Below are 118,272 nucleotides of genomic sequence, written 5' to 3'. Positions count from 1 at the left end.
AAGAGAAACACACAAATAAAGTGATCTCTTTTGTCACTACCTGTCAGAACTCTGGCTGAAGCAATTTAGATGAGCTGGAGGCTTCTCGAAGAATTGTTTGTCCATCCTGATAATAATGAATTGCAATAGTCCAGCCTGGAAGTAACAAATGCATTAGGTAACTTACCAGCATCCTGTCCGCTCAGTATTTTCCTAATCTCTGTAGTGTTTCACAAAAGAAAAAAGGCCTGATATAACAGTTCTTAAAGGTTACTAAAAGATTCCTTACAGAGAAATTAGAGAGACCATCAGAGTAATGATGTGACCTAATTACAAAAAAAAAGATGGCGCTGTCTCAGGCGGCAGCCATCTGCACACCCTATTGTTCTTTTTAACTTTTCTTGGTGTCTAATCTTATCTTATTCTTAATTTTATGTTTATGTTCTAATCTTATTTCTATTTTATTTTATGCTTCTGTAAATATGTGTCATAATTTAATCTTATTTTTATTTCTATGATTACGTTCTAATCTTATTTGTACTTTATTTTTATTCTATTTCTATGCTTATGTAAATATACCTGCTGCTATTTGTGTCTATATACTATATTTATATTCTTTATGTCAATGCTGCTATTACAATTCAATTTTCCCTATTCCCAAAGTAAATCTTATTTTATCTTAATCTTTCCCTGACAGGCTTAGAACCAAATAATGTGACCTCAAATTTGTCTGAATTAAGTGGTCTTGTTCTGTCTCATCTGGTTTCATGGATAAATATAGCTGAGTGAAAAGGATTGGTCCAAGTAGAGAACCTTGTTGAACTCCATCAGTAACCCTAATACATGAAGAAGAAAGACCTTATATAACAAACTGGTATATACATATGATTTAAACCAGTGTTGTGCTGTCCCTCTGATTCCAATGTTCCTGTAACAGGACGTTATGATCAACTGTCAAAGGCAGCACCAAGGTCCAGTTGAACCAGCATAGAAAGCAGCCCATTATCTAAAGCTATAAGAGGATCATTAGCAATTTTAACAAGCATTATTTCTATCACCCAATTTCTATCGGGTGCATTGTGTTTTGGGTAGCGGCCGGAGGCAGGGACCTTGGCGGTCTGATCCCCGGCTGCATAAACTGGCTCTAGGGACATGGAATGTCACCTCTCTGGTGGGAAAGGAGCCTGAGTTGGTGCGCGAGGTTGAGAAGTTCCGACTAGATATAGTTGGCCTCACCTCGACGCACGGCAAGGGCTCTGGAACCAGTCTTCTCGAGAGGGGTTGGACTCTCTACCACTCTGGAGTTGCCGATGGTGAGAGGCGACGGGCAGGGGTGGCAATTCTCGTTGCTCCCCAGCTCAGTGCCTGTATATTGGAGTTTACCCCGGTTGATGAGAGGGTAGCCTCCCTTCGCCTTCGGGTGGGGGGACGGATCCTGACTGTTGTTTGTGCCTATGGTCCAAACAGCAGTTCAGCGTATCCACCCTTTTTGGAGTCCTTAGAGGGAGTGCTGGAGAGTGCTCCTTCTGGGGGCTCCCTCGTCCTCCTGGGTGACTTCAATGCTCACGTTGGCAATGACAGTGTGACCTGGAGAGGGGTGATTGGGAAGAACGGCCCCCCTGATCTGAACCCGAGTGGTGTTTTGTTACTGGACTTCTGTGCTCATCTCAGATTGTCCATAACAAACACCTTGTTCAGACATAAAGGCGTCCACATGTGCACTTGGCACCAGGACGCCTTAGGCCGCAGATCGATGATCGACTTTGTGGTTGTGTCATCGGATTTGCGGCCGCATGTTCTGGACACTCGGGTGAAGAGAGGGGCGGAGCTGTCAATTGATCACCACCTGGTGGTGAGTTGGCTCCGATGGTGGGGAAGGATGCCGGACAGACCTGGCAGGCCCAAACGTGTTGTGAGGGTCTGCTGGGAACGCCTGGCAGAGTCCCCTGTCAGAAGGAGCTTCAACTCACGCCTCTGGGAGAGCTTTGAACATGTCCCGGGGGAGGCGGGGGACATTGAGTCCGAGTGGACCATGTTCCGTGCCTCCATTGTTGAGGCGGCTGACCGGTGCTGTGGCCGCTAGGTGGTTGGTGCCTGTCGTGGCGGCAATACCCGAACCCGCTGGTGGACACCAGCGGTGAGGGATGCCGTCAAGCTGAAGAAGGAGTCGTATCGGGCCTTACTGGCCTGTGGGACTCCTGAGGCAGCAGATGGGTACCGGCGTGCCAAGCGGAGTGCAGCTACGGCCGTTGCCGAGGCAAAGACCCGGGCGTGGGAAGAATTCGGTGAGACCATGGAGAACGACTTTTGGACGGCCTCGAAAAGGTTCTGGACCACCATCCGGCGTCTGAGGAGGGGGAAGCAGTGCACTGTCAACACTGTGTATAGTGGTGATGGTGTGCTGCTGACCTAAACTCGGGATGTTGTGGATCGGTGGAAGGAATACTTCGAGGACCTCCTCAATCCCACCAACACGCCTTCCAGTGAGGAAGTAGGGCCTGGGGACCTGGAGATGGGCTCTCATATCTCCGGGGCTGAAGTTGCCGAGGTAGTCAAAAAACTCCTCGGTGGCAAGGCCCCGGGGGTGGATGAGATCCGCCCGGAGTTCCTTAAGGCTCTGGATGTTGCAGGGCTGTCATGGTTGACTCGACTCTGCAACATCGCGTGGACATCGGGGGCAGTGCCTCTGGATTGGCAGACCGGGGTGGTAGTCCCTCTTTTTAAGAAGGGGGACCGGAGGGTGTGTTCCAACTATAGGGGGATCACACTCCTCAGCCTCCCTGGTAAGGTCTATTCAGGGGTACTGGAGAGGAGGGTCCGCCGGACAGTCGAACCTCGGATTCAGGAGGAGCAATGTGGTTTTCGTCCTGGGCGTGGAACAGTGGACCAGCTCTACACCCTCAGCAGGGTCTTCGAGGGTGCATGGAAGTTTGCCCAACGAGTCCACATGTGTTTTGTGGACTCGGAGAAGGCATTCGACCGTGTCCCTCGGGGGGTCCTGTGGGGGGTTCTCCGAGAGTATGGGGTGTCGGGCCCGCTGATACGGGCCGTCCGCTCCCTTTACGATCGGCGCCAGAGTTTGGTTCGAATTGCTGGCAGTAAGTCGAACTCGTTTCCGGTGAGGGTTGGTCTCCGCCAGGGCTGCCCTATGTCACCAATTCTGTTCATAATTTTTATGGACAGAATTTCTAGGTGCAGTCATGGTGTTGAGGGGATCCGGTTTGGTGACCTCAGGATCGGGTCTCTGCTTTTTGCGGATGATGTGGTCCTGTTGGCGTCATCGGCCCGTGACCTCCAATTATCACTGGATCGGTTCGCCGCCGCATGTGAAGCGGCTTGGATGAAAATCAGCACCTCCAAATCCGAGGCCATGGTTCTCAACCGGAAAAAGGTGGAGTGCCTTCTCCGGGTCAAGGAGGAGATCCTGCCCCAAGTGGAGGAGTTCAAGTACCTCGGGGTCTTGTTCACGAGTGAGGGAAGAATGGAGCGGGAGATCAACAGGCGGATCGGTGCGGCGTCCGCAGTAATGCGGACTCTGCACCGGTCCGTAGTGGTGAAGAGAGAGCTGAGCCAAAAGGCGAAGCTCTCGATTTACCGGTCGATCTTCGTTCCTACCCTCACCTATGGTCATGAGCTTTGGGTAATGACCGAAAGAACAAGATCACGGGTACAAGCGGCTGAAATGAGCTTCCTTCGTAGGGTGGCTGGGCTCTCCCTTAGAGATAGGGTGAGAAGCTCTGCCATCCGGGAGGAGCTCGGAGTAGAGCCACTGCTCCTCCGCGTTGAGAGGAGCCAGATGAGGTGGCTTGGGCATCTAGTTAGGATGCCCCCTGGACGCCTCCCTGGTGAGGTGTTCAGGGCATGTCCCTCCGGTAGGAGACCCCCGGGAAGACCCAGGACACGTTGGAGAGACTATGTCTCTCGACTGGCCTGGGAACGCCTGGGGGTCCCTCCGGATGAGCTAGAGGAAGTAGCTGGGGAGAGGGAAGTCTGGGCTTCTCTCCTTAGGCTGCTGCCCCCGCGACCCGACCCCGGATAAGCGGTAGAGAATGGATGGATTATTTCTATCCTGTAATGAGCTCTAAAACCTGACTGAAACATTCCAAACAGACTGTCTCTGCAGGTGCTCGTCATCGTTTCATCATTACACCTTCATGTGTGCCAGAACACTGCGAGATAAACAATGGGCAGCATGAATGTCAGCGGGTCGATGGTCAGCATTGTGCTTAAGTATTTTCCAATATTGTCCCATTTGCTAAGTTTAGGTCACAGATCTCAAGATCGTGCAAGGTTGCTGCCCTGATCGATAAAAAGCAGCGTCATATTACTACACAAGCTGTATATGATGCATCTTTTTGACAAAATCCAAACGCGACAGGCAGGTACACCAATGTCAGTGGGTAATTTAGCAGGACAATGCAAGACTCCTTTCATGTCGCAGGCAACTTTGTCCAACTAAGTTCCCGGGTTGATTGCAGGGTCATTTGACCTAGGATGAAATGCCGTGACAACCATTGCACAGTGTCTAAACGGCCCGCTTCTACCCAGGACAACGCATTTTCATGCAGTGTGAAAGGGTTTATGGAGGCCTAATCAGGATCCAAGCAACTGTTTGGTTACTGCCTTTGTCATTTTTAAATGCAGGTACATAACATGCTGCTTAAGAAAAAGTGATCTGGTCAAGGAGAGAAGGGCCACTCAATGGTGAAATAGACTTCATTAAGTTTGTTAAGATTAAAATTAAGATGTACTTTATTCATCCCTGTGGGGAAATTGAATTGTAGTAGCAACCTATACAAAGTATAGAAACAGAATAAATAAATACAGATAAGATTAGAACGTTATAAGCATATATACAGCATATATTATAAGCATATATATATAATATATACATAATATAATATATACATATTATAAGCATATATACATAAATATAGAATAAAATAGAAATAAAATTACAACATAAACATTACACAGTTATTGTTATTGGCTGGGTTAGGATGAGTTATACAGTCTGATGGCGGACGGCAGGAATGACTTCCTGTACCGTTCCTTAGAGCAGCGAGGCTGCAGGAGTCTGCTGCTGAAGCTGCTTCTCAGTTTGTCCACTGTGTTATGGAGGGGGTAGAAGGGATTGTCCATGATTGTCCGCAGTTTCAACACCATCCTGTCCCTCGCCACCTCGTCCAAGTTTGCAAGTCTACAGCCAACAACAGACCCTGCCTTTTTAATGAGTTTGTTAAGTCTGTTGGCATCCTTAGCTTTAATGCCTGCACCCCAGCACACTGCAGAGAAGATGGTGCTAGCCATGACCGACTGGTAGAACATGTGGAGCATCCTGCTGAAATGGGAACCAAAAGACATGTGGAGGACTTTGATCTTTGAATGAAAGACGACATCTCCAAAAAGTTCTTAGGCTTAAAGGAGTTCAAGGGCTCATTGAAGAGCCTGTCTGATCCTATAGTCCACAAATGTGATGATGGTCTAGCTCTAGCAGCTGTTGGGATATTATGATTACCTTTTTTAACTAAGAAGTCTTTAACACTAAGTGTAGAAGTGAATACCTGGATCCAAAGTACTGTAAGAGTTAATTTGACTACAGTGCTGAAAAGAACCGTGGGGTTATTGTGGCTTTCTTCAATTAAAGTTGAAGAATTGGCCATGCTGGCGTTAAGGAGGGACTTTTTCTAAGCTAGCAGACTGTCTTTCCAGGCTCGATGATAATGATCTTATTTTCAAAAATACTGCTTCCTTTCTAATCTTCGGACTTTCTCCTTGACGGTCCTATTCTGGGAATTATACCAAGGGGTCCACCTCCTGTGATAGCTACAGTATTATCAGAGAGAAAGCCTGTTCTAAACATGGAAATGTAGTTTCTTTCCTAAATTCGAAAATTATCAAAGTTAACATTTCTAATTTGAATAATATATCTCACGTCATTACCCCTAATCCCCCTACATAATTCTAATCCTGTACTTAAGTATAGTGATCATCATACTGACTTTTTAAACGTATACTGACTTTTTAAAATACTTTCTAACACACACACACACACACACACACACACACACACACACACACACATAACCTCCGATCATGGAAATTTGACAGCTGCTTCCACACCAGCTCACACTCCACTTATTCCCCAAATCCTGCTGACTTTAAAATGAGTTTCTTTCACAACAGTTGAGCTGTGACATCTGGCCTCTGTCACCAGCTGCTGGGACAGAAACCTGAGTTATATGTATTGGATTTGGTGAAAAATGGCTGTGGTGGTTTTCTGGTTTGTGTCCACATCTAACACCGTGTCAGGTATATTTACACTCTACTGTGAACAGGTTTAACAATTCCAGAAGAGTTTCCAAAGAAGAAGAATCTCTCCTAGATAAGAAACAGTAAATTAAACATAATAATGGAACAGCACAATGACTCCAGAGTAGCTCTGTGTGTGATCAGAGTATAATGTCTAGATATTACAAATGAAAAATCCTAATGGCATTGCTCCAATCAATGGACTTAATTTATAAGTTAATGTGGCAGGTGAAACAGATTCTAATGGTGCAGATGTGATCCAGCAGTCTGCTGGGATGTGCCGATGACTTCAGTTATTACACGTATCATCCTTCAACTTACTGCTCATTTATGGTCCAGGGCTTCTTAGGAAAAATGCACAACCCATGTATTTTATGTGTGTTGGGGATTATGGTGGGACCGTAAAAAAATTGGTATTAGTCAACTCATTACCTCCGCCCTTTCATTTTAATATAGTGAATAATTGAATAAACACATGTGCGTTTTTGGCCCACAATTATGGAGATGAAAGGCTTAAACTCCAATAAGATTACCACTTTTCCAAAGATAAAATGAATTGCGCTGAATCCATTTCTCCCATTGTTTTTAGATTCAAATTTGTATTAAAAAGTGTGCACACGTTGATATTCAGCTTTCCTTTGTTTAAGATATAGTACAAAAACTAAAATGACATAATGAAACCCAATTCTGTCTTCAGGTCTGAGGCCAGAAGAATAAAAGAGACCCTGCTTCAGTGTTTGGTCTTGAAAAAGTCACATGATGAAGTTTAAATGTGTGGTAGTGCTTGTGGTATGGATGGGGTTTTTGCAGAGCTGTCAGGTGATTACCGGAGAACAGGTAATCTCACAGTGGGTCAGAGAGATTACAGATCAAGTGCACATCTCCAAGATTCATTTATCAAGGTGCAGTCAAGGGTAAACTGGTGTCTGCTGCTAAATATCATGTTCCAATCCGCTCAACCTCGTTAGTCCACATGCTGGCTGTTGTCTGCAGTTTAACCTGCATCAGAACTTCTCTCAAAAGCCAAAAATGAAACAAGAGAAGCTAGACAAGCAGAGAGGTTTTGATTCTGCAAACAAATAAGCAATATTTGAATATGCTGAATCATGGTCGGAGCTCATTTGAAACCACCTCCAGAGGTGATTTGAATCGTTCTTGGAAGATAACTGGATTTGTGCTATTCACACTACATGAAAACAGATTTTCAACGATCCAGATAGGACAGAAATCAGATTTAGGGTTGCAGTAGGAGTAGGGCCATGAAGCACTTATGAGGTTTACCATATCAAAGATACATTAGACACTGGGGACGTACAGCAGTGAATCACATGGAAATTGTGCTGCAGTAAACAATGCATTCAATTTCAGCTGTATTGCAGAGGAAGTTTAAATCACCAAAGCATGATGAATGCATTAAATCTAACATTGGACCCATCATAAAGAGTACAGCAGCAATGAATGTTCAGAAAAGGATGTTGAGTTATGATAAATTAGTTTTCTTGTTATAGATTTTAAATGAGGTTTTTGTACCATCTTAATCTTATAATTGGGTTTCCAGCTGTAAAAGAAAACTAGAAAAGTCCAAGTTAGCGCAGTTAGAAGACACCTCAGATCCTAGATGTCAGCCAGAACTCAACCAACTAGAATTTTGAAATACATTAAAACAAATGAATTTAAAAAGGCACATCTTGAAAACATCCTTCATGTGGATGCAGAATAAGGCACCTTTTCACTCACAAATGTGTAAATAAATACATCAGAAATGTACATAAATAAGAACCAAATCAATGTTTGTATAGTAAATGTTTAGACATCCCACAGCAGGAGACTCAGTGGTGTATTAATAATTGCTTCCTGCTATTTAGAAGACTTCCCCTTATTACACATGATGGAAGTGTTATTGCTGTAAAGCCTACCTGTGGTTTCCATGCTGTGAAGTGTCAGAATTTGTCTCCATGGTTACATGTTCCCCCATTACAATCACAACAGCATTTATCATTCTAATAATCAGTAATATTGCATTTATTTAAGTATACTTCTCTAAGACAGGTACTCTAATGTTAGTGCATGTTCCAGGTAAATTCTGATGGTTTAATTTAACATGAACACCACAGAAGGGGCGCATTCCAACCAGCCCTGGTTCAATAATTTGTGCCTCCTGCATAAAAGAATGTGTATTTAAATGTTCTGCTCAGCACTCATTTGTAAACTATGTCCAATTGTCATGAAATTTTAAGAAAACTAAATAATTTAGGCCTAAGCATGAAGAGGTGGGAGTGGATAACATATGCAAATGTGGGTTCAACGACAAACACAAAGCGGGGGTAGGGGGGTGGTCACCCTGTGCTGTGTGAAATGGGTGCCTGCTGGGCTATAGAGGCAGGGGGGCGGAACTGAAAGTTTATCACAGACCTTGGGAAAAAAGGGGGTTTTTAAGGTGGGCTATTTATTTCATGGCTGCTTTCTAATATGACATTTAATTCATGTCAGTGAATACCTCAGAATGTAAGCCTGTGCGTGGAGCTTTTATTGGCTGCCCTTTCTGTGGAGCTTCCACGTTGAATGTATCCACTTTGAACTTATGTCAAGTTTAGTTTTTTAAAACTTTTTTTGATGTTCGTAGACTTTAAATTTGAAACACAGAGATGAGAGTAGCTCATGTGGTTTCAGAACTACCCAATACTCCAGGGGTCCGGCTAAGTTTACTGCATTAACTGCACGTCTGTTAGTGGGTTGATGAGACACACAAAACAGGTCTCATGATGGGACCAGATAATTCCTGTTCAGTGATGATGTCTCCATCCTATCAATGAGCAGCTCCACCATTTTCAAGGATGTCCAGGCAAGAAAATTCTGACATTCGTCCAGTTTGAGCAACCTTCTCTCTGCAGTGTCAGCACTGATGTTCTCTATGGATGAATGTGTCATTGTGTTTACTCTAGGATTTCAGAACAGCATTATTTGTAGGCTGCATGCATAAATTGTGCAGAACACTTAGATTTTTGCAGTAACACCTAACAAAGAAAGTGGCTGATTTACAAGTTAAGGGTGATTCAGTTTTACACTACATCACTAAAGCAGCATTAAGTTTCTGTATTTAAGTCTTTGTATCAACTGTTTTGTCTCAAAATCCCAAAATTCCAGAAATAACCTGAACATTGACAGAATAACGGACATAAATGTGGAAAAAATAAAATGTAGATTGTGGTACTACTGTAGCAGCATGTTAATTATGGTTTCATATAGCCATATTCTGGCAGAGCTGAGGGTGAGGGTTAGCTCTGTTAATTAAGGACTGCCACAGAAGCAGAACACTGGTTGGATTCTTCACCTGCAGCAAAGAGGCACTCATTATGCATGACTTAACAGTCAAAATACCGAAAATTGTCACTTTAGGTTTTAAAATGAGCTTCTGATATGAGTTTTGCACAAATGTTCATTTTAAGGCTTATTGGCTCATGATCCTGGCTCATTAAAAAAGAAAAACCCCACATGTTCATTTGGAGACTCATCAGTAAAACTAATCCAGAAAAAAAAAGCTTATTCTGCCTGCATGAAACATTTCAATTACTGTGCTACAGATGCAATGTTGGCATGCTTGAGATGGACTAGACAAGTGTTTATGGTACCTTTGATAAATATCAGAGGACACCACTGAGGCATGGCACAGGCTCGTAATTCCCCATGTTTTCTGTTTGATTTCAGTTCAGGCGCTTTCAGGAGTTTGGGGTTTGCTAAATACCAACAACAAATCAGACTGAGAGGCCTCTTTACTGCTGGACATTTGTGATGATGCATATAAAGTAGTGCATAGCTCTTGTCAGAGCAGGTGCCTTTACCCTTGGATGAGAATACATGTGGAGGGCATGTTATACTGAATATATCTGAATATATCTATTCTTGTAGTTTTTTTCAATTGTAGAAATCGACTTGATGTGGACAAAATCAGTGTATCCAAAAAGAGTATAATTAGGTGCATTAAACTAAGTGATTATCGTACAAGACAAAAGATTCAGGTCTAGACCTTTTAATGTAAGAAAAATACCATGTGGCACTAGCATCAACATTAGCATCCGTGATTCTCAAGTAGACAGTTCTAGTTCTAAAACACCATCTATCCCTGTCAGCTAAACTAATTAGAAAAGGTCATTTATATTTATGTGCCCATTAGCTTCCAACCCACAAGTTAATGGGAAACAAAAAATTCCAAATATGCTTTCTGGAATCTAAACACACTTGTCCCGTGCAGATGTCCGGAGAAAATGTTAGTACATGCGAGCCTAGATGGAACTGTGCTGTCATGTCTCCAGGAGCCGACCCCCGCACAGCTGCATAACTAAACGGTGCATTTTTTATTAAGTAAAAACACGTTGAGATTACCGCCCATCACAATGTGTACCGCCTTGGGTTTGTTTTGCATCTTACTGATGAATACTGCTGATAAGACAATGAGTCTGCGGTCTGTCTTCCACAATAACCCGCGGCTGGGCCTGCGAGTGGGTCTTTTTTCTCCTGATGTTCTGCTTTTTTATCACATTGCTGAGACCTGATATATTCAGATATTAGCATGTGAAATTTCGGGGTGTGTTAACTGCTAGGCTAATGTTCTGTGTAAAGTTTATTTGATGTCGTCTAAATTGGGTTTAATGTTGACAGCCGGAGCATGTTTTTAAATGAGTAATTCAGAAGATGTGGAAGGGCCATTAACCACCAGCAACCCATTAGCTTGGCAGAGGTCGACCCAACGACAGGAGAGGAGATTCTCTCTGCTATGTTTGACAGCTCTGTGGGTCCAGCTGTCCCCAGACGTGTGAAACCATGGCTTGGAGAGGCTCTGGTTACTGTACGTTTAGCTTAGTGTTGACAGTGGTGATAAAGGAGTTGCGACAGGGATCCATTGTTAACAACAGGCTGCAATTCCCATTCCATGCACAGAACTACTTCATATTCCTACCGATGTGTCCCCCCAACAGGAAGGGTTAATGAAGCCAGCACACATCAGCTCTCTTACATGGTAAGATTGAGAAATTCTCTAGATTGGTGGGTGTTTTTACTCCTTTCAGCATTTGGGGATTAGATTTGATTTGTCAGCTGATGAATGTGCAAAGACTCCCATTTTGGTGTGGAGGGATAAAAGACCTCACCACAGAGAAGATTATAATTTGTAGCTAGAAGACTTTAAGACTGGAATTTAATCTTATAAACATGCAATGACAAGAAGGGAGAGAAGATGGATTTATGTGTACGTGTCAGTGCATCGTGGCGGTGCTGCTGTGTCTCCTGAATGACGTGTGGTTTATTGTTCACACCAAGCTGTGTCCAATTCCTCTTGGTCACAAAATACGTCCTGGATTATCCAATGTGAGGATTACAGATGCTTCTGTGAATCTGCTCCCTGCTGCCTTTAAAGCTAAAATCTATTTCTGCCCTGACAAATTACTATATTGCAAAAATAAACTAACAAAAAAATTCATGTAAAATTTTTATTACTCGATTATGTTTATGTTAATGAGTTTCTCAACAAATACCATTTCTAGAGGACCTATGGTGAAAGTGATGGTTTCCTAACAGAGAAGTGGACGTGACGGCTGGCTATGGGATCCGTTGCTGGAGGAGGTTGCCGTGGAGATTGAGGCAAGACACAATTGAATTTGTTCAAAATTCCCACTCAAGTCCACCAGTTTGTACATTTTTTCAGCTGAAAGATGGGTTACAGCAAAGATAATCCCATTCACCCGGAATGATAGTTAGCAATGACATACATTTAATAACTTTAGGTGGAGAACAGCAACTCCCGCTGGACCCCTCAGAGCTTTTTCCATCCTAGATGGTGATGGAGGTGAAGGTCTTTTCCCTGTTTGTACCAGAGATAATGCATGTCAGCTCGCTGAAAAACAACCACTTCCTGATGAGACTGACCCAGCATGGCTGCAGGCGTGCTCAGCATCAGACAGTTAAATCTGCAGGTTTAAAACCTAAAAATGTTCAACATCTACAGTAACACACATCTCTGTCTTCACCTCCAAATTCACACATAAAAATTAACATAATTTTTGTGTGAATAAGTGATTGTTCCTGTGAGTTAGCAAAACTTGCATTAGATTTCATGGTGATGTGTGACGATGAAATACTGCACCTGTTGAGAGGGAGATCAAATCTGAGTAAACGTCACCTGAAGACAAGGAAATAAATAATTCTTGGCTAAAGGCTAGTGACGTTAACAAATGCATTTATTCCAAAGTAAGAACACCCACACCATCACTTTGTACAGTGGAAAGCACAGCTCCATATGGAGAGCTCAACATCTGAGCAATTTAAACTGAAGCTGCGGAAATGTTGGCGCATAATTCATCACCAGCACACCTACTGACATCAGTTTTAAAGTTCTTAGTTTTAGTGCAATTATAAGAACATTACTCACTATTTAATCAAAGAAATTCTGCAAACCTGAACAGTGACAGTGTTCAGTTAGAGATGATAAATTCAGCTGCATTCAAACACATTCATCATTAAATTACATCATGTTTTAATCAGATAGACCAACTGGTCAGGCTGGAAACAGACTGGGTTCATTACATGGTGAGGTTTAAAAAGTCATATTTCCCATTTCCTCTTTGTGTCCAAGAGCACGAATGTGACCATGTGAAAGTGGTCAGACTCTTTCTAATGATCCCCAATAAAAATAGAAATAAAATATTAATTCAAGCCCCATCAGATGGGGATTCAGTCAGGCCTGAGGTAGCACTCGTCTGAAGGAGGCTGACAGCAGGAAAACATTTATTCCTTTTCTGCAGGCAGAAGTACATTTGTGTGATCTGACCCACACATGTTTTATGCAAAATTCCAGCATGTCGTCTGTGGTAAAAGTTATAAGTTAAGCATAGAGCTAAATCTGGAGCTCCATTTCTGCCATTAACAGAGAAAAGAATGAGAGACAGGGAGATTTCAAGAGAAACATATATTAAAGTAACAAAATTCAGAACTTAGACTTGAATAAAAACAGGAAATTACCATACATTTATTGTAATAAGATAAATTTCACATTGTGTGACTATCAAAGAGTATACCTGCTTCAATAAAACAATGTTAAGTTCAGAGTGAGACCAAAGTAACCAAAGTTTGCACACTGCAAATAGTTACTAAAAATAATAAACATCAAAAAGAATTTAAAAAGAAAACAGGAAAAACATCTGGCCTGATGGTGTATTGCCATCTACACTCAGGATGTAGGTTTTTCTGTGTTTGGATACAAAGGGTCTGCATCATTCGCAGGTGAACAGGATTTTAAATTAATGACAACAGAGACAAGAGTGCATGTTTCTGTTTATCCCTGAGGCATTCAGTTAAAAACACAAATGATATTTTATTTCTCACTTGTGGCTAATATGATGTACAATAACACTGAGTCTTAGCAGACTGATGGATTAAAAGACAACTCTCCAAAATCAAAGTTCTTTCAGTGAAGGAGCATGTAGCTGCATTGCAGTATTTTTCCCAGTTTGGCTGGAACTGGAGCCGTTTGATCAGTCGATGTCTGGCATACACTTGAACCACTTGGCCACGCGGCCATGGTTCTTGGCTGTTCTTTCACCTGCACTTGAGCTCAGAAGTCCGTCCATATAGTGACCGTATTCATTAATAGCATCTTCGACACGAGTGATGTACAACCAGCTGATGATCACCCCAAGGAACTGCAGAGAGAGAGAGATGGAGGAAATTGGTGGTAGTGGTGGGGGGGCAGAGGGAGAGGGGAAGGAGTAAAAAGAACATGGAAGAAGAAAGGAAAAAAAATTGGGGCAGAAATGGGGAAAAAGAGGGACAGATGACAGAAAGAAAGATGGAGAGGGATAAAGAAGAGAAGAGAGGGAGACAGGAAGAGAGATATAGAAAAAAGATGGAGAAGGAGCAAGGGGGCAGAGAGAGGGAGGGAGACAGACGGAGTATGAGAGATGGAGAATGAGCAAGAAGGGGGAGGATAGACAAAATGGGGGGGTAGAGGTGGGAGACAGAGAAAGAGAGTGTGAAAACGAAGGAGAGAAAGAGAGAGAGACAGTGGAAGAACCAGAAAGACAGAGGGAGAGAGAAAAAAATGAGAGAGGGGGAGACAGAGGGAGGAAAAGAGAGTTAGACCAGAAAGCAATGCAGAAAGATTTTGATTTTTCAAAACTTAATATAATTTGTCATTACAAAAAACATGATCCAAAACAAACAGAAAACAAACATTCAGTTGAGGAGGAATCCAAAGACCAGCTTCTCCTCCACCAGACAGAGTTCATCATTTAAGCACCATGTGCTCTTAAACCCCTCAATATTGTTCATTGCTTAGCAAAAAACAGAGGGACAGAGGGAACGTGTGTGGCCTATTCAGCGCTCTCAAGCCGAGACCGAACCCTGACCATCAGTTTTTTGAGGCGGTAGATCTCCTGGTCGGTGAAAGAGGGCTGGCCGAAGCTCCCAGTCTTCATAATGTGCTTGATGGATTCCTGAAAGAGCTGGAGGTCTGGAAATTAGTCCTCCACCTGTACAGACCTCATCCCCTTCGTGGTCCTGAGGAAAGACTTAATCCTGACCAGAGAATAAACATGATGTACCTCCACCTGTATCTCATCATTATAACCAGAAGCCTCCTGTATGTCCCGTGAACTGTCCCTCTCCTGTGTGTCCAACAAAGAGCTTTGTGCACTTTGTGTGTCCATTGGGGTGCTGTGCATTTTCCTGTGAGCTGTGTATGTCCTGTGAGCTGTGTGTGTCCTGTGGGATATGCGTGTCCTGTGAGCTGTGGGCTGTGTGTGAGGTTCTGAGGTTTCTTTACTTTATCATTTTTGACTTTTGTATCCGTACTCTTCCTTTTGATGGACACATTGAGGCTGTTCTCCTCCACTCCAACATCCTCCATGTCCAGGACGGTCTCAGTCGTTCTTGTGGCTGTCTGCTCCACCAGCTCTCTGGTGAGACACTCACTCTGAAGGTCCAGGTGGTCCCCCAGGTGGTCCCCCTGCAGCCCTGCTGGCTCCTCCACCTCCACGGTTGTGCCCACGTCGCTCCGCGCGTTTTGCGCGGACTCACTGTCTTCGTCGTTCATGCTGTGCTGTGCTGACGGATGTCAGCTGGCCGACGAGCCTCCGCGCCATTCGGGCATGACCGGATCACATGGCCCTCCTCCCCACAACCAAAAAATTTCAGGGAATCAGTGGTGACAAAAACAGTGTAATCAAAGTCGTCCACTCTGAAGCGAAGAGCCATGTTGAGCCCTTCCTTATCGTTATTAAGGACCATCGACACCTGTCGTCTGAAGGATACAACATGGCTCAGCAGTGGGGACTTGGACCTGAGAGGAATTAACTGCATCAGGGACACCACGCGTCCGTGTCGGCTGAGGTCCCGCTATAACACGTCGTTCTTAAGGAACGGAGGGACGTTTGACACCACCACCTTTTTGGCCGGGTTTGACAGGGAAAACACCGGCGTCAGGCACCATCAGCTGATCGGCCTTTTCAGTGCTGTCCACTAACAGCACCATACTGTTCATCCTGGAAGCAGACTTTACGCTTTCGTGACCCATAATCTCCCCCACAGCCAGGGCACACTCCTTCACAGACACACCAGTCGGTGGAGAAAGTTTGACGCCGTGTCTGCGGGTGAGTTTCTCAAACTCGGAGACTCCTTACGCCACTGCCATGACCGGCTTGGCAACCGTGGCCGCCAAACAATTCCACCAAAGACAGTGAATAAACGACCAATATTACAGAAAAGTGCTCCCCAATGTGATTAAACACCACCCAGTGTGACAATAAAGATTAGAATATAGAAAATGTTTGGAAAAAACACTTATTTTTCACATTCACTCCTGCAGCAACACTCGCCACGCTCACGCTCAGAGAGACAGAGACAGAGAGGAACAGGAATGGCGAGACAGTAAAGCATCATCAGCTGAGCTCTGTGATTTGGAGTCTCTATTAGCTGATATTTAACTTTTTTTTTGCTGAAATTGCTTCACTTAGATATTAAAGCAGGGCTGTTCTGAATGCACAGCACATTTAAATTAAATCAACCACATGACTCATGTCTCACTAAAATTGCAAACATGACTGCTGAAGTTTGTCAAATGTACCTGACGGGAAGCAATTAGCATATTTCACACACTTGCTGAGGCAGAATACATTTCTGATAAAAACAGATGCTTCATCTGCACTAAAGTCAGCTGAGGCTGGTGCAGCAAATGGAATCAAAGTGATTTTGGGTCACAGGTAGAACCAACATCTGTCCCCTTCAACAGAAAATAAAATAAATAAAACCAGAACCCTTTCAAAAGTACGGTAATGCTTAAAAAGAAAGGTTTCTGGAATCTGTAAGTGATGAATTTACATATGAATCCAATATATTGAAATTAAATTATATTTTAAAATAAGGATCACTGACAAATAACTAAACAGGATCATAAAAATTTACTTTGAATGTAGCCACCAGAGGAATAAGTAAACAGGAGAAATGCTTGTTGTTTAGGTTTAGATGCATTTTGTAATGCAATTTACACTATTGAAAAAAAAAATTGTCCTGTGTCTAGAAACAGGAACTACCGGTATATTGAGATGTTTGAGCCTCAGTGAAGGCAAAACATGGAAGGTGTTCTGGTTGCAGGGGAAGGTGCCAGAACACCTTCAGAGCATGACCGAGGTATCCTTGAGCAAGGTACCAAACCCACAAATGCTCATATAGGGCCCTGTGATGAACTGGCGACTCATCCAGGGGTGGGCCCTACCTTCACCCATTGTGTGCAATCCCGTGACCCCAAAAGGGTAAAGCGGTTAACACGACATGACGAGAGGATGGAGAATATAGTGAGAATCAATAATAGTCAATGATTTACATTCATTCCATCCATCCATCCATCCTCTACCGTTTATCCGGGGTCAGGTCGCGGGGGCAGCAGCCTGAGAAGCCCAGACTCTCCCCAGCTACTTCTTCCAGCTCATCCAGAGGGATCCCCAGGCGTTCCCAGACCAGTCGAGAGACATAGTCTCTCCAACGTGCTCTGGGTCTTCCCGGTGGTCTACTATCGGAGGGACATGCCCCCTGAGCACCTCACCAGGGAGGCGTCCAGGGGGCATCCTAACTAGATGCCCAAGCCACCCCATTTGGCTCCTCTCAACGCGAAGGAGCAGCGGCTCTACTCCGAGCTCCTCCCGGATGGCAGAGCTTCTCACCCTATCTCTAAGGGAGAGCCCAGCCACCCTACGGAGGAAGCTCATTTCGGCCGCTTGTACCCGTGATCTTGTTCTTTCGGTCATTACCCAAAGCTCATTACCATAGGTGAGGGTAGGAACGAAGATCGACCAGTAAATCGAGAGCTTCGCCTTTTGGCTCAGCTCTCTCTTCACCACTACGGACCGGTGCAGAGTCCGCATTACTGCGGACGCCGCACCGATCCGCCTGTCGATCTCCTGCTCCATTCTTCCCTCACTCGTGAACAAGACCCCGAGGTACTTGAACTCCTCCACTTGGGGCAGGATCTCCTCCTTGACCCGGAGAAGGCACTCGCCTTTTTCCGGTTGAGAACCATGGCCTTGGATTTGGAGGTGTTGATTTTCATCCCAGCCGCTTCACATGCGGCGGCGAACCGATCCAGTGATAGTTGGAGGTGACGGGCCGATGACGCCAACAGGACCACATCATCTGCAAAAGGCAGGGACCCGATGCTGAGGTCACCAAACTGGACCCCCTCAACACCATGACTGCACCTAGAAATTCTGTCCATAAAAATGATGAACAGAATCGGTGACAAAGGGCAGCCCTGGCGGAGACCAACCCTCACCGGAAACGAGTTCGACTTACTGCCAGCAATGCGGACCAAACTCTGACACCGATCGTACAGGGACCAGACGGCCCGTATCAGTGGGCCCGACACCCCATACTCTCGGAGGACCCCCCACAGGACCCACCGAGGGATACGGTCGAATGCCTTCACCAAGTCCACAAAACACATGTGGACTGGTTGGGCAAACTCCCATGCACCCTGCTGAGGGTGTCGAGCTGGTCCACTGTTCCACGCCCAGGACGAAAACCACATTGCTCCTCCTGAATCCGAGGTTCAACTATCCGACGGACCCTCCTCTCCAGTACCCCTGAATAGACCTTACCAGGGAGGCTGAGGAGTGTGATCCCCCTATAGTTGGAACACACCCTCCGGTCCCCCTTCTTAAAAAGAGGGACTACCACCCCGGTCTGCCAATCCAGAGGCACCACCCCCAAGGTCCACGAGATGTCGAGTCAACCACGACAGCCCTACAACATCCAGAGCCTTAAGGAACACTGGGCGGATCTCATCCACCCCCGGGGCCTTGCCACCGAGGAGTTTTTTGACTACCTCGGCAACTTCAGCCCCGGAGATATGAGAGCCTATCCCCAGGTCCCCAGGCCCTACTTCCTCACTGGAAGGCGTGTTGGTGGAATTGAGGAGGTCCTCGAAGTATTCCTTCCGCCGATCCACAACATTCCGAGTTGAGGTCAGCAGCACACCATCACCACTATACACAGCGCTGACAGTGCACTGCTTCCCCCTCCTCTAGTAAGGCCCGATACGACTCCTTCTTCAGCCTGACGGCATCCCTCACCGCTGGTGTCCACCAGCGGGTTCGGGCATTGCCGCCACGACAGGCATCAACCACATTGCGGCCACAGCACCGGTCAGCCGCCTCAACAATGGAGGCACGGAACATGGTCCACTCGGACTCAATGTCCCCCGCCTCCCCCAGGACATGGTCAAAGCTCTCCCGGAGGTGTGAGTTGAAGCTCCTTCTGACAGGAGACTCTGCCAGGCGTTCCCAGCAGACCCTCACAATACGTTTGGGTCGGCCGGGTGTGTCCGGCATCCTTCCCCACCAACTCACCACCAGGTGGTGATCAGATGACAGCTCCGCCCCTCTCTTCACCCGAGTGTCCAGAACATGCGGCCGCAAATCCGATGACACAACCACAAAGTCGATCATCGATCTGCGGCCTAAGGCATCCTGGTGCCAAGTGCACATGTGGACACCTTTATGCCTGAACAAGGTGTTTGTTATGGACAATCTGAGACGAGCACAGAAGTCCAATAACAAAACACCACTCGGGTTCAGATCAGGGAGGCCGTTCTTCCCAATCACACCTCTCCAGGTCACACTGTCATTGCCAACGTGAGCATTGAAGTCACCCAGGAGGATGAGGGAGCCCCCAGAAGGAGCACTCTCCAGCACTCCCTCTAAGGACTCCAAAAGGGTGGATACGCTGAACTGCTGTTTGGGCCATAGGCACAAACAATTTACATTCATTCCTTTTTCTGAACTATATCCCTTTTGGGGTCAGGGAAACAGTGTACACCTCCGAATGAGTTGCCAGCTTATTGTAGGACCCTATGTGAGCATTTGGGTGGAGGTGCTCTCAAAGTGTCTTGGAACCTCCCCCTGCAACCAGAACAACTCAAAGGTTTTATCCACCCTGGGGCTTGAACCAAGAACCCTCCAATTCTCAGCCCAGTTCCCCTAAAGCCTGAGGTACCACTGCCCCGGATTGATCTTTTTTTAATTTTTTTTTTTATAAATATATATATATATATATATAAATATAATCGTGTATAATTTGGACATTCACGTCACTCAAAATCACGCATCTAAGTACATTATGGTTTGAGTCAAATGTGCAGAAACACCAAGAAAGCCCAATACATTTCACCATGCTGTGACGATGAAGACAAAAGGGCAAAAAGGGTCCCTTATTTGTTTCAAGGGAGTTTAACCTGTCTGTGCAGCAAAACAAATGTCCTCCATGGCCTATTAGCGCTAGAGGTGGTGTGTGGGCGCATGTGTACCTGTGGAAGAAGTATCCCCAACATCAGTCCAGCCATAATCTTGTAGTTGTCAGTCAGCCAGATGAAGAAAGCGTCGGTGCAACCTCTGGTGTAAATCACCTCGATCAGGTCCAGGCGCTACCAGCCAAAAACAAGAACAACACCTTCAGGTTTTAGAGTTTAAAATAACTTTAATAAGGTTTTTTTTTTTTTTTTTTTTTTTTTTTTTAAAAACACCTTCTAAAAACATTCTTAAAGGAAGATGAAATAAACTACTGAATATGTGTGATTATCATTCATTTTAAACATCCTCCTTTAAATTCCACTGAATACGATAAAAGAGTGAAAGTTGCAGTTGGTATCTTACCTCTTTATTTAGGACCTTGTAGCCACAGAAGCTATTGGCCACTTCATTAGGCTGGATGAGAGACGAGCAGGGATAGAGAACATCGTCAGACACAAGAACTGCAACAGTCAGCCATACTTTGGCAGTGAAACACCATCTTTTTAAGATGCATTATAGTGCAACAACAACAGCTATAAAGTAGAAAATTAATAACCTTGCCTCACTGCTAATGTAATTCATGGAAGAGACGTGTATGATACCTAACAATGTTTATGCCTGATCCATCATCAGCATCATTTACAACAGTTAAGGGACACAATAAATAACATTATTTCCTAATTCATTTTCACTGAAGGTTAGCTCTACCGTATATTATCTACATTTGCAGCATATGAACAATGGTCTGTCATATGAAACTGTAACTGTAACGGCCAAGGACAGAACTAAATAGCAGCATAAATAAACCAGGTCTCACTTTATAGACAGTTTTTATTCTAATGGCTTAACAGGCACACAGATGATGGTATTGGAGAACTGGACCCAGGTGGATTTGGTAGTTAATGGAGGTGTGGAACTCATTAGCAGTGCTGGTGTCACTTTAGCTAAACAGTTGTTCTGGTGTAAGTATCCAGACCTTGAGTTGGAGTTTTTTTTTTTAAACCAGGACAAAGAAGCACCCAGCCATAGAATGTGTTTCTTGATAGACACATATCAATAGCAATAAATATGCGTTAGATAAAACATTTGATTTTTTTTTTTTTTTAATCATTGGAAGAAACCAGAAGCCATGAAGCAAGGTTGGTTGAATGACCAAAGGCCTTTGTTCTCTGGTAACCAATCAACATAGCTGCATAAAAAAGCTGCTGAGGTTTCTCTATGTTTAGATCTTAACACTTTGCGCTATTTTGTTAAAATTTACAAAGCATTTGGTAATCTTTATTTTTGCACTTTCTTGTTAAGATATTATTGCCAAGTGTTCTTTGTAATTTTAGAATTTTTTTTAAGATTATTTGAGTGTTTTCAATGGTTGCATTGACATTGCCTTTATTTTAAATTTTAAATAAAAATGTTTAAATTTAATTTTTTTTCCCTGGTCCTTATTTGGAAAAGATTGTAAGAATATAAACACTTATTAATATTGATGGATTTAAAACACTTATATTAAGATAGTGTTGTCAGCCATATCGTCCAGCCCTAGAAGGTTGAATCAGTTTGATAAAAGAGAAGATGTCCAGAAACAAGTCCTGGAGAGTTGTCATAGACGATATGGCAGTGAGAATAGTGAAGCTACAGGGATAAAGGTTTGATTGGCAATGGTGAGAAGGTGGAAGCCATGGTACTGATGAGGGGGTGTAGAGAGAGGAGTGGCTGAGCAGAGGTGAGTAAGTGCATTGTAACAGGTGTGTGGACTGAACAGAGCAAGAGAGGGACAGAGCAGACTGTGACAGGAAAAATCTGTACTTGTTTAAGGAAAAAAAAAGGTTGTGTTGTGTTACAGCCGTCAATCAGGTGAGTACAGCCAGGCATGCCTGCATTATGAGGAAATCGATTCCTACATATCATTAATTACCAATCCCTGGGAGGCCATTACCCAAGCTGGGTGTCAGGAATTAATCACGAAATGTTCCCCTTGTTGGAGAAACTTTCAATAGTTTTCTGTTTAATATGCGTTTTTTTTTTTACGAGGAGGACTTGGGAAACGCCCTTAGCCAGTCAATCAGCCTCATGTCAGACAAAAGATAATGAATAGTTCACTCAAATATGAGAAACAAATGTACCTCTGCATTTGATTCACAAACCACAGAATACTGATTCGGTTCCCATCAGGATTAAGTGCAGATAGATAATGTGCTGCTAAGAAGGCAAAGCTATTGTGAGCCTGAGCAGCCTGAATGGAGGTTGATGCCACATCCGCACTGGACTGTCTGTATGTTCTCTGTCTCTGCAGAGCATAGGTGTACATATTAAAGAGTATGCATCTCCCTCAGTGTGGGAGAAAATTGCCCATCTATCTGATGCAGAATAGGCATAATCACCATCATAAGAGCGATGAAATACCTTTTATGTACAAAGTCACACCATGACATATATTATTTAATGATCTATCAAACTGAGTTTTCGGGCTTCAAACCCCAGACTGAATAGACCTTGGTACAGAAGCAGAGTGTGACTCATCTGTGAGTGACATGGTTGTTGATAGTCTTGCTTCAGCAAATCAGCTCAAGAGAAAAGAATCAGAAATGAAGACATAAACTACAGAAAGGGCTCCCACTTCTACCTTCATGGCTTCCATACAGATTGGCTGTCTTCTGAGCCCTCATCGTCTCAATTTTCTCTGACATGTCACATAAATATGCTTGTTGTTGTGACCCTCAACGAGGCAGGTGAAGAGTAGGAATGTGTTTACGTGTGCTCTTTTAAAGTTAAAGTCACATAGACATGACGTGTCATGACAAGAAACTTGGATTTACCAAAAAATAAATAAATTTCAACAATGTAACAGCTGACACAAGGCCATTAAACACCAAACTGAACTCTGATGACCTCAATTATCAGGATCAATGATTTGTTTTGGTGTGTTCCCTCTTGTCTGAACCAACTTTTAGGCTTTTTTACCTACACCTACATTGGTAGTGATGCAACAGGTGTAGGGGACGCCACACGCCAGTGGCCCAGGTGCAGAGCAGTTGTGATACATGTTGACAGACCAGTCTTTGTACTCTTGACCTCCGCAGCACTTAAACTGACAAAAAAAGACAAAAAATTATCAAAGTTGAGAGGAAAAGGATTTTTCAAACACTGTTACATTGTCCCATACAGATTAATATTCTGTAATAAAAAAGTAGCTAAATTATCTATAATTTGCATATAATTATGAATATGTTTATAACATACATCAATTTGATGGAATCATTGTGTTGCAGGAATGAGGCCTTCTGAGTGTCATGGAAATGTGTAAATTAAGACAGTATTGCCAATTGTAACACACAATTAAACACTGGAGACGCTTAGTGGAAATCCAAATGGACATAAAGGTACAGAAATAACATCCACTCATTTATTTTATAATCCTGGGATCAGTTTTAGGACTGTAAATAAGAAGTGAACTCTATTACTTCCTAAACATACAAATTTTTAATGTTAGAAAAGCATAAATAAGGATTTGAGATGTTCAATGAAACCAAGAGCCACTCTTCATTGTCTCCAGAATCAATAATACTTGCAGCGCATGACATATTGATATCTGCCGTCCTCTTCTTGTTGGTTCCCAGTGACAGAATCACACTGACACCAACCAATTATCTTTAATTGGCTCCTATTTCAGCCATTGCTACCAAACACTTAAGATGGGAAAATATGTCTTTGTGCAAATAAATGAGATGTGCTTAACAGTCTAAATGAACTTACGTTAATTTCTCACACCATTTCAAGGCTGTGCAAACATCATTGATTTTTACTGTCCCATTGCCATATTGCCCTGAAGGTCAATCAGAAAACTGTAACTCAAGGCTACAGAGATATAAAGGAACTAGGAAACTGTGACCAGATTGTTGCTGTGGGCCAGTGAAGGCACCATTATTGAACCTAACACCATTCAAACTATTTAGTAGGAAACTCATCCTTCAGCAACTTCCTGGTTTAGTGTATGAAACCAGCAGTTGCCAACCAGCTGAAGTTGCAGTTAAACTTGGTTTTAAGTTAGAATTGTTAACTACAATAATTTACTCTGAGCATAAATGAAAAAATCTTCATCTGAGTCTGACCCTTCAGTGTTTCTGATCATTTTCTTTCCAAATGTTCACAGACTTAATTGTCATTTACCACCTGCAGTGTGTGACATGTTGTACACGTAGTGACTCCAACCCACACTACATTTGATGTGTTAATATAGATAGCTTGGAACTTATAGATTAATAAATACATACCGTAATTTCCGGACTATAAGCCGCTACCTTTTTTCTACACTTTAAACACTGCGGCTTTTTCTACGGTGCGGCTTATTTCTGTTTTTTTTGTGGCGCACTATCACAACTATTGTGAATCGGTCATTTTTACTAACCCTCATCAACATGGAAAATACTAGAAGAAAAGCATATGATGCGACTTTTAAGTTAAAAGCGATGACTGGCGGTTGAAGAAGGAAATCGAGCTGCCGCACGTAATCTTGGCATAAATGAATCAATGGTGAGAAGGTGGAGACGCCCGCATAAAGAACTGATACAAAGCAAAAAGACGACAAAAACTTTAGACGTAAACATGGCAGGTGGCCCGAGCTTGAAAACTTTCTGGAAGACACAGAGCAGGCGGCCATGATGTTTCCGCTGTAAAAATCAGACGGGAGGCAAAAGCAATCGCCACTGCGATGAAAACAGAAGATTTTAGAGGTGGGCCATCGGGATGTTTTAGATTGTTCATTGTTTGAGTAAAAAAGCATAAACAACGCAATTTGTGTGTAGCTGATACAAACGTATATTTCAAGGTAGCTGCATTACAGAAAAAAAGCATTTACAATATATCTATGTTGCTAAGAGGATTAAATTAAAAGAAAAGTTAATAAATCCTGACGTGATGAAAATTGGATTTAAGGTCTCTGTATAAACATACAAGTGAAAAGAGTGGCTGTTGTTTCTTACCTGTCTGACACTCGTCAGTGACTCGTCTCTTACAGTAATAAAAACATATACTGAATGTACTGAATGTTTTCGATCTAATCTTTCATATTACTATGGCTTAAAATCCGGTGCGGCTTGTATAAGCAGAAAATTGATTTTCTTTCTAAAATTAGATTATGCAGCTTTTAATCAGGTGCGCTCTGTAGTCCAGAAATTACGGTACTTATTTTATATTGGCTGTAATTCTTTTGCACAAGTTGCTTCTGCCAAAACCCTTTTAAAATGTGAAACAAGTTAATGGTAGCCAGCAAGACATTTGCGATACAACCAATCTCACCCAGTTTGCGAACACATATAGGATAAACACAATCCAGAATAGATGTTGCACAATTTTCAGTCCTTTTAAAACAGAGGCAGACACAAAACACAGGAGAGACTAGACAAGGCAGAGCAGAGCAGATAAGCAGAGAAGATAAATATAGAATTGGAGAGAAATGTGATCTGTATGTTGATTTAATGCCAATATTCCAGGCTGTTGCTCCCCTATTTTTCCGCGCTGGGTCAGAACCCACACAGGTGACAGAGGGAAGTAAAATATTTTGCAGTTTATTGTGATTAGTGAAGGAAACCTTTGGTTTTAATTCCAAAACCATTACAACTCTGCATGATGTTGTCAAAGTTTTTGGATACAGCTGCCAATGAAAGATCTTTCATTTCCATTCAACACGGTAGCCAAACATCCTCAAAAGCAATTTCGTTTATAACTAGACATGATGTTATGAATAAAATAATGTTTTTATGGATAACCATCTGCTGTGGTATTCTCCGTTATTACAGTTTTTTTTTACAGTTTGTGTCCTGGATCACACCTGACATAGAAAGAATGTCCATACAAAGTTATTATTGATCATGCTGCCAAGTGCGGTGCTCCTGTTACATGCTAACGCAACAGAAGAGAAAGCACTCTCTTGGTAAACCTGTCATTGGAAATCAGTGGATCAATTGAAAACTGTGGTACCGGTAATTGCAGGTTCTAGTTGGAAATGCTGCAGCAATTGATAGCAGAGAGAATCATCACTCAAAGGTATCATTCAAAGGTAAATTGAGGGCATATTTTGTATAAAGCTCAAAATTTAGTATAAAGCTCAATAAAAAATGTCAGAATTTTTTTGAAGTGGATGGTTAGCACTTAAAACTGAGATTAAACAATATTACATGAGTGGGGGTACTGTTGTGCTGAATATCAGCCATTTTGTTCCACTAACACAAATTGTTCAGCAAACTGAAAGGAGACTGGTTGTTGCTGATGTAATGTTAATTAATGGCTATTAGAACTCTTACACAACAGAGTGATAATATCTGTAAAAAGTCTCCATGCTGTTGTACTCTATATCGGCCATTATGGAATATCTTGTATCCAATAAAATTACTTGGTCGGGACTGTTGTATGTCACATAACCTATAGCTGACGACATCACTGGGATGATGGACTGTTTCCACCGAAGGCTGAGCCAGCCTCTTATCTGATTAGGAACACCCTTAAGGTAAAGGTGATCAATCAGGGTCTCTGTAGCTGATGAAGCCTGGTATCAATAACAGACATGCTGGTTGAATGATTTTTCTGTCTTCTGAGATGTTGACTCAACTGTGTTAATTAACCAAACACCAGACACAGTTGAGTTTGTTTGTTTCTGCTTTGTATTTTTGTTTTTAATACAATTACACAAATCATTACAGAGTATTTTCACATAAGGACTGACAGATTACAGCAAGCTGCTCCCTAAAGACATTGAAGTTTGGTTGCCTGACCAGTAGAATTTTTATTAAATTGCTAAATTCCATATTATGTTGCCATCTGAAAATCTTTTGACCCATTCAATCAATAGTAGCAATCTCTGACTTCCCTCCTAACATAATGATAGGATCATGTCTGTGCTTGTTTACTTAGCATTTCTTATTTCATATTCAGCAACTATACATGCTTTTTATGCATTTGAATCTAAAGTGTTTTTGTTTTCCTTGTAATGAAATGTGATCTCTGTGGGATTACTTTGACTTGCTCAGTCTAAATGCCACCAGCATCTGTAGTGAATCCAAAATGAATCTATAAATATGCATGACCCCTTAACAATCACACACCACTGCAGAAACAAAATCTGTGTTAGTCCGCTGGAGGACTTTGTATAAAACAGATAAGCTTGAACAGCACTGTGACTACAGAATTAAATTTGATTTCAAAAATATTTTTTGTGCATGATTGATAATATCGAGGTGCTCTTATTCTTCCAAGGCAAAAGACTAAATCTTTTACCTGTTTTAGATGGAGTACAGCTCACTCTTTTTCATTTTAGTACTGTACTGCCAACCCAGAGAAGAAAAAGACAATCTTAATATTAAGTTAATATTCCCAAGTTATGCCACTCTGAAACCTTTTTAAACTACCGGTATGTTAAAATCAAGGAAACCCCACTTAATCATGCAGAAGTGGTTAAAAAAGAGAGGAGGGAGTGAGGGAGAGGAGGGAGAGGGAGAGAGAGAGAGAGAGAGAGAGAGAGAGAGAGAGAGAGAGAGAGAGAGAGAGAGAGAGAGAGGAGAGAGAGAGAGAGAGAGAGAGAGAGGAGAGAGAGGAGAGAGAGAGAGAGAGAGAGAGAGAGAGAGAGAGAGAGAGAGAGAGAGAGAGAGAGAGAGAGAGAGAGAGAGAGAGAGAGAGAGAGAGAGAGAGAACAAGAGGGGCAGACAGAGAGAGACAATCAATAAAATGCATACCTGTTCAATCATTGCATAATGTCAAGGCATTTATCACAATAGCACATTCAGAAGTGGCCATAGTCACAGGTTTATTGTCTGGCTAATCATTTACGCATGCCACCATTGTTGGGATGTCAGAAGTACCCTTTATCCCTGGCGTAATTGAGTTTGATGTCACATTGGCGAGTTTTAGAATGAATGCCTGCACAATGTCACAATCAAACTTGCAAAAATATAAAAGCTTGGCTGGGCTCAGTCTTGATAATAGGGATGGGTAATGACTTTCAAATATTCCAACAGTCATTAAATCATAAATAATCAAATAGTTTATCATGTTTGGAAAAAAAATCCTTTTTTTGCTGGCGCTTTCTACACATGGGCAGTATATCATTTAATGTGTGGTGTGACATGCTAATGATAGATGCCACTACAGAAGATCACTTGGATTAATCTTCATGAAGACGGGCATGTTGGCACTGCTGTCTCTCTGGTTAGAAAAATAAACATTTTCAAAATCAGTTTTATCGCTTGAGGTCAGCGCACAAACATCCCCGTGTTCATGGTTTGTTGCGATTACGTGAGTTACCAAAAATGAAACTAGCACAAGCACCTTTGAGTGAGTTAGTTATATGTGAAAGAAAGTAAAAACATGTGTTTGGCTGTGCTATTAGCATATATCACAATGTTTTGTTAACTTTTATTAGGCATAGCGAGTGGGAATTATTTTGCTACTGACTGAGTTGTAATATGTCCAACTGATTCCCAGAGTCTCCTGATAATCAAAGACTCCCCTGTGATTATCAAATAGTACTTTTGCTTGAAATGCCATCCCTACTTGTAACCATGGTAAGGAGAGAGAAAGTTGCTCTCATTCAGGATAAGAGGAACCAGTTCCTTTGGTTTAAGCCTCTGGACATAATGGCTCCTAAACATATACATCAAGAGAGGTTTCCAGAATTGAGGGAGACCCAGGACATAGTGGATGGATCCATACAGGCATGTCAAACTCAGTCCTCGAGGGCCACAATCCTGCCGGGTTTTCTATCCCACTGAATGCATTTTCAGCCTGGTAGGACAGAAAACACGGCAGGATCGTGACCCTCGAGGACTGAGTTTGACACATGCGACTAGCAGATGTAGCTGTATTGTGGTTTACAAATTGATATCGTTGTCCCTGAGACCCCAACGTGGAGATTTAATTAGTCATGAGTACCTCAGAATGTCATCATTCATTGGTATTAGCTCATTCTGTACTAATTTATTTACCTCTAGTAGCAAAATCCTACCATGCCCACAATGGGCACTGCAGTTCTGTGTAGTAGAAATTGCGAAACTGAATATAGGACTGGACTGATTCAGAACTGGCAATTGGGAGTGGGATGTTCATTTTTTTGTCTGCAGGAGGGTGGTGCATCCCATTGTTCAAAGCTACTGCAGTGAAGAGATATATCTGAGAAAGATGTCTGAGTCTCACATCAACAAAAAAAAAAACTAAGATTACTTGCAAAACCAATATCACACACCCTGGAACAGCATTCAAACCATCACACCAAAATGTTGCTGTGTGCTGGCATCTCTCACACTTACACAACCTGAAAGCTTTTTTGCAGGGTTACTCTTCACACATTCCAATGTGTGATCATTCTTCTGACTCCACACACAGCACGTGTGTTTGATAAAAACTGGTAATAAAATTGTCAGCTCGGGGCTGTGTGAGGCAGCATGATCTATGTGGGAGCAAGTGCACAGAGTGATGGCTCTACACAGTCCTCTTTAGTTTAGACACCACTGCAGTTTTGTACTTTTTCTTTCTTTGTGTATTGTGTTGCATTTATAATTGCATTTATATTTATAAGTGTCAGCCCTGACAGGAATGCTCAGTCGTGCAACCTTACCTTCTGTTGCACAAAGTCCATGATGTTTTTGAAGTCCAAGTCATCATAGTAATTCACTATGCCCTTCCGAATATTCTTGTTCAGCAACTCCACAGTCTGTAAATTAAAACTCTATGCTCATGAGTTGGCCAAAGCTATATTATCACATTAGTTTTATTTACATGACACAGCTGAAGAACTGTATAATCAATGTGTCAGTCTGGCAACTATAGAAAGGACCTGGCCTGATTAGTCAAGGTGACTGATCCACTGAACTGGAAAATTAAAACATGACAGCTCACATCTGTCAGTCACAATCTGGTGCGGCTAGGTCACCTCATCAGGGACAGGGAATGATTATTTACTTACTACTCTCATTGAGGATTAGTCGTTTATGTCACAATTCATTTTATTATGCTCTTTTTGGACGCATTAATCTTAATTATAAATGAATGAAGGTGGAACCAACAAAGCTTCAGGCATTATTCAAAAAACAAAAATGTAAGGCTTAACGGCACTCTTTACTTTAATTCTTTTCATCAGATCTGCTGAAATAAAACCAGCTATCTCACAAGAGGCATAAAAATTAACAGCTGTTGAATATTCCATTCTATTGTCAGCCTCCTATGGACACTTGTACAGCTAATCTATAGAGGCAAAGCAGGGTTGAAACCACACTACAGTGAGGTGCTGGATTTGGAGAAACAAAAGACCAGTAGGGAATCCTTGACATTATCATGTACAAGATGATGGGCAATGAATGGAAATAAAATCAAATGAATCATCTTCATAATAAAACCTACTTGTAAACACAGGAATATCTTATTACATGTGCTCAACACATCTTTCCTTTTTTATTCTCTCAGAAAAAATAAGTTGATCAATAAAAGATTAAATATTTAACTCACAAGGCAGTATTATTTTAAAGAGCATTTCTTATGTTGATTACTAAAATAAATAGCGGTTAAACAGATAATAATTTTACATTAAATTAATGGAATAAGACCAAACACAATCACACCAACTTAGAAATACAAAATCACTGTGAGAATGTGACAGGTTTACACAGAAAAACCAACTTCCAATTTATTTTCATGTAAATTCTAATGCAGGTCACAAGAAGCTCTTATGAGATGTTGAGACCAGGACTATATACCAGGACTAAAATAGCACTCAAAATTTCCGGTAGAGTGGAGCAGCGTGAATCTATTTCTGTGGATTGTTTGCATGACAGGCTTCAAACACAATAGAATCATTTGGCTCCTGAGCCAGAATAAAGTAGTGTTTTTGCTTGCTGTTTCTTTTTTACAACACAATCACTTGTATCTCATAAAAACATTTTACTCACCTGGTTGCGAAATAACAGTGCTACTACTCCACCCAGCAGCTCCAGGATCAGACAGACAGCCAAGGTGTACATGAACTGTAGACCAACACACATCAGAGAGGAAGATACTTTAGTGTCTAATTTTCTGTCTAAAGTTTAGACACAAAATTACACTTGTTTTATCAATGTTGAAGGCATGAATTCTTTTTGACAGCCATCCGCAGATGAGTAAACAGATAGCTATCAAAAGGCCCACTGACCAGTAACTGATGATTTGTCTGAAATAGCATTTCAGCAAAATAGCGTAGGACCCATTTGCAAAAGTAGATCTTTATAGGCATACAGCAGGATGTATGCCTTTGAATTTGATCACAGTCTCTCCAGCAAAGAAGCAGCTGTTGTTTCCTAAATTAACTACTTTGCTATAAACAGATTACCCACCACTTTCAGTAGAGTTAAATTATCCCTGAGTGAGGCCAAGACTCCGATGAATGAAACAATAAACATCACAACTCCAAGGAGGATGAGAATTATGGCGGGTGCCAGAAACACTCCCTCCAGAGTCTTGTAGCGTTGTCTCTCCACTTCAGCATAGATGCCAACAGCCAGGATGAAGCCACCGATCAGCTGGAAACACACATTCTGTTACAATGGGCTTTCGTCGGTACAGTTGTACAGATCTTTGATGAAGAGCGCTTTATAAATACATTTCATTTAAAGTACTTTATACTTTATTGTTGTTATTAGTATCATTACTATTGTTGTTGTTGTCATCATTATTATCACCATCTTAACACTACAGCCTGGTTTTAACTGCAGGAACTTTTATCATTTTCCAATCCAGGAATTTGTTAGTTGCTTGGAAAAACTTTCCCTCAACACCAGATGTTTACCCAAAAAACTCTAATTAGGGGAGCTGCATTTTTCAGATTCCCCAGAATTCTTTGAGTTACAAGTAGCTGCAGAACCACAACAGATTAGAATTTGGTGTAAACATCTATCTATTAAATAAAACACTAGGTTTTCTGACAAGAGTATTAAACTCCTATATCTAAAAGCATACAGCCTAATTAATGTGTAATTATAGCTGGTATTTTTTTTTAGACTAGGCTGCAACAACACATAATTCAGTATTGTTTGTATAAATGACAGCTTTACATAATTAGGTTCTCTATAGAACTTTAGCTTTGGATACAGTGAGTTACTGTCAACAATATTCACACACACACACACACACACACACACACCAATTTATGATATTGCTGCTAGGAGGCAACAATGTAATGGAGAGGAAGCATTTTTGAACACGCTGACTGAATGCTGATGCACAACTGCAAAACACCACCATCACTCCCAATTAACATGTCTTTCTATGGAGTAAAAATATTCTTTTTCTTTCTTTTTTTTTTAAAATTTTTTTTTACAAAACTAAAAGAATAACTGGGAAGTTCTGTTACAACACAGCTTTGCAAATTGTCCTTGTCGTCTATGAGATAACACAAAGTCCATAAATACTGTAGTCAAACTATGTCTAAGGAAGATATATAGGCATAGACATATAGGTATTTTAGGTTTTGCTGATATCTCTGTGCCAACACAAAATAGACGGTAAATGCTAAAATAAAAAAATCCCTTTTGTAGTATTGCACTGTTCAGTGGTCACTTTCAAAAATTACTTTAAACTTGGTTCAGTCCAACAACATTCTTTTCACTGACTGGAGTGTAAACCACAGTGGAAAAAAAATAACATTAAAAACTATTTATAGTTTTGTTTTTTCACCAGTGATAAAAGACAATAGCTTAAAGTAGCAGAGATGTCTGTGTCGTCTCTTCTGCGTCATGGTCAGAGTGACTATAACACGTGAAATCCAAATATTTACAGCTGTTAAGTACTCATGGATCATTACAACAGCCAAAAAATGTACAGGAGTGTTGTTTTTCCTACAGAAATGGATGAATGTTTGGTACAAGCTCAGCCAGCGTGCTGTGCATGGATTCGCACATATTACATTCTCTACACCATTGTAACAAATTTCAAATCAGCTCATAGAGATGTCTGATGGCTTCAGGGTTTCATAAAAAGCTGGCATTTGGAATAGCAGTGCCATTCCTGTTCAGAGGGAGGTTTTATGATGAGAGCTAACAGCTCAGAAACTCAGAGAGGGTGGCTCTGGTGTGCTGCTAGAGAGCTAAATATCATCCTCTAAGGTGCCTGTCACCTTCCATCAACTCTGCTTTCAAATGTAAATCTGAAATTTAAGCTGTAGCTGACACAACAGTGAAAGAGTTGCTGACTGTGACAACAAAAACCTATAAAATCAGATAATGCTGCTGAGGGTGCAAAATTTTGTGCACTGGGTGAGAAAATTCAGGATGAGTGAAGAAAGCAAATGGCACCGAATATATTTGCAATGCTGTTGAATATGGTTGTGGGTGATATATGTCACCACATCTCTAAACCAACAATGGCCTAAAAAGTCACAACAGCTTCCCTAACCCTCCATAAATGGTACATCATGAGGATTTTGCCATTGTGGACCTACAAACACAGATGAAACTTTCTGTATATCTATAGAATATACAGATATAGATAGATATATCTCTATCTTCACATGAGGCAATAAGTAGTTTCTATGGTCAACCTATGGGCTGTTCTGTGAATATTAAAACCATACCTGACACATGCAGCAAAAGCTAGTCTGCATGTATCGATTCTGGACATATTTAATGCTTTAACGCAAAGAAAAGTCTCAGAGTGCCTTATACAGTCAATACAGTCAATACTCGCTAACAACTAGAGATTTAATACACGCTGTGATCACATGACCCCAAAGAAGCTTACATAATAACCCTGAAAAGCTGCTTTATTAGCTGATTCATCCATAAAGGTTAAGGTTCCTGAGTCCTTAGGCACAGAGATATGAGTACAAATAAGAAGGTTTTATCAGGTAAAACAAGTTTTTCAGTGAAACCATGTAGTTTGAATAACACAAAGGGGCTGTTCACAGATGCAGCTGATACTAGAGGTTGGATATTATTTTGAATAAAAATAGCCATTTCAGACTGCCCCACTTTGAATGGAACGTGGTCAAAGACACTGGGGATAAAGTGTATTGCAACATTTGCTGAAAAATGAAAGCAACAGGAAACAAATGGAGCACATGTTCACAGACTTACAGAACCTGTGGAACAAGGGATACACTTTATCTGTGGGCAGGAATTAGAGGCAAGGACACAGCAGTGTGAGGATAAAACATGGATAAAGTTCTCCAGAACCAACAGTGAATCGATGGTAAGACGACAAATGTCCAGTTTGCAGTAAAACACTGGCTTCATTGAACCTGAGGTAGCCAGAAGACACACCTACACACAGAAACTGTTTAGAATTCAACCATCACGTCTTTTCCTTACAAGTCCCTGCCTGCTCTCTGTTTTGGTATCCCTGCTGGTTAGCCGGCTGCCCCCCTGAAACTCACATTCAGGCAAGGCAAGCGGAGAGCACTTAGAAAACTAAAATGGCACAGCTCTAATTTTCTTCGGAGTTCACAAATTGCATTCATCCGTGTAAACAAATGTTTTAAAATTAATGATAGTTCAGTGACACCGGCAGGCTTCTGTTTATCAGTCTGCACTTAGCTGTAAATAGATTACACCAGGGATAAGTTGTTTTATATGACCTATTGCACGCTGTTTAAACAGCTTAGGTCTTATTAGTGTGTTTGACAAACTGTTGGGTGGACAGGGCAGGGCTGAAACACTGATAGCGGGTTATTGGTTGTAGACCAAGACAGAAAAAAGTCTAAAATTTAAAAAAAATAACTTTTAAAATGGGGAATCATACTTCATTATTTGTTGGGCCATCACATTTTACCATTATTTCATGCTGAGCTGTACAGTGTTGTGACTTTACCAAGACAAAGAGCTCTGGGCTTATGCAGAGCTATTTTAACTTCATAGTCATTTTTATTTGTTGACATCCCAGTTAAAATTACTTTAATTTAGAGGACTGAAACTCCAATGATTTCTTCACACAGCAAGACTCGCTTCAGCAAGGTTGGTGGTGTAACGCACAGCTAAATTAGAAGGGTTCATAGGTCAAAGGTAAAAGAGCTGCCTCAAACAGGGAAGTTGCATGAAGATGTGTTTTTATGCTGACTTAATCAAGAATGCTCAAATGGTCATACAGATGCAAGTTTTACATGAATTCCATGGTCAACTTAGTAAACATTTCATTAAGAATTCTGGTAATCACAACAAATGCCAATTTCACACCTTTCTACTTCAAATAATAGCTTCACATTTAAATACCACCAGTTCAAGATTTAATCTATTGTTTCCTAAAGCACCACCTGGTACTATACAGCAATAAAACAAAGCTGTGCGAATTCTATAATCCATGCCATTTAGAATGCCTGCCTCTCAAGCTTTAGTTGTGTCTGCTGCCAAGTTGTCACAAGTCTGAATACACAAGTCATTAAAAGTTAAATCATTTTCTACTGTAAGCAGGAAGAAAGGCATCCTCCTCTGTAAATTGTCCCTTCAGCATATGCTTCAGTGCAGCTGAATTCCAGACCATAGAGCTCTCTTCCTGTGATACAATGGATAAGTGTGAACAAGAGGTCAGGCTTGTTTTAAAAAAAGGACACAAAACTGATGAACAAACCTCAGGCAGAGCTGTACTCGATGGTACTTGTTTGCTGTTTGTATCCATCCTTTTGCTGTCGTTTAAATTAGTCATTAAGAACAGAAACCCAGAGATCTGATTATTCATGATTATACATGAGCTGAGCAATTCCTCGGAGGGTGTGATAACATTGTACAAACTGCTCATTGACTGTCACATTCAGACAAATCCTCAAAGACAGCATGTTCTAGAGCATGTCTCTTTAACATGACTGAGCCAACAAGCTGTAGCAGCAGCAGAACCATCACAAATTTTGAATATGTTGCACCTCCTCCATCGTGATGACATATCTCCTCCATCATTAACTTACTGCTGAGTTCTCTGCCTCATTCTCTCATGACAGAAACATCTTACAGACAAGACTGATTTGATGTGTGGAGTAAGCCTGTCATTATCTGTCTGTGTGTATGGTTTGACAGTCTGTCATGTCAACAATGGCAGGGAGCAGCTGCAGCCCATGGATTTTACTTCTGTAAAGCAGTCGTTTCCAGCCAAAGAATTTCTGATATAGTCATTTAAATTGAACTGTGACATCTGCAGAAGTCAAATTGCAACCTACTCATCCAACCAGTTATTACATCTGTGATGTTTCCTGCATGCAAACACAATGAATGAGCATGTCAAACCAACTCAGACAAGCAAGATAACAACCAATCATCTGCCTTTATAATGTTAAGAGAATAATAAGGTTTAGAAGCCAAATAAAGTAATTGGTTAATGTTTAACTACATCTGACGAATGCCGTGCAAATGTAAAACACACAATTCAGCTTTGTTCATGCGCTGGGGAACTTTCTGGTCTCTATGTGGTCTGGGTGGATTCACACCTTTCCAATTCTCCTTTATGTAAACAAAAATGAGAAATAGAAAATGATATTTAAAAAGAACACATATGAGGAGAAGTTAGACAAGAAGACACAGGCCTGCTACTCACACTGCAGCTTGCTTTCCTGTGTAAATATCACAGCATATTATAGCGGTGCAATCAGGAGTCAAAGCACTACACTTTAGCTCTTTAGAGTTCACTGAGCAACAACGGATTGAATGGGTATTTTAAATGCTGTTAACATAATTATGGGGCGCGATGTTTTTATAATTGATAGTTTGGAAGGGGCTCAACATACAGGCGAGTTGGTAGACAAGATTACTTTTTACACAACAGAAAAGATAAATTACGCTTTCGTCCAGTTAGATTGGAATCACAGCGTTGCTCCTAATGCAGAGGAGCTTCAAATAGGAGCCACATTCACCGAAGCATACCGTAATTGAGAACACACTGCAAACAGATGACACTGATGTGCTTGCAGCAAATTAAGTGTGCTCATACTAGTTTTTGCTTGTATTTTTCTTCTCATGCTAACGCCAAAGCCAGAGTGCACTCAGCACCACTACCTGGCCCACCCACCTGATCCATTCCAGTGGTTCCTAGCCTCTCCAGATGGCCAATCACTAGGTTAATATCCCAGTAGATTCTCAACCAGCTTGTTTTTTTTGTTTTTTGTTTTTTTTTTTAAAAATGGTTCCATATTAAGATTTGACTAATTTCTACTTTATAAATGTTTCATCCAATTTACCTCCTCTTAATCAAGTGGTTGACAGAGAAAATTATATTTCTATTCATTTCACAAGTCTGAAAATGTCTGAGCATTTAGAGATTCTAAACTAGAAAGAAATGGCAGTTCCTATCCTAGTTTGTTCCCAAAAGCTCTTCCACAACCTCGTATTACTTATTGTTATGATATAGCTTTCATATAGTTCAGCAATTTACGCTCATCAGTCATTCAGTATATTTTCCCTCTCTTCTGCTGACTGCCAAAACAACAACACTCCAACCGGAAATAAAATTCCTTTAACATGACTTCCAAAATCCTACTCTCTGGAGGGAATAACCCTGCAGACTAGAAACATGTACAAGTGGTGACATTTTGAAAAAGTAAGATTCTTACAAACATGTCTGAACAGAGCAGACATAACCTGGTTTTTGTGGGGGAATCCAAAATTGTAATTGACTGTAATTTCATGTAATGTGCTGTTTTGTTTTGTTTTTTAACTGAGACACTGTGTGCAGTCTGACCACAGCTGGACAAACCCAAACCAGTTCCTGAATTTACTCTGCTATTGTTTTGCAGCCGTTAATCTTCTATTTATTCAGTCCTTTTCAAGCCGATTCCGTCACGTAAAAGTGAGCAGGAAAGGGTGTGGCAACGTTATCAACAGTAACATATCAACCCTCCACAGGTGACGACACCTGTCGCTTCAATGCGAATCATACAACTGGGCTTCTAAAAGATATTTATTAGTCCCAGCTTTTGTCTGCTTAGCCGAACAGGCCATTATTTCTGTAAAATAAATAAATAAATAACGAGCCCCACACGTCCGCTGGCTGCAGCCCTTAAAACATGGCCACGCAACGACCTCGGCAAGGTGCTGACTGACCGACAGAAACCGGTTCAACTCACCCAAAACACAATGGCGTAGAAGAAGAGGAGGAATTTGAGGAAAACGTAGGAAAATTTGTGACAGTATCGGATATCTCCGTTGTTAGACATCGTGTTTAACCCGCGTCTGTTTACTTCAAGTTCTCGCTTTCTGAACTGACAGTGCACTTCCGCATTGGCAGCGTCACCACACCTGCGAGCCAGCGCGCGGATGGACAATGAATGGATGCTACGACAACCTGCATAAAACCATCATTTCTAATGTGGCCCTCATTTTATGGCAATAAAGTTAAAGTACATTTTTATCTTTTTATAGGCCCGCACCCAGTAATGATCATACTCAACATTCAGCATTTTCCAGATAATCAGTTCCTAAAAATCAATATGCAATTTTGATTAGAAAGTAATAACTGCTCATTAATTGTTTAACGAGAACATAAAGTGTTTACTCACACGTTTTTAAAGAACCCACCTTTTTTTAAAAAAATAAATAAAACATGAATACATGAATGTTGAAGAGTTTCTCAACCAGATACTTGGCAATCTAATACAGAAGTTGGGTTAAAATAACAAAGCTTCTAAATGGTGGTAAATTTGTCTTAGTTATTTTAAGCTATTAAGACCCTCATCTTGAAAGTCTTAATACAGGTTTCTGGGAAGCTGGCACATTTCAGTGACTTATTTATTTGACTCCAGTTAAAAATATGAATGAGTGAATGTGAGCATGGTGCTGAACTGTGTATCCTGGATTTAACAGCAGTGCAGACATTCACTTTACATTTTCTGACCTCAAGACGTCAGTTGCTTAACAGCTCTGATAACAGTCCTGCCAGCACTACAGGGCCAAAGGAGGAGACTGACAAAGAACAAAAAGATATAAAATTTCTGTGTGACATTAGTGTTATTGCGTCAGTCCTTTAGAAAACTTGTTAGTTTGGGGATTCTGAAACCTTGATATGTTGCTCCACAGCTTAGATTAGGTTAGGTTAAATTCAGACATTTTAAACTAGGCTTTTTTAATGTCTTCATAAAAATCTTAAGGGTTGGGGTCACCAACACTACTCACCTTTCATCCCAGAACCGCGAGGTGTCTTCACTTCTGAAATTACTTTTTTTTAACCTGCCTGTGGTAATTTGCAACTTTTTAAGATGTGCTGAAGAGCAGCAGGCAGGATGAAGTGGAGCCTTTTATGCCTGGTGTGTTTCTTCCCTTGCTCATTATACTGACATAGCACTGACTGATCTCTTCACAGTCAGATTTAACCCTTGGAACATGCCTGTTATGTGCAGGTAGCAAGCCTGCCAGAACCATTGATTAATAAAAATGGGTATATGGAGTTCACATTCCAACTTCCATTTCTGTCTGCCCACGCTTCATAACCTCACACTGTGTCTCCATTGCTTGGACTGAGCGCACGGAAAATAGGTAGTGAGTGGATACTTTAAATACATGTATCAATCCAGAAAAAAGACGACCCTCCACCTAATCCCTTGAAAAACGTTGTTAGTATCCCACAGATGGTGGTGTGTATGTTTCATCTGTGTCAGAGATCAATATCTATTTTTCCATGCTGCTTATAGGAAAAAGCACCACTATCTTTGTTTTGTGACACTTGATGGATTGTAACTAAAAACTAAAGAGACATAAAATAGAGTACATTTGTAGATAAAGGTGGCACCCCCACTCCCAGTTCCCTACAGATGTATAGATCACGTCAATGCTATTAGGCTACAAAAATGGTCTCTGACACAGGCAGTAAGCAGCATTGTAAATGTTCTGGAAAGACCTCAACAGCAGATAGTATCACAGTGGGTGTAGAGCAAGACTTTTAAGCATCTATTGAACGATAGCTGGTGGCTCCTGCAGATAACAGGCCGAGCAGGTCAGGAAAGGAGAGTTTGTAGATGGCTGTCAAAACAAGACTGTATGGGATTGTACAATCAATTAAAGAGATAATGCAGTCATAGGGAAGGAGGACTGGCCAAAACACAGTTTTAGATATCATTGATTTGAGAGTATGTTTTTGATTAGTGAAGCAATTATAAGATTCAATTTAATGGCAAACTCATTACTGAGAAACCTTCTCCTTTTTTAATAACAAATAAGCCTGTTAACCTTAGTGAGGGGGAAAGGATATTGATTTTTTTTTTTAGATCAAATCAAATCAAATCAATCTTTATTTATATAGCGTCTTTTACAATCAAAATTGTTTCAAGGCGCTTTTCACAATCTCAGGGCCTAACCCCAGACAAGCAACAGTGGCAAGGAAAAACAAAAACATCCAGGACTTTATGTCTTTAAGACAGGTCTGAAGCTTCACTAACTTCTCTGTCTCCTCTAGTTTCATGGATAAATAAAGCTGAGTGTCATCAGCATAACAATGAAAATTTATCCCATGCTGCCGAATAATGTTCCGTAAGGGAAGCATGTACAAGGTGAAGAGGATTGGTCCAAGTACAGAACCTTGAGGATCTCCATGGCTAACCCTACTGTATGAGGAGGGAACACCATGGACATGAGCAAACTGGTATCTATCAGATAGATACGATCTAAACCAGTCTAGTGCTGTCCCTTTAATCCCAATCACATGTTCCAGTCTCTGTAACAGGATGCTGTGATCAACTGTATCAAAAGCAGCACTGAGGTCCAGCAGAACCAGCAAAGAGACCAGTCCATGATCTGAAGCTATAAGAAGATCATTGGTAACTTTAAGAAGTGCTGTTTCTGTACTGTGATGAGCTCAAAAGCCTGACTGAAACATCTGTTTCTCTGCAGGTGCCGCAGTAACTGAGTCACCACCACCTTCTCAAGAACTTTAGAGATAAAAGGAAGGTTGGATAGTGGCCTATAATTTGCTAATACGTCAGGATCCAGTGATGGTTTTTTAAGCAACGGCTTAATCACTGCCACCTTGTAGGACCGGGGTACATAACCTGTCACTAAAGAACAATTGATCTGGTCCAGGATAGAGCTGCCTATCAATGGTAAAACATCCTTCAACAGGTGTGTTGGGATGGGATCTAAAAGACACGTGGTGGACTTGGATTTCTGAATTAGCGATGACGCCTCAGAAAAATATATCGGGCTAAAGGAGTTTAAGGGCTCGTTGGAGAACCTGTATGTTCCCACAGTCAGCACATCTGGTGATGGCCCAGTTGTTGGGATGGCCTGGTTAGCTTCTTCTCTGATAGCTAGAACTTTATCAGTGAAGAAGTTCATGAAGTCTTCACCACTAAGGGAAGAAGGGATACGTGGATCTGAAACACTGTGACTCTTGGTTAATTGGGCCACAGTGCTGAAAAGAAACCTGGGGTTGCTCTTATTTTCCTCAATTAAAGAAGAAAAATAAACTGTTCTAGCCTTACGGAGGGCCTTTTTGTAAACTAATAGACAGTCTTTCCAGGCTACATGATAGCTATCTATTTTACAAGAATGCCACTTCCTTTCTAGTCTGCACGCTTTCTGCTTGAGGGTCCTGATATATGAATTATACCAGGGGGTACACCTCCCCTAATTTACTATTTTCTTTTTCAGGGAGGCAACAGAATCAAGCGTGATTCTCAGTGAGGTTGCTGCACCTTCAGCAATAGAGTCAACCTCAGCAGGGCTAAGATTATAATGATTGATCCCTGGGGAATCACACTGTGGTCCTGGGATTAGCATAGGGATTGCTTCCTTAAACATAGCTACAGCATCATCTGAAAGACATCTGCTATAGTAAGACTGTGTTCTGAGGTTAGAAGAATCCTTAATCAAATGTAAAAGTGATCAATGAATGATCTGTCAGGAGTGGGTTCTGAGGGAACACTGATACATGTTCTACCTCAACACCATAAGTCAGAACTAGATCTAAGGTGTGGTTGAAGCTATGAGTTGGTTGGTTTATCTGCTGGAGGAAACCAACCGACTCAAGTAATGAAATGAAGCCATTTCTAAAGCTGTCATTTACAACGTCTACATGGATATTAAAGTCTCCAATGATAATGACTTTGTCCGTTCTAAGGACCAAGTCAGATAAGAAATCAGAGAACTCAGACAGGAACTCTGAATGTGGCCCAGCAGGGGGCCGATATACCACTACAAACAGAAGTGGCTTTTCTGCCTTCCAGTTCAGATGGGTGATGCCAAGAGTCAGGCTTTCAAATGAACTGGAGCCATGTTTTGGTCTAGGATTAACTAATAACTTGGAGTGATAGATTGCTGCCACTCCCCCTCCTTGACCAGTAACACGAGGAATATGATAATTAAGATGGGTAGGAGGAGTAGATTCATTTAAGATAACATACTCCTCCTCCTGAAATCAGGTCTCAGTAAGACAAAATAAATCAATGTGATGATCCACTATCAGGTCGTGCACTAACAGGGATTTACACAGAAGAGATCTAATATTTAACAGTCCACACTTAATTGTGATATTAATTTCTCCAACTTGTGCTTTAGTATTAAATTTAATAAGATTATGGTGATTGACTGCTCCCCCGCTCTGTGCTTGGTGAACTTTTAACTGTGGAACAGAGACTACCTCTATAGTGTTAAATATGTTATTGTTGGTGGATGAGGGTTCTATGGAAGCAGCAGAGAGGTGTGTAAAACTACAACTCTGCATCCTGGTCTGGACCCTGGATTGTCAGGTCACTTTGGGTCTAATAAAATTAGCCAAATTACTAGAAATGAGAGAGGCACCATCCCGTGTGGGATGGACACCTTCTCTCCTAATTAGACCAGGTTTTCCCCAAAAAGTGCTCTAATTGTCTACAAAGGCCACCTGGTTTTTGGGGCACCACAGTGACAGCCAGCGACGAAGCGATGACATGCGGCTAAACATTTCATCGCTGGCCAGATTGGGGAAGGGACCAGAGAATGCTACGGAGTTTTTGCGTAGTTGCACACCGACTCTATGTTAATTTTGGTGACCTCCGACTGACGAAGCCGGGTGTCTGCTCCGACGTGAATAATACCTTTACCAAATTTACGTTTACTTCTCGCCAGCAGCTTTAGATTGGCTTCTATGTGGCCCGTAAAGTGAATACAACACAGCATGCACAGAGCACAAGATCTAAGCACAGCTTTTGATGGAGTGGGTGTCTCTTTGTATTCGTTAGCTTGTATACCGGTAGTAGAATAAAGAGTGGCGGAGAGTGTAAGTATTTAAATTTCCACCAATGAGTTCATACGTGTAAGTATCTTTACATGGCTCCAAGATTTTTTCAACAGTCTGGTCTTCGTCCTTCTCTTTACAGTTGGATTTGCTGTTATTTTGCATCTCGGTGAATTTTACAATAGACTTTTACAATAGATTCTTGTGTTGGGGTCCTCACATCACATTTGTACAGGGTTGTCTGTTTTACACATAGCTAGTTCAAGGATAATGATATGATTCCTGAAAAATCCTTCCTTTATATTAATATTTAAAATTTGCAAAGACAGACTTTGGATTATTTTTAAAAAAATGTTTTAACATTGATCTTAGAATTATGGATGTTCCAAATTCATCACATCATGTACAATGTGACATTTTGGTCCACTGTCATTTTGATTTAATAACTTAACATTTTAGCAAAAAAAATGCCATGTTACCTCACAAACATACCTCTACATGATATCAAGTTGCTAATCAGAACCCTCTTAACCACAAACCACACTCCTGTGATAAATACTGTGTCAAGGCTCATGTTAGTCACATTAATGCTCAAATCAATAAATATTTGTCCTTATAGAGTAAACTGGAAAAAAAATTCATCAGAATTCATTCCTTCCCCAGGTGTTTCTTGAACTTCCCTTACCACCTTTGCCCCGTGGGATTTGTTGTTTTCCAAATTTCAGAGCCGTAGAGGAGTATAGTTTTATGCTTGAGTTGAATAGATATATTTTGGCCTTGAGTTTGAAGTTACATATGTACTCTCCATTGCTCTGCATTAGCCCCCCTCTTCTCCCGCACATGTTGTGGACTTCTCCTGAATCAATAGGAGATGCAAAAATACTGTAGCTGTTTTTCCGTCTTCATATCAGAAGATACCCAAGTGTTCTGGTTGCATAGATTGTGAGAATCAGTAAACACTGAATGAGTTGTTAGAAACATCCATTGTGCCAGTAGACGGTACGCACTCACATGAGGTATACTTTGTTGTGAAAGGGGGAAAATACGTATGACCTTGGAAAGATTTTCTGAACACATCATCAGCAGTATGCCCTTTGACTCATCAGGTGTTTCGGCCTTTTAAATACTGGACACCCTCCTCAAAGGTGGCCAGCTACAGGCTGAAAAAAAGCCTGAAACTTGTGTCCCTAGCCCAGTCATACGTCAACCTGGTCACACAGTAGCCAGGAGCAAAACAGAGTGAAACCATCTTCAGCCGTTTTCCAATGATTGGCATGGGATAGTCCATGGGGCTTGCAAGGCAGGGGCGTCCAACTCCCTGAACCAGCACCTACGCTGGCCGCATACCTCCAGTGGTCAGGACCTGTGCTGGCCCCATACCTGGAATCCTCGCCGTTGTGCCTCTGCAGCCAGCTCTGTGTAGCGCAATTTCTTGCGCTCGTAGGCCTCTTCTGCTGAACTCTCCCAAGGAACTGTAAGTTCTATGATGTATACAGACTTCAGCGAAGAAGACCAAAGGACCAAGTCTGGCCTGGTTGTGGCTGCGATCTCCAGTGGAAATGTTAACTGCTGGCCAATATCAACAAGCATCTTCGAGTCCCGAGCCATGGCTAACTGTCCAGCAGATCTGACTGGAGGAGAGCTTGGCTTTTTTTGGCCCTCTTGAACAAATGTTGGTGCCTTGCCTGGATGCACTGGAGGGTAATGAGTTGATGAATGTCCTCTTTCTTTCTAGAGCAGCTGCCAAACTCTTAAGAACTTGATTGTGCCTCCAAGTGTAGCGACCTTGTGTAAGACTAGTTTTACAACCAGTCAGTATGTGCTTAAGAGTCGCTGGAGTTGGGCAGAGGACACAGGTTGGGTCTTCCCCATACCACTGGTGTAGGTTCTTTGGGGATGGGAGCACATCGTAGGTAGCTTTAATGATAAAGCTGATGTTGTTTGCCTCCATTTCCCAGAGGTCCCTCCAGCCGATTTTTCTCCTCTTAAGGCCATTCCAGTTCATCCATTGTCCCTGCTTAGCAAGTGAGACAGCTTTCGCACTTCTTTCAGCTTCCTCTTGTCGACGCACCTCCATAACCACCATTCTCCTTCTCTCTGATGTTGTTGCCTTGTGCCACGTTGGTTTACTTGGTGCAAGACCAAAGCCTCCTCTTCCCTGTTGGACATGCCCCACTATGTCATTGTGCTCTAAAGCTGATACAGCATGCTGCACCGCTTCAGCTGGTGCCCATTTCCGTCCAGTTACCAGTGGTGGAACAGCAGTACTGGTAATCTGGTCTCTGGAATCCTTTAGCGTAATCTGGAGTCTCATCTTAGAACATTTGTATTCTTCGGTGAGACTTGTGATGGGTAGTTCAAGAACTCCTTTGCCATAGAGGCTGATGTTAGTCAAACAGCATGGGACACCGAGCCATTTCTTGACATATGATGTCACAGTTCGTTCCATATTCTCCACGGTTGTCATTGGGACCTCATACATAGTGAGTGGCCACATCACCCGAGGAAGAAGTCCAAACTGCAAGCACCATAGTTTGAGCTTCCCTGGTAGAGGGGTCTTGTTGATGATCTCAAGACTATTGGTAATGTACTGCTTTAGCTGCTGCACTTGGTCTTTGTCCTTGAGACTTGCGTTGTACCATCTGAAATTGGTCTTGTCATAGGTTCCACCAATTCTCTGTTCCTGTTTATCACTCCGGGGCCATGTTTTCCCATCACTTAGAAGCTGATGTTATCACTCGCCACCTTAGCCTTCATATCCACCAACAAAATGATGGTCCCTCTGATTGCATTTCCTGGTGATTTCTAGCCTTTGGTAGAAACCTTCCTTTGCCTCCTCCTCTGCATCATTTATAGGGTTGTAGCAATGGTTGATATTAATACTGATTTGCTTATGTCAAATCAAATTAAATTAAATCAATCTTTATTCATATAGTGTTTTATACAATCAAAATTGTTTCAAGGCGCTTTCCAGAATCCCAGGGCCTAACCCCAGACAAGCAATAGTGGCAAGGAAAAGCTCCCCTTTAACAGGAAGAAACCTTGAGCAGGACCAGGCTCATGTAGGGGGACCCTCCTGCTGATGGCCGGCTGGGTATAGAGAGAGGAGAGGAGAGGAGAGGAGAGGAGAGGAGAGGAGAGGAGAGGAGAGGAGAAGGAGAAGGAGAGGGAGGAGGAGAGGAGAGGGAGGGGGAGAGGGAGAGGAGAGGAGAAGGAGAGGAGAGGAGAAGGGGAAGGAGAGGGAGAGGAGAGGAGAGGAGAGGGAGGGCAACAGGTCATGTGAGGTCTTTAATATTGCTAGAATGAACCTTGCACTCACTGGTTGCCATCCTAAGAGAGTTTTCTGTGCTTCATTTGATAGCATGATTGCCACACCATCTGAGTGAGTAGCCTTCTCTCCCGGGTGCTGATTAACTGATTAACTGAGCCATGTTTGTCCTGTTTCCTTTAACCTAGCATTGGTAATTCCAAGTATGTGGATGCCATATGCTTTCATTTCATTTGAGATGGTCGGCACTTTTCCTGTGATATGCATTGAGTGCACATTCTATGTTCTGATCTTTGTGATAGATTTAACTTTAAAAGATCCCCACCCTGTGGCTTTCTGTTGACTACATGATACCTCATCATCCTTCCAGATGAAGGTCTTTATCCTCCTATTTAAAGGAGTATATTTAATCTTTCAGTGTTTCTGTAATTGAAGAAAAAGTTTAAGAACAAATGTCTACATCTAAAATAGAGATACATGATAAATTGTCTTTAATTAAAAGAATCGTACAGCACATTGCTCAGGACAGCTGCTGCACAGTCACATTCAAGGTATACCTGTGCAGACTGTTAAAGTGTATAATTTAACAATGGGGATCAATGAGCTGTATACTGGTGAGTCTGCAGGAATGGACTGGTTTGAGGGTACTCAGAGAAAAATCCTTCTTCCTGGGTGCATTTGAAGTAATCACTGACTTTATCCTTGGTTACTGCCCTTTTTTTTTACCTTGTTTCTGAGTCTTTAGTTAATACACTAAATGCTGTTTTCGCTATTAGATTAGAATATAACATGAATTTTGGCCGGAATCGAAACATTGAGTTTAATGCACATTGTTGCCAAATGTTTGAGACAAATAGAATGTATGTTAAAGTGATTTCAACAGGTTTCTTGTATTAACACTTTGAATTCCTGCTGGGAAGCAATGATGCTGACTGCTCTCACCCAATATGTAAAAGACTTTGATACACCTTTAGGACTACTTTAGCCTTGAGGAGCATAATTAGCATAATTAAGAGTGTCCTATACTGTATATGTTACTCTCATTAAAATGCCCTCTGGGGTCATAAATAATATAACAGATCAGAAATTTTACAGTAGTTTGTCAGTAATCATGAAGAAACAAAGACGCAACACTAGTGATGCTGAAAAGGAGAAGATTTTAGCAGCTTGCCTTTTTGTTCAGATTCTGCTGGATTCCATCAATGTGCTCACAACCTTCTGAAAGAAAAGCTGGAATAGGAGCAGGCCTGGATGCCGAAGGAGAAACTGTAGGTGTACCATTGTTGTAGACAACAACCCTTTAGAAGACAATGTAGCCACTGCAGTGGACATGTGGAACAGCTCTTAGTTGAGCCGCTTCGATGCACTGAAGTCAGGCAAGTCAAACAATCCTCCATTCGGGCTTGACTGTTCTTTACATCAAGGTGTCAAGTGTCATGGCCTATGACTCTACAAAGAAATTCAAGGTTTTTTTTAACTGTTAATGGCAGGTTTTTTTGCCCCATGAGCCAGATTAAAAACAAAAATATATACAACAATCATTTGAATCCAGCAACGTTCACCCCGCCTCTCTCTCTCTCTCTCTCTCTCTCTCTCTCTCTCTCTCTCTCTCTCTCTCTCTCTCTCTCTCTCTCTCTCTCTTTCTCTCTGCTTCCATTAGAAGGGGCACACAGTCGGGTGCCTGCCTGTAATTCCGTCACTCAGATCGTTAGTTACTGTCATCAGTTACGCATTCCAGGGTGTGTGTGTGTGTGTGTGTGTGTGAGTGTGTGAGAGAGAGAGAGAGAGAGAGAGAAGAGAAGAGAAGAGAAGAGAAGAGAAGAGAAGAGAAGAGAAGAGAAGAGAAGAGAAGAGAAGAGAAGAGAAGAGAAGAGAAGAGAAGAGAAGAGAGAAGCAGAGGTATCTTGATGGATTATTAGATGGATCTGTCCATTACGCACCAGTTACCTATTCAAACATAATGGATCGGATTGACCGATAGTAAAAGTCTCGAACATATCGTATTCGCAGAGGTAAGAAGGATTAAAATCTCTCGGGTTCTTTCGGTCTCCTCTTAATGCGCATCGTCCGATAAATACTTTAATAAAGCCTTTTGATAAAATTGCCAGTCAATCAATGGCTACATACATCCGATCGGGATGGTGACAATTAACGATATCAGCTATCTCTCTCATTCTAACCGTGAAATATTTGTTTCATCTAGACAAATTAGGAAATAAAAGAAAAAACATTAAAAAGTGCAATAAAAGGCTAGAGTTCTGTGCCTTTTTTATAGATATATTTTAAAAAGAAAGCGCAGTATACGCCTTTAAAATGACAATAACACCTCATAAAGACGCCCTCTGAAGTTTGTCTGGGCAGATGAATAAGGACAAGAGTATGGACGCAGTGAGTCTGATTCAGCATGTTGAGCGGGATATGGAAGCCACTTCATTCCCAGGATCGGTGACAGCAGACTGGCTGGAGGAAGATGGAAACGAGACCACCTGGAATCAATTCCAGCAGCCTGACTGGCAGGTGGGAGAAAACGGGAGAAAAATGGATCCTGGCGTCAGACGTTTACGATTAGGAAATGTTTACATGAGGTTGATGCTAAAATATTCCGTGCATTTTAAAAAGCATTTTGCGTGTTTTATATAATTTACATGGGCGGGGGTGTAGGTCTTTATTTCTTGAAGCACTGACTGATCTCTTCACAGTCAGATTTGACCCTTAGACCATGCCTGTCTAAGGGTCAAATCTTACCCAAAACCCAACCAAATTTTACAGGATGAATTTATTCTTTTGTATAATTTGCCTGTGATGTCCCTGATTTTTTAATCTTAGTCTTTGCTCTTTCAGGTGGCTTTATGGGCTATAGCATACTCCCTCATCATTCTGGTGTCCATCACGGGGAACATTACAGTCATCTGGATTATTCTTGCCCACAGGCGCATGAGAACCGTTACCAACTATTTCATCGTCAACCTGGCTTTCTCTGATGTTTCTATGGCATCATTCAACACCCTTTTCAACTTTGTCTATGCTCTACACAATGACTGGTACTTTGGGCTGGGCTACTGTCGCTTCCAGAACTTCTTCCCCATCACGGCCATGTTTTCCTCCATTTACTCCATGGCAGCCATCGCTGTGGACAGGTAACCAATGCTGCTCTCATGGATTTGGCCATTAAATTAAACCCTTTAGCATCAGCGAAACTGCTTTGTAAAAGTAATGGGATGACCAAGTCGTCCACCCTGCATGCTGCGCATGGAGTCAGAAAGGGTTGGGTGACCATTTACTGAAAATGTCACCTAAGCAGTACAGAAAAAAGATTTTGTTAGAAGAAGAATCATCTTCACTACTTTAATTGAGGTTAAGCGTGTATAAAGACCAAGACATCCTGGCATTTAATTTAAATAATGAGGTAATCGCAAAGTATTCTATTACAGTGTATTACTTCTGTAAGTTATTTCTGAGTTGATGGTAAGATGGTGATTTAATAGCACAATGTTGATGCTTCAGCAGCAGTTACTATTGAGCCATGCGGAGCGTGCTGCAGAAAGGTTGACGTGTCAGAGATACAGATGTCATTAAAGCTCACTGGTGTGTGAATGGTCAGTCTGCAATGGCTTTGAAAGAGTAGAACATGGTAAATTATGTATTGAATCAATTCAGGTTTTACCAGCAACATCCTGAATGTGTGCAAGTTGTAATTCATTAGTACTGAAATATTAAGTTTCCTTAATAGTTCAGCTGTTTAATTAGAACTTGTGTGAGCATTCCCATTACAGCCAGTGCACTCAGCAGATTTCACTCATGCATCCCTATTTGCATTACACCCTTAAAAAATAATAAAATACCCTTATTATTTAAACAAAAATTGCAACATTTCTGTTTCCAATTTAAAAAGGTTCTGATTTACAGTCAAATGCAGGACAATAATCACAATAAAACATTATTTTGAAACAAACATTTTACTGCTGCTTAGCTTTATAATGCATTTATTATAAAAGATAATGGAGCATGTTCATTAAATTCCATCACCACCATTGGTTCTGAATGATTCCAGTGATTTATTCACAGTCTTGCACCTGATCTCATAACGTTAGTAAGTAATTTTGTTATTGAAATATTAGTGCTTTGCAACAGCCACTCTGAATAATCAGAATTTCTTAGCACTTGCTCAGCTGCATTGGAATAATTTCCCTTACAGTTTTCCATTTAATGCTCAGTGCCCTACCAGGTTGTCACTGCAATATTTAAATTCAAATACATATACAGTGAATTTATAGAAATATATCTGATCATATGAGAAGTTTGTGACTACACTTTATTTCAGAACATCAAAACGTCTATGAACATTTCAGTCGCACCACAGATTACCAGAAAACACCGCACTAGTAGCTGTTATTATTATAATCTTCTTGCAGGTATATGGCCATCATCCACCCCCTGAAGCCACGATTCTCCTCCACCACTACAAAGGTGGTGATTGCCCTAATTTGGGTGGTTGCTGTCTGTCTGGCTTTCCCTCAGTGCTACTACAGCGTGACGAGATTTTATTACCCCAGGACCGTCTGTATGGTGGACTGGCCCGGCGACTATGGAGGAAAACATCAATTGAGGTAAAAAAAAGAAAAGAAAAGAAAAATCAGGTCATAATATGTTTGTACGACACCTGATAACACCTGTACAAGAAAAAAAAATCAGAACCTATCAGGGTGGCCTAAAATGAAGAATGAAATCAGAGTCCGGTGATCTCAGTCGGTCCCTCTCCTCCACAGTTATCAGTACGCATTGATCCTGCTGATCTACTTGCTCCCCTTGCTGGTGATGCTTGTCACCTACAGCATAGTGGGTCGATCGTTGTGGGGAGGACACATCCCGGGAGAGGCCACAGATCACTACCACAACCAGATAACAGCCAAAAGAAAGGTGGCATACTTTTACTCTGCTCTCAGTGAGGCTTTATTCAGGTTTCACTAAACTGAACGTTAGGTGGGGGTTGTGTTTGTACTGTTTCTGATCTTTCATAGGTGGTGAAGATGATGGTTATTGTGGTGGTGACCTTTGCCCTCTGCTGGTTGCCCTACCACGTCTACTTCATCCTGGGATCCTTTAACATTGATATCTATAAACAGCATTATATTCAGCAGGTCAGCAACTGCTTGTCTGTTGCTGTGTTGGCAGCCTGTCGGTTATTTATGGGATCCAAGGTAGTTTTCTGTGTCAACTGGACTGTTTTTCTTCTCTTTTGAAGACGTTTCCCCTTCTACCCAGAAGGCTTCTTCAGTTCTGAACTCCACTTGTGGACTGCTAAGTCCTGACCTGAAGAGCAGTCCACTCACACCTAAAGGAGAGCGGGCACTCCTTTGAGGACAGCCTGGCCAAAGAAGATCGCTGGTTTGAGAGGGGTGTCAAGGAAGCCATCCATGTCAAAATGGGAAGAAAAAAACATCTTTACACAGAGGTGGTGGGCTAAGGCACTTCCTATCACCTACATACAATGCAGTCCTCTACTCCTTCCAACAACAAACCAAACATTCACACCATTTAATGAGACCTGGTGACTCACCACCATGTGAGCCAGCAGACCAAGGGGAGACACACCAACCGAAACTAGGTGAATGACCCTACCAACGACCCTGCCAACGACTTTCAAGTGACCACCCAGATCATTAGCATGCTAATGGTCCACAAGGGCTATATTTTCAAGCTCTGTCCCCAGTAAGTTCAGAACTGAAAAAGCCTTCTGGATAGAAGGTGAAACGTCTTCAAAAGAGAAGAAAAACAGTCCAGTTGACACAGAAAACTACCTTGGATAACTATGACCTGGATGATTGAGAATCTACACAGATGTATTTAGGGGATGTTTTATGGGTTTATTTCCAGGTGTATCTGGCCATTTTCTGGCTGGCAATGAGCTCGACCATGTACAATCCCATCATTTACTGCTGTCTAAACCAAAGGTGAGGTGCACGTTTGCTGTGAGAAATGCTACTGTAACTATGGAAACCTTTCTTTTTAGATTTCGTGCAGGTTTCCGTCATGCATTCGCATGGTGTCCTTTCATCAAAGTGTCTGATGAGGACAAGATGGAACTGCAGCACACACACACCTTCAGGGTCACCATGACGCGCAGCCACCGCAGAGAGAGCGCACAAACCAAAATAAACCACACCTGTGATGCCAACCCACCCACCAACATGGAGAGAGATGTGAAAGCACACGGAGCGCACAAGGTGAAGAGGCAGGATGGTATGGTGTCCTCCTCTATCAGACTTGTGCAGTACACCCACTGACTCCTAGACACAATTAAACACTTCCTCAGAGCTGCAACTAAAGACCCGTCATCATTACTCACGCAGAGGGGAGGAAAACTGAGCACAAACCACAGGAACAAACATCTAGACCCCAAAAAAAGCAGTTGCATCTCAGACCAGTTGTTTTGTTTCCTTTTTAAGATTCTGTGAATTAATGCACCATCCATTGTGGTGACTGACACGAAAGCATGAATATATTACCGGTAGGTGATAAATCTGTCTTGAGTTGATCATTTCTGTCAGAATCTCTGTGGTATAACACTATACTGTGCTGTAGTATTTTTATTGCACCTGCTCACATTATGTTGCTGCACCTTTTCAAGCTATTTAAAATTTGTGATTTCACATCTGAGACCTGATCAAAATTCAAATATGCTGCAAAATGAATATGCTGCATATAAAAATGCTGTATATATAGAAAAATTCAAACGACTAAGCATGTATAATTGGATCATAGTGTAAATACTGCTGTTTGTTTTGATGCTAACTTTAAATTCAAATATATATATATATGTTTGACATGTGAAAAGCACTGATCAGTAATATCTGTACTTTTGTCTATATTGAAGTTATTCATTTTATGTTCAATAAAAGTATTAAAATGTTGTTTGCTGCTGCCTAACAGAAAGGTCAGAGGTCAAGTGTTGAAGAGAATAAGTGGTTGTGTTTCTAGAGAGAGAGAGCAAGTACAGTATGTCAGTAAACTGGGCTGAATCTGGACAGTCTTAACATGGTGGCACAACATCAAAGACAAAGAAACGAGCTAGATCAAGGCAGGTGTGTCTTTATTGATTGGATGATGGATTGACAGTGCTGGATATGTTCCATCAACTCCGTGACTTTGTGATCTGCAGCTGGCTCACTCCCTCTGGGGCTGGGATTGTGTTTATGTGTCCAGAGAGGTGGGGATTTAATTGGTGCAGCAAATATTAACCTAAAGTTCACTTGAAACTGAATGTTTAAGAGGAAGTGGAACAGAAAAATGAGAAGAGCTTCAAATTTCAGCCATCGTAACATTTTTCATATCTGGCCGTTGTTGCACTGGCTCCCATTCCCATGGCTCCATTCTGATTCGTTTAATGGGGATAATGAGGCTGATCAGCATGATGTCAAACTTAAAAGAAACTAGAAAAGAAGAGAAAAAGTTCTGAATGTGTTTAAAGTTTCAGTTTTTAATAAATTATATGAAATCTGCACATAAGACATGCAGATTGGTTCCCCCTGCAGGCAAAGCATGGTCAAAGCCCTTCATGTTTTTTAACACCTTCCCTGGAAAACTATAGGGTGCCTCATTATTGCAACAGTAACACAAGCCATCATTCCCTAAAAAGAAAAATAAATAGCAAAAATTTGGAGAACACATCGTTCTATGGATTTACTCTTTATTTCATTTGTGTCAGAGGTCATCTATGAAGTACTGTCAAAGACCTGCCAGGTATGCATTAAACAGATTACCTACGGGTCTGATACAAATGAAGTAAAAAGTAAATAGACACTATGAATACAGTTGGAATACATTGTCCTATAATTTGGTGACACATCTTTAAAAAAAGAAAATCAAGAAAATAATCATCCCTTTCAGCACATTATACACACAATAAAATCCCTTTGATTTGATCCATGGTCAGTAGCCTACAGCACTTTGTTGACTTTGGTCTGAAAGTTTTTGAATGTCTCTGCATATTTTTGTAGGATTAAGAGGCTTTTAACAATATTTGTAACAAGGTGTGGAGCATTTCTGGGGCAAGGGGACTTGATATCCTATACATTTTCTTTTACAGGACTTGAATGTACAAGCTTAAACTCGCATGAAAGTGGGTCTTGGCATTGTTCAAACAATCAGTCAGATCTAAACTAGACACAGAATCTGACTCTGCTACAACACAGCAGATAAATGTGCCTGTTCGCTCAGTCCTGTAGGTGGGCTACAGTAGCTATGGATTTGTAACTTGGTTTAGTTTTGTGGGGAGAGAGAAACACTGGGTGTGAAGAGGAGGGTGGAGAGGGGCCACGGAGAGAAGAGAGTACATTTTCTATTTATTGTTTAGCTCCTGTCTTAGCCGACAGCCCACAGCTGTGATGAGTGCTGCCCCTTTTCCACTGCCGTCCTCTGACAAGAGAAAGTTGACGTTGCACTGAGGGGCCAGTTCCTTTACTGTCTGGTGCATGATCTTGGAGAAGCTAGAAAGAGGCAAAAATAGTTTGGTGGAAAATTCTTCTCCTCTATCATGAGAAATAATGAAACAAGTGAAATTTTAGACATCGTCGACGCCCCCTTGTGGAAAAACCTTAAAAAGTTTGTTCATTATTTGAGTCTGTAACTTGTTGACCCTGCTCTGTGTGTGGCTCTTTGACTTCTCTGTAATCATTTTCACTGGGGTGAGTGAAGAAACCAGTGACCTCGGAGAGTATCAACTCACTGGGGATGGAGCTTGTAGAGCGTGCCGTCCACCCCCACCGTGATGTTCAGATGGTCCAGTCCACGGTTCTCTCTGATTTTATCGACGACAGCTGCCATTCCTGCGCCGCACAACTGAGCGGCGCGCCGTGACACGGTTCCACACACCTGTATGAGAATAATAAGAACGATTATCATGGTTGCACAAGAGGGACAAGATAAAACTGTATAGTGAGAGTCAGGCTGTGTTTCACTGCCGAAGAGGTGCCTCTGCTGTGAGGCCTATCCTCCATGCAGCAGCATTGTGCAGGTTATGAAGCTGATTCATTCATAAAACAGAAAATTATGAACTCTCCAAGCAACCTTTTTTAATCAGTGCAAATGAAGACTAATAGATTTGTTGGATATATTTTGAGGTTTTCTGCAATCTGGAGTTGTGAACCACTACATTTTACCACAGCTTACCTCTTTGACTATAATACTGTCATCACAGGTGCTGTCTAGCCCCAAGTGTTGCAGGATGGATCTCACCTGCAGCAAAGCCAGCCTGTCACTGGAAGAGGAGTGAGAGGAGGGGACGTGAGGGTCATTGGTGTTCGCCATGGTTTCAGAGAGAATCAGTGTGTGTTTTTACCTCTCTATCTGTGAGAGGAACTTTGTTTCAAAGATGCCTCTAGTTTTGAGTGTTTCAGAAATTTGCCCTCGGAACAAGAATCCTCTCTTGGTCATATCTATCAGGATGTTTCGCACAATTTCACCCAGATACATGCCACTGCACATTTTCTCATATCTATGGAGGATACAAAGGCAGCAAATGAAGGGTTAACACTACAGCAGGTGTTCCTGACATAAAAAAAAACATGGGGCATTTACATGGCTGTCCACGTGTGCAGGGCTCTGACCTTTGTTTGCCTGGATTGAGGGAGAAGTCATCCACCATTCGGTCGTACTCTGTCCTGATGTCATCCAGGCATCCGTTGTCTCCGAAAGCCCCCCACTCCATATTGACACACATCTGTCCCTTTTCTCCATCTATCATCTCAACATTCTTCATCTCCTCCATGTAACAGGCGTTACTCCCGGTGCCTGTAATCGATCAATCACATTTCATCAATGAGGAACAGAAAATCGTATATTTCTCTATAAAAATAAGATGTTAAATGGGGAACTGACCTGCAATCAGCCCGACCTGACAGGTAGGCTCCTCATAGGCACAGGTCATCATGGTTCCCACTGTATCATTCACAATAGCCACCACATCCAGGTCAAATTCCTACAGAGAGATAGAGAAGGTTCTACAGGCTGCCACCTTTCCTTGCTGCTGCTTCTCATCATGTCCTACCTCTCTCCTCTTAATAGCCTCCCTCAGCAGTCCAACCACATCCTCTCCTTCACAGTCTGTAGCCTTGAATCCTTTAGTCCATGTAACAAGGATACCCTGCAAACACAAATGATTTTTCAGACAATTGAAGCATACTGCTGTCATTTGACAAATAAAATTCTATTGTGGGGTTAGAAATGACAAAAATGCAACCAGGAAAAGTAAAACGCTCTTTTTGGAATTCGGATGGTTCAATACAGCAGAGTGAAGCAGGAGGGAGGCAGAGTGGCATTCTTACAGCGTCCAGGCTGGTCTGTTGACAGGGGAAGGAGAAGGTGAATCCCAGAGGAAGACGGGTGTTCTTCATGCCCATGTAGTCGAGGAAGTCGCTGATACACTGCACTATGTGATCAAACAACTAGAAGAGGAAAAGCACAACGTCTGAAACCAAGCAATGCATAAGGTATTTTCACAGAATTAGCTTTCCATAAATGGGATGGTGGATATAATTAAATCCTATTTCCTCTGGCATCCACTGCAGAAAGATTCAAAGTACTTCTGAGGTACTCAGTACAGATCAATTTGGGTTTATTTTCATTGTTGAGCGATCGAACATTAAAAACGTTAAAAAATTAATTAAATGCTACACCATCTCAGTTGCCTTGGTGAAGACTCACCTCCTCTCCTGTGCCCTGCATCACTTCCAGAGGAATAGCATAGATCTTATTGTGCATCTCCACCGTTCTTCTCTTCCCAGAACGAATCTTGACCAAGAGAACTCTGAAGTTGGTTCCTCCTAAATCCAAAGCCAGGAAGTCTCCATTCTCTGGACAACAGAGCAGGTTGGTTGAACAGTGCTCTCTCATGCTGCGTGCGTGCGTGCGAGTCACCTGTGCCATCTGGTGTGCTTTGAACAAAGGTTGGCAGCATTTTGACGGTAGCAATGTCCTGTGTGTTCTTTGAAAGGCCATTTTGTATCTCATTTCTCATTCGGTGCTTCACCTACAGAACAAACATGCAGACTACATCAACCACCGAGCCAATGCTGTTCAACACAAACCCCATCTCACTGTCCTCACCTCCAGCAGCTGTTCTGTCGTTAGCCTAAATTCTGACAGTATTTCCGCAATCTGTCGCGAATGCTCGGCTAGACGGTAAGCCACTGCCGTCACCATGGCAGCACCCTTTCCGCTCCCACTCTCTGACAGGAGGAATCGAACGTCAATATCCGGGACCAAACGACGGACTGTCTTATGGAGGCGACGGGCGTACCTGAAATTTTTTTTTTTTAAAGTTTCATATAAATATAAATTAATCAATTGGTCAGTTGGTTAAAATAATGACAATGGCAGTAAAAGAGATGTACCGCTTTATGTAATGTGCATGTAATCACAGATGTGTCTTACTGTGGGTGCATCTTGTACAGAGATCCATCGATGCCTATGGTGGTCCTCAACCGTGTCATACCTTTGTTCTCCTTTAGTCTGAGCAGAATGCCTGCCAGGACAGCAGCTATCAGGTTGGCAGAGCGGAAAGACACAATGGTGCAAACCTAGAGAAAAGAAACACCTCATTCATATGAAGATTTTAGAGCAGAACCTGCATTAGAACCTTTTTTGAGTACACACATGCTGTACAGCGATGCAGTCTTCAGTTGAAGGCTCCACCCCAAGTCTGGTCAGGATCTCTTTGGCCTTTGACAGCCCCTCCTTACTCCTGAACAACAGGGAAGGTGTCAGGCAAAAAGTGGGTTTGTTTCTGCTCTGTCCGAGAATAGGAAGACTTACTTCTCAATGGCCGAGATGTGTTTGGTCTCAAACTTGCCTCTCGTGAGCAGCTCGGGCGTGATCCTGCCCTCGAACAGCAGGCCCTCTCTGGCCATCTTCACCAGTATGAGACGCACCAACTCGCCCAGATACATCCCACTGACCATCTTCTCAAATCTACGGCGCAGACACAAACACATACACGCAGCTTTGTAGGAAGCACTCCTTATACTACAGCCATGTCTTTAAATAACCTTCAATGTGTAAAACAAAGACACTTTTTCTTCATCTGCATGAATAATGAACACATCCAAGTTGGCCTGGCATACAGCTGCTTGCCGGGGTTGAGAGAGCCTCTGTCGATTTCTCTGTCAAACTCTGTCCTGATGTCCTCCAGTCTGCCATCGTCTCCAAACGCCCCCCACTCGGTGTTCACACACATCCTGCCCTCGTCTCCCTCCACCAGGTCAATGTTTCGCAGCTCTTCCATGTAGCACGCATTTGTGCCCGTGCCTAAACCCAGACAAACACCTGTTTATTTAACTTGTACATGATTGAAACCTTTAATATTTAAATGCATGCTGTCACGTTACCGATGATGATTCCTACTTCACAGCGTTGGTCATCAAATCCACACGTCATCATTGTTCCCACAGTATCATTTACCACTGCCATGATCTCAGCATCATAGTTCTGAATCAGACATGATAACGTTATTAAATTACTACAGTCCTATGTAGATGAAAAATTGTCTTTCTACTAGTTCAAGAACACATATTAGATCAGAGACCATAATTTCACATAGATACACGAGAAAATACATGAGGAATGCGAACAAAAGATGGCGCTCACTCCACGTTTCTTAATAGCTTTGCTGAGCAGCTTGACCACGTCCATTCCCTCCACTCCACTGGCCTTGAAGCGCTTTGTCCAGGTTATCAGGACGCCCTGAACCCAAACAGAAAGATGTGGTTACATGGATTTACATACAGACTCCCAGTACAACCAGTCACATATGCACACTGCACGATAAAGGCAGGAATTTGAGGACCAAGATCATCTGTCAGGATGATTTACCTCATCCAGTTTAGTCTGCTGGCAGGGGAAGGAGAAGGTGAACCCCACAGGAAGCTTCTTGTCTTTGATGTTGTGTTTTTCCATGAAGTCGCCGAGGCACTCTGCCACATGGTCAAACAGCTGGAACAGGAACAAGAAGGCAGAAGGTGTCTCATGTCCACCTCTACAGGATTTGTCTATCTGGATTTCGGCGTCCACCTACTTTTGTCCCGGTGCCATGAATGATGTCCTCTGGCGTGTCATAAATTTGACTCTCCATCTGGACGGTCTGTTTCTTCTCGTGGCTCACTTTAACACGGAGGATCCTGAAGTTGCTGCCTCCCAAATCCAGAGCGATAAAATCTCCCTTTTCTAAGTGAGGAAATGGTAGAGCGAGAGATGTCAGCATATCCTTTCTTCTAGCTTAGTGAAATAAAATATGCAGAGCATGAAATTAAGTCCCAATACTCCAGTTCAACAGCCTGTCCAGCTTCAGCTATCCTGAGAAGCCAACACTGACCTCAAGGTCAGCTTCAGTAGCACATGTCAGAACAAAAGATGTAAAAATATCTAAATAAAACTGTCAGCTTGCTGCAGGGAGTGTGATGGGCTGTAGCCCATCTGTAGCCCACTGCAGGCATCCCAGAGCCAGTATAACAGGCAGAGGAATTAATTTAGGTTTTCTAAGATGCTTCACTTTTTAACCTCATTATCTTGATATTGTGATCGACCCACCTCACACACAGACACGACTTAGACATGACTCTGCTGACCAGAATTCAACATAATACTCCAAAAGGCAGCAACCATTACCAGGAGGATGATTATTCATATATTTCAGTTAGACTGTAGATACTGTGCCATTTTAAGCTTCGGTATTAGGTTGAATTTAAATCAAACATAATGAAAGAATAAAAGTATAAATACATACTGGACAGCTTCTGTATAAAAATAAGGATACTTTGTACAAGATAAATGGTGGTGTGTGTTTGATATTGTGCTTGTACTTCAGTACCAAAATTTGCATTGTACTAGCAAGGTGGACATTTTGGCTGGTGCTCACAAATTCAAAGACATGTGTGTGTATTTGTGTGTGATGAGCAAAAGAAACTTTCCATCTGATGTACAGGTTAGATCACATTTAACTGAGCAAACTGACATAGCCAAATTCCCCTGTTGCTATGGATACTTGTATGAGTTGATTCTGTAAAACATACAGCCCAGAAAAAAGTTTCTAATTTTGGAGCCAGGGTCTAGTTACAGCATACACCAGAGATGAGATGATAGCAATCTGTGCAGCACTTTTTTGTTGTACGTAAGCTTTATCATAGGCAGGCTAGTAACCATGGTAACAAACGCACCAACCTGAACCATCGGGGATTGAACGCACAAAGGTGGGCAGCATCTTCAGGGCAGCAGTTGGGTTTGTGTCTCGACCCAGTCCTTTTACCATTTCCCTCCGAAACTGATGCATGATGTCCAGTAACGTTTCATCAGAGAAGCGCATGGAGTACAAGTACTTATCAATCTGGAAAATAGAGCGGTGAGTCGTTAATATGTCAACCAGTCATGAGCATTTGAGTCTTTATTTCTGTGTAAGGATGTCATTAAACACATTTCCTGTAATGTAATTTGGCCCCATTTTGAATTAGCATTAGCATCACTGCCATCACCAAAATCTTTCTCAGGCGACACATTTTTGAGTTATCATAAACTTCTTATCAATCCACATGGGCTGGACCCTGAATGTTCAGGACATATCAATAAATTTGCTTAAGCACGCTTGTCCTAATTGAAGTGGTTTAATAATTATCTTTTTTAACGGAGCCTTTAGCTGGGTGACCAGTTGGTTTGTCTGAAAAGCATGACTCTAGGACGGGATTAGAGAGAACACAGTGACTCAACTTCCAGTAACAAATTAGCATCCTTATACTGTGGCCACATGTGAGTCTTTGTTTCTGTGTAAGAACATTATACAGGTTTCCTGTGAAGGAATGTTACAATAGCATATTTGTGAATTAAAATTAGCATTACTGGAATCACCAAGGTCTTTCACAGGCAACACATATTTTGTCACTCACAAGTCTAAGCTCCAGTCAAGCTTTTGAGTCAGAACTAAATAAAATGCTAAATAAAATGCTCCTGGTTGATCCCTTATCCTTTGCACATACAAATGTGAATTTCCCAAACATTTGTCTTGAACTGATTTGACCGCATGTCTCTTTGTAGTTTTAAAATATTCTTTATAAGGTTTCAGTTACCTTGAGCCTCCCACTGGAGAACAAATACTACAATTCTACATGATGAAACCACACATTCAAAAAGGGATTACAAATAATTCTTGAAAATCTTCTGTTAATACGACAAACAGGAGGTCAGCCTCTACTACATTGTTAATTATTTCATATAATTAGTTCAGCATTACTTCATTTTAAATATGATCACTGATGCAATTCTCTGCTTGTATTGGATGTTACTAAGCCAGACAGTGTTGAAAGAACTGTCACATGACATATTGATGTACCTTTAATCTGACCTAAAACATTTAGGTCATGAATGTTCATGACTCAAAAGATTTCACCCATATTTGAGTCATTTATATGAAGTGGACGTCTTATCAGACATGGGCTGGGTACTGAATGTTCCGCACAAATCAATAAACTTGCATAAGAACACTTGTAGTAATGTAGAAGGTTTGTAAGTATCTTTTCCAAGGAGCAGTTAGCTGGGTGGCCAGTCTTTTTAGCTGACCAGGGTAGGATTAGACTCAACACTATGGCTAAAAGTCCTGCAGCTGGGAAGAAATTTGCATCACTATACTGTGACCACATGTGAGACTTTGTTTCTGTTTAAGAATGTGATTATACAGGTTTCCTATAAAGAAATGTTGCAATTGGCCAGTTGTGAATTAGCATTAGCTGCCATCACCAAAATCTTTTTCTGGCCACACATTCTCCAGTCTGGGCTATAGTCAAGTCTGAGTAACAACTAAATAATTCATCCATCATCCTTTTCATGTACAAATGTGATATTTCCCAAACATTTGGGTTTGAAATTATTTGACCGCATATCTCTCTGTAATCCCGAATTTTTCTTTTCAAGACTTCAGTGACCTCGGACCTCCCACTTGATGTCAAAAATACATCTCTCAAACATTCCTGAACCATCAGTCAGGGCAGAACAAAAGGGGGCACAGTGATTTTTCATTTCTGACTTCCTGACCTTTAGTAAAGGTTGATGAGAATCCCGACAAACTCAACCTGAGAGTGAACTGGTTCTGTGCTGTCTACCAGTACATAAAGGCCAGTGGTTGCAGTATCAGTTTGATAAAGGTGGTGCAGCCATACAAGGACGATAGCACTGTATACATTTTGCTTAAGATAAGGCAGAGCTACGAACTATTGTCTACTGGCTGATATAAACGCAGCTCAGACTGTTCAGAATAAGCTGGTGTGTAAACTGTTGCAGCGCAGACAAAGCTGTGTGTGAGCAGGATGTTAAATAATCCGGCTGAAACACACTATTGCATCATTCAGTGGCGGCCACACCTATGGTGCCTTCATGGAGTCACTTGAGTTGAGTTCTGAGCTGACAAGTATCTGGGGTCAGAAATCCCCTTCGTTGAATCGTTTTTCACAGAGTATTATTACAGTTCAGCTGCTCATGGCATCTCTGATGGCCGGCGGTGCATCGTAAAAGCAGAGTGTCACTGTCAGCTGTCTGTCAGACTCATTACTAGATTATTTTCAGTCTGTTTCACAATAATGGCTAGAGGGTTATCTGAGTTGTAAATCAAATATTTAGGCCAGTTCGCTGTCATGCTAACGTTCGATGTTAAAACACATGCTTGTGTTTACAGACTTCTTAGAGGTCATTTATAGTCAGACATTTGACTGGAATGTTCAAACTTCCTGGTTCTTGGTGGCAAATTATATTTTTCTAGCTGATGTTCAGCGTCACAGGTCAGTGTCAGCGTGGGTCTGCACAGGAAGGATATGACGGTGTGTTTATTTGTGAGGTGAGTTTAAGGGGCTGCCCACAAATGCACAGATGCTTCAGAAGGTGGGGGTCTCATCCATGAGCACAACACTGCAGGTGCTACGCTCCTTATATTCTGTCGAAACTTGGAGCCCACCTCAGGAAAGAAAGCTCAGGATAGTATATAGTTTTGTCTGGAGTCCACTGAGTCAGTTTGCTGTGCAAAAGTGTGTATATGTATAGATTTATAATACTGTACTATGGGTATAAGTCATAATATAGGGAAATGATCTGCTGGGTAGAGCTCTGTGCTCTCCAAGTGCTTTTTCCTAGTTTGTTTGTTGTTTAGCAAAATAAGTCAAACGGTTATGAACCAATTTTCAGGAAATATTTGGCAAATGTTGACATTAGGACAATAGATGAATACATATTGTTGATCTTCCAGATTCCTGAGGGATTTTAGACTTCGATCTTCCAAAAATGAGGGGATTTGATCATAAAGCAACCCACTATGTTATGTAACTTTGTATTACTAATGCCTATATATACTAAACTTTGGGGGTGACACACAAAATGTAGGGAAATGACCCGCTTGGCAGAGGTCTGTGGTCTCCAAATGCTTTTTTTCTATTTTTAGTAATGTCGTAAACACCCATGCTGGAGCACAAATACTACACATTCTACCGGCTGCAACCACAAACTCAAACAAGGATTACAGGTAATTCTTGAAAATCTTCTATTAATATGACCAAGAAGAGGTCAGCATCTACTACATTGTTGAACATTTCACATAATTAGTGGAACCTCATTTCATTTTAAATATGATCGCTTATGCAATTGGATGCTTGTTTTGTTACCCAGCCGGCCATCAGCAGGAGGGTCCCCCTACATGAGCCTGGTCCTGCTCAAGGTTTCTTCCTGTTAAAGGGGACTTTTTCCTTGCCACTGTTGCTTGTTGGGGGTCAGGCCCTGGGATTCTGGAAAGCGCCTTGAAACAATTTTGATTGTAAAAGACGCTATATAAATAAAGATTGATTTGATTTGATGGAACTGTCACATGACATGATGTACCTTTAACCTGACAATGCTTTTCACACATGCTAATGACGTTAAAAAAATTCACCTATATTTTAGTCGTGATTATGAAGTGGACGTCTTATCAGTCCATACAGGTGGGGCGCTGAATGTCCAGCACGTATTATACTAGCTGAGTGACAAGTCTGTTTAGCTGAGCATCATGGCTCCAGGACAGGATTGGACATAGTTCCCACTGCTGGTGAGAAATTAGCATCACTATACTGTGCCCCCCCCCCACCCCACACACACACACACACACACAAAGCAGCTTTATTAGGAGTGTACCATCTAAGTTCATGCTGCAGGAGGGCAGTAGAGAAGATTCTGTGGACAGAACTGAAGAGTGATTATTGCACTTCGTAAAAAATAAACTCCCTTTATCTATTGTGTTTGTTTTCACCCCAAACATTCCAGAGCACAAAGTGAAGCATGATCACCTGCCCAGAGACGTCTCTATTTTGTACGCATGCGTCGCTAAAGGCTGTGTTTTACCCTCAACACACCTCTGACATAAATTCCGTCTCCCTCTTTGACTTACAGGAAGAGTGTGCTTACTTTTCCTCTTCCCTCCCCTCCCCTCCGCTCTCTTCTGATACTATTCTTCCCCTCGAGGATGGCCTGTTCTCCTCGTCACCACGAGGTGATTCGAGGAAACACTGAAACCCGACTCCTTTGTGTGTACGCAGTAATGATGTGTGCGCACCACCTCTCCATGCGGAAAAAACCTGTCCTTTAGGCTGGCCTCTCCTGCACCTTCCCTACACACACACACAAACACACACAAACACACCAAAACACTGCTGCAGATGCTCACGTATAAGTACAGTCAAGGACGCTGCAGAGGATTGAGTAGAGACAGCAACCAGCTGATCAAGGCCCAGACAAAACCTTTCATTTTAAAGCTTCACATACTCCTGGCACGGTGTGTGACTCCATGTACGTACGTGTGCGTGTTGTGTGTAAGCCTTGTTTGTCACCTATGATCACATGGTTCAAAGCTGGCCTATTTTAGGGAGGCAGTGAGAGGAAGAGATGTGTTGTATTGCATCTTTTGTGGTGATGGCTGTCTGTTAACACAACATGTCCTGACTTTGACGCGACCCTCCTTTAGCCACACATGTAGCATCTAATGTGAAAATAAAGCCAAAAAAGAGTTACAGCTCCAGAAATATGAGCCCTCTGACATAATCACGATGTGAACCTTAAAGGGATCCTTACAGAAATCAAAAGTACATGTGGGAACATGTCAGAAAGTGTAAGATATTTCTGCTAGCCAATTCTGGTACAAGGTATTTTAAGATCAGGAATTTTTCCTGGTGACTGAATACAGACAGACACACATGCCCGAGGCTTAGAGGCAACAAAGAGTGTCTCAGTGAGTTTTTACAACGAAAACGGACGACTTCAATGCTGAGTCATTATGAGAACTTCCACTTCATTCACCTTTAATTTTTCTACAGAACACTCTAAAAGTCCTGCAAGAATAATCTCTAAGTAGGAAAAGGTTCAAACTTTGCTTGGCTCATTCTGTTGTGTTGTGAAATTTCAGTGCTACCTTCACAGCCTTTAACTTCCGGTTGCTTTAAAATGTCTCGTAAATGACGTCACAGTCCACATCACACATGTGTCATGTCTACACACGCCTCAGTGATGTTTGTCACGTCTCACTGAGTGTGCAAAAGATTATCAATATAGCAATTCCAGAGGGAATCCCAGAATCTACAGAATTTGTGAAACTTGTTTGAATAATTTCTTATAGGTCTGTGGTCCTGTCATGTTTCAGTCTTAAAGATGTCAAGAAACTCTATGATCTCTACAAGCACTCCTTCAAATCCAACCCCCTGCTTCCTTCTTTACTGTAGTCCATTCTGTTCATGCCAATATCGCGGTACAGAAACCACTTACCTTTTTGACCTGGTCATCTTTGAGTTCGGTGAAGTAATAAGCTAGTAGCTGTGCAGCAATCATCCTGAGCCCTCTTCCTCTGTCTCACACAAAACTCCCGCTCTCTACCTCACAGTCAGCTGGAGGAACAAGTTATCTAAAACTAAAGCAGTTTAAATAAGAAAGATCAAACTCTACTTAGTCCACTCAATCTGCTGCATTCCACAGTAACAAGACAGAAATCTTGAGTCCAATCTGGTTGCGGTTTAAAATAGAGCTTGCTCTGTGCCTAAGACTGTACCGGCTCTTCTGTGCCTTAGCATGTGAGTGGATCCAGGAAGCATGGGTGAGACAGCAAGTTCAGCTGCAAGAGGCACAGACAGGCAGCGAGAGAGAGGAAGGTTGGGAGGGTCCCAACCAGAGTCCCGCCCACTCTGGTAGAGCTCACACCTTGATTGGTGAGAGAGGCAGCTGGGGACACGCCCTCCTTGCAGGGATTGGCTGATTGGGAGGCAAATGCAGTGATGGAGTACGCAGAAAGAGGAAGAGAAGGGCTGCACAAAGAGGATGAGGTATGAGGTGAGATATTTTCTAATGGCTCTCTGATCTGGCCCAGGGCTAAATGGCTACAGAAGGTTCCACTAAAATTACATCTTTCTTGTGAAGTTGTTTTATGCGTCACACCAGCCAGGCCTTTTCCCTTGATCATAGAATGTCTGTTTATGTCTTCCTAAGCTTGATAAAGCTCTTTTTTGTAGATATTGAATTATATTGTGCTCTTAATAAAGGTAATACTTCATTCAGCTTCATTTATATAGTATCTGTTACAATAAATATTGTCTCTAGACAAAACCCAGAGCCAAACATGCAACAGTAGAAAAAAGAGAACACAAAGAAACCTTGTGCAGTTATTGCTACTTGTCCAACTTGTTGCTATGTCTTAATAATTCAGTTACCTTCAGTGATTCTCCATTTCCAAGCAGAAGTGGAATCCTCTGTCTGTTGCCAAGGTTACAGTTTGTGGGAAGTTCAATTGTTTGCAAAAAGCAAAGTGACTGTGTCAAAGGACAAAACATCAGATGGCCACAGCTTCCCTTCATGGACCTGAAGATGTGAGCCCTGCCTGTGTGTGCTGGTGTGAAAGCTTCTATTGTTGCTGCAGACCCACATAGAAACACTTGAGTGGGACAAAAATGTGAATTTGGAGAATTTTTCTAAAAATGAACAAAACCAAGATGAAACATAATGCATATGGAAAACAGTTGTGTGTGAATATGTATCTTCAAAGTGGTTTCACTGGAAGGCTACTCGGTCACTGCTAGGACAGCGTGGGATTAATCTCTGTGTGTGTGTGTGTGTGTGTGTGTGCGTGTGTGTGTGTGTGTGTGTGTGTGTGTGTGCGACATGGCCCTCAGGTGGCACCGTTCGAACATGCTAATCCCTGTCAGATTAACCCCTGTTGTACTCCAATTAGCAAAGATCCTTTCTATAAACACTTCCTTCCTCCCTTCCTTACTTCTCTACTATATTTGCCCTTTTAATATCTTTTTTTTAACTTGGTGCACTCTGCTGCTGTCCACCTGCCCTAATCTTCAACATATCATAATCTGTCATGAATGGATTAGCATTAATCCACTGATCATTGCACAGCTGTCCCTGCAAGCAGTATTGTCAAATCAGCAGTTAGAAATTATGGCGCAAACAACCACGTTAAAAATCTCATCACTAGTTTCACAGATCAAAACATTGAAACATTAAAACTTTGCAATCTGTGTTTTGCTTGTGTCTTACTTCAGCAGGTTGCGTGCAGACAAAGTCACCGGAGAAATGGGCAGTGATCCAGCAAGACAGATAAGGCAGGCAGGCAGGCAGGCAGGCAGACAGGCGGACGGACGGACGGACGGACGGACGGACGGACGGACGGACGGATGGACGGGCGGGCAGGCAGGCAGGCAGACAGACAGACAGACAGACAGACAGAGGATCACAAGGACATTCAGACCAAAACAACAGAGCACTTTTACTGCTGAGAAAATGTGGTCAGCAGCATTCCAATCCTCCTCCTGCCCTTCATCAATACCAAGCCACACCGAGCGTACGCACACACACACACACACACACACATACCCCACAAGCTCTTTCTCTCGTTATTGTTATAACAAATTAAAATGGAAATTTAAAATAACTGTGATCTCTTTATCTGCTACAGGTAAATTTAGTTTAACTTTATTTATACAGCTTCTGTTACAGTCAAAATTGTTTGCAGGGGCGCCAAAGAAATGTGGTGCTATCAGCTTCACCAGATATGATGGAGTTTCACCTTTGAGAAATTACTGATGAACCGAAGGAGCCAATGGAGACAAGCCAGCACAGGAGAAACATATTCTCTCTTCAGTTTCTGTCAAAACTCCAGCTGCATGAGTTTAACTCATCTAGAGGAGCCTCCAAGACTCATTTGGACATCCTCATAAAACTCAATGGCACTAAATAAGCGTAAAATGACTCAACAACATCACAATGGAAATTTGGTGGGACCAATATTTAATATCTAGTAGTTTATCTGAACTTTCAGATCATTACATGACAGGTACAACAAAAAAAACTGAAGAATAGAAGCGAGCGCTCACAACACAGTTAGCAAACCCATCACCGCCGAAATCCTTGGGATGAAAAATTACTCGATAGTGTTTATGGTCAATTTATTGGCAAAAATGTATGTGGAAAAATGAAAGCAAATGATATTCAGACAGGCTTTTGTTTGGCCACTGCTGTGATGAGGGCAGCCCCTTTGCCACTGCCTTCCTCTGATGGCAGGAAGGTGACATTACAATGGGGAGCCAAACTTCTGACAGTCTCTTCCAGAACCCGGGAGAAACTAGAATGAAGATGATAATATTTTTTATGGTCTGCTGTATGGTCTAAAGAAATAAACTAAAATGTAAGGGGCAAAGAATGTGTTATTAGTTTTTTGCAGGAAGGAAGGATGCTAATGAAAAGAACTCACTGTGGATGCAGCTTGTAGAGGGCCCCGTCCACCCCCACAGTGATTTTCAGATGATCCAATCTTCGGTTTTCTCGGATTTTATCGACCACGGCCGCCATCCCTGCGCCGCACAGCTGAGCGGCACGGCGTGACACAGCTCCACAAACCTGTTGAACAATGAAAATGCCTTATCATTATTGCAACACAGAAAACTGTTAAAACATATCATTCCTCAGAGTTAAGACTAGGATTTCCTCAGAGCAGCATTTCAACATTTAGCACTTTTAAACCTTCTGTGACATGAAAACTGTTGCATTAAAGATGGGGATTTGATTAAATTGTGTTTTTTAGCAATCATCTTCAGTAGATGTCTTGAGTTGATGAAGTATTTATAAAATATCTTTAAGCCAATTTGGGGGGGGAAACATCCTGAGGGGACTGCAATTGTAACGCAGAAATGAATATGATATTAAATTATATTAATTTAAGTCATATTAAATCAAGTCTAAACCTTATTTGGAAGCATTTTTTCCTTTGATCTTCATCCGTGTTTCTGTCCCTACCTCTTTGACAATGATGCTGTCATCGCAAGTCCCCTTTAGTCCCAGCTGCTGCAGAATCGACCTGACCTGCAATAGAGCCACACGATCGCTAGAGGGAGACAACACCAACCCATTCCATTAACGCCTTGCTTCAAAGTGAACTGAATATTTCCGGTAAACGCCTTTATTCTCACCTCTCAATCTGGGACAGATATTTTGTTTCAAATATCCCAGTTGTTTTTAATGTTTCAGTAACGCGACCTCTGAACAGAAGGCCTCCACTGGTTAAGTCCAACAAAACCTGACGAACAATTTCTCCCAAATACATGCCGCTGGTCAGCTTTTCAAAGCTATAAACTCAAAAAGATTTGTTAAGGATCAAGGAAGACTAAGCCTGCCACACACGTGTGTGAAGGGGGAGTACATTGTGAGTTTCTTACCTTTGTTTGCCAGGGTTTACTGACATTCGGTTCACCTCAGCATCATACGGGGTGATGATGTCCTCCAGGGAGCCATCATCACCCAGACCGCCCCACTCTGTGTTTATGCACATCTTTGTGATCTCCTCGTCCCTACTGTCATCTTCATTTTTATCATCCTTTCATGAGGAAAAAAAGTAAAGACATGAATACAACAATAAAAAAGAAAAAATATTTTACTATATACAGTGATCCCTCGCTATATCGCGTTTCATCTTTCACGGCTTCGCTGCTTCACGGATTTTTTTGCGAGTCGTTCATTGCAGTTCTCAAATATAATCGAAGGTGGCATATCCGTTTATAAAAATCTTCTTGCTCAGAAAAAGAAAGAGCGCCAACAACTACCCATAACAATGTTCTTCTCTCGGAGAAAGACTCCTGCGCCTTCAGTAGAAACCGACGCTCCAGCGGAGCGGAGTCAGGACGAAGAGGCACAGCTGGGACTGAAATACGCGAGTGACAATGTTTCCAACCTTGTATTACTATATTAAAATTATTGTTTTAAACAAATTTTGGGCTTTAAAACAGGTTTTGATTTTTGGTTTCATTCTATAGTTTAGTATTGCATTGTAAAATAATAAAAAAAAATAAAGCTGACTACTTCACGGATTTCACTTTTCGCGTGTTATTTTTGGAACGCAACTCCCGCGATAAACGAGGGATCACTGTATTACTATATTAGACCTTGACCTTATTTTCCTCGTCTCTTTCCTTGTTTTCAGTGAAGTTTTTTGTCTTTTCAATGTTTTTCACTTCTTCCATGTAACAAACATTTGTGCCAGTTCCTGTGAAATATAATCACACATTTGATCAGTGTGTTACCCAAAAAAACTCCTTCGATAGTAGGAAAGCAGCCAAATTAAGCTGAGTTCAGAGGAAAGAGGTAAACTGCAATAATTGAAACTGCATTTAAGAGCACAATAATATGTTTTTCTGTGACCGCCATATGAAAAGGACTTGACGTACGCATAAAACTAAACAACAAACTACAACAAACATTAATAAAGTAAAGGATTTAAAGGTGATGTACCTGCAATGAGTCCAATTTCACATTGAGGGTCTTCGTATGCACAGCTCATCATGGTCCCAACTGTGTCATTAACTACTGCAACAATGTCCAAGTCAAACTCCTACACACACATGCAGGCAGAGAGAGAGAGAGAAAAGAGAGAGCGAGAGAGAGAGAGGAGACGATGTCAATGGTATTTTGTAAATAAAACAATAAAAGATTAATCCTGCATGTTTACTCACATTTCTTCTCTTGATTGCTTCTTTCAGCATTTCTACAACATCGTGCCCTTCACAGTCTGTGGCCTTGTAGCCCTTGGTCCAGCTCACCAAAGTTCCCTATTAAACATAAACAGGTCGAAAGGTTATGGCAGACAGTTTGTTTTGGTGCAGATGTCTTCTTTTGTGATGTGATGTCTGTTTCTCTAACAAGATTATTCTGAAGCTCTAGAGTCTAGACTTACAGTGTCAAGAGCAGTCTGTTCACAGGGAAAAGAGAAGGTGAAGCCTGCAGGAAGATGAGCATTCTTCATCCCCATGTAGTCCAGAAAGTCACTAACACACTGAGCTATATGATCAAACAACTGTAGATACACAGAAAAAAAAAAAAAAACATGTCATGTCATTCTTCCCAATGATAATAATAAATAATAAAAACAACATCATTGGACTTTATATCATAGTCTTCAACTATGACCAGATCTTACCTCTTCTCCAGTTCCCTGCATTATTTCCAGAGGTATGGTGTAGATCTTATGGTTCACTCTTGTGTTCTGTTGCAGACCTCTTTTGAAGTTTACCAGTAAGGCTCTAAAGTTTGTCCCTCCCAGATCCAAGGCGAGGTATTTTCCACGTTCTGGAAAAACATAGAAAATTGTGCTGCTTTAGGATTGTCAATTCAGGATTGGAAATTTAATTTACCCTCTTCTCAGGTATCATATTTATCTTCTGACCTGTGCCGTCAGGTGTGCGGTACACAAATGAAGGCAGCATCTTCACGGCAGATGGGCCTTTATTCCTCAAGCCTGCCTCCAGCCCTGCCCTCATCCTTGACTTGACCAGCATCAGCTGCTCGTGGGTCAGTTTGAAAGGGGCAAGTGTCTCATCCACCTGAAAGACACCAAACAAATCAGGTAAGACCCAGGAAGGAACATATAAGGAGCACTCTTGTGATGGCTGCATCCCACCTGCTGCCTTCGTACGGCCAGGCGCTGAGCGACTGCAGTCACCAGGGCGGCTCCTTTGCTGCTGCCGCAGTCTGAGAGGACAAATCTGACATGACATTCAGGTAGCAGACGGCGCACAACCTTATGGAGACGTTTCGGATACCTGTAATAAAGTGTTAATTGTAGCAGTGACATAAAAAACATGCCAATTTCCATTGTGTTTCAATCTGGTTTCCAAAGCAACCTACTGTGGATGTGTTTTATACACAGTTCCATCCACACCTACGGTAATCCTCATTGTCCTGAAACTACGGTTTTTCCTAATTCGACTCAAGATAGCGGCCAGACAGGCAGCCACCAGATTGGAGGACCTGAAGGACACTATAGTGCTGACATGTTGAACAGCAATACAGTCTTCTGGAGACGGCATCAAACTGAGCCCTGTGAGGATCTTTTGGGTGTTCTTCAGTCCGTTTTTGTATCTGAAATTGGAGTAAAACATCAGTTACATGGGGACGGTGATCCACACACACACAGAAAGACAGACAGACTTACTCTTCCATGGCTGCTACGTGCGCAGTGGTTATTGCGCCTTTAGTCCTCAGGACATCTGACACATGTCCATCAAAGAGCAGTCCTAGCTTGGCCATCTTTAATAAGACCAGCCTCACTAACTCCCCCAGATACATCCCGCTGACCATCTTCTCAAAGCTTCAGAAGTGAAACCAAATTATAGAACAAGTTTTAATATATGTTCTTTGACCCGTGTCCAGTGTCATTAGAAAAATTACATTTGTTTTCCAGGGTTATTGGAGGCTGCGTCGATGTCCCTGTCAAACTCAGTGAGGTAATCTTTCAGCACGCCGTCGTCTCCAAAGCCTCCCCACTCGGTGTTTATGCACATCCTGCCCTCATCTCCCTCCACCAGGTCAATGTGACGGAGTTCCTCCATGTAGCATGCGTTGGTGCCCGTACCTACATACACAAACCAGTTAGGATTCATGATGTGCCTTTAAAGGTGCAGCTCATCCCTAAATAAGGATTTAATTCTGAGTTTTGCAATGTTTTTGCCTTATTAAGAATATACCTGAACTAAGTGACACAATCAGCATGGTTTTCTTGTTCTGGGTTTGTTTGTTTTTCTTTCTTTCTTTTATTTTTTTTTAATGAAGAAGAAGTATTATATTACATTCTCTTGATGCAGCTCCTTTCAGCTCAAGAGTGAAAGTAGTCCCTTAATTAAACTACTCTATCAATAAAAACAGAAATATCTCTACAAACAGATAAAATTCTAGTCTCGGATAGAAGTAAAAAGATTTCTTCCGCACTGGGTCTCATTTTAAAATGCAGCGTCTCACCAACAATGAGTCCAACCTCACAGTACTGATCATCGAAGCCACAGGTCATCATGGTTGCGACAGTGTCGTTGACCATGGCCAGCACCTCTACATCCATGTCCTGCATGATGGACCACATTATCAGCAACAAAATATGTGTCCCACCTTCTTAACCGCTTTATCCCTTTTGCGCTTTATCCCTTTTCATCGCAGGGCCCTATGTGAGCATTTATGGGTTTGGTACCTTGCTCAAGGGTACCGTGTTAGTGCTCTGAAGGTGTTCTGGCACTTTGCCCTAACATCAGAACACCTTCCATGTTTTTCTGCACTGGGGTTTGAACAGAGAACCCTTTGCTTCTCAGCCCAGCCCCCCATCAGACTGAGCTCAAATTATTTGTTGTGAATAATATTTAATTAATTTAATAAGCTTTTAGTTTATCAATGCATGTTCAGAAAAAACCTTCAGATTATGAGAGAGGCTAAATGTTGTACCCCATTTCTGTCAATAGCCTCTCTGAGGGTCTGGACCACATCTTTATCCCGAAGGCCCCGAACCTGGTAGTTCTTACTCCAGTGTATCAATGAGCCCTGCGAAGGAATTAAGACGATTACAAAGGAAATGTACTTTTGTAAGAAAATCGGAAGGATGGATGAAGAGTTATAACCTTATTCAAGGCTGTATGTTCACAGGGGAAAGAAAAAGTGAAGGCCAGAGGATGCTTCTTCTCCAAACTGATTTTCTTCTGAGTCAGGAAATCATTCAGAGACTCTGCCACATGGTCAAACAGCTAAAGGATGGAAAAAGAAAGACACGTGAGAAGGAGGTGAGAAATGAGCGACTCCAGCATACTGACAAGTGATCATGCTCTCTCCTCCCCACCTCTGTTCCTCTTCCAGTGAGTAGCTCCTCAGGTATCGGGTAGGTTTTCTCCTCCATCTCCACTCCTCCTCTCCTGATTCCCATCCCCTCCCTCACTTTCACCTGAAGAACTTTAAACTTTGATCCACCAAGGTCCAAGGCCAGGAACTGTCCTTTTTCTGCAGGAGGAAATGAGAATCAGATACATTTTATGTATATTTATATCGCTGCATTGATCATTTCCCATGTAAAAATGAGAGAAACCTGATCCATCGGGGGTTGAACGGACGTGCGTGGGTAGCATCTTCACCGAAGCAGCTGCGTTGCTGTCTGATGAAAGTCCCTTCTTCATTTCAGCCTGGAAACGAGCCGAGATGTCGTTCAACTGGTCGTCGTGGAGACGCATGGCATAAAGGAACCTGTCCACCTTTGGGAAAGTAAGAGGTAAAGGTATTTTATCATATGTTCAAAAGTCATGACACAAGGCTGGGAAAAAACTTAACAGAGCAGAAATATGGGTTGAACTTCAGAAAAAGGTTTATAAATCCGTCTGACACCTAATCTCATCATTCTGAACACGCTCAGTTACCGCTGATGTGACAAATTCCCTGTGGCCATTCCTCAGGCATTAATAAGCATTAATATTTTGACACAGGGAGTGCCAGTGTTTTTCCTAGATTGGCGCAGTGACAATGTTAATCATCAGCTCAGGAAAAAGACACAGTAGTAAGTTCAGTAAGTTCTGATTTGAGCACCTTGTACTCCTGTCATAAACGTCTTCATAGTTCTGACTTATCTGTGGAGTCGAACAAAGGTTATAGAGCGTCTGCACAAGCCTCAGGTGACCTGCAGGGTAAAGCAGTCCTGAAGCGTAACTCCTAATTTAAATAGTTGACAGTTTTATTTAAAAACCATTGAAGCAGGGTAGCATCCAATTTAAACCTATGAACGCAAAAAGATTGTTCGATGTTTTTTGAATTAATTGTGCTTTTTTGATAAATCACGTTCACTATCAGCATTGAGTTTAATACAGCCATTAACAAACTATATTCCTGACCATAGACCTTTTAAATCCATCACTTGAAATCAGTTTAGCGTGGTTTACCTTCTTGGTGGGGTCCTCCTTGAGTTTGGAGAAGTAGAATGAAATCAGGTGAATGGCCAACATTTTGTCAGATATCTTCCAGCTGGTCAGACTCCGTCAGCGCCAACTCAGGCATTGATGGAAAACATGAAGAGTTGGTACACATTAAAACCATTCATGCTGCTGCCTCGTCCTCCTGCTCGCTCTGACAGTCTGAGTCAACTGATCTCCCTCCCTTAACTTAATAATTAACCAACCAATCTTTTTCTCCCATCAGGCCTCCCTCAGGGACATCTTCAACACCCCAAGATGAGTTTGCTTAATTATTTTGGAATCTTCATATGCAGAGCAAAACATTAATGAAATGACTTGAAAAAACAAAAACAAAACAGATACTATTTGTCTGCAATCATCACTTTTAGAAATGAATAAATGATGCAACACAAAGACACCAATAAAAACAAAGACAGATAAAACTGCAGTTTTATTCAAAAAGGTTACTACATTAAATGAGAAAAAAAAAATCTTTGTGTAGTTCAATTGAACATTATAAGAAAATCACCTGCCCTACCTTCATACTGAGCGCACACAGTGCACGTCAAGTGTTTGATTCTCACAGTGATACTCTACGGGGAAGTATTGTGGTGGTTGATAACACAGCGGTTGTTCATGAAAGGACCCAAATCTTACTGGGATTGAGCACAAATGGACCCCGACAGCAGCAGAACCATCAGATCTGTCAGATGCTCCAGCGTTGACATCTGAGCGACCATCACCTTTGCAGTGTTAAAATGAGCGACTTACAGAACAACCTTGGTAATGGTCCAATGTCGTGATCCTACAGGTTTGTTTTGTGGTTTTTAGAGGGTTTCACATCGTCAACTTGAGTGTTCTGAACCTGTACAAATCGCATTTAACTGCTGCTGATTTATATCATGTATGTAACCATTTGTTGTTATAAATTGTGATATGAAAATTCCCACTGTGGGTTTACAAATCCCATTTTCATTTTTTATTCCTTCCTTTCCCTTTGTTAGTTCTGTGATGATCTGTACCAAGCGCATGATTCTCGAAATTCTGCACCTTAGCCCACTCCTGCTGCAGCTGCCTGAGCAGATCCGGAGTGAGCAGCCCGTCTTTCACGAGTCGATCAGACAGGGAGTTTTCCGTCGAGTCTCTGATACTTTTTTGTCCCCTCTGACCTTTACTGCTGGGCAACTGAGGACTGGCTGATATTCCACTGAGGACTCGCCTGCTTCCTCGCATCTGCAGTGTCTCGGCCATGGCCGGTTCAGTGGCTCGGATCAGGCGGGTGATACTGCGGACCCCCTGCTGGATGACTTTATCCAGTTCCTGCTGGATCTCTCGAACCATGGCAGTGTCGGGGAACATGTCCATGAAGCGGTAGCTACAGACATGACAGTCAGGAGGAAGATTAATGAACTGTGAAGGGCAGAACTCCATGAATGAAACTAAAATTAATTTGACAGCATGGAAGAGAAACAGTGGACTTATTACCTTAACCAGAGGTAAAGATCTAACACATCATGAACAGCTTCCAAATGAACCAGATCTTTTATGTTTTTGGGTGCTGCCAGGGGCCAGTTGACATGGCGACAGACCCAGTCAAATGTCAGGGGTTCGTCACGACTGAACTGACGGGCAAACTGCAAGGAGGAGACACAAAGTCAGGACAATTCTGAAAGATGAGCAAAATTCCAAACAAGCAGTTTGAGACTTAACCCTGAGTATTCCTGCTGATTTGTTTTTTTGTTTTTTTTACATTACACTGGAATAACACAATAAACTTCTAGATTTGCACCTGAAGTGATAATTAACTGCATTACCGGTATTTCAATTTCTAGAGCATTTCAGGCTTACCTTTAGGAATGATGTGCAAACAAAGGGTTGCTTCTTGTTGATTGGAGCGGTACAGAAAACATAACGGGATCTCAGGTTGAGAGGGATGTGCTGAATCATGTCAGCCAGAAACTTGAAGTCATCAATGTTGCAGACAAAATAAAGGCCATCCACCTGAGAAAGGCTAACAAATATGTCCTGTAGGATGTAGGGAGACAGATGGTGATACAACCCTGGACTTCACCAACTTTTCATTGTAATCATTTTTTTTTATCATTCATTGTAATCATTTTCAATTTAAATGTATTCATTTACTCTAAATGCTGTTTAATGTTTTACATTTAACTGCTCAAAAACTGTTGCTATCATGCCACAGAATAAATTGACATTTAGTTACCGGTACTTACAACAAGGTTCGACAGCGTAGCATCAGGAAGGTGATATGCAAACATCTCTATCTGCTCTGCTGTAGGGTGTAGGCCTGCACTCTGAATGATAAAAAATACCCGTGTTACAAAGCCTGATGTTGGGAGAAGTCTGCATTAAATGAACAAAGGGAAATGGAGGTTAAGATTCTTTTGCAACTTTTAAATACTGAGCTAACAGAGACCCACAACCTAAGAATTTAAAACACAGGAGTGAATGTTCACCTCTATGGGGTCAACAGAATGGCTGAGTATTTCCTTCAGGACAGGCAGATCATCTCTGTATAGCGTGGTCACTTCTCCCTCTTTAAACTTGGAAGAGAACCTGCACATTATGATAGGGGAGGACAGTGAAAACCCTAATCAGAATCTTTGGCCCTCTCTGAACAGAAAACGTACCAATAGCACTGAGACTGACCTTCCAGCTCGACCAGCTATCTGCAGGGCTTGTGATGTGCTGATCGTCTCCATGTGTTTCTCCCCCTTCTCATTAATATTTGGTTTTACCAGACTGTTAAAAATAATACGTTTAATACTCCTGTAGAGAGACGGAGGAAGAAGAAAACACTGTCAATAGACTGGTGAACTTTAATCCTTTTGTTTTATTTTTTACAGGTGTGTGTGCAAGCACCTACAGATTAAGACCCATTCCAATAGCATCGGTGGCAACCATGATCTTACAGGGGTCATTAGGGTCATTGAACTTTTTGGCTTGTGACAGTTTGGTACCTGTAAATCACAAAATTTCTATCATCTGTAAGCCAGGTTTGAAGGATATTTTGTTTCATTATCTATACTAGTTCTCATAATTGATTAGCTCCTTCACATTGAACCCACCTGGAGGTAAACTGCCATAAATGACAGCACACTCAAGTCCTCTGATTTCAATCTGCCTACTAATGGAGTAGATGTCATTTTTACTAAAACACACGATGCAGTCGCCTGGTCTGAGTTTGTCTAATGACTCCACAGCCTGGTCCAAGACAGTGAATGGAGTTAGTCGCTTATAGGTGTGGACCTAAAGAAGAGACAAAACCAGAAAAAAGAAACGGCGAATAAATAACAGCAGCAAAGCACTTGTCAACCTACCTCACAAGGTGCCCCAGCCTCACCTCCACCTCCTCTCCAGTGGTGTACATTAGCTCTCTGACAAAATCTACAGCAGCACTTTCACCACACACGTGGATTTCCTCAGCACACAAACCTAGGTGGAAACAAACGCAGACACATTAGTTGATTTTTTTGTTCATATTACCAGTACTTAAAAAAAAAAGTTCTGCGTGTGTCACAAACCGAGCAGTGCTCTTGTCCAGGCCCAGCCTCTGGAGGGATCTCTGATCATTTGAATTTCGTCAATAACTGCCACCTCATCTACAAAAAGACAAGAAAATGTTTCCAATTTAAATTTGGGGAAGAGAAACTCTGAAGAAGAAATTTGCAAGTAGAGGTTAAATGTTCTTTCTATTATGCCAAGTAGAGTTTAAATGTTCTTTTCTATTTTGCCAAAAATGCCTATGTGGAAACACGTACATTGATGCAGTCTGATTAAGGTTTTTGCTACAATCCACATAAACAGAAATAAGCTCACAGGTTTTCATTACTTACAAGGTGTGGTGACGCTGCACATCTCTATGGTGCAGGCCACATGAGCAGCTGCCTGGCCCTCTGGTTCCATGAAGATCCTCTCCTCTCCAGTAACCAAGTCACACATCACCCCCTGCAACGAATAAAACATTGACCCTGTTTCCAAATGCATTCCTTCATGTTAAAACACATCAACCAGTCTACAAATGTATCTCTCGATTCAGGTGGGGGAAAAAAAATCCTGAACTGAGGTTGAGGGTGGAGATCTAAACACATACAGCAGTGTTGCTTTTCTCAAAGATCTCATGGGCCAGTAACTTCAGGGGGCCACAGTAGACTCCAGACTTAGCAGCCAGGTAGCGCTGGATGGCTTGGTACGTTTTACCACTGTTTGTTGGACCTGCATGGAAAATCACCTTCCGCTGAATGGCACGTGCCTCTGGGTACCTGATGAATGAAAACCAAAACATACACGCACACCACTGTCTTTTACATAAATAAGAATTTCACTCGCAACATATATTACATCACATTAATCTGGTTGTGTAACTGTGCGGCCCTGTTTTTTTAAAATACAGTCATTCATGCAGATAATTAACTACAACATGAACTTTAGTTTCTCTGTAAAAGAAACCATACCAGTATGCTGGCAGTCTGAGGTCTGAGATCTTTCTTAGGTCATCCAGACAGTCCAGCATAGGAAAGATTTGCTTGGCATGACGCATAAAGTATGGGTAGATATCATCTATGTGACCAGCTCCACAGCAGATGTCATTGATGATGATGTGTAGGTCAGCAGGCAGATATGTCATTTCCAGGACATATTTCCTGAAGCTAATGAAGGCCTGATGGAACAAGCGAGCTATAAACATACAGAAAAAAGGAAAGATTTCGTTTCTGCCTTTTTTGTTCCCTCTGACATACATTTCCAAGATTATACAGGAGATGTAAATTCCTCACCATCTAAACCATGTTCTGATGCCAGCTTCTGCATCTCCTTCCTCTTATAAAACCGGTTCAACGCTTTTAGCACTTCACCTACATCATTAGCACCAGAAAGTTATGTTATGACCAAAATAATATGTCAGGTTTAACATTTAGCATAGCTAAAACATTAAAATAAATCGCACGTGTTAATCTACTCACTTTTATCAAGCGGCTTGCTCAGCTCGGATCCCACATTCCCGTCTACGGGAGAATCGGGCTTTAAGGACACGGGTACAAAAAGGGAGGTGTCCGGGGGTTTTGGAGGTGAACTATTAGATGAAGCGTTTCTCCAGAAGGCATTATAGTGTTGTTTGTGTACGGACACAGATCCAGGAGACACATGACAACTTCCAGCGCTTGTGCGTGCTGCTCGAGCGCTAATGTGGTGCTGAAGCCGCGAAAATAAGTGAATACACCGATTTAGTGACATCGTTGATATACTACTGACAAAAGAAGCCCCTAAGCTCGTTTGTGCTCCATGTTGTTAAGTAACATTTGGATAATAAAAAGAATCCACACTCCACACGCAGAGGACGGTCACCACCTCTTCCTGATACGCAACGTGGGACAGAACCAATCAGTGTAGCTGGCCGCAAATATGCCTGTGTCGCTTGTAACAATAAATTGATTTGTTCCCAATATTTTAAAAGTGTTTCTTTAAAGAAAAAATAGTTATACATAAACAATTTCTTAGAGTTTTGGTTCAATTTTAGTATTATGACTTAATGTTCAAATACACAAAATTATAAACAGGCAAGAACATGGTTTCTATATGGTTAAATATTGCAAGCTCTATGTAAACGCTAACATTTCTTCACCAAATATTGCGCATTTAGAACCCGGTGTTTTGTCTATTTAATCATAACCATCTTTTATTTCAATACAGTACGGATTCCTCTCCAGAATGCAATTTAATATTCTTAATTTTCCCGCCCTTAATACTGGATTAAGTCTCACTATTAACAAGGTGTCCTAATGTACTGGGATGACCATCCAAATGCAGATAATATAAGAGCATCTGACCACGGAAGCGTCAGGGAAGATTATTTACATGTAACTATCATGTTATTGAACTAAATATTTAAAAACCACAACTAAGTATTTTTTTTTTTTAAAAACCACACACACAATTTTAAAGGATATTACATATAAATTTCCTTTATTCATTCTTTATATTTCAGTCTGGGGTATTTACACATTATCATACACGCACAAATCAATGGCATGGTAAGACATTGTGTAAAGGCTGACATGCATGGTAAAAGGGTTCTGGCATTTAGGTGTTGCTTTGTAACCTTTTAACGGTATTGAAAGTATACTCAACAAACTACCTGTACAGTGGTTGAAAAAGCAGATAGAAATTAATACTTGAAAAAAGTTTCTGAACAAAAGGAAAAGTCAAATCTAATGTAAATGAAACAGAACAAATATCAGTGTTCTCAAATTCATAAATGAAACATATTAACACGACTTGCATATGAGGATACGTAACAAAGTATTGTCCTCAGTGAGTCCAAGTAAAACAAATCAAAGTACAGTATAGATGACTGCATTCATTATAGACAGATTTCTGAGGTGAAGTTGCCACTGAGTGTTTAGTTTCAGTGTCCATGCTCCTTTTCAACAAAGATGAGTATCATAGGGGAAACACTGCAACACTGACCGCAGAATAGAGATTAAATTCAGCAAAAACACACAAAAGAGGTAACATCACCAAAGTGTGTGATTTTTAAAGCATGACCTAAACTGCTGGTCTGAGCATCACAGTGGTACATTGGTGGATTTTACAGTGTATTGATGCTGCCTCTCCTCTCCTGCTCACAACAAAGGACAGTATTCAACAGTATAATGATGAAAGAGACCCCGGAGGTCCTGAGTACAACATAAACCTGGTTTTAAAAAATGTGATTCTATAATCTGGTGGTTGTGGGCAACATTTTTTTTTTTTCTTAAATTACTGAACCAACCATTAAAATATAAAAAGCTATATGTTGTACTCCCTCAAATAAATATAACTGTATAGGATATTTTGGAGTTGCAACCATTATTAAATTGAGGAATTGGCAATTTGATGAAACTGCTGCTATTCTGATTTTCGATTAGATTTGTAGAATAATGTAGCTTTGTAAAGTGAAATTTGAACATTTTAAAGTAATCACAAAGAGAGCAAGATTCACTGTCTGTGTCATATTCAGGCAAAGCATTTGCAAATGTGTTGAATAATCAATAAAGACACAAACACAACCTGGTAAAGGTGTTTTAGCCAATCTGACACAATATCCACCATGAAGAATGTTTGACTGAAAGGATGTGTAGCCTGAATTTGAAGCAAACTATTCTCACTGTACAAAAAAGCCACAAGATTAAATACAGGAGTAAACCTAAATTTCTTAATTGAACATACATTATACCTTAGGGTATAAAGAGCAACCTGGACTGTGATTTGATTAGATTGCTGAACGGCAGCGTGGTGGCATCATTATAGCTTACACCTGCCAAAATGGCATAACCGCTAAATTAGAGCTGAGCCCCTCATGACCTTAGTCAGGCTGATCACCAGACATTTAGAATAACCTGAACCACTGATAAGAAGCACCACTCTGACGGAGCAACGATAAAGAGGATTCCAGATAGAAATAAAGTGTCGGTCACCTGCAGTCAAAGGCCTCCTCTTTACATTCAGATTGTAACAGACTATATGGCTTCATTTTTCTGAAGTCAGGTTCAATCCTCAGCATTCCTTTTTCTTGTTGCTTTGAGTTACCAGTAATATCTCTTATCCATACTTGGTTTATAGCTGCATCTGTATGCAGGTGTTTTTTGGTCGTGATGGAGGGAGTGATCATGAAGGAGTGATGGCTGACGGTTTTATTTACTCTTGTTTACCGATGTCTCCAGCCTTCACACATCTGGCTGTCCAGCATCTAGCAGTTAGGGTTAGTCTGGGTGGCATCAGTTTATAACAACAGACTCACATCTCTGGCTGCTCTACGTTCACCGGCTGGGTTTGGGGCTCAGGCGATTCATAACGTTGGTGGAAGTTCCTTTTCCTCAGCTTCTCTGGAGCTTTCCTCCACAGAACTATTTCCTGAAGAAAGGCAGAGAAATCATGACAAGCGCTGCACGGATTCCGACGGATGCCAATTTTGCAGATGTAGATATATTACCTGCTGTTTAAAGTATCGTCTGTCCTCTTCATCCACCAGCACCAGGTTAAGGAAATAGCGGACGGAGAACTTCTTGTTGACATCTCTCATGGTGGGAGTCAGATCATATCCTGTAGCAGACAGACAATGCCATCCACCATCACCCAATATTTTCTGACAGTGGTCAGCAACACCTGACCATTTACTGAAATGGGAAGAAGAATAACCTGCCAGGAAGAGTCTAATAGGGATTGATTCTCCTTTAACTGGAGCGCCGTCCATGATCTCATACTTTGCAACCGTCTCTGTTTCTGTGGTAGTACTGGGACCTGGGCATGGCAGACAAATTTGCTTAGCAACACACCATGCAGGGAAGAGGCACGTTTATAGATGAATTAGCAACCTGCAACATTCTATGTGAGGTACTTTGGATTCTCACCTATGCCAGTTATCTCTTTCTTGATGAGCTGCAATTCCATGTGTTGGATCTTGATCCTGACCAGCAGGAAGTAGATCTTCCCAACAATTACATCTTTGAGGTGGTACCTAACAAAAGTAAAGACTGATAAAGAAACTACCATCCCCTTTAAATTTGAGGATTTGGGAAGAGTAGAGTTGCTCTAACTTGGATTTGTTGTATTCAAATTCAATATGTAGACAGTCTTCTATTCCAACCTCCATCTTGATGGAGTTGTTGACATCTGGATAGGTGGCTAACTGGTGGACAATCAGCTCATATTCTTTCACCAAGTCAGACAGACGGCGAACTATTGTTACTCGGAGGAAATATCTGTAAGGCAAAGCAATACAAGTTTTCATACTTGGTACCAAAAAACACATTGCAAACCAAAAATTAACTGTTGCAAATGATGACAGTTGATTTCTCCACCTGATTGATTACACCTTTGACAAAAACACAATTATCTCCTCCCATTAATCCAACAATGTTCTCCATGTTTATTTTTTTAATGGCGTCTTGTTTTCAATCTTTTATCTCAGACATGCAGGTAATTTGCTCCAGACATACCTGCATGCTCCAACAGTACTTCCATCTTCATCAAAAGCGTCTAGACGGTAATTTGACTTTTATATCAGCTGATCCAGTGATCCAGTGTCGGTATGTGTTATTGTCTGTGTGGATGGGTTTGGTCTTTTCCAAGTCCATGTGGTTTTCCCATTTGCAGTGGCCTTTGATTAGTGGTTTCATGTTCATTATGTAGTGTTTGCTCTTTCCCCGCTCTTGTCTGTCTTTAGTTTAACGGACAGCCTCCGTGACCATCAGCTGATATACACAGCAGATTACCAACTAGTGACACCTCTGAGGAAGTCGGAAGTCTTCTATTGAAACAGTTCAGGCATTTTAAAACAAATTACCTACGAGTCTTCACATTCTGAATACACGTCACGTGGACTTTGTTGTTCTTTACTGGTGTAAGGATAAAAATTATTCATTTCAGTAATACCAGTCAGAAATCCATCCTAACTTCATTTCTAAAGAGAATTGCCGTTTGCAGCCATATCTTTGAACCTGGATATTACTGATTAAACAATGGGATATAAACTTGTGGAGCCAACAAAACATAGCAAAATAACAGAAATTAAAAGGTAGGCAAAATTATACCTTAGCCTGACATTGGCGCCAACATAAGACTCATATGGCTTCTCCACCTGCATGAACTCAAAGTCGTAGTTCCGGTTCTGGGTTAATTCTCCAGGCAGAGCCAACTCTTTTACCAAATCAACGAACTCATGGGTGTTGCTCTTGTCAGAGAAAAGCTCTGAAACACAGGAAATTGGATTTTAGTGAAGTTATTTAGAGTGACTCTTTTTCCACATAGAAGCTCATTTAAAGCGCAGGCACACGCACACACAGAGTCACCCTCCTCAACAACAGGGTGCACATGACGACCACATGCTCCGCTAAACCTTTTAGCTGCAGCACCCAAGTCAAGAGCCTTCTGTTAATGAGCGTCCACCAGCTAAAGAGTCCACTGAAATTAAAATTTTGTGTTTCATATTTAAGGCCATAACAGATTATATGAACAATCCATGAACAGGATCAGAAAAACATTCTCTGTAGATTTCATGCTTCTTAAAACAAATGTAGCAAAGATTTACTTTAATCAGGCTCACCTATCTGTCCAACAAACTCAATGCGGATGCCCTGATGCTCCAGTCGCTTTCCCCCCTGCTTTACATTTAGATTTACCTTGAAAGGAACAGATGATGACAAGAGCCCTGTTATGACGAGTAAGTGCAATATAGTAAAATAATATATAAAACAAAGTGCTCTTACTTACTAAATGTTAATCTATGTACTATTCATATACACACACACACACACAGATATATATACTGTATATGTATGTATGTGTGTGTGTGTGTGTATATATACATACATACATACACATATATATATAAAAATTCATTTTCCCCATATATATGTGTGTGTGTGTGTATGTATATATGTGTATATATATATGTGTGTGTGTGTATGTATATACACACACACACATATATATATATATATATGTGTGTGTGTGTGTGTGTGTGGCATAATACCCTGGCCACTGGAAGAGATACAAGCCACTGACATCAAGACAAGGAAGCTCCTCACCATGCACAGAGTCCAGTGTCCTGAGGCTGTACACAAAGCGAAAGGAAGGGGGCAGAGGACTAGTAAGTGTCCGAACTACTGTCCAGGAGGAAACAACAAGCCTCCAAGAATACATCAAGAAGATGGCCCCCACTGACCCACTGCTGAGTGAATGCCTCAGGCAACAAAAGCCCACCAAGGAGGAGGAACCTGAGGGGCTATCATGGAAGGACAAGCCCATGCATGTAATGTACCACCAGCAAATTGAGGAAGTGGCTGATATCGAGAAAACATACCAGTGGCTGGCAAAGGCCGGACTGAAAGACAGCACAGAGGCACTAATCATGGCTGCACAAGAACAGGCCCTGAGCACCAGAGCAATAGAGGCCAGGGTCTACCATACCAGACAAGACCCCAGGTGCAGACTGTGTGGAGATGCCCCTGAGACAGTCCAGCACATCACAGCAGGGTCCAAGATGGTAGCAGGCAAGGCATACATGGAGCGGCATAACCAGGTGGCTGGCATAGTGTACAGGAACATCTGCACTAAGTATGGACTGGAGGTCCCAGGGTCCAGGTGGGAGACACCTCCGAAAGTGGTGGAGAACAAGCAGGCCAAGATCCTGTGGGACTTCCAGATCCAGACTGACCAGATGGTGGTGGCCAACCAGCCTGACATAGTGATGGTGGATAAACACCGAAAGACAGTGGTGGTGATAGATGTAGCAATCCCGAGTGATAGCAACATCAGGAAGAAGGAACACAAGAAGCTGGAGAAGTACCAAGGGCTGAAGGAGGAGATAGAGAGAATGTGGGGCATGAAGGCAACAGTGGTCCCAGTGGTGATCGGGACACTAGGTGCAGTAACACCCAACCTAAGTAGATGGCTCCAACAGATACCAAGAACAGCTAAGATCCTGCGCAGAACCCTCAGACCCCCAGGCCTCTGGTAGAGGACCCGAGTCTAAAGGAAGGAGGCACCGCCCAGGAGGGCGTGGAAGAGATTATATATATATATATATATATATATATATATATATATATATATATATATATATATATATATATATATATATATATATATATATATATATACGGTATATATATGGAGGAACGCAAGGAGGAAATTAGATAAATGTAGGAAATATATTCAATAGGAAAAAAAATGCACGTTTAACAATTAAACAATACATAGACCCATGTTGGCCAAACGTTTTGTTTCTGCTAAATTTAAATTATGTGGTGATGAACCTTGTAAAGCTAATTCTTCAATGTAATATTAAAGTAACCAGATTATTACCTTGCCAGACACAGACTCTCCATCATAGAACAAATAGTGTTTCTCCACTTTCCCATCTTCTGTCTTCAACTCTGCTGTTTTTCTGTTCTCTGCATCGTTCAGCAGCACATCTATCTCACACACTGGCCCAAACAATCCTCCTAGGAAACTCTGAAGATGCAAAGTTGTAAATTCAATGCATTGCTCAGATAACATTATAGGATTATTCAATATCAAAGTCAAAATGTATTTGTCTCCCTTGAGAGAAATTTGTCTCAGACAGATTAATTTCTTAAGACTTTATTACATTATCCTCATATTTATTGTGCTGATACAAACTCAATCATCACTAACTGTAGAGCAGTATTATTACCCAATCCAAAACATCTCTCAACATAGACTTCAACTTGCAAGAGTTGCTTAAAAGGATCAAACTATCCGTCAGTTTGCGGTCTAAACACCAGTGTCCAAAACAAAAGCAACAAAATCGGGGTGCAGATGTAGAGAAATATAGAAACCTGTATAACCAATGCGCAACACTGGAATTAAATTAAAGTCCATCCAAAGGAATTAACAATTGATATAAAATATTTACCAACACTTCAGATATCAAAAGGCACACTTGCGATATTTATGAATATTTAAACTATATTTGATTTAACATATGACATAAACGCACAATATTTTCTTTATCAACATTAGCCAGCGTTTGAGTTATAAAAAAACAAAACTGCAGAAACTACAAAAAAAGTTCCATAAACAATTAGTCAATGCCATTAGTTTCCATATTGGTTAACTCAATCAGCTGTTTGTTAACTATTCAAAGCACCGAGAAAGAAGTGACGGCCTCATTCTAATGTGCTAGCCTCCCGTAACAACCCCGTTAGCTTTCCGGGTAGGTTTAAATGTATGTAATTGTAAATACTGGCTGTATAGGAATTCAGAAGTTCGACGTTAATGTATAATTTGTTAGTTTTGTAAAGAAATGCGAGCTTTATTTGAGTGTAGCCTTCAACTGCTGCTTGCTTTTACACTCACCATCGTCTACAGTTGAAGCTAACAGATAGCCCCGTTCCGTGAAGCCAGCCCGTTTGTCTGAACCAGGAAGTATCATGACCCTACGTCATGTGACGTGGGTCATGTGTACGGGAACTGTGAGAGGGGCGGGGCCAGAGGGACAAAATGATCAAGGATTCAAAAGAAATAACTTGGCAGCCCTGGTCCAAATGTTTATTTGAGAAGTGTCTGTGGCGACCTAAATTAATTCGGAAAACTTTTTTGTCAATGTATTAGAACTAAGAGTTCTTGTCCCCCTTTCGTTTAGACGGTGTGTTACCTATCTTTGCACTCTAGAGCTCTTTATCGTATGACCCAATCATATTCCGTACACAAAATCCGGGGGCGGGTTGTTGTTAAGATTCCGACCAATCATAGCACGAAGACTACCGAACTGGTCCTCCCCCTTGCGCCTCTAATGTTTATCGAGTTCAGATATCTTAAGGTGCCTATAATCACGCTTAAAGCGTTTTAAATTATACGTTAGCGCCCTCTAGTGGGTAAAGGGAGCAGTATAGTTAAAAAAGTTGAATTCTAAAATCACCTGTGTTCCATTGAGCTTTAAGTTATAATTAGTACAGTTAAAGTACGGTTCAAATAAATCGATGTTTCTCCTACCGTTCAAATCCAGAAATGGCAAATTGGCTGACTGGAGATATGTTAAACTCTTTTGGGAGGGGGACACATTAAGAAAAGAGATAACGTTTTTGTTATATATCATTTATCGTTTTTGTAATTTATCATTTTTTGACAGTTTTTCTTTTTTTTTTTACAAATACAAAGTAGAAATGTCAAAAACCAAAACAGAAATTTATTTCATATATTGGATACATTCCAGCTCACAGTGGTTAAAATGAAAAGGCTTTGATGTTGGGATCTACCAGACCACAATAAAGGGTTTACCTAAATGTTTGCATAAACCCATCGAAAGTGTGGCAATATGAGATTGATAAGACTTGAAATGTGTTTGAAATGATTGAATGAAATTAGAGGGTACACTAATAAAGCTGCTTTGTGTGTGTGTGTGTGTGTGTGTGTGTGTGTGTGTGCGTGTGTGTGTGTGTGTGTGTGCGTGCGTGTGCGTGTATGTGTGTGAACGCGCACGCGTGCCACTGTAGGCCTAAGGGCTCAGAAGGTGCTCCTCTCGTAGCTCCTGCTCTGCTGGTTTTGCCTGGCTCTCAGAGGGTTGACTCTCACCCACAACATCCATACCTGCAGACAAAAAAAAAGCTCAGTTCACATCAAATCTGCCAAATTCCAGATGAATTAAAGGAGAACTTCTTTCTTCTTACCTTCCTCTGTCCATGACTCCCCAGAACCGATGTCACCCAGGGTCACAAAGGCATCTGCAGAGCCTTCATAGCCCCCAGAGCCCTCCTCAGATAAGTGAGGAGGTGACTCACCCTCCTCACTGGTGATCGGTGTCTCTTCATTCTCCTCATTCTCCCAGTCATCTTCCTCTTCCTCCTCCATCTCTCCCCACCCCTCTTCATCTATCTCCTCCTCCTCCTCCTCCTCCTCCTCCTCCTCCACCTCCTCTTCCTCCTCCTCCTCCTCCTCTGCATTCTCCTCCCTCAGTGGACTCTCATCCTCAACAGGCTCTGCTTCTCTAGAAAGAGAGAGTCCAGGTTTAAGCCAGCTGTCCAACATTTACTTATGTCACCATTTGAAAACATGTTTTTTTAAAATTGCAACAGTAAACTTGATGACACTTGATGACATATGCGTTGTGCCATATCATGGTCTGAACAACGCTCCATATTTCATGCTTGTGCCTTTTGTTTTGGTTGGTGTGTGTGTTGTGCTTGAGGGTCCATTGTTTCTGTGGTAATTACATCTAAACGCTCCTCAGTCTTCCACCTGTGTCTTTGTCTCTCAACTGTGTCATATTAACTCCCTCTGTGTTGAGCTAAGCTGTTTTCCACTTTGTCACATTATCTTTGTGTTTGTGTATTAACGGTCTCTTCTGCAGAGTTTTGAGGAAATACCAGAGTGTGAGTTTAAAGAGTGGACGGTCAAGACCTTCTAATTAGCTGCCCAGAGATAGAAGCAAACCGACACAACAAGCGGACTGTGGTGAATGTCTTCTAGCACAAATGAGAGTATATTATAAGGATTATGTCACATATTAAAAGGTAAAATGTCTGCAGCTTGTACACAGAGACCAAACAATGGGCAAGAAGCAACAGCCTGTAAGTGTTACAGCCCATTTCCTCTCAACACTTCCTTTTCTGTTTAAGTCTGGCTGGAAAAGGAAAGGCTTATTTTGCTGAGGCCCCTGTGTTTTAAGTTTTTCAAAAAGGACTATGGAGGATACCAACATAAATGACCCAGCAGAATCCCCATTTTCTCACTTTCATATATGCAGAACCCATCTCACATTTCCCCAACTCAGAGCCACTTGAGTGGCTTATTTTGCTGAGGCCCTGTGATCTATATGTATCAAAATCCAAAGTGCTTTTGAAATGAGGCATGTGATTGACATTGTGCAATAACAGTTTGTGAAAATTTTTCATTTTTGTGTTTAAAAAAGGGTGCAGGCGAATGTACCGTCATTTCAGAGGAACTCGAAAAGAGGAAACTGTTTTTCAAAAAACCAGATAGATGCGGAGTTAAGATCTGACTCATTTATACAGAGAAACATCCTTCTAAAACATTTTTTTGGTCTAATTAAAGCAAAAAGGGCATTTTATGTGTATTCACTATCTAGAATCTACTGAATGTAAAGTTAAATGCAGCTGTTGCTCTTTTTCCCCAGTAACTGTGAACTGTGGGTGTGAATGTCAACTGTCATGTTTATAACCAGGCAAAAGAAGCAGTGTGAGGTGTGGACGTATGTATAAAACTGATGATTATGATGGAAACAGTGAAAAAATGGTCTTTCTGAGGGTAAAAAGTGGATGTTTGATATATAATCTGGCAAATAGTGTGAAAAAAGGAGCCATAAATGTCAGCGTGTCAGTGAGATCGCCAGCCACCAGAGTTAGATTATTGGAGTTACTGGAGTTACTGAACCTCATGGAATTCAGCGCTGGTGGAACAGAAACTCTGTAGAACACAGCATTGGCATTTTATTGCACACGCCTGATGTGGTTGAACTTATTCAGCACAGAGAATCAAAAAGGGTTATACATTAAGAATTTATGCTGAGTTGACTCTGTAGCAACATGCGAGAAATGACACAGATAACTGCTGCTTCCTGACCTCCATGTTGCACACACACGCACGCACGCACGCACGCACGCATGCACGCATGCACGCACACACACACACACACACACACACACACACACACTTACAGAGACTGTGCTGATGAAGCTGGGAGTTTTGCTGGTAGGTCAGGGCTCCAGGGCATTTCAGGAGTCTGTTGAGTCACACAGTTGGCCTGGCCTCCACTGGGGTTACACCTCACAAACTTATAGACAGCATTTCTCGGTGCTCCTACAGGGGCAGAATATTATGGTTGATTCATTGTTTTGCAGCACTTTGTGTGGACACTCTTTTGTATAGTTTTAAGATCAGTAACAGCGGCTGTAGGTTCAGGCTGTTTCATGAAGTTACATTATTCTGCAACAAGTACTGGTTGAGCTGCTGAGCCTCGGTGCTTTTTTGTGGCAGCAATGGCAGGAAGTCTCCACCTCGGCTTAAAAAAAACCCCAACAACTGCACACTGATCATGTTTAAGTGATAAAAAATAATAGCAAGTCATTTAGTTGCAACAGTTAAATGTGAAAGGTTTCAGAGCTGATACTGATAATTGTGTGGGCCCAGTTTATTCATACAGTTTAAATTTATTGTGAGTTCCCTTTAAAACAAAATCATGTAAATCTCTCACTGATAAATGGAGGCCTGTATAATATAGATTCACCATAAATGTTTACCATAAATTTGACAAATAAAGTCACATGAAGCCAAAATAGATTGTTTTTTCAACAAATATTTCTATACCTAGACGATATAGGTATGTTACAGATATATTCTATTTGTAGATCTAGACGACATCTATAGATGAAAACGATGCCAGTAAAAATATGACAAGGTCAGGATTGGAACAAAAAAAATCCCCTGATGTTCCAAAAACCACCTCCAAACACCACTTAGAAAGTGAAACGTCATCCGATCGGAACAGAAGTAGAAGAAATTACAGAGAAAATCAAAGGGTAAAACTGTACTACATTGTTAAAATATCTAGATTTATTCATTTAACGCCTTAAAGCATGAACTCCTTATTTTTGCCCATCAATTAAACGTTTTTGGGAATATTTGTCTGGTAGAATATTAGATTATTGCACTTGCGTCCTTTATCAGGGACTGAACACACGACATCAATAACAGGAACCAAACACAAGCTTCTTACCTTTCCCGTTATGTAAGACGAGACAGGAAACGACGATCAAAAGTACCAGTTTCATCTCGGAATCTGTCTAAAACAGCAGACTTTGACCAATTTGTGCGTACAGATCTTGCGTGTGAAGCGCAGCTTCTGTTGAAAAACTTCCCGAGACACTAAAAGTCAGTTCTGAGAGAGAAGACAGCTCAGCCCTCCGAGTGCGTCACGGCTTCCTCAAGTCTTCACCGCTGAGAGTGAAGTCACTTTGACATCCTTCATGGAAACTTTTGTAGGTGCTGCGCAACGAGAGCGCGTTTGCGCAACTGCGTGCTAGAATTGGGAGGAAATTCCAGCAGATTCTACCAAAGATTATATCCGAGTTTAACAGCAGAAGAGCTGCAGCACAAGACGTTTTCTTTTATTTAAAAAAAATTAAGAAAATAATTTGGGATCCCCATTTATACATTTTCCAGGGTGTTGTCGGCCTTTCCTCAGTGGTAGAAGAGTGTTAATCCACAACTTGCAGGAAACACAAGGAAAAATATTCTCAGCCCTTAACCTGTCCTCAGGTTAAGACTTGGTTTGAGGGTTGAAGGAAGGGTTTAGGTTAAGGTTAACCATTTAAGGATAAGGATAAAAAACTTTATTGATCCCACATCGGGGAAATTGCACGTTACAGCGGTAGCCCATGGTGTACAATACAGAAAAGTACTAAAAGAAATAAATAAATAAATAAAAAGACTCTTATATTATGTACATTGCTATGTACATTGTACAGAAGGACTGTCGGACAGTGTGAAGAAAACTGAAGGTGCAAATAAGATATGCAAATAAGACATTCCAGAGGTAGGATGATTAGTTAGTGCAAATATGCCAACCCTGGGTTATTGGTGCTACAATTAAGTGTTGTGCATGTTGACCAATCTGACGGCAGTTGGGATAAATGACCTGCGGTAACGTTCCCTTTTACACCGTGGGTGTAACAGTCTGCTGCTGAAGGAGCTGCTTAAGGCCCCCACAGTCTCATGTAGGGGGTGAGATGTGATAGATGTGATGGTTAGCATTACAGTTAGGAGATTAGTCCTCATAAAGCTAGCAGTGCCAGGAATCTGTGTGTCTTTCAAATGAGCTGCCGGTACACACAAGTATAAACCTGTCTCGGAAGATTATCCAGAAACTGACAAAAACTTAAGAAAGCATGAGTAAAAACTCTTGAATGATGTGTTACATCGAAGTTCATGTGATTGACAAGTAAGTAAAGTATGGCAGCCTTTTGAGTTAGGCTATGTCCATTACTTTGTACATATTTTCCCTTATGTTCCAATTAACATTCAGAACAAAATATTTGCTGTTATTTTGTTTTTACCCTTTTAAGAAAAAGCATCCCAGGCAAGACAGAATCAAAGTCACAGAATTTAAAGGAATTCTGAAAACTGCACGGACAACGGCGTTTATTCACAATATTCTCGCTCATTTTGTTGAAAGCAACAGCAACAAATATGGCTGAAAGGAAGGACCATGGAGAGAAAGAAGTTTCAGCTGATGCATCAGTGTGACACAGCAGGAAGTGGTAAAGTCAGCAGCTGTCAATTTCCTACACAACAGTGTTCACTTACATGTCCAGCGCATATCCCACATCCAACATCATGTGCTCTTCTTTCCATTGCATTTTAAAAAACTGCATTTTTAATAAACATATAGATGTAACTTAGACACCAATCATGTATGTAGAGCTCTGTCTGCTTAAAGCAGAACACTGTTTATTCCTCTTTACATGTCATTTTCATTCTGAAGATCATAAGGACCAATTAAAGCAGATTCATGCTGAAATCAATACGAAATCAGTGTGTTTGTAACATTGGTGTAATGATGTTACATAAAGAAATAAAGACAACTTGTGCCATTTCAGTGTATTTACAGGCAGTTTATTTGGTGGTACCAGAAGTTCTTCTGACTGCACATTTTACATCAAAAAGAGCAAATATTGTACATATAGAATGGAGGGTTTTAAATTTGTGACAGCATCATGCAAATGCACAAATCGAAGGAAAAAATCTGCCATCTGGTTTGGCACAAGTTTGATTCCATGTTATCCAAGACATTATGATTTAATTAGGAACACATTAGCACACATGAAGACAGTTAAATGTCATGTTTAGGCGATGAATTAGTTTAACATATTGCACTATGCCAGATACATTTAACAGCATGTTCAAAAAACAGACCGCCATGACAGCATCAGTCATAAGCCTCAAGTTTCCACCCAAAGCTTCATAATGACTCCTCCCACATGTAAAGATGACCGGCAAGTCAGTCTGTCATCTATCAGTTGTTTGCAACCATTGCCACTTTAAGACGGTTTATTTTGAAAGGCAGCAGTTCGACCATCTCTTTACTGAGCTCCAGCTCTGTCTCAACAGCAGCTGCTGCCTCCGGATGTTCCTCACAGTACTGGGTTATACACCTAAAACAACAGAAGGATGAAAATAATGGTCAGACAAGCAAGACACCATCCCCTGTTTCTATTTGAACTCTTCTGGAAATAATCTCCATTAGTCTACAAAAGATGCAGTGAACAATGGGTTCTTCATACGTGTAATTGTCCAGCGCCTTGTTGAGGTTTTCCAGTTGAGCAGAGGGCAGAGAGCAGATTAACTTGCTGTAAAGTCGTGCCATTCTGAAGCGGGCCACCAGAGCCGGCCTGAGCACATCCTCCTCCATCTTCTCTGGAAACTTTCCATCCGGAGAGCGCAGAGAGTCGAGGAACATATGGAAATATCTGGAGAATAAATGCAACAGCTGTCGACCAGAATAGCTGGACCAGATCCAGGCTCAGATGGCCTGGAGTCACGTACGGACACTCACTTTACAGCAGAGGAGCAGAGATGGTTGATTTTCTTGATGGAGTGTTTATCTAAAGACTGTGTGTCTGCTTGAGTGTTGGCACGAATCATTTTTAAGTCCATCATTTCATTGTAGATCTCAGCTAACTCAAACATCAGCTGTCTGCGGATCATAAGGTAGTACTGGGCGTTCAATTCTGTTGGGAAACAGAAAACATGGCACGTGACTGGGGCAGCAATCTTACATCTTTAATGGAGGCAAACTTACCATTACAGACGGGCTCCATCATATCAATTCTTCTCTTGTGCATTTTACAGCGAGCTTCCAGGTCCTCCTCAAAGAAAGCCAGGGTCCGGAAAAGAGCACTGTGATCCTGCAAGATCTCTACATGATCGGTCACATGGCCCTCCATCTGAAAATACTCTTTGGCCTGAAGTCAGGTTAGAGGTTGAGAGTGAGACTGGAGCCATGAAAGACATGAAATCAACTGCTGAAGCTAATGGTTAATGTTGCTTGATGGATTAATAAAGTTTTGTTTCCCCATTACTGCAATTTATAGAACCTTTAAAAGGATCTTTCCACCACATTACTAAAAAAAAAAATCCATAATTTTGTTTTACCTCTTTGACATGATTCTGTCCTACCAGAAACACGGCCCTGGCTTCAGAGAAGTCTAATGGGAACAAACATGGAACCTGGAAAGCAAAAAGGGGACAGTTTATCTGATACAGTAGCTACCTGTGACACTGCAGTAGCCTTACAGCTGTACTGTATTTGCTGGAACATACGTCCTAAATCCTCCCTCTTTTCTAAAATAAAACATGCCGTTTAATATACCTACAGTTGTAATACTGTATCAGTCCTGGTCATGAACCATGAAACATAAATATGAACCACAGTATACTGACCTTCTCCTCCAGGCTGGCAATGGAATCAAAAGTGTCCTCAGAGCCAAAGAGTAGAGCACTCTTCCTGCTCTTCACTTCCTCCTCCTCCCCAAGTGTTCTCTCTCTTTTCAACTCATCTTGACGATCAGTATCTAACTCACCAGTGTTGTCCTGGACTCACAAACACATTTATTGCCATTTTTGGAGAGATGAACAGAGCAATAGCATTCAATGCCATCCACGGTACCTCCAGCAGCTTCTTAGCATCCTCCAGGAGGTTAAGGCAGTACTTGATCCAACATCTGGAGATGTGGGCACTCTGCATTCTGTTTTTTTCCCTCTGTTCACTTGCTGCTTCACCTGAATGCAGACAAGTGATTAGATACATCAGAATTTTAATCAAGACAAAATGTGAATAGATACTTACTCTCCTGTGCTGCAGCTTCAGATGGCACTTCTGCTAAACCTAATATGACAGAAGCAGCTGACAGACAATGTCTACCTTCCATGAACTGGCCCTAGAAATCACACACCAGCACAGAAAATATACATCAAGTTTAACTACAGACCAGATTCCACCCTTTTCACATTGTCTTAACATTATTTGAGTTATTTTTCTGCTGTCTGTGATTAAAACGTTACTCTACAATGCCACATTCACATCGGTTATCTGTCAACAAACACTGCCCCCTGTAAGCAGACGACTGTCACGGTGAATTTAGAGGAAAAAATTGGGACACACAAGACTATGATTCAGCAAGAAGACATAAGCAGGGACAGGAGATAAACAATTCCGCATTTATCTTTCAACGCTTTCCTGCAAATGCATCACACTGTATATGTTAATAATAGCAGAAATAGGCTGCAGCTACCGAATATTATTCTACTGAAAATTCTTTGTTTTAATCGAGTATATTTTTGCTTGGAAACTGAGCAATTATAAATACAAAAAACAAAATGTCATAATCAGTGCTACTTTCCCTCAACTTTGCCATCTTTCCACTCCTTTAACAGAACCATTTCTACTTCCTTCTATGTTTGTGTGGGTGATGTGGGTGGAAAAAAATATATTTTTTTGCTTCCTGGATACTATTCATGATCCTTTAAAGCATGTTAAAATTCTACCTTAGAGATGTAATACTGTGAAAGTGTAGCAGCATTGAGGGCCCACTCCATCCGGTTGAACTGCTTTAAGGGTAACAGCCTCTGCAGGGTGTTATGGCAGTAAGTCGCAGCACGCTCAGTTTCACCTGAGAGGAAAAATGCATAAATTAAGCAACATAGAAAAATTCTACTTTTTTTTATTATTAATTTATGACATTTGACTCAAACTTCAGCCTCACCAACAATTTTGTAGACTTGAGCAAGGTAGTACTTAGTGTAGGTATAGATAAACTCAAACCTGAGAAAGAAAAGTTGGAGAAAGGGAAATGAGAGAGGAATATGTCAGTTACAGGAATTAAAGGGGAAATAAAAGAAATGCACTCAAAGGTCACTACTTCTCAGTTCGTTCCTGGTCTGTCAGAAGCTTCTCCTCAGTTGTAAAATACTCAATCTTGTCCATGGGAGGACTCCCATCCTGAGGGAAAGAACAAGGAATAAAAGAACAGTTGTATTAAAGGCAATTCCTCTGAAAGCTAGCAATTTCAGCAACAGGACAGTGCAGTAGACCCCTTCACAAATCAGAGAAGGGAGAAAGGTGCATTTTCAACAACCTTCAACACATCTGACAGAATCTAATTTGAAAAGGCCCCAAGACCCAGAAAGTTCTCAGGAGGACAGGTGGTTTCTTCCTAAACTCATAGTGCAGCACTTGAACAAATCGCAATTTTGATCGCCTGAAAAACAGAAATACCTCTTTCATATAACGCTGGTAGATAAATTCTGCAGTTTCAAGGAACTGAAGAGCTTTCTCTGCCTCATCCCGTCGCGTCCACATGATTCCCAACTCGTTCTGATAAAAAAAACAAAATATAAGCAATTTAAATGATCGGCTATAAGAATCTCCCTTTGTACAAATTGTGTAACGAAGTATAGACATTAACTCTAACAAGCCTTATTTTAGCTGGTTTATTTCCAACATTACCCTGACGTGGATGGACAGCGACACATTCTCGGACGACACTCTGCATCTTTCCAGTAGCATCACGCAGTTCATCAGATGCTCATGTCCGGCCGACAGCTCTTCCGTCTCGGCGTGGTTAACGCCCAGATAAAACTCCACAGCAGCCAGTTTAGCGGTCAGCATCCCAGGTGGTGATTCGCCGCAGAGGCCGTCGGTGAACAATTCATCCCTCTGGCCGTCTACAAAAGCTTCGGACGCCCGCTGCTCTCTGCCATCTCCCCCGCTCTCTTCCTCGCCTTCACCAGCCTCCAAACTCTTTAACGTACAGTGAATCTCTCTGATGAGCTCCCTGGCTTTGTATTTGGAACGGTAGGGATCATTTACGGGGTCTTTTAAAGATTCTTCACAACTGAGAGTCTGGGCGTTTTTGAATTTGTCGCAGACATCTCTCCATCCACTGTTACTCAGCGACGCCATGTTTGCTATTCTTCTTCTTTCCGAACTTGTTAAACACGATTATTGGGTTCAGCAGCGACACTGCCACCATCTGGGTATACGCAGAATTTCTATTTTGAAATGCTTCCTGATAAATGCACAATTTCACTGCATAAATAAAACTGCCCTTCAAAGTGGTGCAAAATAATTTGGCAGCTCAACATTCTGATAAGCCATGACCGAGTCAATTTTTTTTTTAGCCTTGATTAAGCATACTCAATCCAACTTTACTGGTGTCTTTATTTATCCCTGGTCACCCATATGAAGTCAAACTAAATGTATTAACTCAGTTTTCTTCTTTTTCGACATGTTCCCATACATGGGCGTGATTGTTGAAGTTCTGCGGCACCTGTACTAAATTAAATTCTGATTCATTCACCAATGCACTCAATATGCTCATATACCAAAATATGGCCATACAAGATATTATGATCTTGTATGTTGCGTTGAATCACAGGTCTTGTAACCTTTGATCATTGAAAGCATCAACAGTGTCAACAATGCAAACATTCAGAGGAACTACAACTCTGAAGCCAAAAAAACACATCTCTCATGCTGCATCATGTGAAGTAGTTTATTTCAGGAAACCCAGAGAAACCAAGCATTTTGCAAGGGAAAATATCCAATGTACAATTACAATGTACAATGTAATGTTATGTTTGGAATTAGCTTACCTTTTATAGTCATTGAGGTTTATATCATATACATTATACATCATTTAAGTAGTTAATTTCAGCAAAATGAAACCGTGCTAATCTGGATGATCATCATACCAATTCATCGATTTTTCCATAAAGTCCACAAAGGCTTAGCTATCAGTAGTGTTCAAACATTAATTACATTTTATGCTTGTGTAATGATGTGGAAGTTAACCTCATTTTGAAATTTCTAAGCATGTAAGAGATCCTTAAAAATGACCCAAAATAGATGATTCTTTTATGCTGCTTTTATGAGCAATGCAACATTCTATTTAACCACCAGTCTGTTTTCAAGCATCTACATTCACCCACATTCAAATTTCATTTAGAAATTGGCCAAAATATGAAAAAATGAAAAATAAGGGGAGTACCGGTACCTAATTTTGTGTATTAAAAAGGTCCTAAATTGTGAGCACAATTGCATATTAAATGAGTTTAAAATGTTAAGTGACGCTGTTGTCTAAATGACATTTTTAGGTCTGTTTGGGAGTCCACATGAAAAGCTAACTGAAGCATGGGGCCATTCTCCATGCTATCCACACTGCCCCTAGGACGCCGTGTTTTTCTCCATTCTGAAAGACAGAAACAGTCACCGTGGTTACAGCGCTACCTTCTGTTTAAATCGGAAGCTTCCAAACTGTTCATAGGACTAAAAAGTGAATTTTCAATTATGAATTACCGGTAACCTTCTTTAATCTAAATCTGTGATATTCACTGAGCCTTAAAGAAAAAAAAAACAACTGACCATAACCTGTGAGAGATTTCTACATTTAATATGAAATCTGAGAAAGGGAAAAATTTTCCCCAACATATTTCATTACCGTAATTTTTGGACTACAGAGCGCACCTGATTAAAAGCAGTATAATCTAATTTTAGAAAGAAAATCAATTTTGTACTTATACAAGCCGCACCGGATTTTAAGCCGCAGGTATCCCACGTGGTAATATGAAAAATTAGATCAAAAAACATTCAGTACCGGTAGATGTTTTTATTACCGTAGGAGACAAGTCACTGACGAGTGACAAACAGACAGGTAAGAAACAACAGCCACTCTTTTCACTTGTATGAGACCTTAAATCCAGTTTTCATCACGTCAGGATTTTTTAACTTTTCTTTTAATTTAATCCACTTAGCAACATAAATATATTGTACTGGTAAATGCTTTTTTCCCCCTAACGGTGTCTGTAATGCAGCTACCTTGAAATATACGTTTGTATCAGCTACACAGAAATTACGTTGTTTATGCTTTTTTACTCAAGCATTGAACAATTTAAAACTCCCCGATGGCCCACCTCTAAAATCTTCTATTTTCAGCACGGTGGCGATTGCTTTTGCCTTCAGTCTGATTTGTACAGCGGAAACACTGCGGCCGCCTGTTCTCTGTGTGTTGACCCAGTCTTCTAGAACGTTTTCAAGCTCGGGCCACCTGCAATGTTGACTTCTAAAAGCTTTTGTCGTCTTTTTGCTTTGGATCAGTTCTTCAGGCGGCCGTCTCCACCTTCTCCCCATTGATTATCGTAATATATGCCAAGATTACGTGCGCCAGCTCAATTTCCTTCTTCAACCGCCAGAGTGATCGCTTTTAACTTAAAAGCTGCATCATATGCTTTTCTTCTAGTATTTTCCATGTTGATGAGGGTCAGTAAAAATGATTGATTCACAATAGTTGTGATAGTGCGCCACGAAAAAAAACATAAATAAGCCGCACCGTAGAATAAGCCGCAGTGTTTAAAGTGTAGAAAAAAAGTAGTGGCTTATAGTCTGGAAATTACGGTATATATTTCTTTCCTTACTTGTATTTGATGAGGCGACTTGCTTGGACAAGCTGTGCAGACTCATTGGTCATGTGACAAGCAAATAGCAGCCAGTTTCGTGGTTGTACCTTGTAGGCAAACCTCATGAAAAGCAGCGAATAGCAGCACAGTGCTGAGAGAAGGGAGAGAGAACACAGGCAGTGAAAACAGCACAAAAACAATTCAGCTTAACTGACAGTTCAAGTTCCCGATTCCAAAGTAAAACCTTTAACCTCTTCCAAAAATGACAGAAAAGTCACAATTACAGTAAATATTCACAGCAAAGACCAAAATTGTAGCCCTGCAATGGACTTATTTATAATAACCCTAACAATGAGTATCAATAACAATATCAATGAAACTACAGGAGAATGTAGGTCTTCCTCCAGTGAAGTCTTACCAAAGGTCATCCTGCCACTGATGATCTCAGGGCTCTTCTTCATATCTGCGATTGCAGCAATAGGAAGACCCCAGTTTGCTACTGGACCCCAAAAATGCTGTGAAGGTACAAATAATGAAAAAATAACATTTTGGGGTTATTTCATTGTCACAGGATATAAGTATAGAATAAATGCCTAACAAAAGCTTAGGCAATGATTCAACCAATAAAGAAAGAAGATGCTTCACTATGAGGGATGAGTACTTACTGTACTGTTGGGTGTTGATTTTTTCCCCCAAAATGCCACATACAAGAGGAAAAATTAATAGAAATGTGTTAATAGATATGGTCCATGGTGCTGAAAAAGCCATGCATAACATCCACTGCAATGTATCTAATACATCACCTTATAAAACAAAATATATAGGCTTGTTTCAAAAACTTAAAGAAACCCTAATAATTCTGAGCTCAAGAGTGCACCGATTTAACACAGTTGAGAGTAACAAAGATTATCATTCTGCATCTCATGCAAACAGAGATGACGTCTTGCGTCACTGTTAGTTTTGCCTTTACTCTAAATCCTGAGTGTTAAGTGCAAACACCAGCACAGCATCATGTCAACAATTAACTAACCTTGCAATAACACAAGATATGCATTGTATTTTCTCTTTATCCCCACATAGTGTGACCTACACCCATAGTATAGTCATCAAAATTCATTGGTACTTTTGAGTTATTTTGCTAACAATAATACAAAATATTGTTACAGTAGGATGTAATGTCTTTTACAAGTTACAGACCATTTCCAAATATTGTCAGCAGTTTGAAGTAACAGAATATGCTTTGTAAAACTTTAGCATGATTTTAGGAGCATTATAATTGCGCTATATTAAATACAGCCTATAAATAGGGAATCTCCTTACCTAAAATGACCCATACCCGTATACTGCCAGTTTAGAACTATCAGAATATAGGTGTTTTACAAAAAGGATTGTGCTATTCAGATTATCTAGATTCAATCAGTATACAAAGTGTGGGTTGTTGACAGGGCCAACACATTTAAATCACATTGAAAACTTCCATAGCAAGCTAACAGGTTTAGCATGCATGCTATATAAACATATATCACTATCGAGACTCCAGTGTCGTATACACACCTCATCAAATAGTCCCTAAATTCTTTGCTCTTTAGGTGGTCAATGGCTTTCCGTGCAATTGTTCCTGCCATGGTTTCTAGAAGATTTGTTTCTGTTGTGACCGACAAGACTGCAGCTGTAGTGAAGGGCAACAGTCAGACAGACAGGTTAAACGTAAAGGACGCGGCAGCTTTAGTCCAGTTTGATTTTACGACATTGTCGTAATTTCGATCTGCACCCACCTGAGCGTGAAATCCGATTACAAATTAACATTTGGGAGATATGAATATATATATTAGAAAATAGATCATAATATCATATCTAGGACATACCCTTTAAAGCAAAGCGATAAATATTTACACTTTTTAACATTTGTTCAGTGTATCAAGTTTCATTTTTTGAAGGAATCGAAATATTTGCACACATCAGCCCCAGTAATGCCATAACAGCCCCATCCACCAACCACACACACGCACAAACAGGCACCTAAAAAGTGTGTTTTTTTCAGTATCTTACCTTGTATGTGTATTTATTTGTGTAGTTTCTGACTGTGAAGTTAATTGATACCAGTAATATATGTAGCAGTTTTAGTACAATATTAACAATATTTTAATGTAGTAAGCTGTAAATGCTATATGTGTATACACACAGCACATATTCATTATAATGTAATTTAGTTCGTGGATTTAAATAAAAGCTATTTTGACCTTTTATCAATGAAGAATCAAATGTCATTGTCATTGAACTTTTGGTCACCTATGCAGTAGTTTGGGGGCTCTGAACCTTGGTCAAATAAAGTTTTCTATTAGGCTTCAGCTGTTTAAGTTCTCCTTCTGGCTTGAGTTCAAATGCATGGATAAAATTTTTAAGCAATGAAAACACCTTATCGTGGTGGAGGGGTTTGCGTGTCCCAATGATCCTAGGAGATCCGTTGTCTGGGGCTTTATGCCCCTGGCAGGGCCACCCATGGCAAACAGGTCCTAGGTGAGGGACCAGACAAAGCGTAGCCCAAGACCCCTTTATGACGAGTAAAAACATTGGGCCAGATTCACGAAGCGTTCTTACGAACAAATTTGTTCTTAAGTCCCACTTACGAACGGTTTACGAAGATTGTGGCATTCACCAATTTCTTCTTATCCTGGATTTATTCGTAGGTAAGAACAAATCCTACGAACACTCAGGAGTACTCTTGCGCACATTTCAGTGCCGACATGTTGGCATGGTTGTGTTTTCTTTTGTGCAGTTCAATAAAATTCAATATTACAATGATAATTCTGTCATATTTATTTATTTATTTGTTTATTTCCTATTTTTGGTGATTTACGGAGAATTTTAAAATTACGTAAATGTGCCAATGACTTAACATTAATCAACCAAATTGGAAACCATGCCAAAACTGTCTTTTTATTTGATTTTATCTTGATTTATTTTATTAGGGGATCGAGGATATGCCCTGGCTCCCTGGTTGTTGACACCACTGACCAACCCTCAGACTCCACAGGAGTTTTATTCAATCAGATGCATGCGCGCAGTCGCTCCACCATTGAACGCACCATCGGCATGTTAAAGGGCCCCTGGATGTGTTTGGACACAGAGCCACAACCCCGTGAGGATGTGCGTCCTGACGCAATGATGGGGCCAGACTGCAGGCACGCGGTTCACGTTCGAGCGCGATTAATTGCCGGTTTGTGAATAAAATGCATTATTGTCACAATCCGAGCACAGCTTTTACACGTTTATTTTTTATACATTCTTCTTTTTTTTTTACATTCTCGTTGATTTCTTTAAGCGTGTTGGCTATAGTCATCAGGGTTGAGGCAATTTTATCAAGCGTGTTAGCCATCCTTTCTTGATTGTTCAACACGGCGTCAGAAATCAGGCGTGGAGAGGCAAGCTTTGGGCATTTGGCTGCTTTTTGCTCTGTCTACAGGGTCCTGCTGCAGTTCCTTTTATGGGCATTAGTGGGCGGTGACCTATGCTAATCGTATGTTAATTAGACTCACCTGGCACGCGCTTTCAACTTACGAACAGATGGCATTCATCAATCTAAGAACACAGCTGCGAACAATTCTGGGGCTTACGAACGCGTTGATGAATCCGACGTAGGGTTTTCTTAAAAAACTTCTTAATGACACCTTAAGAAAGAATCTAAGAAGATTCTTAAGAACATATTGGTGAATCTGGCCCATTGGTCCTAAGTTTCCCTTGCCCGGATGCAGGTCACAGGGGCCCCCCTCCTGGAGGCAGGCCTGGGGGTGGGGCACGTTGGCGAGCGCCTGGTGGCCGGACCTCTGCCCATGGAATCCGGCCGAGCACAGCCTGAAGAGGCAACATGGGACCCCCTTCCTGTGGGCTCACCACCTGCAGGAGGGGCCAAGGGGGTTGGGTGCATTGTGTGTTGGGTAGCGGCCGAAGGCTGCATAAACTGGCTCTGAAGGCTGCATAAACTGGCTCTAGGGACATGGAATGTCACCTCTCTGGTGGGAAAGGAGCCTGAGCTGGTGCACGAGGTTGAGAAGTTCCGATGGTGAGAGGCGACGGGCAGGGGTGGCAATTCTCGTTGCTCCCCAGCTCAGTGCCTGTATATTGGAGCTTACCCCGGTGGATGAGAGGGTAGCCTTCCTTCACCTTCGGGTGGGGGGACGGATCCTGACTGTTGTTTGTGCCTATGGCCCAAACAGCAGTTCAGCTTATCAACCGTTTTTGGAGTCCTTAGAGGGAGTGCTGGAGAGTGCTCCTTCTGGGGGCTCCTTCGTCCTCCTGGGTGACTTCAATGCTCAAGTTGGCAATGACAGTGTAACCTGGATAGGTGTGATTGGGAAGAACGCCCCCCCTGATCTGAACCCAAGTGGTGTTTTGTTATTGGACTTCTGTGCTCGTCTCAGATTGTCCATAACAAACACCTTGTTCAGGCATAAAGGCGTCCACATGTGCACTTGGCACCAGGACATTAACATTTAAAAAAAAAAAAAAAATTCTCAAGGTACACTTCCCAGGGTGCCGTTGTTGGAAACAAATCTATTACAGATTTCATGACAAGACAGGGCTAACCCCTGTAGCTACAAAATCAATCAAACAAAAACCACAAAACATTTAAAGCTTAATGCAGCTTTAAACTGTTTATTTTCAAATCACTTTAAAAAAAAAAAAATTAAGAGTTTTATAATCGTAAAAAGTGTAGGTCATTTTTCTTATCACAAGCTTTAAAGATTTTGTCTGAAAGTAGTTATAGTTATTGTTGAATAAAAGTGTTTTACTGCCGTTTTTAATGAGATGTGACAGAGAGAACATGAATGTTTTATTAAAGAATATTGAAAAATCACTTGAAGTCTGCTGCGATGGGGCTGAATGTTTTTGCAGAGTCAGCCATAAACGCCTCGATCTCCTCAACAGTTCGAGGGACACAGGTGAGAAGTTCGATCCCATCAGCTGTGACTGCAATGTCATCTTCAATGCGAACCTGTGCACAAAATCAAGTCCATATTTTCATTAAGTTAAAGGTTCTTAGGACTACAAAGTGATCAAACTTCAGTCCTCTGAACAAACCAAAATAGATTTTGCAGAAAGACTCACCCCTCCAAAGTTGCGGAAGCGAGCCAACACCTGGTTATTGATGAAGCAGCTCTGGGTGGGGTCAGCCAGGGCCTGGTCCAGAAGGTGGCTGATGAAATAAATGCCAGGCTCCACAGTGAGGACCATCCTCTCCTGCACCAGACGGCCCATGCGGAGGCTTTTCAGCCCAGGCTCAGCAATACGTTCCACACCCTGGCTCACAGAGCAGGAAAGTGCATAAAATGCTCTCTCATAATTTCACATTTGTAGCGTTTTGATAAATAGAATCATGGTCAAAATTAATTTTAATCTCCAGCAATCTTACAACACCGTACATTTTATGTTACAGTATAAAAGCTGTGTATCTGAACAGAGGATGTCCTTGAATACAGTTGTTGCTGGGAAACATCACTTCAGGCAACATAACACGGAACTTGCTCAATCACCAATTCAGGCTGAGACTGTAAGTCCATGTTCAAAGATCAAACTTTCTCTCCTCCAGCAGCAGAAGCTTAAAAACATGGGTTCAGCTCATTAACCATGACTTGAAAGTTTGACTGGCACAAAACCTCCAACAGAGTTTGGTCAATTATCTATGCACGGCGGTAGCTGTCCTGGCCTCTTCCACCCTCAAATGTCTCTATGATTAATGACATCAATAATGAAGGATAAGGATTGTTTTCTTCTCCAATATCTGGAGTCTCTCACCTCAGGATATCCACCAACATCATGCACATCAATGCCAAGCAGGTGTCCCAGGCCATGAGGCATGAAGATGGAACCAATGTGATGCTTTATCATGTCATCCACATTTCCTGTCAGAATACCAATCTTCACCAGCTCCTCCAGGTGAACCCGGTCAGCCAGACGGTGCATGTCAGTCCATTTCACACCTTCACCAAAAAGTTTTTCATTATCTGCAAGACTCCTGAGATGAGACCGTTAAAAAACGCACATAATTAAACTGAATTAGAGGATCACCCGGTTTGATGGCAGCCAGCACAGTTCTGGAGGATTTGAGGACAGCCTTATAGATGGCTCTCTGGTCTGGGGTGAACTTGCCATTGGCTGGGAAGGAGCAGGTAATGTCTGAAGTGTAACAGTAGTACTCTCCCCCCATGTCAAAAAGACTGCAGGTGACAAAAGAACTAAACTGTTTTAACTGTAATTATTATCACGGTTAATTTCTTTCCCTAAAAAAAACAAACTCTAAAAGCTTCTCACCACATGTCACCATCCAGGATTGTCTTGTCATTTGGAGCTCCAGCATGACCATAGTGGAGAACAGATGAGTTATTGCCCCTGTTATTAAATGACACATATAAAATAATAAGAAGAAACTAGCAGAAAACTGAGTCAAAATCATATGCATATTGTGAAAGTAAACTAATTGTATTTAAATCTCTATTTCAAAACAGAATACATGGAAGAGACTATAAACCTCTTTACTTTTTTCAGTAGACACAATGCAGCTTCCTTAACTGACTTTGTGGCATAAAAAGACAAATATTGAACCAATATATGAAAGAAAAACGACGGTATTTTACTCAGAAATAGGCAGATATTATTCAAGAACACATCCTTACGTTCCACAAATGCAGGTGTAAGAGGTGTGGCGCATTCCACCTTTCTTGTAGCAATAATGCTGGAACAGGCTGCAACAGATAAAAATGGCAATGAAACAACCAGCAAGGAAAGAAGCAATCCTGGGTCACCAACGCTCTCTTCCCAAATCTGCGCCTTTTATGACTTGAATCGTTATCCCACACAGTGACACAATCATTCACATCCACACCATCAGAAAATTAGCCGTTTACTGATTTCTGGGTCCCAGATGTTCCACGCAAATGACGGCTGTTCCGATACATTCTAATTCAACTACAAATATAAAACTCAAATGAAGAGAAACTGTTGATTTTCAAATGTATGAATAAAAACATCTGACAAAATGGATGCAATTTTATACAAGTGAATATAAACAAGAGAAGAGAGTATTTGTTGACTAGAGTTGGTCAAGTTATTCACCTCTCCATTTCATATTCTTTCTGTCCAGGCTTGACACTCTTCATAACCTAAAGACAATATGTGGATTAAATGTGGGCAACAAGCATTATATTGTATAATATATGGAATTCAGTCATTACAAAGGACATTTTGGAACTTTAAAAGAAATGTTTTAGAGATATACTATAGAAGTTAGACGTTATACGTGTGCAACAATTTGGTTTTTGGCAGGAACAACAATTTGGTTTTTGGCAGGAACAGAAGGATCAGACGTGTTAATCACACATCTGGTTGAAGCTTATTACCCGTTTTCTACATGACATTTTTTATCTTAAGTTCTAGTCCTCCTTCCCTGTACTCATTATCATCTTCGGATAGCTACTGTGTTGCTTCTTTGATCTTGGGATTTAGACCTCAAATGGCAAAGCTTTTTCTCTTTTCCCTCTACCTCTTCCTGTTTCATTGTGCCATTTCTTCTCTCACTGTCTGCATTTCCATTTAGCTCATTTGTAAAAGAGTACTATGAAATCACTGCTCTGGTTTTGTGTCAGACACTTCACCAGTGTGGCAACCTACTTTGCAATAACCTCAGCAAACCTCTATACTGGACATGAATGATTTCCTTAACAGTCTTTTCTGACAGCCTATTGTCGTTATAGTTGGCTCCTTCACTCTTAATGAAAGCAGCATCTTACCATCTTGTGAGCTTCGCTGGAAACCCTGTTTGTGTAGCGAAGGACCTCCAGCTCCATATCTGTCTTAATCAGACGACTACAGAGACAGAAGGCAAGAGACTTCTAATTCTGATGAATGCACATCAGATTATTTAATATATTCTTCCAATGGCACAATGACAGAAGACTAAAAATAGCTTGTAATTCCTCACCATTCGACCATGACTGGGTGTAAAAGCGTGTTATTGACTTGGAACCTGAAGGGGGAAAAAACCACAAAGATGGTTAGAGATCTTAAAGATTGTTATTCTAGATATTAAGAAAACAACAGTCCAAGAGTTTGATTAAACTGACAAAATGTATTCCAATTTTTATGGGTCGATGTAACAAAAAATATTCTTGAAATTGTCTCATCCTTTCATCTCAGCATTTGCTATTCTGACAGAAATAAGATTATTGGCCTTAAGTCACTTGTCATCATCTTCAATCTTACGTTTTTAAACAGGGTAGTTGGCCTGGGCTTAAATGTGTAAGTAGAACAGAGAGGTGACTATGCCAACGTGACACGATTTGAGGCTGTATGCTAATGTATGTGTTTTTTTTGTCTGATTTCTGAGAGAAAGCCTTCAATTCTTCAATGTGACTTAGACACACATACCTATGTCTATATTTATATACTAGGGGTGTGTGGTATATGGGGTAGACAGTATAAATAATAGCAACTTGGCCTACAGTATAGTTTTGGACTCCAAACCAATCCTGATAACACTGGTTGATGACATTAACTGACTGCATCTGTCTTAGGGCTACTTCATTCTCCATCTGCGTAGCTTTGAGAGGTTTATGTAGTTATTTTATTGTCTGCGAATACCGCACACCTCCCAAAAATATTAACTAGGCAGAGCGGGACCGCAGACCCTAAGCAGACCAGGGAAGGCACGATTGGTTCGCCAACCTGCACAATTCCTGTTTATCACTTAATCTTTTAGCATTTTGGCCAAGGTGAGCAAAGTATGTTCACTACCAGTTGAAAGTAAACAGACCTGGTCATATAGCCTCCTGTAGACTAATTTAAACTGAATTTCAAATTATTTTCTCAAAAATACATTATATCTTTGTTTTTGTGTTTTATTTTAAATCAATTTAGCCCTGCTATAGAACCAATTCAGAAACACTGTGCACACCATTATAACTTTTCACTTAAGGTTAAATCAGGATACTATTTATATGAACATTGGACCATATCACCCATACGTAGTTCACACGTGGCTGCATAAACTTCACAGAAAGAATGCAGAATATCTGAACAGAATTAATGTGATGTGCTAGAAATCATACAAACCGGCTAATTCCTTCGAAGGAGGATTCACGGGTGATGCTCCCACTATCTGTGTTTTGTCCTCGCTTCATTAAAGAGGAATACAAAAAAAATCCAAAACAGTCAAACTAAACCCTTCAAATCTTCCAGAGAAGTGCTCATTTCTTCTTTAGCAACAGACACATTTACTTGACATGCAAAATCTTTCATTCATCAGCATTTCAATTCCATGCATCAGCAATCAGTTTAAAAAGAGTTTGTACAGTTTCAATTTTACCAGAAAAGAAAAGAGACTATTTTACCAGTGTCAGAAGGGTTTGTGGTTTCATGAGGGACAGAACATCAACAATCTGCAAAAAACAGGCAGAGGACCATGAGAGCACACACACTTACACACACACGCACTTTTACACACACACACACACTTACACACACTTACATCACAGGTGTAATGCACCTCATCAACTGCATACTTCTCCTTGTAATGCTCTTTTGGGTAGATTCTGTCAATAGATCACAATGCACAATGTGTAAATAAGCAATATGTATACGTACTACATAGTTCAGATAAATGCTCAAATACATGAATATGCCATCTCTTTTAGCCCACTTCATCCAAGTGTAATGTTAAGCATTATGGACAAACACTTATATTGAAATTTTTGAGCATAGCTATTACAAAACTATTATTATTACCAACATGATAAGACATAAACTTATAAAATATTTTTCTCTGTACGATTCTATTTTAATGTGTTTACATCTGGTACATGACAAAAATACATATGAATGATCATAAATTAAATGGACGCAGATTATAAATGTTAGTATGAAGAAACACGTTTATATAAGTAATCTTTCTGGAATATAAGACTGGGGGAGACCCATCAGCCATTATGAAATACTGGTCATGTTCACAGCTGGTGCCACTCACTCTCCCATCCAAACTGCATAACTTTCAGGCAGCTTAGGAACAAAAAGGATGGATTTCCCCGAGTCCACATCAATGGCGCCATAACAGTCAGGCTCAGTTACTCCAAATGTCCAGTGGAAGAAAGACTCCTGGAAAAGAATCAGTCAAACCATGAGAGACAGCTTTAAGTTAAAACTTTTGGGATTCAAAGCTAAATCTGATTCACACTGTCAGAATAGCAAATGCTGGGATGAAAGGATGAAACAAATAGAGACTGATATTAAAAGAGCATGCCATTTCAATTCCTAAAAATATATAGGAGTGGTCAAAAAATTACTGTGGGTAGGTGAGAAGTAAGCATGACACTAAAATGGTGGTCTTATTGTTATATAGAAACATCTAAGGATGGCTCTTAAAAAAAATAAAAATCTCCACTTGCCTCTAGTGACCCCCTGTGGATAAATGGATGGATGATCCATCCTTTGTCCTCTACCTTATCTTTCTGCCTAGTTGCAGCCATCTGTCTCAGGCAGCCTGTTAACACAAGCTGCTACGCTGTCCTTCCTCATCGCAGTGACGGGAGAGCCTACAGGGCAATGACCAAGATACTGCAAGAAAACTATCCATCAATTAGCCACCAACCAGCTAAAAAGCCAGCTCAGAGGAGCAACCAGTCTTTCTCCAACGTTTACCACCAGGACCACACAGCAAAGACTGACAAGACAGGTAACATCAACTGGGCCTAGCCTAGCTAAGGCCCCTAAACTGAGCACAACAACACAAATACATCAGTGTGCAATACCGTACTTACACTCAGGCTCTCATGCAAAACTAAACTTTCTCCAACCTGGCACCTCATAACACACACAGACACACACACACCACATTTTACACGTGCATGTGTCCTCAGCCAGCAAATGGTCAAATGGCAACCAATGAGGAACTTTGTTCCTGGACTCTAGGCCTCAGCAGCCCATTTTCACACACACAGACGCACATTTGTATAGAAGTACATTGTTAATAGATTGTACGTTTTTACCTTAATTGCTAATAAATGTCTTTATAATCTGTCTTTTAATAAACATACCTGCTGGCCGTTTAATGTTCCACAAGAGTGAGATCTGCCAACTTCTACACTGTCAAGACCTTCCTTCAAACTTTACTTGTTGTTATTGTGGTCATTTTGATTGTAGCCATTAATTTAATTATTAGTCAGAGTGCTATATAGACAACCTAGTGTATTTTATGGGGCTGATTTTGCAAATTAGTTTTTCCCTTCTCAGAATGATGGTGCCCTGAGGTAATCTTATACACAGATCCAATTGTTTAGTAATAATTAATTGTCTTTGATATATATCAGTTCTTTATGGTAGCCAAATCCAAATTTAATAACCTTAGCAGGCAAACACCAAAAGTGGTGCCCACGCATAAGCCTGGCACAACAAATGGAAATTTGGATCTGAAAATCAAAAGGACTCCATACCTGTCGGAAAAGGACATCTGTGTCCGTGCAGTATCTTTGTTTTTGTTCCCCTCCCTGCAGCACCACCACTGACTGTGGCAACAGTCCGTCTTTTTCCCTCAGTCCTGCACACAATCTTCGGCGATTCTCCGCAAACAACTCAGCAGACACCCTGAGGGTGTCATTTCCCAGCCAGTAGATCGATCTAAATGCAAATGAAGAAGAGCATCTAGATCAGGATTGGAGCTGTGGGATATGGCGATGACCCCTAATACCAGTCATATTCTAAATGTATTCTATTCTATACAGTAAGGGCAACAGACATTGTATAAAGTTAGACAATGTGGAACATTGTGTGTTATTGAGCTTGCAGGCATACATACATTTATGGTATTATGCTGTCATTGTCAGTTAACAACATGTGTTCTATATTCACTTACACTCCTGATCAAAAGTTTTAAGACCAGTTGAAAAATTGCAAGAATTCACATTTTGCACTGTTGGATCTTAAGAAGTTTGTTTTCTCCGAATTGTAAGAAAAAGGTTTCTATTTTTAGGATTTATCTGGTACTGGAGAAAATTTAAGCTGGACAAAACATCCAGTAAACAAAGTTTGGTACAATACTGTATATAGAATATATTCGGCCAGTTTCCTCTGTATGGCAATACTGCTCTGCTGTATGTAACATCTTTCCTGGTGAATCCTGTCTGATGACACAAAAGCTGCCCAGAACTGTGTGTAAGCCCTGTGGGGAAGTTAACATTTATGCATGTATTTAAGAAAAATGCAAATCAAGTCATGTGTCCCATGAAGCCAACATTCATGATCTGGTGCACATCATGTGACTGATCATGGTGTTTGTGCATCTTTTTCAGCTCAGTAGATTTCTCTGCCTCAACCACCTTCATGGTTTCTAATGTAACAGTATAGGTTCCTCTTTCACAAATACCATATTTAAGGAGCTCACCATAAAAGAACTCACCAACAAATCATATTCACTTTTTTCAGATGAGTCCGCACGCGCGCGCGCGCGCACGCACACACACACACACACACACACACACACACACACGCACACACACACACACACACACACACACACACACACCTCGGCAATCAACCACTTATCTGGGATTGGATAGGCCATATACCTCTGTACACATCTCTGGACCCAGTACAAGGTACAATGGCTTTTTCACCATTTCAGTTTAATAAAATTTTATAACCAGAAGTTGAAAAATAACTTATTTCTAACATCAGCAATGTCTTGTGACTGAGAGGAAGTCACCACAGTGGTGGCCAGGATTGAGAGAAGCAAGTAGTTTAAAAACACATCAGTTCAGTAAACTGATCTATGCTACAAAATTAGATGTACAGTATAAAATCTGCACCTTCATCTGCACTCAAATGTGTCCCACGCAGATGGTAAATTAAAACTATTTGTCTCAGTTGATGAATGTTCAAGATAGCGAAATGTATTGGACTGTTTTTAGTCACTTGACAATGATCAGAAAAGCACAGCTGGCAGTAGGCTGATTTATGCTTTAGTGACCTTGTGTTCAAAATTTGGTTTCCTGTTCTTTTTAGGTCATCTGCAAAAGAATGAAGGCAACCACCAGACAAAAATATGTGGCTTCAAACTGTCTTTTTTTGCACATTATTTTTATTTTGCATTTTAAAATTGTATTGTAATTTCTATTTTTTTTATTGCAAAAGACAAATATTAAAATGTTGCATTTTCATCCTTTACTTATAAGCTCATGTACAGAAGGGAACCAGTAAGTAAAAATAATACTTAAAATATTACTTTACTACTTACTTTAAAATACAACTTCAGCAGTGTATTGGAGTAATGCTGCTGGAACCAAATATGTACCCAATGAGCAGAGCATCCAACCACAGGGCAACCAAAAACTGGCCATATGCACCACTTGGAATGTAAACGCAACCAGATGCTCATGTGATCAGAATTTTCGGGGAACCAAAAAATGTTAGTAGGGTAGATTCTCAAAAGGGATAAGATAAGGACATGATAAGAAATCTTAGTGTCTTTCCATCCCATGATAATAAACACATGAAGACTGAAAATAAATGATACCAAAGGTTAATCCATGATTATATAGTCCATAATGGCTCAAGGTTGAATGAACGCATCTCTCTGTATCCATCTACAGGTATTGCTGACTTGACTTCATCACTCTTATTCTGATAGCTTGTCCTCCCCCTTCTCCTCTCTCTCTACCCAGCCGGCCATCAGCAGGAGGGTCCCTCTAAATGAGCCTGGTTCTGCTCAAAGTTTCTTCCCGTAAAAGGGAAGTTTTGCCTTGCCGCTGTTGCTTGTTGGGGGTCAGGCCCTGTAGTGCACCTAGAGACTCTTTTGATTGTAACAGATGCTATAGTATAAATAAAGATTTATAATAATAAAGACTTCATTTGGATTTGTGTGCACACATCCTCCTCAGTGAGGCAGAATACAGGCAGGCAAATCATGTGCTGTGTTACAGTGATACAATCAGAATATCAACCTTGAAAACGGACAGGCCTCGCTAAATGCTGTAGTTATGAATTATAGATTGAGATAAGATCTAATGGTGTGACAGATTATAGTTTTACTGCAGCTGATTGCGCTCAACCTGACAATTACTGCCTAGTTACACCCTTTCACTGTTCCTGTTTTCCCAAACTCAACATAAAGACAAAACACTTTTACAATCAGTAGCACCTATAGTGTGTAAAAAAACATTATTCATATATACATTATGAAAATATATAATGACGGTAGTTACTTATTTCGCTTTTCAATATTTACATTTAATATATAACGCAGACTTAAGTTACTTTAGCATTGTCTGAAATGTTAATATTACATCATTAATGCAAACATTTTTACATAAGTGCGCAAACCATTCAAGATATCTAAAATATAGTAAGTCTACAAATATGAGAGGTTTGTTTCGCAAATTGACAGAAAGTAATATAACCCGCTTTCTGCCTGACGACAGCTTCATTTTTACATTATGTAGTTTTCTGGGTAGAAAGTAAACGCTATTATCTCTTAAGTGAGTGTTAAACCTAATAAATACAACACATTGTGGGAGCTGACAGAACACTCACCGTGGAGCGGCAGCCATGTTGTGTTGAGCAAGCAGACTGTCACGTGACCCGAATATGTCGTGGTTTTAAATTTGTGTTGCATTGAAAAATATCGGAGAAAACAAATCTGAACCGTCCTGAAACGAGTTTAAAACGCAGCAGAAATAGTTGATAGCTGTTGAAATCATAGGGCGATTTTTCTGTAAATTGTATGTTATTGGGAAAACATATTACTGTCTGAGAAAGCAAGGTGCGTTTCTTTTTAATCATGTCTCCTTTGAAATGAAACTTAAAATCTAATTTGGCTCTTCCATCTCCCCAGATCATTTAAGTTTAATTTCAGACAGTTTCATTTTTTATTAAATTTGCACTTTGATCCATTATAACAGAAATTAACTGGTATTAAATAACCACATATAAAACGATAATAACTATTAAAAACACTTCATCCATTAATCTCTGAACTATTGTTTTTCCTTGCGGGGTCAATAGAGAGGGCGCGAGTTTATCCCAGATCTAAAACATTTTATGATTATTTATTATCCACCCTTTTTCAAGTTTATTCATCATTAAGTTGTAAACTATCTGTATTTTGATGTTTGAATGTACCAAAGAAGCTATACCCAAATTAACGATAATTATCTTTCTAATGCTTTTTTTAACCTGCTTTTTAAGTATTTCACTCGAGAGTGAAAGATGTTCAGTTTTCCATTTCTCATGACCGAAAGTAAAACGTGTTGAATGCCATTGTTCCCATACCCACCTCTACGTGTACCGTAAATGGTTTCAAACGATAGGGATACATTTTCAACAATTTCAATCCGAAAATCGTGTCTTTGGTTTTCTGGTTACCGAGGTGGGCGTAAATGCAACACACAATTGCAAGATACAAGATCAGTGCAGCAGTGACGGTTCTTTTGACCGAATCATTGACTAAATCAGTTCATTAAAATGTTTCGTTCAAAAGATTCGTTCACCGAATCGTTCAGTGCTGAACAGTCCCGACCTGAACGATTCGTTTTCAGTTCATGCATTTAATTAGTGCAGCACTTGAGTGAATGTCCAAGCGTCGGCTGTTCCTTCATTCCTTAATCTTGGCCCCCTTAGGTCGACTCTGTTGCTGCAGGTGCAGCAGCCTCACTGAGAATCACGCTTGATTCTGTTGCCCCCATGAAAAAGAAAATAGTAATTCAGAGGTGTGCCCCCTGGTATAATTCACACCTTAGGACCCTCAAGCAGAAAGTGTGAAGACTAGAAAGGAAGTGGAATTCTTGTAAAATAGATAGCTACCATTTAGCCTGGAAAGACTATTAGTTTACAAAAAGGCCCTCCATAAGGCTAGAACAGCTTATTTTTCTTCTTTAATTGAAGAAAACAAGAATAACCCCTGAACAAGCACTGCCTGTTCCAGCACCTTCCAAGATCATGAGGCACTGGCGGCATCAGATAGCGTAAATCTGAAGGAGGTCAAGCAGACCTGTTCAGAAGTATGCCCGACCTGACTGCACATGGCTAGCGCCAGATGGTCTAGTGGACAACTTATTTACATACAATGCACACATTTCATTACATAATGTACTCATGTCGTTAAGGCCTCAGCATGAGCAGTCAGCTCTTACGTTAGGTTCGAACGACCTAAAACATGAGAGAAACAAATGAGGCAAAGACAACAGCTTTAAGTTTTACTTGCAGCAAGGAGAACGGAGAGATGTGCTCAGTTACAGATCTCCAACACGTTCTGACGCACAACTTCCGCCATCCTTCTTTTATTGAAATTAGGAGGTCCCTAGTTACACAGAATTCAAATGTGTCTAAGGGAGGGGGATAACACAAGATAGCAGGTCCCATACAAAGCAAAGACTGTAAACCATAATGGTGAGAATATGAGTAGGTCTTCACTGATTTGATTAGCTTGGCTCGCACACATCATGTTCTTCCATAT

The 118,272-nt window shown here is 41.2% G+C and overlaps 9 protein-coding genes across 14 annotated transcripts; 1 reads left to right on the top strand and 8 right to left on the bottom strand.

Annotated features, from left to right (window-relative positions):
* Window positions 1–12,500: 12,500 nt before the first annotated feature.
* Window positions 12,501–38,333, bottom strand: tspan15 (tetraspanin 15). The gene is made up of 8 exons (XM_003969479.3): window positions 38,164–38,333; window positions 31,463–31,648; window positions 31,043–31,117; window positions 29,716–29,811; window positions 23,086–23,202; window positions 20,481–20,531; window positions 20,135–20,251; window positions 12,501–13,982 (listed from the first exon to the last, which is right to left on the bottom strand). The coding sequence occupies exons 1-8, from the start codon at window positions 38,251–38,253 to the stop codon at window positions 13,815–13,817; spliced, it is 900 nt and encodes a 299-aa protein (XP_003969528.1). The 5' UTR covers window positions 38,254–38,333; the 3' UTR covers window positions 12,501–13,814.
* Window positions 38,334–48,027: 9,694 nt separating this feature from the next.
* On the top strand, window positions 48,028–53,139 carry tacr2 (tachykinin receptor 2). Of its 4 annotated transcripts, none has more exons than XM_029845631.1 (8): window positions 48,028–48,521; window positions 48,871–49,026; window positions 49,351–49,646; window positions 50,922–51,116; window positions 51,276–51,426; window positions 51,528–51,647; window positions 52,384–52,460; window positions 52,520–53,139. In XM_029845631.1, the coding sequence occupies exons 2-8, from the start codon at window positions 48,871–48,873 to the stop codon at window positions 52,791–52,793; spliced, it is 1,269 nt and encodes a 422-aa protein (XP_029701491.1). In that variant the 5' UTR covers window positions 48,028–48,521; the 3' UTR covers window positions 52,794–53,139. The 4 variants fall into 4 exon arrangements, with proteins under 4 accessions (XP_029701491.1, XP_011607885.1, XP_011607886.1 ...); XM_011609583.2 differs by having other exon boundaries at window positions 48,031–48,521; window positions 48,858–49,026; window positions 52,520–53,138; XM_011609584.2 differs by having other exon boundaries at window positions 48,356–48,408; window positions 48,858–49,026; window positions 52,520–53,138.
* A 443-nt stretch (window positions 53,140–53,582) lies between these two features.
* Window positions 53,583–66,676, bottom strand: LOC101067705 (hexokinase-1). Its single transcript, XM_003969460.3, has 21 exons — window positions 66,316–66,676; window positions 60,721–60,883; window positions 59,579–59,727; window positions 59,377–59,496; window positions 59,152–59,247; window positions 58,893–58,992; window positions 58,629–58,812; window positions 58,321–58,476; window positions 58,162–58,249; window positions 57,940–58,085; window positions 57,613–57,805; window positions 57,424–57,535; window positions 57,211–57,359; window positions 56,832–56,951; window positions 56,555–56,650; window positions 56,386–56,485; window positions 56,115–56,298; window positions 55,847–56,002; window positions 55,678–55,765; window positions 55,235–55,380; window positions 53,583–54,995 (listed from the first exon to the last, which is right to left on the bottom strand). Exons 1-21 carry the CDS (start codon window positions 66,376–66,378, stop codon window positions 54,848–54,850), a joined length of 2,757 nt encoding a protein of 918 aa, XP_003969509.1. The 5' UTR covers window positions 66,379–66,676; the 3' UTR covers window positions 53,583–54,847.
* A 2,142-nt stretch (window positions 66,677–68,818) lies between these two features.
* Window positions 68,819–76,151, bottom strand: LOC101067477 (putative hexokinase HKDC1). 2 transcript variants are annotated; one of them, XM_011609591.2, is made up of 21 exons: window positions 75,774–76,126; window positions 74,933–75,095; window positions 74,690–74,847; window positions 74,475–74,597; window positions 74,302–74,397; window positions 73,831–73,930; window positions 73,264–73,447; window positions 73,028–73,183; window positions 72,721–72,954; window positions 72,494–72,635; window positions 72,260–72,416; window positions 72,014–72,162; window positions 71,771–71,890; window positions 71,550–71,645; window positions 71,329–71,428; window positions 70,989–71,083; window positions 70,260–70,417; window positions 70,014–70,169; window positions 69,841–69,928; window positions 69,299–69,444; window positions 68,819–69,169 (listed from the first exon to the last, which is right to left on the bottom strand). In XM_011609591.2, exons 1-21 carry the CDS (start codon window positions 75,834–75,836, stop codon window positions 69,037–69,039), a joined length of 2,817 nt encoding a protein of 938 aa, XP_011607893.1. In that variant the 5' UTR covers window positions 75,837–76,126; the 3' UTR covers window positions 68,819–69,036. The 2 variants fall into 2 exon arrangements, with proteins under 2 accessions (XP_011607893.1, XP_029701515.1); XM_029845655.1 differs by lacking the exon at window positions 68,819–69,169 and having other exon boundaries at window positions 69,305–69,444; window positions 69,841–69,906; window positions 75,774–76,151.
* Window positions 76,152–76,218: 67 nt separating this feature from the next.
* On the bottom strand, window positions 76,219–81,191 carry supv3l1 (SUV3-like helicase). Its single transcript, XM_003969478.3, has 15 exons — window positions 80,768–81,191; window positions 80,582–80,659; window positions 80,261–80,483; window positions 79,900–80,068; window positions 79,643–79,754; window positions 79,331–79,408; window positions 79,150–79,241; window positions 78,875–79,055; window positions 78,673–78,766; window positions 78,456–78,575; window positions 78,263–78,362; window positions 78,020–78,100; window positions 77,634–77,810; window positions 77,271–77,419; window positions 76,219–77,160 (listed from the first exon to the last, which is right to left on the bottom strand). Exons 1-15 carry the CDS (start codon window positions 81,036–81,038, stop codon window positions 76,758–76,760), a joined length of 2,328 nt encoding a protein of 775 aa, XP_003969527.1. The 5' UTR covers window positions 81,039–81,191; the 3' UTR covers window positions 76,219–76,757.
* Window positions 81,192–81,738: 547 nt separating this feature from the next.
* Window positions 81,739–89,298, bottom strand: vps26a (VPS26, retromer complex component A). 2 transcript variants are annotated; one of them, XM_011609590.2, is made up of 9 exons: window positions 88,668–89,298; window positions 87,651–87,800; window positions 85,888–85,963; window positions 85,376–85,532; window positions 84,380–84,544; window positions 84,194–84,300; window positions 83,982–84,083; window positions 83,776–83,885; window positions 81,739–83,696 (listed from the first exon to the last, which is right to left on the bottom strand). In XM_011609590.2, exons 1-9 carry the CDS (start codon window positions 88,668–88,670, stop codon window positions 83,580–83,582), a joined length of 987 nt encoding a protein of 328 aa, XP_011607892.1. In that variant the 5' UTR covers window positions 88,671–89,298; the 3' UTR covers window positions 81,739–83,579. The 2 variants fall into 2 exon arrangements, with proteins under 2 accessions (XP_011607892.1, XP_029701760.1); XM_029845900.1 differs by lacking the exons at window positions 85,888–85,963; window positions 87,651–87,800.
* A 5,620-nt stretch (window positions 89,299–94,918) lies between these two features.
* kifbp (kinesin family binding protein) lies at window positions 94,919–99,319 on the bottom strand. The gene is made up of 13 exons (XM_003969476.3): window positions 98,833–99,319; window positions 98,602–98,700; window positions 98,246–98,325; window positions 98,090–98,148; window positions 97,872–97,996; window positions 97,174–97,264; window positions 96,994–97,106; window positions 96,768–96,917; window positions 96,480–96,554; window positions 96,127–96,289; window positions 95,881–96,055; window positions 95,609–95,794; window positions 94,919–95,479 (listed from the first exon to the last, which is right to left on the bottom strand). Exons 1-13 carry the CDS (start codon window positions 99,286–99,288, stop codon window positions 95,341–95,343), a joined length of 1,911 nt encoding a protein of 636 aa, XP_003969525.1. The 5' UTR covers window positions 99,289–99,319; the 3' UTR covers window positions 94,919–95,340.
* A 543-nt stretch (window positions 99,320–99,862) lies between these two features.
* Window positions 99,863–103,501, bottom strand: mpc1 (mitochondrial pyruvate carrier 1). Its single transcript, XM_003969458.3, has 5 exons — window positions 103,335–103,501; window positions 102,446–102,449; window positions 102,199–102,295; window positions 101,799–101,931; window positions 99,863–100,576 (listed from the first exon to the last, which is right to left on the bottom strand). Exons 1-5 carry the CDS (start codon window positions 103,403–103,405, stop codon window positions 100,552–100,554), a joined length of 330 nt encoding a protein of 109 aa, XP_003969507.1. The 5' UTR covers window positions 103,406–103,501; the 3' UTR covers window positions 99,863–100,551.
* A 2,916-nt stretch (window positions 103,502–106,417) lies between these two features.
* Window positions 106,418–116,406, bottom strand: pepd (peptidase D). The gene is made up of 15 exons (XM_011609589.1): window positions 116,352–116,406; window positions 113,258–113,441; window positions 111,796–111,923; window positions 111,301–111,364; window positions 111,164–111,211; window positions 110,886–110,947; window positions 109,756–109,800; window positions 109,565–109,640; window positions 108,891–108,937; window positions 108,452–108,520; window positions 108,090–108,167; window positions 107,847–107,995; window positions 107,574–107,758; window positions 106,887–107,078; window positions 106,418–106,773 (listed from the first exon to the last, which is right to left on the bottom strand). The coding sequence occupies exons 1-15, from the start codon at window positions 116,366–116,368 to the stop codon at window positions 106,633–106,635; spliced, it is 1,485 nt and encodes a 494-aa protein (XP_011607891.1). The 5' UTR covers window positions 116,369–116,406; the 3' UTR covers window positions 106,418–106,632.
* Window positions 116,407–118,272: the final 1,866 nt, after the last annotated feature.

This window comes from Takifugu rubripes, chromosome 13 (assembly GCF_901000725.2).
Source record: "Takifugu rubripes chromosome 13, fTakRub1.2, whole genome shotgun sequence".
Classification (NCBI taxonomy): Eukaryota; Metazoa; Chordata; class Actinopteri; order Tetraodontiformes; family Tetraodontidae; genus Takifugu; species Takifugu rubripes.
The sequence above is the reverse complement of the archived record's forward strand: the minus strand, read 5'-3'. Positions and strand labels throughout refer to the sequence as shown.

What these genes read in the sequence shown, in the direction of transcription:
- tspan15 (XM_003969479.3), bottom strand. Translation starts at nt 38,253, where the DNA reads ATGTCTAACAACGGAGATATCCGATACTGTCACAAATTTTCCTACGTT. An exon ending in TGGACTTTGTGCAACAGAAG is followed by an intron (nt 23,203 to 29,715) that starts GTAAGGTTGCAC and finishes TTTTTTTGTCAG; the next exon opens with TTTAAGTGCTGCGGAGGTCA. An exon ending in CCTGTTGCATCACTACCAAT is followed by an intron (nt 20,532 to 23,085) that starts GTAGGTGTAGGT and finishes TCTCTCATCCAG; the next exon opens with CCTAATGAAGTGGCCAATAG.
- tacr2 (XM_029845631.1), top strand. Translation starts at nt 48,871, where the DNA reads ATGAATAAGGACAAGAGTATGGACGCAGTGAGTCTGATTCAGCATGTT. An exon ending in AGATAACAGCCAAAAGAAAG is followed by an intron (nt 51,427 to 51,527) that starts GTGGCATACTTT and finishes GATCTTTCATAG; the next exon opens with GTGGTGAAGATGATGGTTAT. An exon ending in AACAGCATTATATTCAGCAG is followed by an intron (nt 51,648 to 52,383) that starts GTCAGCAACTGC and finishes GTTTATTTCCAG; the next exon opens with GTGTATCTGGCCATTTTCTG.
- LOC101067705 (XM_003969460.3), bottom strand. Translation starts at nt 66,378, where the DNA reads ATGATTGCTGCACAGCTACTAGCTTATTACTTCACCGAACTCAAAGAT. An exon ending in AAGCTATTAAGAAACGTGGA is followed by an intron (nt 58,993 to 59,151) that starts GTGAGCGCCATC and finishes TGTCTGATTCAG; the next exon opens with AACTATGATGCTGAGATCAT. An exon ending in ACTGCATCGCTGTACAGCAT is followed by an intron (nt 58,086 to 58,161) that starts GTGTGTACTCAA and finishes TCTTTTCTCTAG; the next exon opens with GTTTGCACCATTGTGTCTTT.
- LOC101067477 (XM_011609591.2), bottom strand. Translation starts at nt 75,836, where the DNA reads ATGTTGGCCATTCACCTGATTTCATTCTACTTCTCCAAACTCAAGGAG. An exon ending in TCACTGGAAGAGGAACAGAG is followed by an intron (nt 74,598 to 74,689) that starts GTGGGGAGGAGA and finishes TCCATCCTTTAG; the next exon opens with CTGTTTGACCATGTGGCAGA. An exon ending in AAAGAGACGAGGAAAATAAG is followed by an intron (nt 70,418 to 70,988) that starts GTCAAGGTCTAA and finishes TCCTCATGAAAG; the next exon opens with GATGATAAAAATGAAGATGA.
- supv3l1 (XM_003969478.3), bottom strand. Translation starts at nt 81,038, where the DNA reads ATGTCACTAAATCGGTGTATTCACTTATTTTCGCGGCTTCAGCACCAC. An exon ending in CTCAGACTGCCAGCATACTG is followed by an intron (nt 80,069 to 80,260) that starts GTATGGTTTCTT and finishes TTCATTCATCAG; the next exon opens with GTACCCAGAGGCACGTGCCA. An exon ending in TTTGCACATCATTCCTAAAG is followed by an intron (nt 77,420 to 77,633) that starts GTAAGCCTGAAA and finishes TCCTCCTTGCAG; the next exon opens with TTTGCCCGTCAGTTCAGTCG.
- vps26a (XM_011609590.2), bottom strand. An exon ending in TGAGTTTGTTGGACAGATAG is followed by an intron (nt 85,533 to 85,887) that starts GTGAGCCTGATT and finishes CCTGTGTTTCAG; the next exon opens with AGCTTTTCTCTGACAAGAGC. An exon ending in GGCGCCAATGTCAGGCTAAG is followed by an intron (nt 84,545 to 85,375) that starts GTATAATTTTGC and finishes TTTGCCTTACAG; the next exon opens with ATATTTCCTCCGAGTAACAA.
- kifbp (XM_003969476.3), bottom strand. Translation starts at nt 99,288, where the DNA reads ATGGCGTCGCTGAGTAACAGTGGATGGAGAGATGTCTGCGACAAATTC. An exon ending in ACCAGCGTTATATGAAAGAG is followed by an intron (nt 98,326 to 98,601) that starts GTATTTCTGTTT and finishes TCTTTCCCTCAG; the next exon opens with GATGGGAGTCCTCCCATGGA. An exon ending in TCAAGTCTACAAAATTGTTG is followed by an intron (nt 97,997 to 98,089) that starts GTGAGGCTGAAG and finishes TTTTCCTCTCAG; the next exon opens with GTGAAACTGAGCGTGCTGCG.
- mpc1 (XM_003969458.3), bottom strand. Translation starts at nt 103,405, where the DNA reads ATGGCAGGAACAATTGCACGGAAAGCCATTGACCACCTAAAGAGCAAA. An exon ending in CAGTGGCAGGATGACCTTTG is followed by an intron (nt 101,932 to 102,198) that starts GTAAGACTTCAC and finishes CCCTTCTCTCAG; the next exon opens with CACTGTGCTGCTATTCGCTG. An exon ending in AGTCGCCTCATCAAATACAA is followed by an intron (nt 100,577 to 101,798) that starts GTAAGGAAAGAA and finishes TCTGTCTTTCAG; the next exon opens with AATGGAGAAAAACACGGCGT.
- pepd (XM_011609589.1), bottom strand. An exon ending in GCTGGCTGCCATCAAACCGG is followed by an intron (nt 107,759 to 107,846) that starts GTGATCCTCTAA and finishes TTTTTGGTGAAG; the next exon opens with GTGTGAAATGGACTGACATG. An exon ending in GCTTCCGCAACTTTGGAGGG is followed by an intron (nt 106,774 to 106,886) that starts GTGAGTCTTTCT and finishes TTTTGTGCACAG; the next exon opens with GTTCGCATTGAAGATGACAT.